Genomic DNA, 101,729 nt, shown 5'->3' on the forward strand with positions numbered 1-101,729 from the left:
GGTGGTGGGCAAGGCCGGAGCCAGAACCGCCGCCGAGGAGGTATGCCCACCCAGCCCTCCCCTGTTGTGTTTCAGGTTGAGGCGCGGTCGCAGTCCGCGCCTTTAGGGGGGGGTACTGTCACACCCTGGCTCGGGGACTCTATATGTTGAGCCAGGGTGTGTTCATTCTATGTGTTTATTTCTATGTTGGTAGTTCTGTTGTGTTTATTTCTAGGTTGGCCAGAGTGACTCCCAATCAGAGGCAACGAGTGTCAGCTGTCGTTGGTTGTCTCTGATTGGGAGCCATATTTATATATGTTGTCTCTGATTGGGAGCCATATGTCTGTTTTCCCTTTGTGTTTGTGGGTTCTTGTTCCAGTTGGTCATTGTTACCGTTGGACGTTACGAGTCGTTTATTGTTTTGTTGGTTGTGTATGTTATCACTGAAGATAATAAATACCATGTTCGTTAAACACGCTGCGCATTGGTCTCTCCCTGACGATCGTGACAATCATGCTGTGGGGATGTTTTTCCATTGGCAGGGACTGGGAAACTGGTCAGAATTGAAGGAATGATGGATGGCACTAAATACAGGGAAATTCTTGAGGGAAACCTGTTTCAGTCTTCCAGAGATTTGAGATTGGGACGGAGGTTCACCTTCCAGCAGGACAATGACCGTAAGCATACTGCTAAAGCAACACTTGAGTGGTTTAAGGAGATACATTTAAATGTCTTGGAATCACTTAGTCAAAGCCCAGCCCTCAATACAATTGAGAATCTGTGGTATGACTTAAAGATTGCTGTACACCAGCAGAACCCATCCAACTTGAAGGAGCTGGAGCAGTTTTGCCTTGAAGAATGGGCAAAAATCCCAGTGGCTAGATGTGCCAAGCTTATAGAGACATACCCCAAGAGACTTGCAGCTGTAATTGCTGCAAAAGGTGGCTCTACAAAGTATTGACTTTGGGGGTGAATAGTTATGCACGCTCAAGTTTTCTGTTTTTTTGGTCTTATTTCTTGTTTGTTTCACACCCAAAATGTTTTGGCATCTTCAAAGTGCTAGGCATGTTGTGTAAATCAAATGATACAACCCCCCAAAAATCAATTTTAGTTAAAGGTTGTAAGGCAACAAAATATCAAAAATGCCAAGGGGGTGAATACATTCGCAAGCCACTGTAGATGTTGTGTTTATTTATTTTTTATATTTAAAATGAGAGTTCAGTTCACGTAACAGGGTTGACCTTAAAATGAGGGACACTCATAAATGAATCACTAATCAACCACATTAAATACATTATAATCTTCAGAAATGACTTTGTCAAAGCAACAAAATAACTAAGGCGTTAGAATTATGGTGGCATTTTTGGATTAATTGGGTTGAAATCTTCATAGAAGTGACACAGGGTTGAAGGAGGCACATGTCAAAATGCTGAATTTTGGCACTTTAGCAAGCCTTTCTTTATTCATATTAAAATTCAGATTTATTGAATTCTTCATGTGATCTTAATTAAAGGCACTTTATTTAAAATTACATGCTTTTACAATTCAATAGTGTTGTACAATTTCTACTTAAAATATCAAAGGGACACAAAAGGCACTTTTCGTGGAACAACCCTGTTATGAACAACAACAAATATCAAGAAGGTATTTATGGATTAAAGGTCCAATGCAACTGTTTTTATCTCAATATCAAATAATTTCTGGGTAACAATTAAGTACCTTACTGTGATTGTTTTAAATTAAAATTGTAATTAAAAGAAACAAAATAGCTTCTTAGCAAAGGGCAATTTCTCAAGCAAGAATTTTGCTAGGACTGTCTGGGATTGGTCTGAGTGGGGAGGGGAAAACTGAAAATAAGCTGTTTGTCACGATTCAGACAGACGACCAGAGGACCACAATTGCGTCACACCAGAAAGTTTATTAAACTTAAGGGAAAAGGGAAGTAGGGGAGTGAATGAAGGCTCCAGGGGTAACAGGGATCCCGTCCAATGCGCTGGGTCTGTGCCCCCCAGTGGCAGCGATGCGTCCTATGAAGCCGGTGGTGGGTGGTCCAGAAGTCTGGGGGGGGAGACACAGCACAACAGGGCGGAATGAAACCAGGCAGCAGTACAGTTCAAGGGAATCCAAAATACGTAGTAGCAAGGCAGGAAGGCTGGTCAGAGTTACCGGGATTGAAGAGTAGTCAGGAGTCGTAATGGCAGAAGCAGGTCTGGATCTCCTAAGGCAGAAGAGTATCCAATAAACAGGCAGGTCCCGGGTCACAAAACCAGGGTGAGCCAGAAGCGCGAGCAAACAGGTTCGGGTGTGAGCTTTGCAGGCGATCTGACACCGGAGAGCTGAAAGACAGGGCCTTAAATACTGGGAGAGGTTAGTGGGTAATGCAGCGCAGCTGGCAGAGTAATTAGAGCCGAGCAGAGCAGGGACAGGTGGAGCTAGTTAGGCTGAGTAGAGAGAGGGAGGTGAGCAGAGTGGAAGATAGTGGAAACCAATTAAGGTGGTAACCCGGTGGAGTGAGAGGGCTCATGACAGAACCCAAGGGACGGCCCCAGAAGTCCCAAGAGCAACACCACGCCGGGCGGGAGAGGGGAGCCGGAGGAGGGCTAGAACTCCTCCCGAGCGGTCAGTGAACGTCCTCATCCTCGGAGGAAGCCGGAGGGCCGTGGTGGGAGATGGGACAGGTCCCGAGACAGGATCAGGCACAGGACAGGAAGCCGAGCGGGCCGGGACGGTTAGGGACCCCTCTGGGGCGGCCCCTACGGATTGCAGGTTGATCAGGATGCCGTTGGTGGAAAGCGGTGATGAGAGTCCTATCCACAATCCGACTAGCTGGCACCCAGGTCCTTTCCTCAGGTCCATAGCCCTCCCAGTCAATGAGGTACTGGAGACCCCTACCCCTCCGTCTGGACCGAAGCAGGCGGCGGACGGTGTAAACCAGACCACCATCGGCGAGCCGTGAGGAGGAGGACCAGGCGCAGCAGGGACCAGCGGACCTCATGGATGGGCTTAATCTTAGACACATGGAAAGTGGGGTGCACCCTCAGGGAATTAGGCAGTTGGAGCCGGACAGCAGTTGGGCTAATCACTCTTATGATAGGGAATGGGCCAATGAACCGAGGTGCCAGCTTCTGCGACTCCACCCTGAGTGGCAGGTTCTTCGATGACAACCACACCCTTTGACCAACATGGTAGGTGGGAGCAGGAATTCTCCGACGGTTGGCCCCGGTAGTGTAGCTGGCAACGGACCTGAGGAGTGTGGCTCGGGCTTGTGACCAGGTGCGGCGACATCGACGGGCAAAAGCAAGTGCAGATGGGCAAGTAACCTCCTCCTCCTGGCTGGCAAATAGAGGAGGCTGGTATCCATAAACACATTGGAAAGGGGACATACCGATGGCAGAGCAGGTCAGAGAATTGTGTGCGTACTCCACCCATGTCAATTGCTGCGACCAGGAGTGGGGGTTGCGTGAAGTCATGCATCGCAGTGCCTTCTCGAGCTCCTGATTAGCCCGCTCTGACTGCCCATTGGATTGGGGATGGAATCCGGAAGTCAGACTGACTGTGGCTCCCAGCAGGTGACAGAACTCCTTCCAAAAAGCGGAGGAGAATTGTGGACCACGGTCAGAAACAACATCCCTTGGCAGTCCGTGGATCCGGAAGACGTGTTCCAGGACCACCTGGGCGGTCTCCTTGGCGGTTGGGAGCTTGGGGAGGGGAATGAAGTGTGCCATCTTGCTGAAACGGTCAACGATGGTGAGAATGACGGTCATGCCACTTGAAGGGGGCAGCCCCGTGACAAAGTCAAGGGCGATGTGAGACCAGGGGCGTCTGGGCACAGGCAGGGGCTGCAGCAATCCGGCTGGGGGCTGCAGGACGACTTGTGTTGGTTGCAGATGGGGCAGGCTTGGACGATTCCCGTACATCCTTCCTCAGAGAGGGCCACCAGAACCTCTGGGCGAGCAGGTTGTAAGTGCGGGTGGAGCCAGGGTGACAAGCTAGGGCGGGAGTCATGTCCCCACTGAATGACCTGGGACCTCAGGTCTTCGGGGACAAAAAGGCGGTCAGCTGGGCAAGTGCTGGGACCTGGCTGGTTACGGAGAGCCTCCAGCACCTGTTCCTCAACAGCCCAGGTCAGAGCTGCAACGATGCAGGGACTTGGCAGAATCGACACAGGGTCCTTGGAGGGGGTGTCATCCTTCTGGAATTGACGGGAGAGGGCGTCTGGCTTGGTGTTGCGTGATCCAGGCCGGTATGACAGAGTGAAATTAAACCTGGTGAAGAACAGGGCCCAGCGGGACTGCCTGGAGTTCAACCGTTTGGCCGTGCGGATGTACTCCAAGTTCTTATGATCGGTCCAAACGGAAATGGAATGGTGGACCCCTCCAGCCAGTGGCGCCACTCCTCCAAGGCAAGCTTCACAGCCAGCAGCTCCCGGTTCCCTATGTCGTAATTGCACTCAGGGGGGACAACCGGCGTAGAAAAAAGGCACAGGGATGGAGCTTCCTATCCTCCGCAGCCCACTGAGAAATCACAGCACCAACTCCCACATCCGGCGTCCACCTCCACAATGAATTGCGGTCCACATCAGGCATCTGGAGGATGGGAGCGGAGGTGAACCTCACCTTGAGGGTACTGAAGGCTTTGTCGGCTGCTGGGGTCCAGGTGAAGGGTTGCTTGGTGCTGGTTAGAGCAGTGAGAGGGGCAGCAACGGTACTGTAGTTCGGATAAACTTCCTATAGAAGTTAGCAAACCCCAGAAACTGTTGCAGCTTCTTTCTGTTCTCCGGAACTGGCCACGAAGTGACTACTGATACTTTGGCAGGATCCATTTGGATACTTCCTTCTGCCACTATGTACCCCAGGAAGGCCACTGTCTTGGCGTGAAACTCACATTTCTCTGCCTTGGCGTAGGGGGAATTCTCCAGAAGACGATGAAGGACTTGCTGGACATGGCGGGTGTGTTCAGACAGGTTTCTGGAGTAAATTAAGATGTCATCCAGGTAAACGAAGACAAACTTGTTTAACATGTCCCGCAGTACATCATTCACTAGAGCCTGGAACACAGCAGGAGCATTGGTGAGGCCAAAAGGCATAACCAGATACTCGTAGTGACCTGTTGGTGTATTGAATGCGGTTTTCCATTCATCTCCCTCCCGGATCCGCACTAGGTGGTAAGCGTTTCTGAGATCCAACTTGGTAAAAACAGTGGCTCCCTGGAGCAACTCAAAAGCAGAGGTGAGCAGAGGCAGAGGGTAACGGTTTTTCACTGTGATGTCGTTGAGTCCCCTGTAGTCGATGCAGGGGGCGAAGAGATCCGTCCTTCTTCCCCACAAAGAAGAAGCCAGCACCAGCAGGAGATGAAGATGAACGGATTAATCCTGCGGACAGAGAGCCATTGATGTAGTCCTCCATGGACTTTCTTTCAGGAGCAGACAACGAATAAAGACGACCCCTTGGAGGAGCTGTTCCAGGGAGGAGGTCGATGGCACAGTCGTACGGTCGGTGAGGGGGCAGAGATGTGGCTCTTGCTTTGTTAAACACCTCTCTGAGACCATGGTAGCATTCTGGGACATTGGAGAGGTCCGGAGCGGAGTTAGTAGGTACTGGCCGAGGGGGTAGTGCGGCAGCAAGCAGGCAGGTTCGGTGGCAGTCCTCTCCCCACTCCCTGATCACCCCGGTCACCCAGTCGAGCTGAGGGTTGTGCCGGCGGAGCCATGGGTAACCCAGGATGAGGGGTTGGCCTGGAGAGGGGGAGCAGGTGAAACTGGATAGTTTCTTGATGGTTTTCCGGACAGACCCATCGAGACCGGGGCCGTGACATGAGTGACCGATCCGGTAAGTGTCCGTCCAGTGCCCGGGCAGGAATAGGAGGTGTCAAACGGAGGTTCTCCAGTCCCAGTTGGCGTGCCAGCTTGACGTCCATTATGTTGGCTTCGGCGCCAGAATCCACCAGAGCAGCCAGGGTGTGAGTTGAGTCAGAGAGGCGGAGGTGAACTTGCAGCAGGGGTTTGCGGTCGGAGGACTGGATGGTCATTGAACTCGACCGGACTCCCCCCTACGCCCGGTGAGCTTCGGCCCTTTAAAGGGCAGGTTACCACACAATGTCCATCACCTCCACAATAGAGGCAGAGGTTTGAGGTGAAGCGGCGCTGGCGCTCTGCAGGAGTGAGGGAGGCTCGCCCAACCTCCATAGGCTCAGACTGATCAAGCTGACCTGGGTGAGTGGCAGTAGATGACAGGAGCCCAGTCGGATCTCTCCGAATGCCGGTAGTAGGTGGACCTTGGCGCCCCCCTCTCACGACTGACGGGTCTGTATCCTTCTGTCGATCCTGACAGTCAGTGCGATGGCTTCATCAAGAGTGGAAGGCAGTTCATGGGAGACCAACTCGTCCTTGATATAGTCAGCCAAACTATGGAAGAACGCGTCCACCAACGGTGGTGTGTTCCAAGAACTTCGTCTAGCCAGGGTTCGGAAGTCGATGGAATGGTCTGCGACTGTACGTCTGCCTTGTCGAATACTGAACAGTTCACGAGACGCCTCTGCGGTGGGTGAATCCAGGTCAAACACCTTCAGCATCTCCTCAGCAAACAGGTCGAAGGTTGCACATGCGGGGGGTTTGACGTTCGAACTCTGCTGTTCCCCAGAGTCGAGCTCGGCCCGTCAGGTGAGTGATGGCATACCCAACTTTAGCCCCCCTCCGTGGCGAAGGTCCTTGGCTGCAAGGAGAACTGAAGTCGGCAGCTAGTCAGGAATGGCCGGACCTGGGTTGAATCGCCGTTGAACCGCTCGGGGTTTCCAATCTTGGGTTCGGAGCAGCGGCTGCAATGACCGGGGCAGGTAACTCGGGGGGCTGGGCTGGTGGGCAGACTGGCTGGGGTAAGGTTGGTGAGGAGTTGAATGAGCATGGCGAGTTGTTGTTGCTGCTGCTGGAACTGCTGCTCATGCTCATCGGTTTCCATGTCGGGGAAAGTGTGCGCTGAGTCCATAATGGTCAGATCGTACTGTCACGATTCAGACAGGCGACAGAGGACCACAATTGCGTCACACCAGAAAGTTTATTAAACTTAAGGGAAAAGGGAAGTAGGGAGTGAATGAAGGCTCCAGGGGTAACAGGGATCCCGTCCAATGCGCTGAGTCTGTGCCCCCCAGTGGCAGCGATCGTCCCTATGAAGCCGGTGGTGGGTGGTCCAGAAGTCCTGGGGGAGACACAGACACAACAGGCGGAATGAAACCAGGCAGCAGTACAGTTCAAGGGAATCCAAAATACGTAGTAGCAAGGCAGAAGGCTGGTCAGAGTTACCGGGATTGAAGAGTAGTCAGGAGTCGTAAATGGCAGAAGCAGGTCTGGATCTCCTAAGGCAGAAGAGTATCCAATAAACAGGCAGGTCCGGGGTCACAAAACCAGGGTGAGCCAGAAGCGCGAGCAAACAGGTTCGGGTGTGAGCTTTGCAGACGATCTGACACCGGAGAGCTGAAAGACAGGGCCTTAAATACTGGGAGAGGTTAGTGGGTAATGCAGCGCAGCTGGCAGAGTAATTAGAGCCGAGCAGAGCAGGGACAGGTGGAGCTAGTTAGGCTGAGTAGAGAGAGGGAGGTGAGCAGAGTGGAAGATAGTGGAAACCAATTAAGGTGGTAACCCGGTGGAGTGAGAGGGCTCATGACACTGTTATTGGCAGAGAGGTTTGGAACTCTCATTCTGATTGGTCTATTAACTAATTTACCACATGGTGATGTCACCATGGAAGGCCAAAACTCCATCCCACCAAAACAGGCAGAAATTTCAGGCGATCTTTTCAAACAGCTCTTACACTAAATGGGCATTATCAATAATCATTTTCAGAATTGCACAGTATTCCTCTAACCTCATAGTGTGGAAATATAGATATAAAACACAGCAAAATCAAGTTTTTGAATGCACTGGGCCTTTTCATTTATTTAATGTCAACATATTTATATTTACATGTTTTCAACATTTACTTACTTAATTACACTAGGTTTAATGTAACATAACTTAAGAACAAGATAATTGCTATTTCATATGCGTTCTGGCTCTGGCCTTTGCTAGCTGCCAGTATGACCTATCACCCACCACTGTAGAGAACATGAACGTATACAATGAACATAGACATAATGTGTACATAGTATACAAGTACACATTTTTACATAAATAGTTATTTGGACTAAGTTGGAGTTGACAAAATAGATCTCTGAGAGTATAATTTATTGGGGTACAGTAATGTGAACAAAAACAAAAGGATATAAATAATCAACCATATAATGTCAAAATATACACAGGAAAATTGTCTCGCAACTCACTGATGTCTCACGCTCTTGTGTCTGTTGCAACACCAATGATAGGTTACCACCTACCAAATTAAAAAGTAAAAGCAAAAAAATATGGAATTTGTCAACAGATGGTTCATATAAATTACCGATCCAGATCTTGATGTAACCGGTACATACAACTTGTAAGGATAAAAAATTACTTGACACAAGCACCTATACTTAGAAGGCATACAAGCAGGAGGTAGAGCGCCATATGTCAATGGTTGTGTCCGAAATAGAACCCTATTCCCTATATAGTGCACTGTTTGAGCTCTATGCGCCATAAGTTAAACCTATTGCACTACATAGAGAATAGGTTGCCATTTTGGACACACCCAAGGTGTAAACGTCCAGCCTTGTTGTACAACAGATTCAAACATTAATAAAAAACAAAATGGCTGCCCGAGCTGGTGGTTGACCTTCGATTGAAAATGCAATATGAAATCTCTCACGCTTAATCCACAAGCTATTGCACTCTTACAAAGTTTTGGTCGGACAGTGTTTCTGTCACAAAGGCCATGGAGCTTTCCTTCGGATAGCTAGGCCCCTTCTGAGTATGGATGGAAGGGTGTATATGGGAGAGTAGGAGGAAAAGGGTGGGAGGTACAGGATTTGAGTTTGGTTTTAGAGGGTGTTGTGTGGATGAGCCCTTTCCTAAATTCAGGGACCAACTTTCCAATGAACCCAAGCACCTTTTGAAAAACAAAACAAAAAACAGACACACTTTACACATTTATTTGATAAATATTTGTATATACTGCTCTCCTGCGGCCATCTTACTCTAAGTTGACCTAGTTTCCTATGGATTGAGTTCTTCCGCAGAAGACTGCCATCGATTGAACAGGGCGTTTGTCACCATGTGGGGGAGTAGACCTGACCAACTCCGCTTGGGCTTACATTCTCTTTGGTTTGGGGAGCAGACATTTTGGCTTGCTTATGGCATGCTTGATTTTTCATAGTTCATATTTTGGACAGGCAGGCTGGTGATAGATGACCTCACAGAAAGCAGACAGGTCCCACCTCGAGGTGGCGCAGGTGATTGGGCTGTGACGATGGTGGTTCCTGTATGTCTACGATAGGGAGCTCGTAGCTGTCCTGAGTATGGAAGAAGAAATGTGACTGGTGCCAGCTGCCATCCTGGATCTAGAAGGGAAAATATACAATATGAAGCAATTGACACACAATGGTTAATGCTGATCTAGGATCCGTTTTGCCTTTTAGATTATAATGAATAAGATTACATGGTCAGGGAGGACCTGATCCTAGATCAGCAATGCTACTTTGAGATGCTTTATGAATACACATCCAGTTCTGAAGCGAAATAAACGTATATCTCTTCCTCCCTCGGGCTCCTTACCTTGCACTCGTCTAGTAGAGGTGCAAGTAGTGTGTCTGCCTCAAACATCTGGCCGTTCCATCCCCTGAACCTCGGTGGTCTATCCTGGTACTCCTGTCCTGGGCCGTTAGCGCTGTAGGTGTCTGTGGGGCTGAAAGGCGGCTCACTCAGACAGTGGAAGGTGATATCCTGAGAGGCCTCTGTGCTCAGGAGATGGAGGAACTTCATTTGGACCTTATGTACACCGAACGACAGCTGTGGGGCAAGCAAAAGAAGGTTAGGGGGGAGAATGGACGGGAAGTATCTGTTAATGTATCTCTCTCTGTTCCTCGTTTACAATTCCATTTTACAAAAAGGAATATTCCAGTCAGTGTTATTAAGTGCAGGGTTCTTGCTGCAAGCACAATGAGTCAAACATTTGGCTGTAATAGAAGAACACTTAGTGATTAAACTGTTTCTTTCCATTCATCTAAGCCTCTGTAATGGGTTTCAAGAGAGAAAAGTTTTGATAACTACTGCTGTGTGGGGCTGACTTTTATTCACGGAAACAGCATTCTGATATGATGCAAGACATTGGTATGTATGACCTATGATGACCATTGGTGCACATCAAGCAGTGTGTCAGCTCAGCTTTCCAAAATTATTCAGAAAATCTACTGCGTCTGGGGAGCAATTATCATATCGAGTGTACAAAAAAAAGAATGTCCAACATTTCATTAACTCTCAATGATTCTTTCATCACACACAGACACACAGTAACGGAGGCTGCCCTAGCGGTGGAAGTTTCAGTGAGGAGGCAGACACTTCGATACAGCGCAAACTCAGAATGAGGGTGTTTATTTACAGTGGTGAGGTGATGCCGACGGAAACTGTACACATCCTGGCAACTTTGAGATAAAAAACACTTTATATTGGAGTTGTGCTTGTTGTTCACACGCGTATCTGCCCTCTCATTGGCTTGAATGGTCCCACCTGATCTTGCCTCCCCCGACTATCTTCCATTTTTGAAGACATTTATTTTCATTGTTAGAGCGGCCACTTGAGTATCTGGTCGATATAATGGATAATCTGTGGTTTGACCTACCTCCCGTCGCAGCAGGAGCATGACAGAGGAACAAACAATTCACCTCTTCCACTATGAGGATTACATGTAGGCTACGTTTGCAAACAGTTTTAAACTTTATGTAACCCTCCCACCAGGCTCGAATTTGACTCTCACGACATTACCTTACTTAGAATATCTGAACAGCATGGGATATTAGGTGAAAAGGACATCTCCAATAAGAATCCCTATAGTAAACTCACTAGGGTGAATGACAAATAGGGTATTAACTTCAGATAAAATGATTATAGACATGGTTATTATTATAAGGATATGCTTTCCCATGCATTAAATGAAACTGAAACAGTAAATGACTCCACCAATACAACAGACATAAGGTTCAAGATCTATATTATTACATTTTCAATGTACCACATCAAAAGAAATACAAATAATAAACTCCAATGATTTCTCCACAACCCATGTCCAAATTATTTGCAAGCTTGCTTAAACCATGGGCGCGTGTTGGACCTAAAAAAAAAATGACGACATGCATAAAGTCCCGAAGTCCACCCCACATTTGTAGTTACTCACTACTCGTAGATAATGCCTCAGCAAAGTAAATGTCTCAGGCCCGGAACCCAGCTGCCGGGTGTCAGGGGTTCCTCCTGCAGGTGGAGCTCTACCTGGCCACTGTACACCCGGTGCCCTCGGGACACGAGAGCGTTTCCGCCCTCATCTCCTGTCTCACGGGCAAGGCGTTGGAATGGGCCAACGCCGAGTGGAGGAGGATAGACGCCACCACCATCTCCTACGCGGAGTTCTCCCGTCGCTTCAAGGCCGTGTTCGACCATCCACCTGAGGGCAAAGCGGCGGGGGAGCGTCTATTCTACCTCCGACAGGGGAGGAGGAGCGCACAGGCGTTCGCACTGGAGTTCCGGACTCTAGTGGCAGATGCAGGGTGGAATGAACGGGCCCTCATCGACCATTTTCGATGTAGCCTACGGGAGGACATTCAACGTGAGTTGGCCTGCAGGGACACCAATTTCACCTTCGACCAGTTGGTCGACATGTCCATCCGTCTGGACACCCTGCTGGCCACCCGTGGACGTTCCGAGTGGGGTCCGTCCATTCCATCCTCCGGCACCTCCGAGCCGAGCCCCACGGAGCTCGGGGGTGCTGGCGCTAGAGAAAGGAGGAGAAGGAGCCCGAGGGAGGCTGTCCCCTGCACCAACTGCGGCCGTGGAGAGCACACTACGGCCAGGTGCTGGGGAGGGTCTCCAGGAGGAGGGGACAACAGGCCACGCACTGGGGAGCATTCCCAGGTGAGTAGACGCCCCACTCACCCAGAGCTCTCTGTTGTGCACTTTTGTATACCTGTTAGTTTTCCACAGGTTGCACCTCATTCCCAGCATAAGGCGCTAGTAGATTCAGGCGCAGCTGGGAATTTTGTTGACCGAAAGTTTTGTTTAGATTTAGGGATTCCCCTCCTGCCTGTCGACGATCCTTTTCCCGTTCATGCTTTAGATAGCCGCCCGTTGGGGTCGGGGTTGATTAGGGAAGTCTCAGCGTCACTTAGGATGTGTACGCAGGGGGGTCATGAGGAGACTATTCAGCTATATCTGATCGACTCTCCTGCGTACCCGGTGGTGCTGGGAATTCCCTGGTTAAGTACCCATAACCCTGCCATTTCGTGGCAACAGAGAGCTCTTAAGGAGTGGTCTGCTCAGTGTGAGGGGCGATGTCTGGGTGTTTCCGTGGGGGCGACCTCGGTGGAAAGTCCAAACCAAGTGCCCGCATTGCACATTCCACCTGAATATGGGGATTTGGCACTTGTGTTCAGTAAGGCGAGGGCGGCGCAGTTGCCTCCTCACAGACAGGGGGATTGTGCGATAGACCTCCAGGCAGGAGCAGTGCTCCCACGGAGGCACGTGTATCCTTTGTCTCAAGAGGAGAGAAAGGCTATGGAGACTTACATAGCCGAATCTTTGAGACAGGGATACATACGGCCCTCCACTTCCCCTGCGTCCTCAAGCTTCTTTTTTGTGAAGAAAAAGGATTGAGGGTTGCGCCCGTGCATTGATTACCGTGGTCTCAATCAGATTACTGTGAAATACAGTTATCCACTCCGTCTGATTGCGACTATGACGGAGTCATTGCACGGAGCGCGTTTCTTCACAAAACTGGATATCAGGAGCGCATATAACTTGGTGCGCATTAGGGAGGGCGATGAATGGAAAACAGCCTTTAGTACCACCTCGGGTCATTACGAGTATCTCGTCATGCCATACGGGTTGATGAACGCTCCTTCGGTCTTCCAATCATTCGTGGATGAGATCTTCCGGGACATGCAGGGGCAAGGTGTGGTCGTGTACATTGATGACATTTTGGTGTACTCTCCTACCCGAGCCGAGCATGTAGCCCTGGTGCGTCGAGTGTTGAGTATGTCAAGGCAGAGAAATGTCTGTTTTTCCAGGAGTCGTCTCCTTTTTGGATTATCGGTTGTCCGCGTCAGGGGTGAAGATGGAGGTGGACCGTGTGTCAGCCGTGCGTAATTGGCAAACCCCAACCACTGTTAAAGAGGTGCAGCAGTTTTTGGGCTTTGCGAATTACTACCGGAGGTTTATCCGGGGTTTTGGACAGGTGGCAGCTCCCATCACGTCTCTTCTGAAGGGGGGTCCGGTGCGCTTGCAGTGGTCAGCTGAGGCGGACAGGTCTTTTGGGAAACTGAAGGGCCTGTTTACTTCCGCTCCGGTGCTGGCGCATCCGGATCCCGCCTTACCATTTCAGGTAGAGGTGGACGCGTCGGAGGCCGGTATAGGGGCTGTTCTATCTCAACGGTCTGGCACGCCACCTAAACTCCGCCCCTGTGCTTTTTACTCTAAAAAGCTCAGCCCGTCGGAGCGAAATTATGACGTAGGGGACAGGGAGCTGTTAGCCGTGGTACAGGCCCTAAAGGTGTGGAGGCATTGGCTTGAGGAGGCTCAACACCCTTTCCTCATTTTGACTGACCATCGGAACCTGGAGTACATCAGGGCAGCTAGGAGACTGAACCCTCGCCAGGCTCGGTGGAACATGTTTCTAGCCAGGTTCGTATTTAAGATCACGTACATCCCTGGGTCCCAGAACGGTAAGGCAGACGCCCTGTCCCGGCGGTATGATACAGAGGAGAGGTCCGTTGAGCCCACTTCCATACTACCGGAGTCTTGTCTAGTGGCACCGGTTGTATGGGAGGTCGATGCTGAAATCGAGCGGGCGTTGCGTACCGACCCTAGCCCTCCACAGTGTCCTGTGGGTCGGACGTACGTTCCGCTCGAGGTTCGGGATCGACTCATTTATTGGGCTCACACGTCACCCTCCTCTGGACATCCTGGTATTGGCCGGACAGTGCACTGTCTTAGTGCTAAGTACAGGTGGCCCACGTTAGCCAGGGATGTGAGGGTTTATGTCTCCTCCTGCTCGGTGTGTGCCCAGTGTAAGGCGCCTAGACATCTGCCTAGGGGTAAGTTACAACCCCTGCCCGTTCCACAACGACCATGGTCTCACCTCTCGGTGGACTTCATCACTGACCTTCCCCCCTCGCAGGGGAATACCACTATACTGGTCGTTGTGGACCGGTTCTCTAAGGCCTGTCATTTGCTCCCTATGCCGGGCCTTCCTACTGCCCTACAGACCGCCGAAGCGCTATTCTCACACGTTTTCCGGCACTACGGGGTACCCGAGGATATTGTGTCTGATCGAGGTCCCCAGTTCACCTCCAGAGTCTGGAGAGCATTTATGGAGCGTTTGGGGGTCTCGGTGAGCCTTACCTCGGGTTACCATCCTGAGAGTAATGGGCAGGTGGAACGCGTGAACCAGGATGTGGGTAGGTTTCTTAGATCATACTGCCAGGGCCGGCCGGAGGAGTGGGCACGGTATGTTCCTTGGGCAGAAATGGCCCAGAATTCCCTACGCCACTCCTCAACTAACCTAACCCCTTTCCAATGTGTGTTAGGTTACCAGCCGGTTCTGGCACCATGGCAGCAGAGCCAGATCGAGGCTCCTGCGGTGGATGAGTGGGTGCGGCGCTCGGAGGAGACGTGGAACGCTGCACACGTCCATCTGCAGCGGGCCATCTGTCGTCAAAAGGCGAGCGCCGATCTCCACCGCAGTGAGGGGACGGTGTACGCACCTGGTGATCGAGTCTGGCGCTCTACCAGAAACCTGCCCTTCCGCCTGCCCTGCCGGAAGCTGGGTCGGCGGTTTGTGGGGCCGTTTAAAGTCCTGAGAAGATTGAACGAGGTGTGTTACAGATTATTATTGAGTATAAGAATATTAACCCCTCGTTCCATGTGTCTCTTCTCAGGCCGGTGGTAGCTGGTCCACTCCAGGAAGATGAGATCAGAGAGACTCCTCCACCCCCATTGGACATAGATGGGGCACCGGCGTACACTGTGCGGTCCATCTTGGATTCGAGACGTCGGATGGGGGGTCTCCAATATCTCGTGGAGTGGGAGGGGTACGGCCCGGAGGAGCGGTGCTGGGTGCCGAGGAGGGACATCCTAGACCCGTCTCTTCTGACTGAGTTCCATCGTGGTCATCCCACGCGCCCTGCTCCGCGTCCTCCTGGTCGTCCTCGAGGCCGGGGTCGGCGCACGGCTGGAGCCGCGCGTCAAGGGGGGGGTACTGTCACGGTTTCGGCCGAGGCTGCTCCTCCTCCTTGTTCGGGCAGGCTTCGGCGGTCGTCGTCTCCGGAGTACTAGCTGCCACCGTTCTTTGTTTTCTATGTTTGATTGGTTTGGTCTGTTTAGTACACCTGTTCATGTTTAGTGTTGATTATGTGTCCTATAAGTTCTCGTGGTTTCTGTCATATGTTGTGTGTAATTGTTTTCCTGTCGTTTTGATGCAGTGCTGTTTGCCAGTCGCTCTTTGTTTACCGACGCACTAGTGTTTTGTGCGCAGTTTCGGTTTTGGAGTGTTTCACGCACTGTGGCATATTTCGCCTCTGGGTTGTTTGACCCGTGTTGTTGTTTTGGTATTTCTAGTAAAGTCTGGATTGACTTAGCTCCTGTGTCCTGCAATTGATTCGCACCACATCCGCATCAGAGAACGTGACAGTAAAGCAGTTCCGTGCAGGTGTCCTCACAAGATCCACAGCTATCAATGCAGCCAGTACTCCGTAGCAGCAACAGACATCCCGTGGAAACCCGAACTCGTCGATCGTCACAAGCAATTCTCTCCAAGTCTTGTACGATGATAGGCTAACCTCGAGGATGTCGAATGTCACCACAATGCGAAGGCAGCTTCAGTCTCCACTAGGTTTTTCTTAACAACATAATAACACTCTCTTATAGAAAATTTCCCTTAAAAACTCTGTAGATATGTTTTTGTTCTCTCTTTATCATTCCCTTTAGTCATTTTTCTTCACCAACACAGATAACGTCTCTCCTCTCTTTTCTTTGAACCTTTCCCTCCTTTCTTCCCCCCAGCAAACAGTCAACTCTCCCATTGGCCACAACTTAACAAGCAACCTCATTGGTCAGAACTTTAACAAGATACGTGGGAAACTTAAACTTAAAAGTAAACCAACCTATTCACTTGTACATTAAATAAACATTGCTTCAAAAGAAATGCATTAACGACATTACAAATCAGGAGCAATTCGATCACCTTTTAAATCTAATACCAATTAATTACAACAAATAAACTCTATACTTGGTTTTAGCAAGGGTATTACATTTACATAGCGATTACCGAAACCTCACTTGAATAGTAACACTGACAAGAAAAGGCATAAGAAACAGTAAATTCAGTGCAACAAATGATTGCCGCCAAAACCAAATGAATTGCCGGCAAACTATCAACCTGCGTTTCTCTCTTTTCCAGGCTACATCAGCAGCACCGAAGGACAAGGCATCATACACATATTATGTTCAGTAAAGGAATGTGCATTTCATAAACCCATAAACCGTTTCCATGTGTGGTTTAATATATAAACACACATACAGTGAGGGAAAAAAGAATTTGATCCCATGCTGATTTTGTACGTTTGCCCACTGACAAAGACATGATCAATGTATAATTTTAATGGTAGGTTTATTTGAACAGTGAGAGACAAAATAGCAACAAAAAAATCCAGAAAGACGCATGTCAAAAATGTTATAAATTGATTTGCATTTTAATGAGGGAAATAAGTATTTGACCCCTCTGCAAAACATGACTTAGTACTTGGTGGCAAAACCCTTGTTGGCAATCACAGAGGTCAGACGTTTCTTGTAGTTGGCCACCAGGTTTGCACACATCTCAGGAGGGATTTTGTCCCACTACTCTTTGCAGATCTTCTCCAAGTCATTAAGGTTTCGTGCCTGACGTTTGGCAACTCGAACCTTCAGCTCCCTCCACAGATTTTCTATGGGATTAAGGTTTGGAGACTGGCTAGGCCACTCCAGGACCTTAATGTGCTTCTTCTTGAGCCACTCCTTTGTTGCCTTGGCCGTGTGTTTTGGGTCATTGTCATGCTGGAACACCCATCCACGACCCATTTTCAATGCCCTGGCTGAGGGAAGGAGGTTCTCACCCAAGATTTGACGGTACATGGCCCCGTCCATCGTCCCTTTGATGCGGTGAAGTTGTCCTGTCCCCTTAGCAGAAAAACACCCCAAAAGCATAATGTTTCCACCTCCATGTTTGACAGTGGGGATGGTGTTCTTGGGGCCATAGGCAGCATTCCTCCTCCTCCAAACATGGCGAGTTGAGTAGATGCCAAAGAGCTCGATTTTGGTCTCATCTGACCACAACACTTTCACCCAGTTCTCCTCTGAATCATTCAGATGTACATTGGCAAACTTCAGACGGGCCTGTATATGTGCTTTCTTGAGCAGGGGGACCTTGCGGGCGCTGCAGGATTTCAGTCCTTCACGGCGTAGTGTGTTACCAATTGTGTTCTTGGTGACTATGGTCCCAGCTGCCTTGAGATCATTTACAAGATCCTCCCGTGTAGTTCTGGGCTGATTCCTCACCGTTTTCATGATTATTGCAACTCCACGAGGTGAGATCTTGCATGGAGCCCCAGGCCGAGGAAGATTGACAGTTCTTTTGTGTTTCCCCCGTTTGCATAATCGCACCAACTATTGTCACCTTCTCACCAAGCTGCTTGGCGATGGTCTTGTAGTAATTCCAGCCTTGTGTAGGTCTACAATCTTGTCCCTCACATCCTTGGAGAGCTCTTTGGTCTTGGCCATGGTGGAGAGTTTGGAATCTGATTGATTGATTGCTTCTGTGGACGGGTGTCTTTTATACAGGTAACAAACTGAGATTAGGAGCACTCCCTTTAAGAGTGTGCTCCTAATCTCAGCTCGTTACCTGTATAAAAGACACCTGGGAGACAGAAATCTTTCTGATTGAGAGGGGGTCAAATACTTATTTCCCTCATTAAAATGCAAATCAATTTATAACATTTTTGACATGCGTTTTTCTGGATTTTTTTGTTGTTATTCTGTCTCTCACTGTTCAAATAAACCTACCATTAAAATTATAGACTGATAATTTCTTTGTCACTGGGCAAACGTACAAAATCAGCAGGGGATCAAATACTTTTTTCCCTCACTGTAAATACTCACACACACCACAGAGTGTCAACATCAATGTGTGTCTGTGCAGATGTGACAGGAATCAAGGAAACGGTGATGGTTCCAGCTGGAAATTCATGGCCATTTCGCATAAAAGTGGCAATAACCATTTACTAAAAACCTTTGTACAATACTTCTGAAGTTTGCAGAGGGAAGGAAGGACCGATGTGTTAGTGAAAATTCGACTTAAGTGGAAGTTACGAATTGCCACCATGCCTCTGTGGTTGTGCCATCGCAACCAGGCACATGTAAATGTTTTAAACTTTAAACCTAGATAAAATCTGTTTATTGAATTAATACTGCTATGGATCTGCTGGAGGACCTGTGATGATGGATTGCAGTTCTGGAGTGCAGTGCTAGGTTACCTTATTAGAGGCCACTGGGTGGAGACATGTCTGCCCGCCTGCAGTGAAATTACAAAAGACCTCAATGGCGTCTGACTGGCATCCCAGGTTAGGGTCGATCCAGAACAGTCCTAAAGGCACCGCAACATCCAACCCCAGAGAGAAAGAACACAGTCATATTTCACAATGATTCCTTGCTCATTTCCCCTACAAATAACATATACATACTATTCTACTAAGTAGAAGTAAGTCTGAAGATTATTAATAGAATATTGATTAATGTAGATTGGGACAAAATGTCCATTGCATCTGGATAAGTTCTGTGAAGCAGTTTTATGAAGTTGTCACCGTCAGAGAGCTTGTGTTGGCAGTCCAACAGGTCCTTACAGAACCGTGCTGGGTTCTCCCGGGTTCCCAATGGTTTCTTCATGCTCTCGATCACACTGCTCAGGTAGCGCAGGGTCTTAAAGATCTCTGCATTGTTGTCTGGGAAGGACATCTCTGTGTTCTGGTAGGTCTAGGTTAGCAGGGTTCGCATAGTCCACACAGTCCATGGTATTGCAGCAAAGGAAGAGGTTAGAGGACAAAGCCATAGAGACAGCCAAACAAATCATGGACGGAACATGCAGTGGATCAAACATGAATACATTCAGACACATGCATTCCAAGATGGCATAGCAGTGCGGTCATGTTTTCTGTAGTGTCCTCATGTAAATAGCCTGTTTGTTTTTTTGTTTCGTTTTCTTTAAATATATTTCTCAATCTCACTTTCGCTCCTTTAACTAGATATACTTTCCTGCAACCCGCCTCACCCAATGTGGAATGGATTCTATTATTTCTTCATACATTTTTATCCAGAACCTATGGCTGAAACTAGCCAGCTAGCCAGCTAACTAGCTACTTGCTATTAGCCACCGTTAGCGGTCTTCACCATTGTCCGTGGCCGTGGCCTGCACTACCTACCAGCCAGCTCTAGCCTGGACAATTATCGAGCCAGAGCATATCGGATTTTCTGCCGGAATCACTGAATCACTGGACCTTAACACCAGATCATCGCAACTAGCTAGCTGCAACTGAATGGCTGTTGTCGTTGTTGGCTAATCACCACTGTCCTGAAGCTAACCCCAGTTAGCCTTGAGCTAGCCTCGAGCCAGGCCCATCTCCCGGCTATCTACCTCTCTGTCAACCGGACGGGAACTCCTAGTGTTGACACGGAGCCCCGCCGATCCATCCCGACTGGTCTGCCGACGTAATCGTCTGATGTGGTTTCAACAGGCTTCCCGTTGTGACGACCACAAGATCCATCTGCTAGCCCCGGCCCGCTAGCACACGCAATCAACAGCCGTGCCTCCAGCTCGCCTGTAGTGTAGCAGCCACTGAACTGCTCCCGGACTTACTTGTTGCTGTTCACTGGACCTTATGATCACTCAGCTTCACAGCCGATGCCTGCTGGACTGTTCCTTTTTACGGTACCCTATCCTGTTTAGCCTCAGCTCAAACTTTCGTCGCCATTACCAGCTGTTGCCTTAGCTCTCTCGAATAACACCTGTGACTGCTTTATGCCTCTCTCCCATGTCAATATGCCTTGCCTATTGCTGTTTCGGTTAGTTCTAACTGTACTTTTTCAATGTAGAACCCCCAGTCCTGCTCAACCTATCTCAGATAGCTCCTTTGTCCCACCCCCCACACATGCGGAGACCGGCTCAATCGGTGCCTCCAGTGATGCTATCTCTTTCATCTTTACCCAACGCTTAGGTTTACCTCGACTGTACTCATATCCTTCCATATCCTTGTCTGTACATAATGCCCTGAATCTATTCTACAATGCCCGGAAATCTGCCCATTTTTTCTCTGTACCCACGCATTAGAAGACCAGTTCTTAAAGCCTTTAGCCGTATCCTTATTCTACTTCTCCTCTGTTCCTCTGGTGATGTAGAGGTTAACCCAGGCCCTGTAGCCCCCAGTATCACTCTTGCTCCCCAGGCGCTATCATTTGTTGACTTCTGTAACCGCAAAAGCCTTGGTTTCTTGCATGTTAACATCAGAAGCCTCCTCCCTAAGTTTGAGTTATTCACTGCTTTAGCACACTCCGCCAACCCTGATGTTCTAGCAGTGTCTGAATCCTGGCTAATGAAGGCCACTAAAGATTCTGAAATTTCCATTCCCAACTACAACATTTTCCGTCTAGATAGAACTGCCAAAGGGGGCGGAGTTGCAATCTACTGTAGAGATAGCCTGCAGAGCTCTATCATACTATCCAGGTCTGTGCCCAAAGAGTTTGAGCTTCTACTTCTAAAAATCCACCTTTCCAGAAATAAGTCTCTCACTGTTGCCGCTTGCTACAGACCCCCCTCAGCCCCTAGCTGTGCCCTGAACACCATATGTGAATTGATTGCCCCCCATCTATCATCAGAGTTCGAATTGCTTGGTGACCTAAACTGGGATATGCTTAACACCCCGGCCGTCCTACAATCTAAACTAGATATCCTCAATCTCACAAAAATTATCAAGGAACCTACCAGGTACAACCCTAAATCCGTTAACATGGGCACCCTCATAGATATCATCCTGACTAATTTACCCTCTAAATACACCTCCGCTGTCTTCAACCAGGATCTCAGCGATCACTGCCTCATTGCCTGCGTCTGTAATGGGTCTGCGGTCAAACAACCACCCCTCATCACTGTCAAACGCTCCCTAAACACTTCAGCGAGCAGGCCTTTCTAATTGACCTGGCCCGGGTATCCTGGATGGATATTGACCTCAGTATGAAAAAGTATGAAAATGTATGTACTCATTAACTGTAAGTCGCTCTGGATAAGAGCGTCTGCTAAATGACTAAAATGTCAATGTAATTCCGTCAGTAGAGGATGCCTGGTTGTTCTTTAAAAGTGCTTTCCTCTCCATCTTAAATAAGCATTCCCCATTCAAAAAGTTCAGAACTAAGAACAGATATACAGTGGGGAAGAAAAGTATTTAGTCAGCCACCAATTGTGCAATTTCTCTCACTTAAAAAGATGAGAAAGGCCTGTAATTTTCATCATAGGTACAAAAAAAATCAAGAAAATCACATTGTAGGATTTTTAATGAATTGATTTGCTAATTATGGTGGAAAATAAGTATTTGGTCACCTACAAACAAGCAAGATTTCTGGCTCTCACAGACCTGTAAATTCTTCTTTAAGAGGCTCCTCTGTCCTCCACACGTTACCTGTATTAATGGCACCTGTTTGAACTTGTTATCAGTATAAAAGACACCTGTCCACAACCTCAAACAGTCACACTCCAAACTCCACTATGGCCAAGACCAAAGAGCTGTCAAAGGACACCAGAAACAAAATTGTAGACCTGCACCAGGCTGGGAAGACTGAATCTGCAATAGGTAAGCAGCTTGGTTTGAAGAAATCAACTGTGGGAGCAATTATTAGGAAATGGAAGACATACAAGACCACTGATAATCTCCCTCGATCTGGGGCTCCACGCAAGATCTCACCCCGTGGGGTCAAAATGATCACAAGAACGGTGAGCAAAAATCCCAGAACCACACGGGGGGACCTAGTGAATGACCTGCAGAGAGCTGGGACCAAAGTAACAAAGCCTACCATCAGTAACACACTACGCCGCCAGGGACTCAAATCCTGCAGCACCAGACGTGTCCCCCTGCTTAAGCCAGTACATGTCCAGGCCCGTCTGAAGTTTGCTAGAGTGCATTTGGATGATCCAGAAGAGGATTGGGAGAATGTCATATGGTCAGATGAAACCAAAATATAACTTTTTGGTAAAAACTAAACTCATCGTGTTTGGAGGACAAAGAATGCTGAGTTGCATCCAAAGAACACCATACCTACTGTGAAGCATGGGTGTGGAAACTTCATGCTTTGGGGCTGTTTTTCTGCAAAGGGACCAGGACGACTGATCCGTGTAAAGGAAAGAATGAATGGGGCCATGTATCGTGAGATTTTGAGTGAAAACCTCCTTCCATCAGCAAGGGCATTGAAGATGAAACGTGGCTGGGTCTTTCAGCATGACAATGATCCCAAACACACCGCCCAGGCAACGAAGGAGTGGCTTCGTAAGAAGCATTTCAAGGTCCTGGAGTGGCCTAGCCAGTCTCCAGATCTCAACCCCATAGAAAATCTTTGGAGGGAGTTGAAAGTCCGTGTTGCCCAGCGACAGCCCCAAAACATCACTGTTCTAGAGGAGATATGCATGGAGGAATGGGCCAAAATACCAGCAACAGTGTGTGAAAACCTTGTGAAGACTTACAGAAAACGTTTGACCTGTGTCATTGCCAACAAAGGGTATATAACAAAGTATTGAGAAACTTTTGTTATTGACCAAATACTTATTTTCCACCATAATTTGCAAATAAATACATTAACAATCCTACAATGTGATTTTCTGGATTTTTTTTTCTCATTTTGTCTGTCATAGTTGACGTGTACCTATGATGAAAATTACAGGCCTCTCATCTTTTTAAGTGGGAGAACTTGCACAATTGGTGGCTGACTAAATACTTTTTTTCCCCACTGTAGCCCCTGGTTCACCCCAGACTTGACAGCCCTTGACCAGCAAAAAAACATCCTGTGGCGTACTGCATTAGCATTGAACAGCCCCCACGATATGCAACTTTTCAGGGAAGTCAGGAACCAATATACACAATCAGTTAGGAAAGCAAAGGCTAACCTTTTCAAACAGAAATGTACATCCTGTAGCACTAACTACACTGTAAAGTCCATGGAGAATAAGAGCACCTCATCCCAGCTGCCCACTGCACTGAGGCTAGGAAACACTGTCACTACCGATAAATCTACGATAATCAAACATTTCAACAAGCATTTTGCTACGGCTGGCCATGCTTTCCACCTGGCTACCCCTACCCCGGCCACCAGCGCTGCACCCTCCGCTGCAACTTGCCCATGCCCCCCGGGAAGACTCTATTCTATGTGTATATCAATGATGTCGCTCTTGCTGCTACTGACTCTCAGATCCACCTCTACGCAGACGACACCATTTTGTATACATCTGGCCCTTCATTGGACACTGTGTTAACAAACCTCCAAACGAGCTTCAATGCCATACAACACTCCTTCCGTGGCCTCCAACTGCTCTTAAATGCTAGTAAAACTAAAGGCATGCTCTTCAATCGAACGCTGCTTGCACCCGCCTGCCTGACTAGAATCACTACTCTCTGCGGGTCTGACTTAGAATATGTGGACAACTACAAATACCTAGGTATCTGGTTAGACCGTAAACTATCCTTCCAGACTCACATTAAGCATCTCCAATCCAAAGTCACAATGAGGGAAAAAAGTATTTGATCCCCTGCTGATTTTGTACGTTTGCCCACTAACAAAGAAATGATCAGTCTATAATTTTAATGGTAGGTTTATTTGAACAGTGAGAGACAGAATAACAACAACAAAATCCAGAAAAACGCATGTCAAAAATGTTATAAATTGATTTGCATTTTAATGAGGGAAATAAGTATTTGACCCCCTCTCAATCAGAAAGATTTCTGTCTCCCAGGTGTCTTTTATACAGGTAATGAGCTGAGATTAGGAGCACACTCTTAAAGGGAGTGCTCCTAATCTCAGCTTGTTACCTGTATAAAAGACACGCGTCCACAGAATCAATCAATCAATCAGATTCCAAACTCTCCACCATGGCCAAGACCAAAGAGCTCTCCAAGGATGTCAGGGACTAGATTGTAGACCTACACAAGGCTGGAATGGGCTACAAGACCATCGCCAAGCAGCTTGGTGAGAAGTTGACAATAGTTGGTGCGATTATTCACAAATGGAAGAAACACAAAATAACTGTCAATTTTCCTCGGCCTGGAAGTCCATGCAAGATCTCACCTCTGTAGCTGAATTGGTAGAGCATGGCGCTTGTAACGCCAGGGTAGTGGGTTCGATATGTAAAAATGGATGCACACATGACTGTAAGTCGCTTTGGATAAAAGCGTCTGCTAAATGGCATATTATTATTATTATTACTACCTCGTGGAGTTGCAATGATCATGAGAACGGTGAGGAATAAGCCCAGAACTACACGGGAGGATCTTGTCAATGATCTCAAGGCAGCTGGGACCATAGTCACCAAGAAAACAATTGGTAACACACTACGCCGTGAAGGACTGAAATCCTGCAGCGCCCGCAAGGTCCCCCTGCTCAAGAAAGCACATATACATGCCCGTCTGAAGTTTGCCAATGAACATCTGAATGATTCAGAGGAGAACTGGGTGAAAGTGTTGTGGTCAGATGAGAACAAAATCGAGCTCTTTGGCATCAACTCAACTCGCCGTGTTTGGAGGAGGAATGCTGCCTATGACCCCAAGAACACCATACCCACCGTCAAACATGGAGGTGGAAACATTATGCTTTGGTGTGTTTTTCTGCTAAGGGGACAGGACAACTTCACTGCATCAAAGGGACGATGGACGGGGCCATGTACCGTCAAATCTTGGGTGAGAACCTCCTTCCATCAGCCAGGGTATTGAAAATGGGTCGTGGATGGGCATTCCAGCATGACAATGACCCAAAACACACGGCCAAGGCAACAAAGGAGTGGCTCAAGAAGAAGCACATTAAGGTCCTGGAGTGGCCTAGCCAGTCTCCAGACCTTAATCCCATAGAAAATCTGTGGCGGAGCTGAAGGTTTGAGTTGCCAAACACCAAGTACTAAGTCATGTTTTGCAGAGGGGTCAAATACTTATTTCCCTCATAAAAAAATGCAAATCAATTTATAACATTTTTGACATGCGTTTTTCTGGATTTTTGTTGTTGTTATTCTGTCTCTCACTGTTCAAATAAACCTACCATTAAAATTATAGACAGGGCCTCCTGTAGCTCAGTTGGTAGAGTATGGCACTTGCAATGCCAGGGTTGTGGGTTCGATTCCCATGGGGGGCCAGTATGAAAAATTTATGCACTCACTAACTGTAAGTTGCTCTGGATAAGAACGTCTGCTAAATGACTAGAATGTAAAATCATTTCTTTGTCAGTGGGCAAACATACAAAATCAGCAGTGGATCAACTACTTTTTTTCCCTCACTGTACATCTAGAATCAGCTTCCTATTTCGCAACAAAGCCTCCTTCACTCATGCAGCTAAACATGCCCTCGTAAAACTGACTATCCTACCGATCCTTGACTTCGGCAATGTCATTTACAAAATGGCTTCCAACACTCTACTCAGCAAGTTGGATGTAGTCTATCACAGTGCCATCCGTTTTGTCACCAAAGCCCCATATATAACCACCACTGTGACCTGTACGCTCTCGTTGGCTGGCCCTCACTACATATTCGTCGCCAAACCCACTGGCTCCAGGTCATCTATAAATCACTTCTAGGCAAATCCCTGCCTTATCTTAGCTCATTGGTCACCATAGCAACACCCACCCGTAGTATGCGTTCCAGCAGGTATATCTCACTGGTCATCCCCAAAGCCAACACCTCCTTTGGTCGCCATTCCTTCCAGTTCTCTGCTGCAAATGACTGGAACGAACTGCAAAAATCTCTGAAGCTTTAGACACTTATCTCCCTCACTAGCTTTAAGCATCAGTTGTCAGAGCAGCTTACCGATCACTGCACCTGCACACAGCCCATCTTTAATTAGCCCACCCAACTACCTCATCCCCATATTGTTATTTACATTGTTATTTATTTTGCTCATTTGCACCCCAGTATCTCTATTTGCACATCATCTTCTGCACATCTATCACTCCAGTGTTAATACTAAATTATAATGGTAATTATTTTGCACTATGACCTATTTATTGCCTTACCTCCATAACTTACTACATTTGCACACACTGTATATATATTTTCTATTGTGTTATTGACTGTACATTTTGTTTATTCCATATGTAACTCTGTGTTGTTGTTGTTTTTACCGCACTGCTTTGCTTTATCTTGGCCAGGTCGCAGTTGTAACTGGCTTACCTGGTTAAATAAAGTTGAAATAAAAATGAGAAAGAAACACAACCCATAGTCATCCACAGAAACCCCATGACATAAGGTGGTTGGAAAAGTTGCATTGATGTTTTTATGATGTGTTCCAAGCAAAGTGTTTTACAATCAGTTAAATAAGGTTTATTTGGAGGCATGTTCCCACACAAGTGAAAAGGCAGAGTATAAAAGAGCAAAAAAAGAACAGGAAGATTTTTGTTAATATTCTTTTTTTTTTTTTTTTTATCAACACTTAACAGTGACTATATTTACAGTGGATGTTGACTACAGTTATCTCATTTTAAAATGTGCAATAGGTTGAGTGCTTTACCTCTGTCCTTAAGGCACTGTTGGACTCGAACGGAGAGTTAGACTCGATTAGTCTCTGAAGATACAACACCAACAAATGCAGTTTAGTCACATTGAAGAGCAGTAAACCAGGGCCTGTATCTACAAATTCTTCTAAGTAGTGGGGGGCATATTAATCAATGTCATTAAAAGCCCCTCCCTGATTATCACATAGTGTACATATTGCATAAACAGAAATGCAATGACATTTCAGCTTTGTTGTTTTAATTTTTTGGGTTATAGTTCTAAATGGTTGTTGAAAGCAGCTCACACAGGGAAGGGAATGCCACACAGATAATATACGGTATGCTCTGCTGCTATGCTACCACTGGCCCTGCAGCTATGAGACTGTTGCTTTTTCCCATTCCTCCGAAAGCCTTATCTAAGCTTAGCCTGGCACCAAGCCTCGGACAGAGAGAGAGAGAGAGAGCGAGAGAGAGAGAGAGGGGGGGGTCGAGAGAGAGAGAGACAGAGAGAGATGGTGCGGTCTGCCCAACGCATCACCGGGGGCAAACTACCAGCCCTCCAGACACCTACAGCACCGATGTCACAGGAAGGCCAAAAAGAACATCAAGGACAACAATCACCCGAGCCACTGCCTGTTCACCCCGCTATCATCTAGAAGGCGAGGTCAGTACAGGTGCATCTAAGCTGGGACCGAGAAACTGAAAAATAGCTTCTATCTCAAGGCCATCAGACTATTAAATAGCCACCACTAGCACATTAGAGGCTGCTGCCTATATACAGTGGGGAGAAGAAGTATTTGATACACTGCCGATTTTGCAGGTTTTCCTACTTACAAAGCATGTAGAGGTCTGTAATTTTTATCATAGGTACACTTCAACTGTGAGAGACGGAATCTAAAACCAAAATCCAGAAAATCACATTGTATGATTTTTACGTAATTAATTTGCATTTTATTGCATGACATAAGTATTTGATACATAAAAAGCAGAACTTAATATTTGGTACAGAAACCTTTGTTTGCAATTACAGAGATCATACGTTTCCTGTAGGTCTTGACCACGTTTGCACACACTGCAGCAGGGATTTTGGCCCACTCCTCCATACAGACCTCCTCCAGATCCTTCAGGTTTCGGGGCTGTCGCTGGGCAATATGGACTTTCAGCTCCCTCCAAAGATTTTCTATTGGGTTCAGGTCTGGAGACTGGCTAGGCCACTCCAGGACATTGAGATGCTTCTAACGGAGCCACTCCTTAGTTTCCCTGGCTGTGTGTTTCGGGTCGTTGTTATGCTGGAAGACCCAGCCACGACCCATCTTCAATGCTCTTACTGAGTGAAGGAGGTTGTTGGCCAAGATCTCGCGATACATGGCCCCATCCATCCTCCCCTCAATATGGTGCAGTCGTCCTGTCCCCTTTGCAGAAAAGCATCCCCAAAGAATGATGTTTCCACCTCCATGCTTCACGGTTGGGATGGTGTTCTTGGGGTTGTACTCATCCTTCTTCTTCCTCCAAACACGGCGAGTGGAGTTTAGACCAAAAAGCTATATATTTGTCTCATCAGACCACATGACCTTCTCCCATTCCTCCTCTGGATCATCTAGATGGTCATTGGCAAACTTCAGACGGGCCTGGACATGTGCTGGCTTGAGCAGGGGGACCTTGCGTGCGCTGCAGGATTTTAATCCATGACGGCGTAGTGTGTTACTAATGGTTTTCTTTGAGACTGTGGTCCCAGCTCTCTTCAGGTCATAGTCATAGGTCAAGTTAAATCTAGAATCGGCTTCCTATTTCGCAACAAAGCCTCCTTCACTCATGCTGCCAAACATGCCCTCGTAAAACTGACTATCCTACCGATCCTTGACTTCGGCGATGTCATTTACAAAATAGCCTCCAACACTCTACTCAGCAAATTGGATGTAGTCTATCACAGTGCCATCCGTTTTGTCTCCAAAGCCCCATACACTACCCACCACTGTGACCTGTACGCTCTTGTTGGCTGGTCCTCACTACATGTTCGTCAAGTCAAACCCACTGGCTCCAGGCCATCTATAAATCACTGCTAGGCAAATCCCCGCCTTATCTTAGCTCATTGGTCACCATAGCAGCACCCACCCGTAGTCTGCGCTCCAGCAGGTATATCTCACTGGTCATTCCCAAAGCCAACACCTCCTTTGGCCGCCATTCCTTCCAGTTCTCTGCTGCCAATGACTGGAACGAATTGCAAAAATCTCTGAAGCTGGAGACTCTTATCTCCCCTCAATAACTTTAAGCATCAGTTGTCAGAGCACCTTACCGATCACTGCACCTGTACACAGCCCATCTGAAATTAGCCCACCCAACTACCTCATCCCTATATTGTTATTTATTTTGCTCTTTTGCACCTCAGTAGCTCTATTTGCACATAATCTCTTGCACATCTAGCATTCCAGTGTTAATACTATTGTAATTATTCTGCACTATAGCCTATTTATTGCCTTACCTCCATAACTTGCTACATTTGCACACACTGTATATATATTTTCTGTTGTATTTCTGACTTTATGTTTTTTTACCCCATATGTAACTCTGTGTTGTTTTTATTGCACTACTTTGCTTTATCTTGGCCAGGTCGCAGTTGTAAATGAGAACCTGTTCTCAACTGGCTTACCTGGTTAAATAAAGGTGAAATAAAAAAAAATAAAATAAAATAGACCAGGTCCTGCCGTGTAGTTCTGGGCTGATCCCTCACCTTCCTCATGATCATTGATGCCCCACGAGGTGAGATCTTGCATGGAGCCCCAGACCGAGGATGATTGACCGTCATCTTGAACTTCTTCCATTTTCTAATAACTGCGCCAACAGCTGTTGCCTTCTCACCAAGCTGCTTGGCTATTGTCCTGTAGCCCATCCCAGCCTTGTGCAGGTCTACAATTTTATCCCTGATGTCCTTACACAGCTCTCTGGTCTTGGCCATTGTGGAGAGGTTGGAGTCTGTTTGATTGAGTGTGTTGACAGGTGCCGTTAATGCAGGTAATGAGTGGAGAACAGGAGGGCTTCTTAAAGAAAAACTAACAGGTCTGTGAGAGCCGGAATTCTTACTGGTTGGTAGGTGATCAAATACTTATGTCATGCAATAAAATGCAAATTAATTACTTAAAAATCATACAATGTGATTTTCAGTCTCTCACAGTTGAAGTGTACCTATGATAAAATTTACAGACCTCTACATGCTTTGTAAGTAGGAAAACCTACAAAATCGGCAGTGTATCAAATACTTGTTCTCCCAACTGTACATAGATCAGAAATCACTGGCCACTTTAATAAATGGAACACACGTCACTTTAATAATGTTTACATATCTTGCATTACTCATCTCATATGTATATACTCTATTCTATATTATTCTACTGTATCTTAGTCTATGCCGCTCTGACATTGCTCATCCATATATTTATTTATATATTCTTAATTCCATTGCTTTACTTAGATTTGTGTGTATTGGGTATATGTTGTGAAATTGTTAGATATTACTTGTTAGATATTACTGCACTGTCAGAGCTAGAAATACATGCATTTCGCTACACCCGCAATAACATCTGCTAAAATCGTGTATGTGACCAATAAAAATTTATTTTATTTTATTTTATTTTATTAGAGAGAGAGAGAGAGAGAGAGAGAGAGAGAGAGAGAGAGAGAGAGAGAGAGAGAGAGAGAGAGAGAGAGGAGAGAGAGAGAGAGAGAGAGAGAGAGAGAGAGAGAGAGAGAGAGAGAGAGAGAGAGAGAGAGAGAGAGAGAGAGAGAGAGAGAGAGAGAGAGAGAGAGAGAGAGAGAGAGAGAGAGAGAGAGAGAGAGAGAGAGAGAGAGAGAGAGAGAGAGAGAGAGAGAGAGAGAGAGAGAGAGAGAGAGAGAGAGAGAGAGAGAGAGAGAGAGAGAGAGAGAGAGAGATGCCTAGGGCGAGGATATTTGGCCCACTCCAGATTTCTGTTGGCCAGATTCTGTGTAAAACCCAGCGAGATAACCTTGCCCTTTCCCTATCCTGTCTTCCCGCTATTCTCTCTAAACCAGCTAAATCCCTCCTGCAGTCTTACTGGCAATGAGGTCTGGCAACTTCAGTGCAACTGCCCCCACACACCCACACCTGACCTCTCCTCTAATCTCTACATGACCACTTTTAATCAAACAAGAGCACTCATAACCAACTGGAACAGTGGTGTTTGGGTGATATAAAGTCAATCTAAAAACGTTGTCTTGAGTGTTTATAACTGACTATAAATAGCTTACATAACGGATGTCAGCTATACAATGGTTAAACAGTATGTTCCAAACAAAGACAAAGATAAATGATCTATTAAGATGATGTAATTGAATGACTATCTGTGAATCAAACAGGATACTTACGGCCTGGCCAGGAGCACCTGGGAGACCCTGGGAGAGAGAACACAGACAGTATTTTGTCATAAACACTAAATAAAGAGATATGTCTTTACAAGACAATAAACCATAGAACTGTCAAGTAACTGAAGGTAGTAGGGCAGTGCCTCTGGAGCACTTAGGGATAAAGTGCCTTGCTCAAGGACACAACTCCAATAGGTAGTATAAAGGGATATTGAAGCTGGTAACCCGCTGGCTGCTGGATCCCTCCCTGCAGATTTCCCCACAGGCAGCTTGGGGGTTCAATCCGTCAATCCTACAGCTACTGGCCCACCTCTCTAACCTCAAGGCTACCGCTGCCCCTCTCATGAAGAGAGGTTAGGACATAGTAATGGGAGGGGAAAACTTACTCTGGGCCCTGGTTGTCCCTGTGGTCCCTGGGGTCCCTGAGAAACAAACACAACATCATTGTGTTACAATGGCGTCCAAGCAATGACAACACAATGTTTAGCATATCTGATGCACCTGCAGTACTCTCTAAAATTCACACAAATATTAATAATAATAATAATAATAATAATAATATGCCATTTAGCAGACGCTTTTATCCAAAGCGACTTACAGTCATGCGTGCATACATTTTTGTGTATGGGTGGTCCCGGGGATCGAACCCACTACCTTGGCGTTACAAGCGCCGTGCTCTACCAGTTGAGCTACAGCGATTTTGAATATATGTTGATATAAACATTATACATTTTATATAATATACCTGTTTTAAACAAATCCTATCATAATCATACAGTACAGTCAGAAGAGCTGAAGAGCTGCAGTCAATAGTAGGGGTTTTGTCTGTTGAGGGCTCTGTTTGTGTTACTGTAACGGAGCTCTATAGCCCCCACTGGCTGATCAGGGAACTGACACCACATCACTACAACAGCAGCAGCAGCAGCAGCCTTCTGTAGGCAGCTGGTTCTTATTAGTGTGTGTGTATGTGTGTGTGTGTGTGTGTGTGTGTGTGTCTCTACTGTGTGTGTAACTGTCTATGAGTCTGAGAAGCTTAAAACAGTTTACACAGCAGAGTGGGAGCCGTGATAGAGAACAGTATATACAGTAACCCCCACAGAAGATCATTGCGCTAACATTATGACACAGCATTTCCTGCTCACTGTTTACATGAGACGCAGAAAGTACAGTAAGGCCCCACGCATGGCCCACTGTGTACTGGAAATCACTCTGCTTTCACCATGAGTCTACCCAGGCAAGGTCACGGAACTAATGGAGTCATTTGTCTACATTTACATTTTAGTAATTTAGCAGACGCTCTTATCCAGAGCGACTTACAGTTAGTGAGTGCATACATTTTCATACTGGCCCCCCGTGGGAAACGAACCCACAACCCTGGCGTTGCAAGCGCCATGCTCTACCAACTGAGCTACAGGGGTCTAGACACACATACTGTACAGGAGGTGTCATCTTTAGTTTATAGTTTAAACACCTACGCTGTACTTGACATTACCTTGTGGTTTTCCTAATGCCTACTGAGTGTAGCATAGACTGCTTTCTCTCCAATGGATTATATAACTACGCAGAAATGTAAAGTATTAAAATCAGATCTCACCATTTCCCCATGGCTTCCCTTTGGCCCCCTCGGCCCCTTTGAAAGAGAAAATACGACTTTTAAATACACTGGTTCCTTTTCAAAGCACAGGTACCCTATTCTCTCTGGGTAGCCCTCCATTCCATGCAGGTCTTCAACAGTATACTTGACCTGAGCAGCATACAGTAGGTCATCCATAAATGTTATCCACTCTGTCTTGGGACAATTTGTCCAGATCCTTCCATGAATGGATCAGTTCTTCTAACTATTTAATTCCTACAGTATAATGCCCTTCATATAAACACAAGTAACAGACTTGTAACACACCACCAGGTAAGTGTGACTAGATTGGACAGATCACATAAAAATAATGGAAATGAACGCTTGAGGTTTGAACTTGATTGATTTATAGTTTATGGCTGAGGAGTCATGAATACACACACTCTCTCTCTAGTCTAGAAAAATGTCTGACTTTGACAACAGCGTGGCTTATCAATTAATCTTGGTATATTTTGGCCTGACAGTTATGGACAGTTATAGCAACACACCAAGACAGAGAAGGGATAGTGCCCGATCTTAAACTGGACCATTCAACCTGAACACACACACACACACACGCTCTCTCTCACATGCAGTCACTGTGTATAGAGTAAAATTGGCAGATAGACATGCACAAGCACACACATGGACACCTGCTCACACACACACACTGGACCTACAGGTTTCCCCATTGGGCCAATCATCCCTTCTGGGCCAACAGGTCCACTGAAACCCTGAAACAGACACATAGAGGAGAGATCAGCACACACACCATTTTTATACATAATGTATTGCAACAGTAAGTAAGTGCCAATTCTGTACTTACCAGAATGCCAAGAGGACCTTTAGGACCAGGTATGCCTTTGAAACCCAAATCTCCATTTGGCCCCTATGAAAAACCCAGAACACAGTCATTTGATTTGATTGATCACTGCTAATTGATCATGATTATAACAACCCTTTTTAATTGTCCATGGAGGGCGTAGAATAGCTCATTGAGAGCAGGCAAGAGTGATCAATGTCTGTGGTGATCTCTCAGAGCCTCTGACTTACCTTAGGTCCTGGAAACCCAGTGAAGCCGACCATCCCCAGGTCTCCCGACTCCCCCTGCAGGCCAGAGAAACAAACACACACTCTGATATAACTGAACCACAATACCAACATAGAACCAAAAGACAAACACACTCTCACTGCAACACAAATCGCTCTGATAACTGTACAAACCTCTTGTCGCCTCAAAAATGTAGTGTGCACTGTAGAGTTTGTATGCCATGTTATGAAATCATTTAACCTAGTTTATGTTTCCCCTCATCATAACCCCCCTCCCTGCTATGTGTTCCAGACAGGGTCTGGTCTCTGTTTTGGTCTCTGGTTGCCCTCTCATCCATTACCCTGTCTAACTCCAAGGAACCCGCAGATCCTGCACACAAAAACTGGGGCTCAAAGACTCGGTCTTACTGTAGACAGTAGTACATTGGGGCCTAACTGTCTGAGCCACCCTTATGTCTGTCAGTCTGTCTGTCTGTCTATCTTTCCTCAGCAGTGGCAAAAGAAGCTCTGTGTTTGCACAGTTCAATCATCCACATCCTTCAGCCTGGTCCATTTTCTCTAACCCAGTGCTTTGGCCTTGAAACTCTCTTCCCTGAAATATGCAAGGTAAGGTGATCCAACCGTAGGGGCTTGAACCAGGTCTCTATTTCACCAGCAGCAATGGAGGTGGTGGCGCGAAAGAGAGATGTAGGGAGGGATGGAGGGAAGCGGGAGTGATGGAGGGTGTTTTTTGTGGCAAGAGATATAAGAAAAATGGAGCACCTTGTTTTCTGGTCCCTGGAGTGAGAGTCTGGTAAGTCTTACATAAGCCGGCCTTGCCAAGCGGAATGTTTCCATTCCTTGTCTCACCCCGATCATTTGTAACTCGACTCGGGTGGAAAACCTAAGCACCTACAGCTATATATAGAGCTTCCAGGTAATAAAGAATGTACGTGATAGTGTTATTAACCCATTTCTAGGGCAAAACTAAACGCCTTTTTATGAGTTTATCTTTAAATTAGTGACAAACAGGTACATAACAAACCAACCCTCTGTGATATAGTACCTCAACACATTGCTTAAACCTTTGGTGAGCTGTTGATGTGAAATATATGAATCTTTTAACAACCTGTGACCAGTTAGAGGACAGTTGGCGATATTCTAAAATGGCAGGTTGGACGGGGAGCACTCACTGGTTGTCCTTTGAGTCCTGGGTCCCCTATTCTGCCTTGGTCTCCGGACGACCCCTCCATGCCTTTGATTCCTGGGGTTCCCCTCTCTCCTGACAAGCCAAGCTCCCCCTGGAAACAGCACATAGGGGTCAGGGGTCAGAGGTTATAGGGTAGAAGGTAGGCCTGGTCTGATCTGGGGCTAGAGTAGAACTGTAAGGTTGATGGTGAGGGGTCATGGGGTGGGAGGTAACAGGGTGTGGGGTGATACGATGGTACTGGTACAATGGTACTTATACGATGGTACTGGTACCTTCTCTCCAACAGGCCCCCTCTCTCCGATCAACCCAGGCAGACCAAGTCCCCCCCTGGGACCAGATAGTCCTGCTGCCCCCTCTTGCCCCACGGTGCCCCGCTGACCCTGAAGAAAGAAGGCACAGAGAGACAGTCAACATGGGCACATCAAATTTAAACTCGTTGACATGCTGTAAGGAAAGCATGAAAAAGACTGCTAAACAAATGGTATGTGTAGCCAGTGACCAAGTAACAGTGACATTTAAATCAGCACTGATTCATGGGCCAGGTTCTGTATTTGAAAAGTCTAATAAATACTTCACGAATACAATATTGATCAGTCCTGAAATAAATTCAACTTGTCTGTCTGTGTCTGAAAAGAGACATTGACTTTGACAGTCAGACATTTATTTGACGGTCAGCCATTGGCTTTGACAGTGAGACATTGAATTTGACGGTCAGACATGAACTTTGACAGTCAGACATTGACTTCAACAGTCAGATCTCTAAACAGTAGCACTTAAGTAGGTCTTCACACTCATAATCTTTCCTGACAATTTGCTTCTAAAACATCCATAAAAATGACTGACTGTTGTTGAACTGTTATAACGCACTGAGCTGCCGGCAACCACAGTCGTTTCCCGTTCCTTCTGCAGGCCAGTGGTGGCCCAGCGCTGGCTGCATGTACAGCAGCTACTGTTCCTGGCTCGATCGCCAGCTGTGAGGCGCGAGGATAACTCATGACACTGCCAAACGCTGAGAGAAAAAAGTATCCCTCCAAAACGGCAGGAGGAAGTGGTTTGGAATTACAGAGGTCTAGATTTGTTGGTAGAACCTCAATCCCTGGTCTTGCATAAGGAGAGGTAATGTAATTGTCTCGTTTATCAGATCAGTGAGAGATTTAATCAACTCTGGCCTGGATACTCAGGACATGGCATGTCCACACACACTTATTCATACACTACCCACTCAAGTGAGACACATGGACAATAAGGTCCCATCCTGCTGCACAGTAAGGGCTTTGGTCTGAGAACCACATTGTTCTTTCTTAACCAGACATGTTAACCCACCTGCATTTGGTCAAATGTCAAATAAATGTAATATATAAACCTCACTGTTTTTAGTATTACTACTCTGGCTAAGAGGCTTGAGTGTTAACAGAGCAACTAATGTCCTACCTGCACCCAGTGGAATTAATGAGGGAAATACGAGGTGAGAGGTTTTTGAGCAAGGAGGTATGGGAGACTGAGTGAGAGAGACAGAGTGGCAGAGAGGAGAAAGAGACAGAAGGAGACAGAGAGAGACAGAGTGATAGATAGTTAGTGGTCAGACTGTTTAGTCAGTAAGAAGATACTAGGTCTGGGGGATGGTGGTCAGGTCAGGGGGACACAGAGGCTGGTCTATGCTATTGTCCTCATTCGTCTCCTGCTTACTTCTCACTAATGACAAGGGCTCCCCTGACTCTGTCTGACACAGGTTAGACCCACAGAGAGCAGGCTCCAACAAAAACACCTGCTGACCAGGAGGGTTACCTTTCACTGGTTACACATTTCAACCAATTCTAAACAGGGACATGGAGCGAGAGGAAGAGGTGGAGAAGGAAAGGAAGAAAGAAGTGGAGGAGGATGAAGAAGATGGTGATGATGGTGATGAAGAGTTGAACAAGTAGAGGAGGAGGAGGAGGAAGAAGAAGGGGACAGAGTGTACCGTAAAACACTCCGGCAGGTCTGTCCCTCCAGGGTAGCTAAAGCAGTCATGTACAGTATTGTAGCTATGTGTGTAAAATCACCCTGGCTGTTTCCTGCTGGGATCTCCCTCCCTGCGTGAGAGAGTCTGTGTGTTTTCACCGTAAATACCTCCCTCCCTAACTGCCTCTGTGCTACCAGACCTGCTTCTTATGTAACTGACAGACAGGGTGGCTAATACTGAAGGGCCTACACAGCCGGTCTGGCTGTCTGGGGAGCAGGGGAAAGGACATCATGCATAAAATCCTTGCATACACAGGGCTGCCGGGGCTGCAGACTTTAGTCTAAAGAATCCCATTGAGCTCTGACCACAGAAATCTAATCAAATCAAATAAGCCATTTAATGACAAGTCATTTTCTGCAGAATATCCTTCAGCACTTTAAACACAGCTGGTGGGAGCAGGGCCCGTATTCATAAAGCATCTCAGAGAGTAGGAGTGTTGAACTAGGATCAGTTTCGCCTTTTAGATTATAATTACTGGACAGGGTGGACCTGATCCTAGATCAGTGCTCCTACTCTGAGACACTAAAAGAATACGGGTCCAGAAGGAGGGGAAGATGGGAATGGGAGGGTCAGCCATATTGAAGCCATTAAAAGCTACATTTCTCCTGTGAAATTTGGATTTAATGGATTACAGGAGTCTTTCAATCCTGATCGCAGTCTAGCCACACTCACATTAATAATGTGTTGTCTTAATCTATTTAGTAACAGGATAATCTCATAACTTCATTCAGTACATTCTTTAGTTTGGCCTTTGTTGGAGATTTCCTGTGACATAGCTAGTGTTGTGATTACGTGTTACGTGGCAGGAAAAATAGACAAGTGAGGTTTTTGAGCAAGGAGGCATGGTTCTTAAAAGGTCAAAATAAATTTAAAAGGTGGATCATAAACATCACTCTGATTCAGACAGCGTGTCAGACTGTCAGCTACAGAGATTTAACCATGCTGAGAGAATGTCTCTCTTAAAGTTCAGTTACACAATGTAATAATCCCCTGATTTACTGTGACCTACTGTATAGCATAGAAAGGGCAAGTGTTTGTTTAGGGACAGATTGAACCAAAATCTGGGTTTACAGGAGACACTTTAAACTCAGGAAGTAGCCATTCAATTTGCCATTCACCAGCTTTTCAAGCTTAATAATGTCAAAATAAGTTCGGTAATAACCAAAGAGTGGAGTTTCGCTGAGCAACTATTGTCATTACTGCCGTTACGGCCAGTATGTACATCCAAAAAAGGTCTAAATAAAAAGTTATACCCAACTGAAAAAATGATTTGTCTGTAAATAATCAAAATAGTGTTTTTGACCAAGTGCACATGCGCACCTCTTCTGCACCTCCTGCAATATTAGTAATGGAAATAAAATACACTAAATAAAGCCAATCTAGAAATATACAATCGCTGTAAAAACATACCCTATATTGTCTACTTAATCTACTTACATTAAATATTATTGCATTCTGTGTAGCGCGGGTGAAACAACAGATTGATATGACGTGCATACACTGTTGTAAGTGACAAAATCTTTCCTGCTGCTGGGTCAGCCGACCTGTGAGTGGCAGTAATGAATTATTTTATTGGAGGTGCAGAAGAGTTGGTCAAAAACAACACATGGATTCTTTCCAGACAAGCCATTTTCTCAGATGCATGTAACTTTTTATTTATATATTTTTTGGAAGTACATACCGGCCCTAACGGCAGTAATGAAGATAGTTGCTCAGCGAAACTCCATTCTTTGCTAAATCCTGAACGTATTTTGACATTATTAAGCTTGAAAAGCTGGTGAATGGCAAGTTGAAGAGTCAAGATTCTGGTTCAGTGACAGATTATGGGGCCCCATTCTGTCTGTGTATGTGTGTGCGCGTGTGTGTGTATATATACAGTTGAAGTCGGAAGTTTACATACACCTTAGCCAAATACATTTAAACTCAGTTTTTCACAATTCCTGACATTTAATCCTAGTAAAAATTCCCTGTCTTAGGTCAGTTACGATCACCACTTTATTTTAAGAATGTGAGATGTCAGAATAATAGTAGAGAGAATGATTTATTTCTGCTTTTATTTCTTTCATCACATTCCCAGTGGGTCAGAAGTTTACAAACGCTCAATTAGTATTTGGTAGCATTGCCTTTAAATTGTTTAACTTGGGTCAAACGTTTCGGGTAGCCTTCCAAATGCTTCAAACAATAAATTGGGTGAATTTTGCCCCATTCCTCCTGACAGAGCTTGTGTAACTGAGTCAGATTTGTAGGCCTCCTTGCTCGCACACGCTTTTTCAGTTCTGCCCACACATTTTCTATAGGATTGAGGTAAATGTAAATGTCAGGGCTTTGTGATGGCCACTCCAATACCTTGACTTTGTTGTCCTTAAGCCATTTTGCCACAACTTTGTAAGTATGCTTGGGGTCATTGTCCATTTGGAAGACCCATTTGCGACCAAGCTTTAACTTCCTGACTGATGTCTTGAGATGTTGCTTCAATATATACACATAATTTTCCTTCCTCATGGCGCCATCTATTTTGTGAAGTGCACCAGTCCCACCTGCAGCAAAGCACCCCCACAGCATGATGCTGCCACCCCCGTGCTTCACGGTTGGGATGGTGTTCTTCGGCTTGCAAGCCACCCCCTTTTTCCTCCAAACATAACGATGGTCATTATGGCCAAACAGTTATATTTTTGTTTCATCAGACCAGAGGACATTTCTCCATAAAGTACGATCTTTGTCCCCATGTGCAGTTGCAAACCGAAGTCTGGCTTTTTTATGACGGTTTTGGAGCAGTGGCTTCTTCCTTGCTGAGCGGCCTTTCAGGTTATATTGATATAGGACTCGTTTTACTGTGGATATAGATACTTTTGTACCTGTTTCCTCCAGCATCTTCACAAGGTTATTTGCTGTTGTTCTGGGATTGATTTGCACTTTTCGCACCAAAGTACGTTAATCTCTAGGAGACAGAATGTGTCTCCTTCCTGAGCGGTATGACGGCTGCGTGGTCCCGTGGTGTTTATACTTGCGTACTATTGCTTGTACAGATGAACGTGGAACCTTCAGGCATTTGGAAATTGCTCCCAAGGATGAACCAGACTTGTGGAGGTCTACAATTTCTTTTCTGAGGTCTTGGCTGATTTATTTTGATTTTCCCATGATGTCAAGCAAAGAGGCACTGAGTTTGAAGGTAGGCCTTGACATACATCCACAGGTACACCTCCAATTGACTCAAATGATGTCAATTAGCCTATCAGAAGCTTCTAAAGCCATGACATCATTTTCAGGAATTTTCCAAGCTGTTTAAAGGCACAGTCAACTTAGTGTATGTAAACTTCTGACCCACTGGAATTGTGATACAGTGAATTATAAGTGAAATAATCTGTCTGTAAACAATTGTTGGAAAAATTACTTGTGTCATGCACAAAGTAGATGTCCTAACAGACTTGCCAAAACTATAGTTTGTTAAAAATAAATTTGTGGAGTGGTTGAAAAACGATGTTCTTACTGTGGAATGCAGTGTTTGGTTTTCGCCAGGCATAATGGGACCCATCTTGTCCAAAAAGTTGACTCAAGTTTGCTAAAAAGCACCTGGATGATCATCAAGACTCTTGGAAGAATGTTCTATGGACAGATGATTCAAAAGAATAACATTTTGGACGACATGGTTCCAGTAATGCCTGGCGAAAACCAAACTCTGCATTCCACAGTAAGAACATCATACCAAAGGTCAAGCATGGTGGTGGTGGTGTGATGGTTTGGGGATGCTTTGCTGCCTCAGGATCTGGACGACTTGCCTTCATAGAAGGAACCATGAATTCTGCTCTGTATCAGAGAATTCTACAGGAGAATGTCAGACCATCCGTCTGTGAGCTGAAGCTGAAGCGCAGCTGGGTCATCCAGCAAGACAATGATCCAAAACACACAATCAAGTCTACATGAAAATTGCTAAAAAGCAACAAATTGGAAGTTTTGGAATGGCCTAGTCAAAGTCCAGACCTAATCCCAATTGAGATGTTGTGGCAGGACTTGAAACGAGCAGTTCATGCTTGAAAACCCACACGTCACTGAGTTAAAGCAGTTCTGCATGGAAGAGTGGGCAAAAATTCCTCCACAGCGACATGAGAGACTGATCAACAACTACAGGAAGCATTTGGTTGGAGTCATTGCAGCTAAAGGTGGCACAACCAGTTATTGAGTGTAAGGGGGCAATTACTTTTTCACACAGGGGAATTGGGTGTTGCATAACTTTGTTTATGAAATAAATGAAATAAATATGTAATTGTTGTGTTATTTGTTCACTTACGTTCCCTTTATCTAATATTAGGTTTTGGTTGAAGATCTGATAACATTCAGTATCACAAATATGCAAAAGTAGAGAAAAATTGAAAGGGGAAAAATACTTTTTCATAGCACTGTATACAGTGGGGAAAAAAAGTATTTAGTCAGCCACCAATTGTGCAAGTTCTCCCACTTAAAAAGATGAGAGAGGCCTGTAATTTTCATCATAGGTACACGTCAACTATGACAGAAAAAATGACATTGTAGGATTTTTTATGAATTTATTTGCAAATTATGGTGGAAAGTAAGTATTTGGTCAATAACAAAAGTTTCTCAATCCTTTGTTATAAACACTTTGTTGGCAATGACACAGGTCAAACGTTTTCTGTAAGTCTTCACAAGGTTTTCACACACTGTTGCTGGTATTTTGGCCCATTCCTCCATGCAGATCTCCTCTAGAGCAGTGATGTTTTGGGGCTGTCGCTGGGCAACACAGACTTTCAACTCCCTCCAAAGATTTTCTATGGGGTTGAGATCTGGAGACTGGCTATGCCACTCCAGGACCTTGAAATGCTTCTTACGAAGCCACTCCTTCGTTGCCCGGGCAGTGTGTTTGGGATCATTGTCATGCTGAAAGACCCAGCCACATTTCATCTTCAATGCCCTTGCTGATGGAAGGAGGTTTTCACTCAAAATCTCACGATACATGGCCCCATTCATTCTTTCCTTTACACGGATCAGTCGTCCTGGTCCCTTTGCAGAAAAAACAGCCCCAAAGCATGATGTTTCCACCCCCATGCTTCACAGTAGGTATGGTGTTCTTTGGATGCAACTCAGCATTCTTTGTCCTCCAAACACGACGAGTTGAGTTTTTACCAAAAAGTTATATTTTGGTTTCATCTGACCATATGACATTCTCCCAATCCTCTTCTGGATCATCCAAATGCACTCTAGCAAACTTCAGACGGGCCTGGACATGTACTGGCTTAAGCAGGGGGACACGTCTGGCACTGCATGATTTGAGTCCCTGGCGGCGTAGTGTGTTACTGATGGTAGGCTTTGTTACTTTGGTCCCAGCTCTCTGCAGGTCATTCACTAGGTCCCCCCGTGTGGTTCTGGGATTTTTGCTCACCGTTCTTGTGATCATTTTGACCCCACGGGGGTGAGATCTTGCGTGGAGCCCCAGATCGAGGGAGATTATCAGTGGTCTTGTATGTGTTCCATTTCCTAATAATTGCTCCCACAGTTGATTTCTTCAAACCAAGCTGCTTACCTTTGCAGATTCAGTCTTCCCAGCCTGGTGCAGATCTACAATTTTGTTTCTGGTGTCCTTTGACAGCTCTTTGGTCTTGGCCATAGTGGAGTTTGGAGTGTGACTGTTTGAGGTTGTGGACAGGTGTCTTTTATACTGATAACAAGTTCAAACATGTGCCATTAATACAGGTAACGAGTGGAGGACAGAGGAGCCTCTTAAAGAAGAAGTTACAGGTCTGTGAGAGCCAGAAATCTTGCTTGTTTGTAGGTGACCAAATACTTATTTTCCACCATAATTTGCAAATAAATTCATTAAAAATCCTACAATGTGATTTTCTGGATTTTTCTTCTCAATTTGTCTGTCATAGTTGACGTGTACCTATGATGAAAATTACAGGCCTCTCTCATCTTTTTAAGTGGGAGAACTTGCACAATTGGTGGCTGACTAAATACTTTTTTTCCCCACTGTATATATATATATATATATATATATATATATATATATATGTGTGTGTGTGTGTGTCAGAGGAGGCTGGTGGGGGGAACTATAGGAGGACGGGCTCATTGTAATGGCTGGAATGGAATTAATGGAACGGTATCAAACATATGGAAACCATATGTTTGACCCCGTTCCATATATTCCATTCAAATCAAATCAAATCTTATTTGTCACATTCGCCGAATACAACAGGTGTAGAACTTACAGTGAAATGCTTACCAAAAAAACACACAAAATAGCATGGTTAGTTAAGAGTCCATAAAACGGCAGCCGTCCCCTCCGGCGCCATTGAATGAAGTTCCAGCCATTACAATGAGCCTGTTCTCCTATAGCTCCTCCCACCAGCCTCGACTGGTGTATGTGTTTGAGGGACAGGATATGTAGACTGATCACTAGAAATAGACTGCGACTTTGGACATTTGAAAAGGTCCCGAGAACTTCGATATATGCATTCCCCTGCGCTCACCTGAATTATTTTTCAATGTTTGCCCAGCACTGGTTGCTGTCACGGATTCTGCCGAGGCTGCTCCTCCTCCTTGCTCGGGCAGGCTTTGGCGTTCGTCGTCCCCGGAGTACTAGCTACCACCGTTGGATGTTTCGATGTTTGTTGGGTTTGGTCTGTCTGTTGCACCTGTGTCCGTTTGTGTCTAATTATGTGTCCTATAAGTTTTCTGCTTTGTGTATGTGAGTTTGTGTGTTGTTGTCACCTGTCCGTTGATGTCAGAGTTTTGTACTCATTTAGTTAGTGTTTTACGCACTGCTTGCGTAATCGCTCGCCTCCAGTGTTTGAGGCCCGTTTATTTTTGTATTGTATATTTGACTAGTAAAGTCTGTTTGACTGAGCTTCTGTGTCCTGCGCCTGACTCCGACACCGCATCCACATCAGCCCCATTGACAGTAGCGAATTCTTGATGCGCGGAGCCAGAGTATGCTGTTTAGACCACTGCGCTACGGCAGTTCACAATGTTCTAGCAAGCCGTAAGAATACTGAGAAATACCTGATGGTAATAGCGTGAAATGTTTTATTATTTTGTTTTAAACCTTCCCCAAACCATAGCCCTAACCGTAACCACTCGAAATTAAACTTAACCCTTTGAGTTGTTTCTGTTTTAACCCTGTAACCAAGCAGAATTAACCCTGTAAACATGTGGAACGAATGCGTCAAAAATAGACGTTCACCCATAATATGTTGAATTTCGAAGGGAAACTATGAGATCTTGTTGGGATATGATGCCTACCTGTCGCCCAGCCTTCCCTGGAAATCCTGGTAACCCAACAAGTCCTGAGGCGCCGTCACGCCCAGCGTATCCCTCCATGCCTCTGGGTCCAGGTAAACCAACGGCACCCTAGGAAATACAAAACAATATCAGACTCAATCTGTCAAGTCTCCATGGAAATACTTGTACAGTGGCTTGCGAAAGTATTCACCCCCCTTGGCATTTTTCCTGTTATGTTGCCTTACAACCTGGAATTAAAATTGTTTTTTTGGGGGGTTTGTATCATTTGATTTACACAACATGCCTACCACTTTGAAGATGCAAAATATTTTTTGTGTGTGAAACAAACAAGAAAAAAAACAGAAAACTTGAGCGTGCATAACTATTCACCCCCCCCAAAGTCAATACTTTGTAGAGCCACCTTTTGCAGCAATTACAGCTGCAAGTCTCTTGGGGTATGTCTCTATAAGCTTGGCACATCTAGCCACTGGGATTTTTGCCCATTCTTCAAGGCAAAACTGCTCCAGCTCCTTCATGTTGGATGGGTTCCGCTGGTGTACAGCAATCTTTAAGTCATACCACAGAGTCTCAATTGGATTGAGGGCTGGGCTGTGACTAGGCCATTCCAAGACATTTAAATGTTTCCATTTAAACCACTCAAGTGTTGCTTTAGCAGTATGCTTACGGTCATTGTCCTGCTGGAAGGTGAACCTCTGTCCCAGTCTCAAATCTCTGGAAGACTGAAACAGGTTTCCCTCAAGAATTTGCCTGTATTTCGTGCCATCCATCATTCCTTCAATTCTGACCAGTTTCCCAGTCCCTGCCGATGAAAAACATCCCCACAGCATGATGCTGCCACCACCATGCTTCACTGTGGGGATGGTGTTCTCGGGGTGATGAGAGGTGTTGGGTTTGCGCCAGACATAGCGTTTTCCTTGATGGCCAAAAAGCTCAATTTTAGTCTCATCTGACCAGAGTACCTTCTTCCATATGTTTGGGGAGTCTCCCACATGCCTTTTGGCGAACACCAAAACGTCTTTAAGCAATGGCTTTTTTCTGGCCACTCTTCCGTAAAGCCCAGCTCTGTGGAGTGTACGGCTTAAAGTGGTCCTATGGACAGATACTCCAATCTCTACTGTGGAGCTTTGCAGCTCCTTCAGGGTTATCTTTGGTCTCTTTGTTGCATCTCTGATTAATGCCCTCCTTGCCTGGTCCGTGAGTTTTGGTGGGCGGCCCTCTCTTGGCAGGTTTGTTGTGGTGCCATATTCTTTCAATTTTTAAATAATGGATTCAATGGTGCTCCGTGGGATGTTAAAAGTTGTGGATATTTTTTTATAACCCATTCCTGATCTGTACTTCTACACAACTTTGTCCCTGACCTGTTTGGAGAGCTCCTTAGTCTTCATGGTGCCGCTTGCTTGGTGGTGCCCCTTGCTTAGTGGTGTTGCAGACTCTGGGGCCTTTCAGAACAGGTTTATATATACTGAGATCATGTGACAGATCATGTGACACTTAGATTGCACACAGGTGGACTTTATTTAACTAATTATGTGACTTCTGAAGGTAATTGGTTGTACCAGATCTTATTTTGGGGCTTCATAGCAAAGGGGCTGAATACATATGCATGCCCTACCTTTCCGTTATTATTTTTTTAAATTTTTTTGAAACAAGTTTATTTTTCTCATTTCACTTCACAATTTTGACTATTTTGTGTATGTCCATTACATGAAATCCAAATAAAAATCAATTTAAATTACAGGTTGTAATGCAACAAAATAGGAAAAACGCCAAGGGGGATGAATACTTTTGCAAGACACTGTAAAGGCATTAGCTATGGGAGCTAACCTGAATATTCAGGTCTTAGCCAGACAAGGTCACTTTTCACTGTAGTGCAGTTGATCCAACCACCTACGCAACGCTACAATACACTACCCCTCTCATCTCCCAACCTTTCCCAGTCCCCCCACTGCCTCCTCCCCATTAATTGGCTGCATATACAGTGAGGGAAAAAAGTATTTGATCCCCTGCAGATTTTGTACGTTTGCCCACTGACAAAGAAATTACCAGTCTATCATTTTAATGGTAGGTTTATTTGAACAGTGAGAGACAGAATAACAACAAAAAAATCCAGAAAAACGCATGTCAAAACTGTTATAAATTGATTTGCATTTTAAAGAGGGAAATAAGTATTTGACCCCCTCTCAATCAGAAAGATTTCTGGCTCCCAGGTATCTTTTATACAAGTAACAAACTGAGATTAGGAGCACACTCTTAAAGGGAGTGCTCCTAATCTCAGTTTGTTACCTGTATAAAAGACACCTTTCCACAGAAGCAATCAATCAATCAGATTCCAAACTCTCCACCATGGCTAAGACCAAAGAGCTCTCCAAGGATGTCAGGGACAAGATTGTAGACCTACACAAGGCTGGAATGGGCTACAAGACCATCGCCAAGCAGCTTGGTGAGAAGGTGACAACAGTTGGTGCGATTATTCGCAAATGGAAGAAACACAAATGAACTGTCAATCTCCCTCGGCCTGGGGCTCCATGCAAGATCTCACCTTGTGGAGTTGCAATGATCATGAGAACGGTGAGGAATCAGCCCAGAACTACATGGGAGGATCTTGTCAATGATCTCAAGGCAGCTCGGACCACTACGCCGTGATGGACTGAAATCCTGCAGCGCCCGCAAGGTCCCCCTGCTCAAGAAAGCACATATACATGCCTGTCTGAAGTTTGCCAATGAACATCTGAATGATTCAGAGGAGAACTGGCTGAAAGTGTTGTGGTCAGATGAGACCAAAATGGAGCTCTTTGGCATCAACTCAACTCGCCGTGTTTGGAGGTGGAGGAATGCTGCATATGACCCCAAGAACACCATCCCCAACGTCAAACATGGAGGTGGAAACATTATGCTTTGGGGGTGTTTTTCTGCTAAGGGGACAGGACAACTTCACCGCATCAAAGGGACGATGGACGGGGCCATGTACCGTCAAATCTTGGGTGAGAACCTCCTTCTCTCAGCCAGGGCATTGAAAATGGGTCGTGGATGGGTATTCCAGCATGACAATGACCCAAAACACACGGCCAAGGCAACAAAGGAGTGGCTCAAGAAGAGGCACATTAAGGTCCTGGAGTGGCCTAGCCAGTCTCCAGACCTTAATCCCATAGAAAATCTGTGGAGGGAGCTGAAGGTTCGAGTTGCCAAACGTCAGCCTCGAAACCTTAATGACTTGGAGAAGATCTGCAAAGAGGAGTGGGACAAAATCCCTCCTGAGATGTGTGCAAACCTGGTGGCCAACTACAAGAAACGTCTGACCTCTGTGATTGCCAACAAGGGTTTTGCCACCAAGTACTAAGTCATGTTTTGCAGAGGGGTCAAATACTTATTTCCCTCTTTAAAATGCAAATCAATTTATAACACTTTTGACATGTGTTTTTCTGGATTTCTTTGTTGTTATTCTGTCTCTCACTGTTCAAATAAACCTACCATTAAAATGATAGACTGATCATTTCTTTGTCAGTGGGCAAACGTAAAAAATCAGCAGGGGATGAAATACTTTTTTCCCTCACTGTAAATCTACATTCAGGGACATCTTGAATAAAGAGATGCATTCCTGACTGGCAGTGATGGACTGGGATCTATAACAGTTTTATGGAAAATAAAGGGAAGTTCATTTTGACCTTAACCTATTGCCGTATTCTAATGTTGTACATATTGACTATATACTACACTGAATATTCTGTCCTGCCACTTCCACAAAACAAACCCAATGAAATGTCATTTCATGGAGAGTATATGTTCTGGACATTGTTATGGAGTGCTCTGTAAATACCATCACTCAGCATGTTCTCTGCAATAACTCTTTCTGTGTTGTTTCCATCACTCCACGACCTCCCCCCATATTCACTCCTTCCCTGTTTCTCTCTTGCTCTTTCACTCTCTCTCTCTCTCGCTCTCTCCGCTTCTCTCACCCTGTTTCTCCCACATACAAAGCAGTCCATAACGATGTAAATGTCCTCTCCACATAACATATTGTGTTGGGTTTGTTTGTTGTAGTACTGTAGTACAGAATGTACGGTTCAGTATATCTCTTTCCTCCCTCTGTACCTCTCTACATCTCTCTCATCTCCCTCTCTCTCCTTCAGTCTTCACTCTTTGTCCACTCTGCATTGTGGTGATGTGATACTTACTTCAACACCAGAGGTCCCAGTCAGCCCCCTCGCTCCTTTCTTTCCTTCTAAGCCCTGTAAAAACACACACAGACACACAATCTAATAATATACACATTCACATAGACAGATACACACAGACACACACACACACACACACACACACATTCACAAAGATATACGCACACATTCCAATGATTTAGTTACCAATAAAAACAAATCCTTAAAAAAAAACTATTGTTTCACCACACAATATTTTGTCTTTAATACTAGATGTCCTGGTTGAAGCACAGATGTGTATAGTGTGATTACTTTAGGCTTAGTTCTTTACTGCAGACTAAATGGACGTATACATATACAGTTCTGTGTAGTGCTCATGGACCTCTAGTCTTGTGTTACTCTAGTAAGGTATATATTTATAAGAAGGCCTAACTTGCCCTCAATATGTGAAGACAACATTCAGGCTCTGTTCAAAACTCCACGCCAAGGCGAATACATTCACAGAAATCCTCTCTATACAGTATCAACTCAATCTGATAAAACAGACAAATAGGCCAACTCACATGTCTTAACAAGACAAAGCTGTTTAGAACTGGGTACAGTATGTAGATAACTCAGCTTGTGTTAGAAAAAATGTAGATCAAAGAATCATATACTTGTACATTATATAACAAATAATCATATTCACAAATGCAAGAATTTCACAGCTGAAAATGTATATTCACATTATTAAGCTGCAGTTAAAATTATTCAGACTTCAAGTGAAATAATACAGACTTTAAATAAAATTATTCAGACTTGAAGTGAAGTAATTCAGGCTTGAAGTGAAGTAATTCAGACTTGAAGTGAAGTAATTCAGGCTTGAAGTGCATAATAGAAAGTTAATTTTTCCCCAAATTCTAACTGATGCCAACTTTCTGTGTGTATTCTCAAGCTTGCCATTCCTTTTCAGATAAGAAAATAAGAAAATGAAAAGTTGCCTTGTGGAAATCAGACGGAACACTTTGAAGCATGAAGCGCACAGTGGGTGGCCAAACAAACATAATTATCTCCTTCCATCTTTCCTTCCTCTTTCCCTTCTTTCCTCATCGCTCTTTCTCTGATATCAAAGACACCGATGCCCAAGCCTGTCTGCATTGTTTTGGCCCAGTCTGATTCCATGGTAATAAAATCGTTTTTTTTTCTCTCCCTTCATGTTTTCTGTTATGGGAAGGTAGCAGAACCAAGCAAAGGGGAGAGAATGCTTACGCGCTGGCACATCGGATTGTTGATCGAGAGCAAAAGGACTGATAGGTTCAAACCGGTTATCTCTACTGTTATCTAATGGCTATCATGTTAGGAACTGCAGTTTGGAAGTGAGTGTCTCCTCTTCTCCCATAGTACTGACAGGTGATTGCTTATTAACCTAACCCTCATGGTGTTCAGTGCCAAGGAAGCCTGTAGGAAGGCTTCTGCAGAAGCCTGGTGCTAACACTTTCTTGACCATCTACAGTACACTGTAACAGTTAATCTAGAGATCCCTGGAGCAGCATGACTCAGACACAGGGATTCACAAAGAATCCCACACACTCACCAGAGTTCCCATTTCTCCTTTTGGGCCCTGTTCTCCGGGTTCCCCTGGTGTTCCCTAGACAACAAAATCACACTCATTTGATTTATTCTTATGTCAATGTGCAAAATGTGACATAGAAATCAATGCTGATAAGGCCTACACAGAGTATTGTATTGGACTTACAGGAAGGCCTGGAGCTCCAACCGCCCCGCGATGTCCAGTGATACCAATGTGACCCTGAAAACAACAATAAGACACATTATATTCAGGTGAAACACTACAGCTACAAAGTCACTTCAACTGGGTATATAAACTTCAGGAGATGAAGTCAAGTCATTCAGTGACAGCCAGGGGTCAGGGGACAGTCAAATGTGTCTTGTTCCACTATGTGCTACACTATCAGCGGTAAGCCTGGTCCCTCAGGTTGAAATGTTGCCCAATAACACTGTGGGAGCATTAAACAGTGTGCAAGTATCTATATTTATTTCAACAGCAGTAAGCACCATATAGTCCTCTAAGGTGCATACCATAAGAATAACAAACCCACATAGTACTGTAGTTCCCAGGCCAAGCTTTGTGGGTACATATTTTATTACAGTGGGCTGCAGGTGGCTCAGACTAAATGGGCTCTATAAATTTACCACTCAGCGCGGGGGAAGCCCCACAGGTTGACCCGGCCGTGGGACACACACACACACACACACACACACACACACACACACACACACACACACACACACACACACACACACACACACACACATACACACAGTTAAGCGTTAAGGACCTTTAGTTTAATGGAATCCTGAAAGTCTCTCAAGCCTCTCAACAACTGCCAAATAAAGATTAGCCACTGTGACTTTGAACCCAGATTCAGTTCAGCAGAAAAATGCTTATAAATGCTTAAAGGCCCAGTGCACTCAAAAACTAGATTTTCCTGTGTTTTATATATTTTCCACACTATGAGGTTGGAATGATACTGTGAAATAGTGAAAATTATGACAATGCCCTTTTAGTGTAAGAGCTGTTTGAAAAGACCGCCTGAAATTTCAACCTGTTTTGGTTGGATGGAGTTTTGGCCTGCTTGGTGACATCACCAGGTGGTAAATTAGTTAATAGACCAATAAGAAAGAGAGTTCTCTGCCAATAACAGCTATGTGTCAGTCTTCCCCTCCCCAATTAGACCAATGCCAGACAGTCCTAGCAAAATTATTGCTTGAGAAATTGCTCTTGCTAAGAAGGATTTTTTTCTTCCTTTTGACAATTTTGATTGAAAATAATCGCAGTTAGGTACTTAATTGTTACTCAGAAATTATTTGATACTGAGAAAACAAACAAACAAAAAAACAGCTGCATTGGGCCTTTAAAGCCATCTCTCTCTCTCTCTCTCTCTCTCTCTCTCTCTCTCTCTCTCTCTCTCTCTCTCTCTCTCTCTCTCTCTCTCTCTCTCTCTCTCTCTCTCTCTGTCTGAGGAGGGCTGCGTTTTGGGAAAGTTTTTAAAGGACGGGAGAACTCTGGTAACCGTGCCGCAGGGGATTCTGGGATTCCACTCTCCACAACTTTCATCTCGTATTGCTAACTTCACACCTGACCTGAACTGTTTGTGTGTGTGTGTGTTTAATCAGTGTGAGTTTTCAGTGTCTACACCAATAGCACCAGATTTCCTCCTGGCTTATCCCTAGGAATTCAGTAATCCGGGATGCTCCGTGTCTCAGATATGCATGTGTGGTCTCAACAGGCCTACTTTTCAACCCAGCACCAAAAGAAAAGAAAGTAAACAGAACAGAAAAACTACCTGAAAAGTGATTTTGTGATGCATTTGATGTTGTGGTTTTTATGCTGGTTTTACCTGATATCCCTCATCTCCAGGCTCTCCACGATCTCCTCGCTCGCCCGGTGGACCCTTCCAAACCACACACAGCATCAGATGAGCAGGGTGACCACTTTGTAACAAAGTGTACATTAGGGCTCTGAATCTTTGAGGAACGGCTGTATTTCACCTTATACTCTCTGCCATGCATCATCTTAGTTCAGGCTGGAGTGAAACACTAAGGGCCATTGTATCTGTCATAGCATGGACTTTTGCCCTACGCCAACTTGTACCCACACAATACCCTCTTTCTCATAGGTTACACTGCTTACAATCTGTACTGAGGGCCATCTACTATACCACTTTGGACATCCACTCTCTTGGACCTCTGTCAAGCATGGTTGGACAGCTATACCTCAAGCAACACCACTATTAGAAAACTCTTATATAACACTTTAATAAGGTGGCATTTTGGATCCCCCCTCTGACTCAGCCCTAAGCCACTTACTGGTTCACCTAGTGGCCCGGCAGGTCCTGGGATCTTACTGTCTTCTCCGGGGTAACCCTGAAACACAACACGCCAAAATATCACACTCTGACACAACAAACTTAATCAACTCATAACTCAGGACATTTAGCCTAAAATATGCTGAACACGGCAATCTAAGATTTATAGGGCTCTATTTTAATAAACGTAATGCAATGGTCAATCTAAGCTCTGGTGGTAGCGCTATAGGTCCAGGGGTGTGTCCGAAATATTTTCACAGCTGTTATTATGAGCGCAATAGCTGGCGGTGGCACAAAAGGTCTGGGTTTTGATGAATAAACAAGTTGTAGGTGTAACAAGGGTTTGACCACTCACTGGCCAATCATGGCTCAATACTATATGTCTCAAGTTCTGTAGGTTATTGACGGTCTTTGCGCTGTCTTCAACTCCAATTCGGCTAGGGGCATGGAATATCCTAGTCCATTAAGGCTTGATACTACAGTTTATTAAATAGCATAGGCTATAGTAATGAGTGATAGCAACAGAAGAAAAAATTGAGTGTTTGCTCAATATGTTTGGAGTGTTGACAGTCAACATTGTTGTAATTGGCTTTAACGAGTATTTGACCTTTACGCATCGCACTTCTCCTCAAATAAAAAATACTGGCTCCCATAAATTGTATTGTATGTGTGAGGCATGTTCTCAATAAGCAAGATATAAATGTTTCTAAATACGAGTTTCACTAGATTATCTAATCTCTCGTTCCATGATGGGCATATAGCCAGTTTTTTTTTTATGCACATCCAAAATAATAACAAGCACTGGCTAAAATAATGTAATAGCCTACATAGATAAAAAGGGGATGTCCGCTCACCGTTCTGCTGCTGCCAAACTTGATCTTTTAATAAAGCTTTGGTGATTAAGATTTATTTCAAAGTGGTCTCACGAGCGTAACCCTTTATTGATAGTCTTGACTAGGGTTGCAAAGGGAGGTTATACTACTGGAAACTTTTGAAGTTTACCAGTAAACTACCTACATTTTGGTATTTTTAAAGGATTTCATGTAATCTATCACCAGACATCTAGTGGCCTTTTTGGGTACTTCAGATTATCAGAGGTGTCATATATGTCCTTCTGTGTGGCATATGTAAAATATATGAAATATTTCTTTCAATAAAAACTAGAATGAAAAAGCAGTAAAACATAATCCTAAATATTGGCGTTTAATAGGATGGTTTCAGCATAAAATCTCCTTTATATACAGTACCAGTCAAAAGTTTGGACACAGCTACTCATTCAAGGGTTTTTCTTTATTTTTACTTTTACTATTATCTACATTGTAATCAAGAATGGCATGTAGTAACCAAAAAACTGTTAAACAAATCAAAATATATTTTATATTTGAGATTAATCAAATAGCCACCCTTAGCCTTGATGACAGCTTTGCACACTCTTGGCATTCTCTCAACCAGCTTCATGAGGTAGTCACCTGGAATGCATTTCAATTAACAGGTGTGCCTTCTTAATTTGTGGAATTTCTTTCCTTCTTAATGCGTTTGTGCCAATCAGTTGTGTTGTGACAAGGTAAGGGTGGTATACAGAAGATAGCCCTATTTGGTAAATGACCAAGTACATATTATGGCAAGAACAGTTCAAATAAGCAAAGAGAAATGACAGTCCATCATTACTTTAAGACATGAAGGTCAGTTAATCAGGAAAATATTAAGAACTTTGAAAGTTTCTTCAAGTGCAGTCACAAAAACCATAAAGCGTTATGATAAAACTGGCTCTCATGAGGACCGCCACAGGAAAGGAAGACCCAGAGTTACCTCTGCTGCAGAGGATAAGTTCATTAGTTACCAGCCTCAGAAATTAAATCCCAAATAAATGCTTCACAGAGTTCAAGTAACAGACACATCTCAACAACAACTGTTCAGATGAGACTGAATAAGGCCTTCGGTTGAATTGCTGCAAAGGAAACACTACTAAATGACACCAATAAGAAGAAGAGACTTGCTTGGGCCAAGAAATACGAGCAATGGACATTAGACCGGTGGAAATCTGTCCTTTGGTCTGATGAGTCCAAATTAGAGATTTTGGTTCCAACCGCTGTGTCTTTGTGAGACGCAGAGTAGGTGAACGGATGATCTCCGCATTTGTGGTTCCGCTGTGAAGCATGGAGGAGGAGGTGTGATGGTGTGGGGGTGCTTTGCTGGTGACACTGTCAGTGATTTATTTAGAATTCAAGGCACACAACCAGCATGGATATCACAGCATTCAGCAGCGTTACACCATCCCATCTGCTTTGTGCTTAGTGGGACTATCATTTGTTTTTCAACAGGACAATGACCCAACACACCTCCAGGCTGTGTGAGGGCTAGTCGACCAAGAAGGAGAGTGATGGAGTGCTGCATCAGATGACCTGGCCTCCACAATCACCCGACCTCAACCCAATTGAGATGGTTTGGGATGAGTTGGACCGCAGAGTGAAGGAAAAGCAGCCAACAAGTGCTCAGCATATGTGGGAACTCCTTCAAGACTGTTGGAAAAGCATTCCAGGTGAAGCTGGTTGAGAGAATGCCAATAGTATGCAAAGTTGTCATCAAGGCAAAGGGTGGCTACTTGATATTTTGATTTGTTTAACACTTTTTTGGTTACTACATGATTCCATATGTGTTATTTCATAGTTTTGATGTCTTTACTATTATTTTACAATGTAGAAAATAGTAAAAATAAAGAAAAACCCTTGAATGAGTAGGTGTATCCAAACTTTTGACTGGTACTGTATATATACAGTGGGGGGAAAAAATATTTAGTCAGCCACCAATTGTGCAAGTTCTCCCACTTAAAAAGATGAGAGAGGCCTGTAATTTTCATCATACGTACACGTCAACTATGACAGACAAATTGAGGGGAAAAAATCCAGAAAATCACATTGTAGGACTTTTAATGAATTTATTTGCAAATTATGGTGGAAAATAAGTATTTGGTCACCTACAAACAAGCAAGATTTCTGGCTCTCACACACTTGTAACTTCTTCTTTAAGAGGCTCCTCTGTCCTCCACTCGTTACCTGTATTAATGGCACCTGTTTGAACTTGTAATCAGTATAAAAGACACCTGTCCACAACCTCAAACAGTCACACTCCAAACTCCACTATGGCCAAGACCAAAGAGCTGTCAAAGGACACCAGAAACAAAATTGTAGACCTGCACCAGGCTGGGAAGACTGAATCTGCAATAGGTAAGCAGCTTGGTTTGAATAAATCCACTGTGGGAGCAATTATTAGGAAATGGAAGACATACAAGACCACTGATAATCTCCCTCGATCTGGGGCTCAAGTCAAAATGATCACAAGAACGGTGAGCAAAAATCCCAGAACCACACGGGGGGACCTAGTGAATGACCTGCAGAGAGCTGGGACCAAAGTAACAAAGCCTACCATCAGTAACACACTACGCCGCCAGGGACTCAAATCCTGCAGTGCCAGACGTGTCCCCCTGCTTAAGCCAGTACATGTCCAGGCCCGTCTGAAGTTTGCTAGAGTGCATTTGGATGATCCAGAAGAGGATTGGGAGAATGTCATATGGTCAGATGAAACCAAAATATAACTTTTTGGTAAAAACTCAACTCGTCGTGTTTGGAGGACAAAGAATGCTGAGTTGCATCCAATGAACACCATACCTACTGTGAAGCATGGGGGTGGAAACATCATGCTTTGGGGCTGTTTTTCTGCAAAGGGACCAGGACGACTGATCCGTGTAAAGGAAAGAATGAATGGGGCCATGTATCGTGAGATTTTGAGTGAAAACCTCCTTCCATCAGCAAGGGCATTGAAGATGAAACGTGGCTGGGTCTTTCAGCATGACAATGATCCCAAACACACCGCCCGGGCAACAAAGGAGTGGCTTCGTAAGAAGCATTTCAAGGTCCTGGAGTGGCCTAGCCAGTCTCCAGATCTCAACCCCATAGAAAATCTTTGGAGGGAGTTGAAAGTCCGTGTTGCCCAGCGACAGCCCCAAAACATCACTGCTATAGAGGAGATCTGCATGGAGGAATGGGCCAAAATACCAGCAACAGTGTGTGAAAACCTTGTGAAGACTTACAGAAAACGTTTGACCTGTGTCATTGCCAACAAAGGGTATATAACAAAGTATTGAGAAACTTTTGTTATTGACCAAATACTTATTTTCCACCATAATTTGCAAATAAATTCATTAAAAATCCTACAATGTGATTTTCTGGAATTTTTTTTCTCATTTTGTCTGTCATAGTTGACGTGTACCTATGATGAAAATTACAGGCCTCTCTCGTCTTTTTAAGTGGGAGAACTTGCACAATTGGTGGCTGACTAAATACTTTTTTCCCCCACTGTATATATATAGTATGTGTATTTATTTGGTATTACTATTTTTCAGGGGGTACTGCAGCACCGTCAGCACTCTTACTTCCCATGACTATGGAGGTTGATTCACCTTTCAGCAGGACAATTATCTAAAACATAAGGCCAAATCTACCCTGGAGTTGCTAACCAAGAAGACAGTGAATGTTTCTGAATGGCTGAGTTACAGTTTTGACCAGTGGAGGCTCCTCAGAGGAGGAAGGGGAGGACCATCCTCCTCAGTGAATTTTATAAAAATGAAAATAGTAAAACATTAAAAAAATTATCCTTTTAAAATAAACTATCCTAAATATATTCACGTCCCCAACAAATTGATTAAAACACACTGTTTTGCAATGAAGGTCTACAGTATTCTCAGCAGCACTCTGTAGGTTAGCACCATGGTGTAGCCGGAGGACAGCTAGCTTCTGTCCTCCTTTGGGTACATTGACTTCAATACATAACCTAGGAGGCTCATGGTTCTCACCCCTTCCATAGACTTACACAGGAATTACGTCCTCCAACCTATCAGAGCTCTTGAAGCATGAGATGACATTTTGTCCACCCAATCAAAAGATCAGAGAATTAATCTAGTACTGAACGCATAAGCTACAGCTAGCTAGCACTGCAGTGCATAAAATGTGGTGAGTAGTTGACTCAAAGAGAGAGAAAGACAACAGTTGAACAGTTTTGAACAAATTAATTTCTTCCTAAATTAAGGAGAAGCGAGAGAGAGAGAGAGAGAGAGAGAGAGAGAGAGAGAGAGAGAGAGAGAGAGAGAGAGAGAGAGAGAAAGCTATATTTGGTTGTATTGTTTTTTTACTTTCACTTTCACATCGCTAGCGAATGCAGCTAGCTAGTTTAGCCTACTCAAACACCCGGCTCAGAGAGGGATGCTACGTTAGCTAGCTGGCTATGGCTATCCAACACTGGAGGTAAGCTTTTGGTTTTATTAATTTATTGCCACAGGAACCCACCGGAGTAACTGCTAAACTGCTTTCTGACTGTACACTGTACTGCTTGATTGTAGCTAGCAGGTTTACTAACGCGTTAGTTCTAATAGCTATGTTGACTATGACGTGACAACGATGTAGTCTGTGTATAGCGGTTATAGCGGCCTGTGTGTAGTTGTTATAGCAGTCATGATGTGAAGGTTTGGCTTGGAAAGGTTTTTTCGCCTGGTCACAGACAGCTTATGTGTTGTGCACTGTAGTCCACAAGCGACGGGAAAAGATGAGAGGAGGAGAGCGTGTAGATAGTTGCGAGAAGGAATTATATATACAACGATCAGGGGTGTATTCATTCCGCCGATTCTGTTGAAAAACTTTTCTTAAACAGAAGCAAACGGAATGAAACTGTGATAAAAATACCTGAATTTGTCCAATAGAAATTCACATTTGCAACTGTTGGACTAATGATTACTCCCTAGATCAGCTAGATGCAGGCAAGAGTGTGCAGCGGTATTGAATGTGTCACTGTCTGTCACCTTGATTACTCAAAATTCTCTATGTTGTAAACTTTCATTCATAGTAGTAACCTCATGATGGGTACAGAGACAATTTTAGTATAATGTAGTAGCCTAAACCTATTGATGTTACATTGAGCTGGGTGAATGGAATATGAATGACCGTCATCTAATATGCTGTAATAGAAATAAGGCCATGCTCATAAGACCCTCATCTTAAATTGGCACCGACCATCACTGGTTTTGACTTAAACCTATTTGAAAATCTATGGCAAGCCCTGAAAATGTTTTTTTTGCAATGATCAACAACCAATTTGACAGAGCTTGAAGAATTTTGAAAATAATAATAGGAAGATGTTGCACAATACAGGTGTGGAAAGCTCTTAGAGACTTACCCAGAAAGACTCACAGCTGTAATCACTGCCAAAGGTGCTTCTACTAAGTATTGAGTGTCAATACTAATCTAAATCAGATATTTCTGTATTTCATTTTCAATACATTTGTAAAATATAGGGTAAATGGGTGAGAAAAAAACGAAACATTTTAATCCATTTAAGATTCAGGCTGTAGCACAACAAAATGTGGAATAAGTCAAAGGGTATGAATACTTTCTGAAGCAACTGTACATGGCGTATATTTTCAAAAGGATAAAAACATAATACTGTGTGCCGAAGGAGGACAATAAGACATGCAAATGCTCAGGTTACCTTTTCACCTTTGGGCCCAGGAGGTCCGATGAATCCTGGCTTACCAGCGTGGCCCTAAGAATAACCAAACCCATGATTATTCACCTGACAAGTCATATGCTGCATACCATTCAAAGAACCCATAACTCACTGTAGACAGATAGTACAATAACACATAACTTGACACGGCGTAGGTTGTCAACAAGTGTTAACAGTGTTAATCATAATGCTTTATTTTAAACACACTAAGGTTAGCAAAGGAGAGAGATATTTCCCTGGTATAATGACTTATTTGGCAGGCCCTCAGAAATCACTCAAAAACTTGGGTGGGGTGTGTGAGTGAACTAAGAGTGAGTGTTCAATACAAACGTACTAAATAGGTACAACGTGAACTTGTGGTGCCTTACATCGTTATGTAACTAAAAACCAGATTTAGACTGGCAATGACCTGGCATCCCCTTGAGTTGCCAGAGGATTTGGTTATAAGGGTTTGAGGTTGACCATATCCAATTTACCTTTCTTCTTTGTTCCTGTTTGGCTAGGTGTGTGTTTGCTGTGGTATTATTGATACATTATGTTGGCTAGTTGTGTTTGACTAAAAACCAGAATGAAGACTGACAATGGCCTGGCTGTGGAGGTGCCAAAGAATTTGGTTTTAAGGGTTTGGTGATTAACTTTACCATATCCAGTCTGACTTTCTTCTCTGTTCTGGCTTGACATTCTGTTTGCTTTGGTATTGATACGACACATGTGCTCTGCTGTCTAGTTGTATTTGGCTGCAGAGCGCTGTTGGTGTATGGGTGTGTGTGTGTAAGCTTGGTATTGATTCGACACCAGGTGTTCTGTTGTCTTGTGTTGGACTAGAGAGAAGCCAGAAGGCAAGGCAGCGGCCACGGCCACACCTTGCTTGTCAGAGGAAAAGATGGTTCCAATCCACACATTATTTCACTTCAAGAATGAAGGTTCAAAGCCAATGCAGAAATACACAGAAAGAGACAGGCAGGGGAGTTGGCAATGAATGCCACCTCTTTAGGGAACTCTGGAATGGGCTTAAAGAGATTTAGAGATGACCTGAGGGCATGTTGTGTTCAGTGGGATGTGTAGGAACAGAGCAAAGTAGAGCAAGGGCCATGTCAGATCCTCTCAGATTCTTTGGGGTAATCTCTCTGAGGCAGTGTTTGACTTGGACTGAAATAAGTGCCGTTACTCATTTTGGGTACCGGTACTGTTTATATTTAGGTGCAGGAGCTCCACAATACTTATGATCTAATATTCTATAACAGGAACAGGAGCTCAAGCAGTAGAACATTTGAGATGCCGGTACTCAGCACTGGTGAGCTCCTGTCGAAGTCAAGCACTGCTCTGAGGTGAAAAGAGACAAATATGATAAGGACACTCTGGAGTCATGACTTGTTGTGAGTGACATGATGTCACCATAACAGAACAGGACTTAGATGTTGTTGTTAGTGATTGAAGAGACACACACCCTTAGGAATCACTTTAGAGTTTGTTGAACAAGTGTGTGTGTGTGTGTGTGTGTGTGTGTGTGTGTGTGTGTGTGTGTGTGTGTGTGTGTGTGTGTGTGTGTGTGTGTGTGTGTGTGTGTGTGTGTGTGTGTGTAAGAGGAGAGAGAGAATAAGTGAGTGAGTGAGACCGAGAGAGACATCAACTGAAGAGGAGAAAGAAAGATCGAGAGAGACAGAGGGAGTGATGGAGAGAAAGAGAAAGATTGAGAGAAAGAGAAGTGTGTGTATGTTGTTATTGTAGCCAGACAGCTGTAACTCACCGTGTATCCTGCCATTCCAGGCATCCCCTCAGGCCCCATAACTCCGGGACGACCCTGAAAATAATGCAGAAAACAGCCACACATTCGTTTTTACAGCCATTTGTTTTGATATTCTATCTTTAATATGTGGTAATGCTAAATATAACCTAGGAACTGAGGAGTTGTATGACACTAAGACATACATCTTTCCCTTCCCCGGTTATCACAACAGAGTTTTCACGGCCTAACACTAGAAAAGGAGTTCTGTTCTCTACTGAAAGGAGAATCCTGGCTTATTCTTCATTTTCCTGTGTGATCCCGTGCTGCAGGGGAAAAACGATTATTTGTGTCCTCTGCTCTGTTTCTGACATCAGGCTTTTACAACTCATAATAGAAAACCTAACAGGCCTATCGCTTGTCCTCAAATACTACCGGATTAGCAAGCTGCTAATTGCTATACAAAACGTACAGTTAGGACTACAACTACTGTTCCCTGAAGGAGGGAAACGGGGTATAACACAGCTATGGCGGGAGTTCGAGCGCTAGCGCCATCTACTGAAGAACATTAGAATCATGCCTGACAAGGCCAATGAACACCATGCCTCAACGGAAGCCCCGCCTTCCCCAGGTGATAAACTAGAGGCACAGATTCATTCCTTCAATTCAGTACCGCTCTTCACCAAGCTCAGAACTGGGCGGCACGGGGCCGAACAGGTGTTGTATCTCGTTTCCCTCCTTCAGGGAACAATAGTTATAGTCATAACTGTACATTCCCTTTCAGTCGGTCAACTTGGTACAACACAGCTATGGGGACATGAAATCCCGCTACAAGCCGACCCCAGCGGACACCAATTGAAATGGCCCACGGCAGACCACCCAGAGATCCAACCCAGGAAAACCTGCAGTACCCGGGTATTGTGCAATCTGTGTGCTGCCTAATGACCCTCTCCTGCCCCAGCCGTAAGCACACTGTGGACTACACTGGGGGCAGTGACATCAAAGACATAAAACCTCAGAAAACGGTGTGTGGTGAGGCCCAACTTGCCACACCACAAATATCTCCTACAGGAAACCCTTTAAACAACGCCCGAGATGCCACCAGACCCCAGTGTTAAGGCGCCCAGGGAGATGCGTCGCCTGAAGTGAGGGAAGTCCACACCGGACAAGAGGAACCAAGACCGAACCCCTCCCTGTCTGTTGATGTATGCCACCACTGTCCCGATGTCGGTCCTCATGTTGGTCTAGCACAGTCCTTCTCAAATAGTGGGGCGCGCCCCCCTGGGGGGGCTCGGAGCGATGCCAGGGGGGGCGCGTGTGACCCCGGGGAACATGCTTTTTTTTGCCGCAGGGAGTAGGTTTTTTTTGCACCGAACAAGAGCACACAGCACAGAGCAGGAGATATGAAGTGCAGATAACAAACCCTTAAGAGACACCATGGAAACATATCTAACAGGGATGAAAAGAAAGACGGAGATAATGAGACAAAGTCTCCCGAAAGCTAAGACGAGGAAATATGACGAAGCGTATGTAGCGCTTGGCTTCACTGTGACTACGGTGGGAGACGAGGAAAGACCGGTATGTTTACTGTGTCTAAAAATGTTGGCAGCTGACAGCATGAAGCCAAATAAATTAAGGCGTCACTTAAAGACATTACACCCCAATCACGCTGATAAGCCTCTTGAGTTTTTTTCAGCGAAAAACGTGCGAATATTGCCAACAATCGTCCCGCTTTGTGAATGCTACTTCAGTAAACCAGCGTCATATAAGGTGGCGTACCAAATTGCTCAGTGCAGAAAACCCCACTCCATAGCAGAGGAGCTGATACTGCCTGCAGCATTAGACATGGTCTCTGTCATGCTGGATGACGCAAGTGCTGCAAAAATAAAAACTATCCCTCTGTCCAATGACACTGTCGCCAATGACACTGTCGCCAGACGTATAGATGACATTGATAACGATCTTAAAGAACAGCTGGTAAACTCAAAGACAAACTTTTTGCCTTACAGTTCGATGAAGCAACTGACAGCAACAAAGACTGTTTATCGTTTATGTACATTTTGACATGACAAACTCCCTGTGTGAGGATCTACTTTTTTTGTAAATATGTCAGAGACAGAGCCACAGCTGAAGAGCTATTCAAAATGCTGGACTGCTTCCTGACTGAGAATGGGCTAAAGTGGGAGAACTGCATTGGTGTTTGCAGTGATGGTGCACAGACCATGGCAGGGATGAGAAAAGGACTTTGGGCACTCATCAAGAAGGCCTCACCTAATGCTGAGTGGACACACTGTGTTATACACAGAGAAGCACTGGCATCAAGGCACCTTTCCTCTGAATTAAGTGAGGTTATGACTGACATTGTAGGTGTAGTCAATTTCATAAAGACCAGACCACTAAAAACAAGAGTCTTCTCTGCTATCTGTGAGGAGATGGGAGCTGAACATCAAGCTGTGCTGTTTCACAGTGAAGCAAGGTGGCTGTCATGAGGAAAAGTCTTGTCCCGAGTTTTTGAGCTCAGAGAGCAGATAAGAATGTTTTCGGAGCAGGAGCACAAGTATGACCTCGCAGAAAAATGTAGTGATGAGAACTTCCTGGCAAAGCTGGCCTACCTGAGTGACATATTTGGAAAGCTAAATGAACTAAATCTACAGCTTCAAGGGAAAGATAAACACCTCAGGTCACAGACAAGATCAGCTCTTTCACTCGAAGGCTTGCAATGTGGGGCAGGCGACTTGATGAAGGAAATACTTATTCATTCGAGAACCTGCATGAATTTGTTGACACTACTGACTATGATGCCACCTCAGTGATTCCATATATTAAGGAGCATATTTCATCACTGATGGGATTCTTTAAAAAGTACTTCCCTGAAAACAGTTCCCAATATGACTGGGTGAGAGATCATTTCAATGCACCAGCTCCAACTGGTTTCAGCTCTGCAGAGGAGGACCAGTTAATTGATATCACGTCTGACTCCACATTGAGACTGAGGTTCACATCACAGACACTGAGTGAATTCTGGCTGAGTGTAGAGAGGCAGTATCCACTCTTAGGGCAGAGGGCTAAGAGTGGATACTGCCTCTCTTTGTGAGACTGGCTTATCTGCTGTTGCTGCACTGAAGACCAAGTACAGGTCCCAGCTAAACATTGAGCAGGAGCTGAGAGTTGCAGTATCATGCTTCAAACCCCGCTTCGAAAAGCTGTGCACTGCAAAACGTGCTCATTGTAGCCATTAATCCTGACTTCCTCATTTTGATAAAAAAATAATAAAAAATCAGCACAAATTGTTTTATTTATTTTTGTTTTATAGGTCAAAGTGTTTCATATATTGTGCTCCTGAGTTAATGTTGCTGATCAATTTGAATGTATTGTTATTTATTGATTATATTTTATTTTTCAGTATCAAATGGTCAAAAAAAATTTACAGTTTAAATAAGGGTTGCATTTTTTTTTTTTTCAGGCAAATTGATGCACTTTAAGTATTTTCTGTTACAATGTTAATAAAGTTATTCTTTGTTGTAAGTTGATCTATATTTCTTTCTTTTTTATTTTCTTTAATGTTAATAAGGATACAATGTTATGCAGAGGTGTGAAATGTTTACTTCTTCCTAGGGGGGGGCGTAACAGAAAATAATTGAGAAGCACTGGTCTAGCAAGAATGGGAAAAAGTGCCTGAGTACTATGTACACCGTCAAAAGCTCTAGGTACAGTGGGAAAAAAAAGTATTTAGTCAGCCACCAATTGTGCAAGTTCTCCCACTTAAAAAGATGAGAGAGGCCTGTAATTTTCATCATAGGTACACGTCAACTATGACAGACAAAATGAGGAAAAAAAATCACATTGTAGGATTTTTTATGAATTTATTTGCAAATTATGGTGGAAAATAAGTATTTGGTCAATAACAAAAGTGTCTCAGTACTTTGTTATATACCCTTTGTTGGCAATGACACAGGTCAAACGTTTTCTGTAAGTCTTCACAAGGTTTTCACACACTGTTGCTGGTATTTTGGCCCATTCCTCCATGCAGATCTCCTCTATAGCAGTGATGTTTTGGGGCTGTCGCTGGGCAACACGGACTTTCAACTCCCTCCAAAGATTTTCTATGGGGTTGAGATCTGGAGACTGGCTAGGCCACTCCAGGACCTTGAAATGCTTCTTACGAAGCCACTCCTTTGTTGCCCGGGCGGTGTGTTTGGGATCATTGTCATGCTGAAAGACCCAGCCACGTTTCATCTTCAATGCCCTTGCTGATGGAAGGAAGTTTTCACTCAAAATCTCACGATACATGGCCCCATTCATTCTTTCCTTTACATGGATCAGTCGTCCTGGTCCCTTTGCAGAAAAACAGCCCCAAAGCATGATGTTTCCACCCCCATGCTTCACAGTAGGTATGGTGTTCTTTGGATGCAACTCAGCATTCTTTGTCCTCCAAACATGACGAGTTGAGTTTTTACCAAAAAGTTCTATTTTGGTTTCATCTGACCATATGACATTCTCCCAATCCTCTTCTGGATCATCCAAATACACTCTAGCAAACTTCAGACGGGCCTGGACATGTACTGGCTTAAGCAGGGGACACGTCTGGCACTGCAGGATTTGAGTCCCTGGCGGCGTAGTGTGTTACTGATGGTAGGCTTTGTTACTTTGGTCCCAGCTCTCTGCAGGTCATTCACTAGGTCCCCCCGTGTGGTTCTGGGATTTTTGCTCACCGTTCTTGTGATCATTTTGACCCCACGGGGTGAGATCTTGCGTGGAGCCCCAGATCGAGGGAGATTATCAGTGGTCTTGTATGTCTTCCATTTCCTAATAATTGCTCCCACAGTTGATTTCTTCAAACCAAGCTGCTTACCTATTGCAGATTCAGTCTTCCCAGCCTGGTGCAGGTCTACAATTTTGTTTCTGGTGTCCTTTGACAGCTCTTTGGCCATAGTGGAGTTTGGAGTGTGACTGTTTGTCTTTTATACTGATAACAAGTTCAAACAGGTGCCATTAATACAGGTAACGAGTGGAGGACAGAGGAGCCTCTTAAATAAGAAGTTACAGGTCTGTGAGAGCCAGAAATCTTGCTTGTTTGTAGGTGACCAAATACTTATTTTCCACCATAATTTGCAAATAAATTCATAAAAAATCCTACAATGTGATTTTCTGGATTTTTTTCCCTCAATTTGTCTGTCATAGTTGACGTGTACCTATGATGAAAATTACAGGCCTCTCTCATCTTTTTAAGTGGGAGAACTTGCACAATTGGTGGCTGACAAAATACTTTTTTCCCCACTGTAATTGATGTGCAGCATGCTCTGCGACACTGTCCACAACTCCCGAATTGAGCTGCCCTCGCACAGCGCACTCCACCCTCGGGGGGATGCGTCTGTCGTGATCACCCTGCAGGATATAACTCGACACATGGAGGTCCCCAGCAATGACAGCCGCGGGTCCCTCCACCGAGCCAGAGCTGTAGGCATGATGGAGAAACCCGGAGTAACCGGTTGGGTGGCACGATGCGTCCAAGCGAGTGTCTATCAACTACCGCTGGAAAGGTTGCATCAGCAACAGCTTGGGGGCAACCACGGCTATTATAGAAACCATCATCCTTAATAGGCGCAGGCACTGGCAAAAACAACATAGACAAAATTGGGCCAAGCAAAGCCGAAAACTGGCCTCCCTTTGCGGGGACAAGAACCCACGATTCTCGACTGTGTATAACTCGAGACCTAGAGACGGAATGCACTGAGATGGAGTCAAACAGCTCTTCTCAATTCACTATAAAACCCATAGACTGAACATGGGAAACCTGCATGGATGCGTGTAACACCACTCGCTTCCTTGGCTACCACCAGCCAATTGTCCAGGTAGTCCAATATCCTGAGCCCCAGACACTGCATAGGTACAGTGGGGAAAAATAGTATTTAGTCAGCCACCAATTGTGCAAGTTCTCCCACTTAAAAAGATGAGAGAGGCCTGTAATTTTCATCATAGGTACACGTCAACTATGACAGACAAATTGAGAGAAAAAATCCAGAAAATCACATTGTAGGATTTTTAATGAATTTATTTGCAAATTATGGTGGAAAATAAGAATTTGGTCACCTACAAACAAGCAAGATTTCTGGCTCTCACAGACCTGTAACTTATTCTTTAAGAGGCTCCTCTGTCCTCCACCCATTACCTGTATTAATGGCACCTGTTTGAACTTGTTATCAGTATAAAAGACAAACAGTCACACTCCAAACTCCACTATGGCCAAAGAGCTGTCAAAGGACACCAGAAACAAAATTGTAGACCTGCACCAGGCTGGGAAGACTGAATCTGCAATAGGTAAGCAGCTTGGTTTGAAGAAATCAACTGTGGGAGCAATTATTAGGAAATGGAAGACATACAAGACCACTGATAATCTCCCTCGATCTGGGGCTCCACGCAAGATCTCACCCCGTGGGGTCAAAATGATCACAAGAATGGTGAGCAAAAATCCCAGAACCACACGGGGGACCTAGTGAATGACCTGCAGAGAGCTGGGACCAAAGTAACAAAGCCTACCATCAGTAACACACTACGCCGCCAGGGACTCAAATCCTGCAGTGCCAGACGTGTCCCCCTGCTTAAGCCAGTACATGTCCAGGCCCGTCTGAAGTTTGCTAGAGTGCATTTGGATGATCCAGAAGAGGATTGGGAGAATGTCATATGGTCAGATGAAACCAAAATATAACTTTTTGGTAAAAACTCAACTCGTCGTGTTTGGAGGACAAAGAATGCTGAGTTGCATCCAAAGAACACCATACCTACTGTGAAGCATGGGGGTGGAAACATCATGCTTTGGGCCTGTTTTTCTGCAAAGGGACCAGGACGACTGATCCGTGTAAAGGAAAGAATGAATGGGGCCATGTATCGTGAGATTTTGAGTGAAAACCTCCTTCCATCAGCAAGGGCATTGAAGATGAAACGTGGCTGGGTCTTTCAGCATGACAACGATCCCAAACACACCGTCCGGGCAACGAAGGAGTGGCTTCGTAAGAAGCATTTCAAGGTCCTGGAGTGGCCTAGCCAGTCTCCAGATCTCAACCCCATAGAAAATCTTTGGAGGGAGTTGAAAGTCCGTGTTGCCCAGCGACAGCCCCAAAACATCACTGCTCTAGAGGAGATCTGCATGGAGGAATGGGCCAAAATACCAGCAACAGTGTGTGAAAACCTTGTGAAGACTTACAGAAAACGTTTGACCTGTGTCATTGCCAACAAAGGGTATATAACAAAGTATTGAGAAACTTTTGTTATTGACCAAATACTTATTTTCCACCATAATTTGAAAATAAATTCATAAAAAATCCTACAATGTGATTTTCTGGATTTTTTTTTCTCATTTTGTCTGTCATAGTTGACGTGTACCTATGATGAAAATTACAGGCCTCTCTCATCTTTTTAAGTGGGAGAACTTGCACAATTGGTGGCTGACTAAATACTTTTTTTCCCCACTGTATGCACAACAAATTGTTGCCTGCTCGCATAATCCAGGGCAATTGGTCGACACAGACAGAGTCTCCTGAAATAGTGCCATCTGAAGGGGTGGAACATCACCTTGTGGACTCTGAGAATTTGGTTCTTTTTCATGCCTTTTTTTATTTCCAACATTTTCGACAACCAAGTGTCTGACTGTGGGGAAAGGACTCTTTTTATTCACCTCACATGTGGAGGACGCAACTCTTGAAACCCATGAAACACTGTGGAAATTGGGGTAGAAACAATATGTTTAAGTGCCGATGTTTGCCTGAAGCCCGGTCCACTCTGAGTTCGCCGGCTTCGGCTACCAGTGACGTACCCCGATTGACTGTGCAACTTGGGGGTACTGTTGTCACAGCGAACATCTGGGGAGGAAGGCAAGGGGAGACCCCAGCCCGTGCCATCTCCCCTCTCATCACGCTAGGTGCACGCATTAAAAATAGAGACGGGGAAAAAAACGTTATCATGGAGGTTATCATGCCCAGCAGTCATAGGTACCAGTGACACCACACCTTGTAACCCAGCTGGAAAAGGGACAGACTGCTCTGAAAAACTGACCCCATGTGATAACAGACAGGGTGATTCGTAATCCAATTCCCAGGAATGAAACATATTGAGCAGGAGACAGACATCTTATCTTGGAGTTCATACAGTATGAACAACATAGACTGTGTGTGGGATAGCAGCATGATTGCCAACTGCCTACTGAGTCCATAACCTGTATCACTAAGCACCTCATAAGGACCAGTGAGCTAAAGGGAGGAATCAGAAATGAATCCCAGTAATAAGCCACCCATGGGGAGGGGTGCCCCCTTGTGGACAGAGAGCGCCTGATACCAACCAGGTATTCCTTGGTTAGCACTCCACAACCCCACCTTTTCATGGCCGCAGAGGGTTCTCACAGGGTGGTTGCGAGAGTGTCAGGGTAGGTGTCTCTGTGTTTCCATTGGTGCAACCACGGTGGAAAGTCCAGACAGTACCTCCACCGTGCGCATTCCCCAGGAATACCTAAATTTGGCGCATGCGTTTTCCAAAACGCAGGCGACCAAGTTACCACCTCATCAGGCGGGGGATTGTGCGATAAACCTACGGGTAGACGCTGTGCCTCCCAGCAGTCATGTGTATCCCCTGTCACAGGCTGAAACGGAGGCTATGGAGACATACGTCACGAGTCCCTGCGCCAGGGGTTTACATGTCCACCCACTTTGCCCGTCTCCTCAAGTTAATTTTTTGTGAAGAAGAAAGAGGGCGGTCTGCGCCCTTGCATTGATTACCGATCACTGAACAAGGGGACGATATGATTCAGTTATCCTCTCCCCCTCATTCCTTTGGTGATCGAGTCAATGCATGGGGCGCACTTCTTCACCAAATTAGATCTCCGGAGTGCATACAACCTGGTGCGTGTCGTAGAGGGGGACGAGTGGAAGACAGCATTCAGCACAACCACGGGGCATTATGATTACCTGGTGATGCCGTACGGTTTAATGAATGCTCCATCCGTCTTCCAGTCCTTTGTGAACGAGGTGTTTCGGGACATGCTTGGTCGCAGTGTAGTGGTCTACATCGATGACATTCTGGTTTATTCCGCTACACGCGCCGAGCATGGGTCCCTGGTTCGCAAAGTGCTGGCCCGACTGTTGGAAAATGACCTTCATGCCAAGGCAGAAAAGTGTCTGTTTTTCCAACAGTCCGTCTCCTTCCTTGGATACCGCATTACCACCTCAGCTGTGGAGATGGAGGGATATCGCATTTCAGCTGTGCGTAATTGGCCAACTCCAACCATGGTAAATGAGGTGCAGCGCTTTATTGGCTTTGCCAACTACTATCAGAGGTTTATCTGGGGCTTTCGCAAGGTCCTCCCATCACATCTCTGTTGAACGGTGGGCTGTCCCGGCTCCGCTGGTCTGCTGAGGCTGACAGGGCCTTCAGTAACCTGAGGGGTCTGTTCACCTCAGCCCCGGGACTGGCCCACCCCGATCCATCACTACCGTTCGTAGTGGAGGTGGATGTGTCCGAGGTAGGGATAGGCGCGGCCCTATCTCAACGCTCGGGCACGCCACCCAAGCTCTGCCCCTGTTGCTTCAGCCCGGCGGAGCAGAACTACGACGTTGGTGATCGGGAGCTGTTGGCAGTTGTCCGAGCCCTGACCATATGGAGGCACTGGCTCGAAGGGGTGAAACACCCTTTCCTCATCTGGACGGACCACCGTAACCTGGAGTACATCCGGGCAGCAAGGAGGCTGAACCCTCGCAAGGCCAGTTGGGCCCTATTCTTAACCCGGTTTGATTTGACTGTATCATACATCCCGAGTACGAAGAACGTGAAGGCAGACACACTGTCACGGCTGTATGACAAAGAGGAGAGGCCCAGAGACAACACCCCCATACTCCCGGCCTCTTGCATTGTGGCGCCGGTAGTATGGGCGATGGACGCTGATTTAGAGCAGGCGTTATGCACAGAGCCATCTCCACCTCAGTGTCCAGCTGGGCTGAAGTACGTGCCTGCTCTTGTCCGTGACTGTCTGATCTACTGGGCACAAATGTCCCCCTCCTCTGGTCACCCAGGTATCAGTCGTACAGTGCGCTGCCTGACCGGAAATTACTGGTGGCCTACCTTGGCTAAGGACGTGAGGGTGTATGTCTCCTCCTGCTCGGTGTGCGCCCAGAGTAAGGCACCTAGGCACCTCCTAGCAGGTAAGTTACAGCCTTTACCAGTTCCACAACGGCCATGGTCTCACCTAAGTATTGATTTCCTTACTGATCTTCCCCTCTCTCAAGGTAACACCACCATCCTGGTCGTTGTGGACCGCTTTTCCAAAGCCTGCCACCTCCTTCCTCTGCCCGGTCTCCCCACGGCCCTGCAGACTGCGGAGGCACTGTTTACACACGTCTTCCGGCACTACGGGGTACCAGAGGACAAAGTGTCTGACCGGGGTCCCCAGTTCACATTCAAGGTCTGGAAGGCATTCATGGAACGTCTGGGGGTCTCGGTCAGCCTGACCTCTGGTTTCCACCCCAAGTCTAATGGGCAGGTGGAACGGGTAAATCAGGATGTGGGTAGGTTCCTGCGGTCCTACTGCCAGGAGCGGCCAGGGAGTGGTCGGTGTTCTTGCCATGGGCTGAATATGCCCAGAACTCTCTCTGTCACTCCTCCACTAACCTAACGCCATTCCAATGTGTTTTAGTTTACCAACTGGTTATGGCACTGTGGCACCAGAGCCAGACCGAGGCTCCTGCGGTGGATGACTGGTTTCAGCGTGCGGAGGAGACGTGGAACGCTGCTCATGTCCACCTCCAACGCGCCATGCGTCGTCAGAAGGCCAACGCTGACCGCCAGCGGGTCTGGCTCTCAACCCGGAATCTGCCCCTCCCCCTGCCCTGCCGGAAGCTGAACCCGCGGTTTGTTGGGCCGTTCAAAGTCCTGAGGAGGATAAACGAGGTTACCTATAGGTTATTACTCCCACATGATTATCGTATTAACCCCTCGTTCCATGTGTCTCTCCTCAGGCCGGTGGTGGCTGGTCCGCTCCAGTTTTTTTGGGGGGTGGGGTACTGTCACAACTTCCTCCGAAGCTGCCTCCTCTCCTGGTTCGGGCAGGCTTCAGCGTACGTCGTCACTGACCTTCTAGCCACTGCCGCTCCTCATCTCATCATTCCATTTGTTTTGTCTTGTCTGTTACACACACCTGGTTCATATCCCCTCATTAGTACGTGTATAAGTGTTCCCTCTGCCCCTTTGTCCTTGTCGGTGATTGTTTAGTGTGAGGATAGTGTAGCTCGGTTGAGCTCCGTGTATTTTGTATTGCCGGGGTATATTTTCCCTGTGTACCTGTTTTGTTCTGGTGCGCCTGTTTTGCGCACTGGACTGTTTGGCGCAATTCAGCGTAACTCTGTATCCCGGATTAAACTCTGTATTCTGTGATTTACCCTCCTGTGCCTGACTCCTTCAAATCACCCATCACAAGGATGCTGAGTGTGTTACCTCATCTCAATCAACGAGGACACTAAAACAGTCCCATTTCAAGTGTTTATTGTTGAGACTATAGCTTCATGGAAGCTGTCCTCTTGGCCAGACCATTTTTTATTACAAACAGCCTTAAACTATCAGTATGAGCTTACTTTTGGATTGCTCGCTCTTACTGTACATAAAACTGGAAGACCCCCAAAACTGACAGGTTTACACCCTTCAGTACTAATGAGGGACACTTTGTTACACAGGTTTAAAGAGAATTGGCAGGCTCCCACATAGGAAGTTAGGTCACAGACTATACTGGGATAAAAATAATGTGGGTACTGACTGCAGGGCCTCTGGTTCCTCTGGCGCCTTTCAGTCCTGTGCCCCCTTTCTGGCCGATGTCCCCGATGTGCCCTGTCTCACCGATAGGACCTGATTTGCCAGCCTCTCCCTGAACACAAAACAACAACAAAGGTGTGTGTGTGCAGCATGGACACTGATTTATCTCTGATGATGAGGATCCAAGTGCCTTCAGAAAGTATTCACACCCCTTGACTTTTTCCACATTTTGTTGTGTTACAGCCTGAATTTAAAATTGATTAAATTGAGATTTTTGTGTCACTGACCTACACACAATACCCCATAATGTCAAAGTGAAATTATGTTTTTCGAAATGTTTACAAATTAATTAAACATGAAAAGCTGAAAAGTATTCAACTTCTTTGTTATGGGAAGCCTAAATAAGTTCAGGAGTAAAAATGTGCTTAACAAGTCACATAATAAGTTGCATGATTTTTTAGTGACTACCTCATCTCTGTGCCCCACACATAGAATTATCTGTAAGGTCCCTCAGTCGAGCAGTGAATTTCAAACACAGATTTAATCCCAAAGACCATGGAGGTTTTCCAATGCCTCGCAAAGAAGGGCACCTATTGGTAGATGGGTAAAATATAGACATTAAATATCCCTTTGAGTATGGTGAAGTTATTAATTACACTTTGGATGGTATATCAATACATCCAGTAACTACAAAGATACAGGCGTCCTTCCTAACTCGGTTGCTGGAGAGGAAGGAAACCGCTCAGGGATTTCACCATGAGGTCAATGGTGACTTTAAAAAAGTTATAGAGTTTAATGGCTGTGATAGGAGAAAACTGAGGATGGATCAACAACATTGTATTTACTCCACAATACTAACCTAATTGACAGACTGAAAAGAAATACAAATATTCCAAAACATGCATCCTGTTTGCAACAAGGCACTAAAGTTATACTGCAAAAAATATGGCAAAGCAATTACCTTTTTGTCCTGAATACAAAGTGTTATGTTTGGGGTGAATACAATACAACACATCACTGAGTACCACTCTCCATATTTTCAAGCATAGTGGTGGCTGCATAATGTTATGGGTATGCTTGTAATTGTTAAGGACTGGGGAGTTTTTCAGGATAAAAAATACATGGAATTTCCACCAGACTCTGGGAGATGAATTCACCTTTCAGCAGGACAATAACCTAAAACACAAGGCCAAATCTACACTGGAGTTGCTTACCAAGAATGTTCCTGAGTGGCCTAGTTAAAGTTTTGACTTACATCTACTTGAAAATGTATGGCAAGACCTGAAAATGTTTATTTAGCAATGATCAACAACAACTTTGACAAAGCTTGAAGAATTTTGAAAGGAATAATGGGCAACTGTTGCATAGTCCAGGTGTGGAAAGCTCTTAGAGGCTTACCCAGAAAGACTGCTGTACCGAGAAAGACAGCTGTAATCGCTGACAAAGGTACTTCTACAAAGTATTGACTCAGGAGTGTGAATACTTATGTAAATCAGATATTTCTGTATTTCATTTCCAATAAATTTGCTAACATTTCTAAAAACCTGTTTTAACTTTGTCATTATGGGGTATTGTGTGTAGATGGGTGAGAAAAAATAATCAATTGAATCCATTTTGAATTCAGGCTGTAACACAACAAAATGTGGAATATGTCAAGGAGTATGAATACTTTCTGGAGGCACTGTATCAACACATGCGAATAAAACATCTGAGTGCTTACCTTCTTGCCATGCCGACCACGGTTCCCCGGGGGACCCTGTTTCCCCTCCGGTCCCTGGTAATGAGACAGACTCATTAGAGACAATCTATAGACTTGTCTAGACTACTGACCTTTGTCACACCTCCTTTGTCGCAGTGTGCCTACACCGCCTTGAATTCCCCAGGGACTACAAGGCTTTGTTAAAGTGAAGACTGCCCCCTACTGGGACCCATAGGAATCATCGCTTTTGGCACTATTGTTGTAATTTTTGTTTGTTTGTCAGAAACACTTACAGGGAAACCACGTTTTCCAGCCAGTCCGGTGGCCCCAGGAGGCCCAGGGTCTCCCTCTATCCCCCTGTCCCCTGCCTCGCCCATTGGCCCATGGTCACCTGGCTCTCCCTGAGACAAAGATAGGGACAAGGAGACATTAGGCATTCAGCTAAAGATTATGCAGTGGAGGTCAAATGTGCAATAGAGAACACAAACACCCTAATTTGGCTGAACATTCAGTATGTTTACCTTTGGTCCATCTTTTCCCTGGGGCCCGTCCTCACCAGCAGGACCTGGAAGACCCTATCAACAAAAAATCACACATGACCAAAACCATAGCCACACACGTTGTTACAATTAATAGCATGCTAATACGTTCCTATGGAATGGATATATTGTGCAGTATGTATAGATTACTCATATGGATGTACACTCAGACCCACAGGGCATGAAACATGTGTAACACGTGTGTTCTTATAGATTGGAAAGAGCCTGACTGTGACGACGATTATATTTTCCTTCCAGTATATGTAAGCCATTGGGGTTAATGGAAGAATGTTTGCTGTTTTCTCAATTGCGTACACCAATAATCCAAAATGTCAAAAAAATAAAAATAAAATGCCCAGCGGAATTTAGTTATTAGTGTCAATAAGAATGTACAATAAAAACAGTGTGATTGTTTGAATAATCATAAGCAGGATCTCTGAGCGTAAGCTTGGACACAAAGGACCCTCTCTTTCTCTACAGGGATTTTCTAAGTCTCCGTAGGGCTTTCCTCTTGCCCAAAGAGAGAGAGAGAAAGAGAGAGAGAGACAGGCTCCTCTGACATCCCTAAAGGTTATTGATACAGTCCAACAGACAAAAATAAATCAGTTGCAACGCTGCCCTGGCCTTCTCCAGCCAGGGATTACACGCCTCCATGAAATGAGGGCAGAGTAAATATACTGGCGTATCGGATTCTCCCAAACACAAGCAGAGCAGAATTAGAAGCATAGACTGTGATTAAAAGGTATTTTGAAGGACTCAGGACTCACTCTCATTCCTTGCTGTCCTTGTTCCCCCTCTCCTCCAACCGGCCCCACATCGCCCTGCAGGGACACAACAACAGAGGTGCTCAGGAGTTTATACAAAAATAAGACGATAAGACAAGCTCAACTCTAAATTATGTATTTTAGTCTTTAGGTGCTGTAGCCCAAGAGTAATCTGACTTGCAAATAAAGTATTACTAAGATTTATGTACTTTATTTGCGAGTGTTGACCGCCTTTTTTCATACAAGTGCTCAGGAGGTCACCTACCCCTCAGAGGGACACTAACAGCCACACAGGGGTGCACAGGAGTTCACAGAACAGAAGCCATAACCCTCCCTGAGGATTGTGGGTAGCCTACTAATAGGACCTGGGGCCGCTCACAGCTTAACGTTGACATATCACCCTCTTACCTAAGGCAACTATCCTCATGTTGAGGTACATCTACCATAAAAGTTCAATGGGGGAGTAGGCTAGACAGTAAACTAGACATTATGGCAAAATGTAGATTTCTGCCTAAATAGACATACCCAAAAGTAATAGTTTTTCATGAGATGGCCATAACCAATAACTAGTAATGCTGCATAGTTCGAGAAAGTTCTGGAACTCACCTTTCTGTTAAAAATAGTTATAAATTGCCGAGGTGTACTCACATTTGAGGACACAAGCTCAAGTACATATTACAAATATTATGAAAATTGAAAAATTGAAAAAATCATATCATTATTTTTTGCTTATTCAACGAAAGTGGGGGAATAGGGCTTGAAATGACTGAAATGCTTTCTAAATATAGTAACAATCAAATTGGTGGTCGGAGACGTGCTCCGACCACCAACTGTCTATCAAATACGCATAGAAAGACAGATCATGCTGCAAGCAGAATAGACAAGAAAAATACATGTTTAGAATGGATAATTGATCGCATGGTGCAAGAATTAATGCAATTAATTGATTATTGAATGTTATGGACACAGCTTTGTAGAACCAAAACATACACAGCCTTCCTCTGCTCAACACTCGACCTCGAGAATGAATCGTTTGAGGGGGCTGCTGCAGCTCGCGAACGCTATGGTGCTAAATAATCTCCCTGACCTGGCGGCAGTCAAGCAATTGCATTCCGCCAAGAGTCATTCACAATCTAGTCAGGTTGCGGCTGCAACTAGACCTCGTTTCAAAGGGATCAATAAATAATCGTATTTGTATGCCTAGCAATCACGAATGCACATTGTTTGAAGCAGACTTTTATGAATCTCAGTCACAAATGGTGAACAAAATGGTAGTATTATGATTGTTTCGAGATTTTAGTTCTGCGTGCTCTGGGCATCACTGACTCAAATGAACGAAATATTTGTTATTTTGACTGAACGAGTTGAAAAGATAATATTCAGTAAAAAGAGCCGAACTTCCCGTCACTACACGATTGCTGAAATCGCTACTGTCCCCTTTAATTTGCCGTCTCTTAGGCTGGGCTCCGTCACTCAGAGGGAGAGTAAATCTATTATTTGTCTGGATAGGCCAGAAAATGTGACACGTCACTCCTTATTCAAATATGGGATGTGAAACCTGACACTTCAAGTCAGCTCCGCTGACAGAGTGGTAGCGGAAAGCAGACAGATGGGGCTTTCTGGCACTATAAGGCACTTGACCCTGCGACGTTCACAGAATGCTTTGTACACCAAATTGTCCATCAGAAAAGGTCAAGATTCGCTCAAAGTCCCCTAAATAAGAGACTTAACATCTAAGAAGCTGTAGTCTCTGAACAGTAGTAAGACTGATGTGTCTTGGATGTGTCTGGTTATCATTTTGTTTTGTGGGGTTTAAAGCCACAATCAGTAATTCTGTAGAACACTGACCTTTATCCCAAGTTCTCCAACTGGACCCGGCTCCCCCTCTCCGCCAGGAGCGCCCTGTGTGGAAAAGAGAAGTGGATTAAGACAAAAGTGTGTGTGCGCAAGTGTGAAAATGAGTTAGAGAGTGTGTCCAGATGTATAGTGAAATTCACTGTGAAACTACAACATAATTACGAGATCCAGTCTTGAAATTAAATAACAGCTACCTCAGGTCCTTGCTCTCCGTCAGGTCCTGCATCCCCCGTGGGTCCTTTGGGCCCCTAGAGGAGAGAATCATCCAATCAGTGGTCTCAGGGGTTACTGTGGTATCATGTGATGTGGCGGATCATGGCTTGATTGTGTGTAATGCAAAAACTGAACAAAACATAAACCATGGCTATGGGGGTTATTGAAATAACTTAGTCAAATAAATTGTATTTGTTGTTTGACATTCTTGATGTTCTCGAGGGGTCCACTGTTTTCCATGAAATATAAGAATTTGGGGACTTATTCTTGAGAGGGCTAATATGGGGGTAAAGTGTGTGTTCTTGTGCGCGCACATATGCGTGTTTCCTTCCCTTTGTGTGTGTGTGTGTGTGTGTATGTGTGTCTGTGTGTGTGTGTGTGTGAGCACATGCATAGTCAGTATCAAAGGCTGGAACATTTTTATCACACACACATCCCATCAGCCACATAAAAATCACCCCGCTCCTCACTGATTGTGTTTTACAGAGCCCTGGAACAGCTGATTAAGGGGGGTTGAGTTATACCAGAGCTGATTAAATGTTTAGACTGGGTGAAATAAAACATTTAGAGTGATGACCTGACATTGTTTACCCTAACAGGATATGCCTCAGGAGGAAGATAGGCTTAATCGTTTTACTAATGAATGTCCACTTTACAATGATAGTCAGACATTATTTTCGCACAGAACAATCACAGTCACAGTGTGTCATAGGTAAGACAGAGTTTTCCCTTATCAAGTTGTAAAGGAGGTCAGGTTTATTCCTTCTAGTGTGCAAGCAGCCACTGTGTTTAGGGGTCTAGGCAGGGTTACTGTAAAGCGCTTTGTGACAACTGTTCAATTTATTGCTTGGTTGATTGATTGATTGACTGATTGATTGATACTCACTGGTTCACCATGAGCTCCCTTCTCTCCACTGCTGCCAGGGATCCCAGCTTTCCCCTGAGAGAGACAGAGGTCACCAACATACAGTACCATTACAGGCTGAACTTACAGGCTGAACCAGATATAGAGCCTACCAGAGAGACTATCGATGGATTTGATCAGACTAGAGAAACAAACATAAAACCAGTAAGTCATGCAGAAAAAACAGTATCCTTGGGGGAAAAAATCATATACTATTCCAGGAATGGAGAAGTCCCCTTTGAGAAGTTGGGAAGGGACAAGCCAATAAACTTGACTCTTGAACCTGATCCATAGCATCCTGAAAACAAACACTGGGGAAGCAGTTTCTGTTACAACTGGGGAATGAAGCTATTGATTGTGCCTTTCAGTGGTGTATCAATGGTATAAAGTGTATCAAAAGTGTATCAAAGGTATTAAATCTGATCTGAAATATTATGGTGCTTAATTCATCTATGATCAGTGTGATATTCTACACACATCCTCTGGGCATTGTGGTTACAAAGTTACACGATGTTAGAGACAATATATACAGAGTTTAGCCATCTCAGTGTCTGTGTCATACTCCTTTGTCCTGAAATAAATTCCACATAATTCAGAACAACAGAGTTACAAATTCCACTTACACTTAGTATACAAGTTCAAAGTCATGATGTCAAAGTTGGACATAACTATCTCTGTAGTACTGTAACTCTTTCACATGAGGTGCCCTCACAGTAAGGGACCTCTAAGTGTTCTCCTATTTACAACCCCTGTTGTAACGGTAAGTGTAAAGCATTGCTAAAAGTCACATAATAACATAATGACCAAATGAAATATGTCTGTACAACAGCACAAAACAAAGAGAGAAAAAAAAAACGGGAATGTTAATTTTCAGAACTCTTACAAAGGCCCGGAGAGAGAGAGAGTGCTGAAAACATAGTAAATCAATTTTTTTTTTTATTGAAACTGTAAATCAAAGCTTTGTGTGCACAAATGTTTCCAAAATGTGTCAGAGAGGACTGAAAAGAACATCCAAAAAGTTGATCTAAGCATGGTGGACGTTAAGAAAGCCATTCATCAATGTCACTATCATAAAGTGCATGCAATCATCCTCTAATTCATAAATATTTTATTCAACCGCAGCTTAGTTTTAATGAAGATTGATAGGGAGATATATGCTGTATGAGAGAGCAGATGACTTCAGTACCACACTTGCAGTCTCACTGTCCCTCAAATATGTATTTCGCAACACTGAACACAAGATGGCACTGTGGCTCTAGAGGTCACTTGGGAGAAGCTAGAGCTCCTCTCCAGTGCCTGTCAGATCTACGTTTACTTTAATAGTTTCCTGACGGCAGTAGACATTCTGTTAGATACTGGAGTAAACATACTGTTGGATGGAAAATCTTTCCTTGTAGTTTTAAAGACTAGAGGCTCTCTGTTGTAAGAGCATCAAACTCTGCTCAACGGAACCCACACCCCAATCTAAAACCCCACTCTTCTGTACATCAATGTACATTAAAGATGATTCATGGGGATAGGGACTTCTTGGGCTCACCATGTCATAAGAGTGGGGATTTCCAGTTGCATTATAGTGTGTTTTAACACTCATTCCCCCTGACACACACAAACTGATCTGTGCGCATAGACCTCGCTGTATACAAATCATGGCATTTAGACACTGAGCAGGACAGGTCGCTGCTAGTGTGTGTGTGTGTGTGTGTGTGTGTGTGTGTGTGTGTGTGTGTGTGTGTGTGTGTGTGTGTGTGTGTGTGTGTGTGTGTGTGTGTGTGTGTGTGTGTGTGTGTGTGTGTGTGTGTGTGTGTGTGTGTGTGTGTGTGTGTGTGTGTGTGTGTGTGTGTGTGTGTGTGTGTGTGTGTGTGTGTAGCCTATGCATGCCTGTGTGTGTGTGCAGCGGCACATCAGTTAAAAACAATTACAAACATCGCTTGTCAAGTCGTATACCAAGGCGTGACTTAAGAGAGCCTCAAACTAAATGAACAGGCCAAGCATCTTTAAATGGATCCAAGAGTCATTGAGCATTCAGCAGGCTCTATCCGGCATCCCTAATTAAGAATCATCATCTCTGGCCACACAGAGATAAAGAAAGATACAGAGAGAAATGTGTGTGTACTGGGCTGACAGCAGCCAACACTAAGATGTATGTGCAGCTCACTGTTAATAAGAAGTACACTTTGGTATGCGTGTTTCTTTAATTAATTTCCCTTCAGTAGGGAACCGCTTTATAGTTCAGTGGTTATATCACAGCTCTGTAATCCATCATTAACTAAGTACAAAAGCAGATCTTTCCCCTCGTAGCAATTAAAACCTCCCAGTCTCAGTTTAACGCCACCAGGGACACATGAGAGTAGAAGCACACACCAGCCAGACAGACCACAAGGTCAGGGCACTATGGAACAGTCTTTCACATGAGCCCACACGAACACACACACGCGCACTGAATTTATCCCTCTGACTCTTTGTTGTTTAAATGGATCAAATTCTTCTTTTATAGACACCTTGTTGTTTTAGTGCACCTTTTAATAGGAGCATATATTACAGGTAGAAAGCTGTAGTGGAAATTCTTTATAGGGCCAGGACTTTTATTGTGTCTCATGTAGCTGTGGTGTTGTTGTTCACAGTGGTAGGTATCTTAACCTTATAGCAAGCAAACCCTTCAATCAAACCTGTCAAAGGAAATGGAGATACTTTAGGTGAATGTAATGCAAGGTACTCACAGGTTTCCCTGGTAGGCCTTTCTCCCCTGGACCGCCAGCTTTACCCTGCAAGAGGAAAAGGTATGGAATAGATGGGTCAGGGACGATAATTGCATGATGAGTGTACGAGTACCATCCCTAGTGGACTAAATGCACCTGTTCGTATTATGTAAGTCTTATGTATATCTTCCTTTGTCCATGATATCCACAACTTAGTGGAGGTACTATAGTTCACCTATAAACATTACTGCTCCTAACTGAACGGTCCTCTGTTAAAGAAATGCCACTGAAGATATCAAAGCTAGATTAGAAGAGATACTTTATTGTCCAATTTTCAACAGAAATCTATCATTTTGTGGTCATAATACTAGGACATAGGACATCAAAGCCAGAGATTACACTGGTCTGTTTTGTTAGGAACCATTACGCTCATCTAGATTCATCCAAATACTGAATGATAAGCACCTACAGCAGTCCACTCACTGTAATGTTCCTCCCTTGACTCACCATCCAAACAATGGGTCTGCTGCTTTAACCAATGGCTCTACCCAATATACAGGTTGTGTTTTAATGAAATCCCCCAACCTAAATGGAGACAATGACACTAGCAAATATAAAGCAAGGGGCAGGTGTTTCATGTTTTTCATCCCCGAAAAAAGAGAACCAGATTGATTACAGTCAAAATGTAAGTCGCTCTGGATAAGAGCGTCTGGTAAATGACTTAAATGTAAATGTAAAATACAGAGCAGGGCTATATTTCCTCCTGCATGCTGCAGGTCTTTAGCTCAGGTTTTGTCATTGTTAGCTGGAAGAGATTGTTTATTTGACTATAACTTAATACAGCCTTCAGAAGAATGGCACACTCCGCAAATAAGTCTAACAATCGCCCATTCAGATCTTAACGGCACTTTAAACCTCAGCTTATAGTGTCCCAAGGGTAACATTTTCATTCAAATGGAGGAATAACATATGTTTAATATATTGGGGGAGTCCCCCCCCACCCCCCACCCCCCATAGCTCCTACACAAAGGCATTAAAGGAAAGGTTCACCCATTTTGAGTGTTATATTGTTTTTGTGCATCTGAGTGATGTTCTATCGATTCCCTGGGTCATTTAATGTTTTTACGTGTATCTGCGTTATTGGCGTTCAAGCAGGCAGAAATCCGGTGGGTATGATGTAGCACCGTGATAAAGTCGCTTTCACTACAAGTTAATAGAAAAACGACTTTTAGATCACGAAAAAGTATATTATACATGTCAGATTTCAATACTAGCCAATGTCATAACTCAGGAGGATGTCTTCTCTCGAATGAGCCATTGATCATATTTTTGCGATATTCCTAACTCGAGAAATGTGTAGTTTAACCGAGGGTCTAGCACATTTTTCCTATTGGTATGCCTCTTTACTCCAGTGTGCATTTCATGGTGACGTTGCCAGATATATTATAGAAAGGAGATAGGAATACATGAATGAAGGAATGTATAACGCCCCACCTAGCAGACTGTCAACCAATTGTGTTCACGTTGTCATGCTGTGTCACGTGGTTGCTAAAGTAAGCGTTACGCAATCCCTTCTCAAAGTCAGTGTATATTTCGAGAAATGTTATTTTTTTTCCCAAAGCTATACGTTACTACAGATAGCAAGTTAATTGTCTTGGAAAATATTTGTCATGTTTTACTTCTTGTTAACGCAATTCGCGTGCTAATGTTGGGTTTTTGAGCTAACGCCCAATAGACTCCCATTCACTCCTTGAAGGAGAGCGCTCATTGTCCCAGAATCGCCCATAATGCACCACGCAGATCATTGAGGTAGCATGGGCAATGTTACCCATCTCCTCAAAAGTATATCTGCTTTTGCGAATGTCAGACTCCAATCTGTGAGGCACATCGATCTGCAGGTTGAACATGGTGAGATTGTAGACTCCTAAATTGATAGTGTTTAAGTGATTTCACAGCTAACTAGCTACATTACATGCTGATATTGTCTTTGGGTATTATTGTGTGTAGCTATGTTTGCTAACTAGCTAGCTAGCCAGCCCATAGAGCTGTGGATTTTGTAGTGGACTTAAGCTGCAACAGATTTCCACGATTTTCCATGTTGCTACCAACCTTATTATAACGCCAAAATGAAACATTTGTTCACAAAAAATATAGTTGTTTAATGTTATTTAACTGTAATTTAAAGGAATGAGTGGTTTTGGGTGGATTTCTCCTTTAACAGTGGGATCTGTTCTGTAGAATGAATTCAGGAGTAGGGTTGACAGGACATAACCCTGCCTCATTCTGGCCTGTCATTGTTCAGGAAAACCAGAAATCACTTGCTGTTGAGATTCAATTATTTTTAGTGGTCTCCTGGAGCCTTTGTAGCCTGGCCGGTAGGAGTGTTGGGCCAGTAACCGAAAGGTTGCTGAATCGAATCCCTGAGCTGACAAGGTAAAAATCTGTTGTTCTGCCCCTGAGCAAGGCACTGTTCCCCTGCCACCGATGACGTGGATGTCGATTAAGGCAGTCCCCCGCACCTCTCTGATTCAGAGGGGTTGGGTTAAATGCGGAAGACACATTTCAGTTGAATGCATTCAGTTTTACAACTGACTAGGTATCCCCTTTCCCTTTCCCATGTGCACTCTAGTCAGTATAAGGACAGAGGCATGTGCAGAAACACGCTCAGTGATACACAGGAACACACACATACACAATTCTGATGTTAAATAAAAAGCAGACATGTTCTTGAGGCCTGTGCTAGTTGTGGGGACAGGAAAGTCTGTGGTAGAAAGTAAACACTTCACTCCTTCAAGTCAGACAGGTGATCCCAAAAAGAATGCAGAGTACTCACACTGAACCCAGGCTCCCCTTTCTTTCCACCTTCACCCTGCTCTCCCTGCAAAGGAGAGAAAGAGCGATAGAAAGAGACGTCTCAGTGAGGCAGCAATAAGATACTTTTAATCAGGTCAAAGTGCACAGAAAATGGGTTTTCAGCTAGATTAAATGAGGATATACATTATATTATTCTTCGGAGGGTGAGAAGATGTTTAAAAGAATGTTTACCTTGGTGCCCTCAGGCCCTGGTTCCCCAAGTGGACCCTCTGCACCCCTTGGCCCCTATGACACAGAAACACAGCTGCTTAGCCATCTGTGTGTGTGTGTGTGTGTGTGTGTGTGTGTGTGTGTGTCTGGGCCTCTATGACACAAACAGCTTGGGCCTCTCTGTAACCAACTCTGTTTAAAAACCACTCAGCCATCACATCACACAACGGCACTCGTAAATACAGGCAACGCACCTACACACACTCACAGCTACTTAGTAGTGTACAATATGGGATATGGCTTTAACCAAAACATCTAGAATGTCTCAATAAAATAATGGGATGGAGGCAAGAGCAAAGGGAGTATCAAACACATAGGGGCACTGGTGTTGAGAGCAGCATATGGGAGCACTGTAGTGTGCAGGCCTTTTTTTTGTCTTCAAACACAAGGATTTCCATAGAGACAGACAGACACAAACAAAAACAGATGGACCACTTAAAATCAACAACCTGGGAGTAATCAGCTTCTTCTCTGTCTGTCTACCTGCTTAACTGACCCCCCAGCACCAATCCCTCTCTGCAGACCCAGATAGAGGATGGAGATCTGTAAATAAGACCCCTCCTCACTGCTTTGATACTGTGCTCTTCCTGTCCTGTCTGATTGGCCTGTTGTGTCTACTCCTCTTTGTCACTCCCTGAGGTTTTCACATTCCTCTCCTGCCTCCCAGGTAGGGATTTCCAGCAACTCAATCTATCGCTCTCTCTCTGCCCCTTTCCCGTGCTCTCTGCCCCTTCATTTATCTCTTTCTCCTCCCAACTCCATCCCTCTCTCTGTCCTTAATACTTACACATAAAAAGCAAAGTCCTAGACCCTCACAGGCCACATTCAGTCTTAAGAAGTGCTTGTATTCCAAGATGGCGAAGTAGTGCAGTCTTGTTTCTGTCGTGTGTCTGTAAATAGCCTGTAAATACCCAGTTTTTTGTATTTTTCGTACATATTTCCCTATCAGACTTTTCATCCTTCTACAAAATATACTTTCCTGCAACCTGCCTCACTCAATGTGGAACGGATTCTATTATTGACTTACCTTTTATCCAGAATCTAGAATCTCCAGTTGAAACTAGCTAGCCAGCTAACTAGCTACTTGCTATTAGCCACGGCTAGCGGTGTTTCACCCAGAACATAGGATTTTTTTTTCCGCAGGATTAATTTTAATCACTGGACATTGATCACCGGATATTCGGCCAGTCTGCACAGCGCGTTATCGACCCAGAACATATCAGTTCTTCCGCCGGATTCACTGGACCTCTAACTCCGGATTCATCGCCACCAGCTGGCTACAACAAAACGGACGCTGTGGTCTGGCTAATCAACCTGAGCTAGGCCCATCTCCCGGCTATCTACCTCTCTATCAACTGGACGGGACCACCTAGGATTGACGCGGAGCCCCGCCGATCCTACACGACTGGTCTGCCGACGGAAATCGTCTGATGTGGTTACGACGTAACCACGAAGATTCCATCCATCTGCTAGCCCTGGCCCGTTAGCACACGCTTACTCACTAAACTGAACTAGCTACTGAACTAGCTACTTGCTATTGGCCACAGCTGGCGGTGTTTCACCCAGAACATTTGATTTTTTTTTCCGCGGGATTGGTTTTAATCACTGGACATTGATCGCGGATATTCGGACAGTCAGCACTGCGCGTTGTCGACCCAGAACATATCAGTTTTTCCGTCGCTACCAGCTGGCTACAACAAAACGGACGTAGCACACGCTAGCCGTGGCCTCTTGCTCACTGGCGCTTCACCACCGGACCTTGTGATAACTCAGCTATACAGCTGATATCTGCTGGACTGTTCCTTTTTACGGTACTACATCCTGTTTATGTTTAGCCTCAGCCCAAACATGGTTAGTTTATTGTTGTTTCGGTTATTTCTAATTGTACTATATCACTGTAGACCCCCAGCCTAGCTGAACCTGCCTTGGTTAGCCCCTTTGTCCCTCCACCCATACACTCACAGACCGACTCAATTTATGCCTCTAGAGATACTATCTCTTTCAGTGTTACCCAACGCTTAGGTTTGCCTCCACTTTACTCATGTCCTTCCATATCCTTGTCTGTTCATAATGCCCTGAATCTTTTCTATAACACCCGGAAATCTGCCCCCTTTATTCTATGTACCCAACGCACTAGAAGACCAGTTCTTAAAGCCTTTAGCCGTATCCTTATTCTAGTCCTCCTCTGTTCCTCTGGTGATGTAGAGGCTAACCCAGGCCCTGTAGCCCCCAGTATCACTCCTACTCCCCAGGAGCTATCATTTGTTGACTTCTGTAATCGCAAAAGTCTTGGTTTCTTGCACATAAATATCAGAAGTCTACTTCCTAAGTTTGAGTTATTCACTGCGTTAGCACACTCTGCCAACCCTGATGTTCTAGCAGTGTCTGAATCCTGGCTCAGGAAGGCCACCAAAAAATTCTGAAATTTCCATCCCCAACTATAACATTTTCCGTCTAGATAGAACTGCCAAAGGGGGGTGGAGTTGCAATCTACTGTAGAGATAGCCTGCAGAGCTCCATCATACTATCCAGGTCTGTGCCCAAACAGTTTGAGCTTCTACTTCTAAAAATCCACCTTTCCAGAAATAAGTCTCTCACTGTTGCCGCTTGCTACAGACCCCCTCAGCCCCCAGCTGTGCCCTGGACACCATATGTGAATTGATTGCCCCCCATTTATCCTCTGAGTTTGTACTGCTTGGTGACCTAAATTGGGATATGCTTAATACCCCAGCCATCCTACAATCCAAGCTAGATGCCCTCAACCTCACGCAAATTATCAACGAACCTACCAGGTACAACCCTAAATCCTTAAACATGGGTACCCTCATAGATATCATCCTGACTAATATACCCTCTAAATACACCTCAGCTGTCTTCAACCAGGATCTCAGCGATCACTGCCTTATTGCCTGCGTCCGTAACGGGTCCGCGGTCAAACGACCACCCCTCATCACTGTCAAACGCTCCCTAAAACACTTTAGCGAGGAGGCCTTCCTAATTGACCTGGCCCAGGTATCCTGGATGGATATAGATCTCATTCCGTCAGTAGAGGATGCCTGGTTGTTCCTTAAAAGTAATTTCCTCTCAATCTTAAATAAACATGCCCCATTCAAAAATACAGAACTAAGAACCGATATAGCCCCTGGTTCTCCTCAGACTTGACTGCCCTTGACCAGCACAAAAACATCCTGTGGCGTACAGCATTAGCATCAAATAGCCCCCGCGATATGCAACTTTTCAGGGAAGTTAGGAACCAATATACACAAGCAGTCAGGAAAGCAAAGGCTAACTTTTTCAAACAGAAATTTGCATCCTGTAGCACTAACTCCAAAAAGTTTTGGGACACTGTAAAGTCCATGGAGAATAAGAGCACTTCCTCCCAGCTGCCCACTGCACTGAGGCTAGGAAACACTATCACCACCGATAAATCTACAATAATCGAGAATTTCAACAAGCATTTTGCTACAGCTGGCCATGCTTTCCATCTGGCTACCACTAACCCGGCCACCAACTCTGCACCCTCTGCTGCAACTTGCCCATGCCCCCCGCTTCTCCTTCACACAAATTCAGACAGTTGATGTTTTGAAAGCGCTGCAAAATCTGGACCCCTACAAATCAGCTGGGCTAGACAATCTGGACCCTTTCTTCCTAAAACTAGCCGCCAAATTGTCGCAACCCCTATTACTAGTCTGTTCAACCTCTCTTTCATAACGTCTGAGATCCCCAGAGATTGGAAAGCTGCCGCGGTCATCCCCCTCTTCAAAGGGGGTGACACTCTAGATCCAAACTGCTACAGACCTATATCCATCCTGCCCTGCCTTTCGAAAGTATTCGAAAGCCAAGTTAACAAACAGATCATCGACCATTTCGAATACCACCGTACCTTCTCCGCTATGCAATCTGGTTTCCGAGCTGGTCACGGGTGCACTTCAGCCACGCTCAAGGTCCTAAACGATATTATAACCGCGATTGATAATAGACAGTACTGTGCAGCCGTCTTCATCGACCTGGCCAAGGCTTTCGACTCTGTCAACCACCGCATTCTTATTGGCAGACTAAATAGCCTTGGTTTCTCAAATGACTGCCTCGCCTGGTTCACCAACTACTTCTCAGATAGAGTTCAGTGTGTCAAATCGGAGGGCCTGTTGTCTGGACCTATGGCAGTCTCTATGGGGGTGCCACAGGGTTCAATTCTTGGGCCGACACTTTTCTCCGTGTATATCAATGATGTCGCTCTTGCTGCTGGTGACTCTCAGATCCACCTCTACGCAGACGACACCATTTTGTATACATCTGGCCCTTCATTGGACACTGTGTTAACAAACCTCCAAACGAGCTTCAATGCCATACAACAATCCTTCAGTAGCCTTCAACTGCTCTTAAACACTAGTAAAACTAAATGCATGCTTTTCAATCGAACGCTGCTAGCACCCGCCCACCCGACTAGAATCACCACTCTCGACGGGTCTGACCTAGAGTATGTGGACAACTACAAATATCTAGGTGTCTGGTTAGACTGTAAACTCAACTTCCAGACTCACATAAAGAATCTCCAATCCAAAGTTAAATCTAGAATCGGCTTCCTATTTCGCAACAAAGCCTCCTTCACTCATGCTGCCAAACATGCCCTCGTAAAACTGACTATCCTACCGATCCTTGACTTCGGCGATGTCATTTACAAAATAGCCTCCAACACTCTACTCAGCAAATTGGATGTAGTCTATCACAGTGCCATCCGTTTTGTCTCCAAAGCCCCATACACTACCCACCACTGTGACCTGTACGCTCTTGTTGGCTGGTCCTCACTACATGTTCGTGTCAAACCCACTGGCTCCAGGCCATCTATAAATCACTGCTAGGCAAATCCCCGCCCTATCTTAGCTCATTGGTCACCATAGCAGCACCCACCCGTAGTCTGCGCTCCAGCAGGTATATCTCACTGGTCATTCCCAAAGCCAACACCTCCTTTGGCCGCCATTCCTTCCAGTTCTCTGCTGCCAATGACTGGAACGAATTGCAAAAATCTCTGAAGCTGGAGACTCTTATCTCCCCCAATAACTTTAAGCATCAGTTGTCAGAGCACCTTACCGATCACTGCACCTGTACACAGCCCATCTGAAATTAGCCCACCCAACTACCTCATCCCTATATTGTTATTTAATTTGCTCTTTTGCACCCCAGTATCTCTATTTGCACATAATCTCTTGCACATCTAGCATTCCAGTGTTAATACTATTGTAATTATTCTGCACTATAGCCCATTTATTGCCTTACCTCCATAACTTGCTACATTTGCACACACTGTATATATATTTTCTGTTGTATTTTCTGACTTTATGTTTTTTTCTTTACCCCATATGTAACTCTGTGTTGTTTTTATTGCACTACTTTGCTTTATCTTGGCCAGGTCGCAGTTGTAAATGAGAACCTGTTCTCAACTGGCTTACCTGGTTAAATAAAGGTGAAATAAAATAAAAAAATAAAAAAGTATTTTGGAGGAGGAAACGTCTGCACTGCTAATTGACTGACCATCCGTCTGAATGTGTGCTTTACTGGGCTGTGCTGTTCTATCTGCTTGTAGTGGACTCTGCTAAGCTACATACTACATTTACCTTGGTTCAGGCCAAAGATACAGCGGGAAAATAAGTCAAACACAGTCAAAATAGTGTTTAATTCCTCATAAAACTATTCAACACAGCTACAATGCCTTGCAAAAGTATTCATACCCCATGACGTTTTCCCTATTTTGTTGCATTACAACCTGTAATTTAAATGGTTTTATTTGGATTTCATGTAATAGACATACACAAAATAGTCCAAATTGGTGAAGTGAAATTAAAAAAATAACTTGTTTCAAAAAATTCTACAAAATAAATAATGGAAAAGTGCTGCGTGCATATGTATTCACCCCCTTTGCTATGAAGCCCCTAAATAAGATCTGGTGCAAACAATTACCTTCAGAAGTCACATAATTAGTTAAATAAAGTGCACCTGTGTGCAATCTAAGTGTCACATGATCTGTCACATGATCTCAGTATATATACACCTGTTCTGAAAGGCCCCAGAGTCTGCAACACCACTAAGCAAGGGGCACCACCAAGCAAGCGGCACCATGAAGACCAAGGAGCTCTCCAAACAGGTCAGGGACAAAGTTGTGGAGAAGTACAGATCAGGGTTGGGTTATAAAAAAATATCAGAAACTTTGAACATCCCACGGAGCACCATTAAATCCATTATGAAAAAATTGAAAGAAATGGCACCACAACAAACCTGCCAAGAGAGGGCCGCCCACCAAAACTCATGGCCCAGACAAGGAGGACATTAATCAGAGAGGCAACAGAGAGACCAAAGATAACCCTGAAGGAGCTGCAAAGCTCTGCAGTGGAGATTGGAGTATCTGTCCATAGGACCACTTTAAGCCGTACACTCCACAGAGCTTGGCTTTAGGGATGAGTGGCCAGAAAAAAGCCATTGCTTAAAGAAAAAAATAAGCAAACACATTTGGTCTTCGCCAAAATCCATGTGGGAGACTCCCCAAACATATGGAAGAAGGTACTCTGGTCAGATGAGTTAAAATTGAGCTTTTTGGCCATCAAGGAAAACGCTATGTCTGGCGCAAACCCAACACCTCTCATCACACCGAGAACACCATCCCCACAGTGAAGCATGGTGGTGGCAGCATCATGCTGTGGGGATGTTTTTCATCAGCAGGGACTGGGAAACTGGTCAGAATTGAAGGAATGATGGATGGCGCTAAATACAGGGAAATTCTTGAGGGAAACCTGTTTCAGTCTTCCAGAGATTTCACCTTCCAGCAGGACAAAGACCCTAAGCATACTGCTAAAGTGACACTTGAGTGGTTTAAAGGGAAACATTTAAGTGTCTTGGAATGGCCTAGTCAAAGCCCAGACCTCAATCCAATTGAGAATATGTGGTATGACTTAAAGATTGCTGTACACCATCGGAACCCATCCAACTTGAAGGAGCTGGAGCAGTTTTGCCTTGAAGAATGGGCAAAACTCCCAGTGGCTAGATATGCCAAGCTTATAGAGACATACCCCAAGAGACCTGCAGCTGTAATTGCTGCAAAAGGTGGCTCTACAAAGTATTGACTTTGTGGGGGGTGAATAGTTATGGACGCTCAAGTTTACTGTTTTTTTGTCTCATTTCTTGTTTGTTTCACAAAAAAAAATATTTTGCATCTTCAAGGTGGTAGGCATGTTGTGTACAGTTGAAGTCGGAAGTTTACATACACCTTTACCAAATACATTTAAACTTAGTTTTTCACAATTCCTGACATTTAATCCTAGTAAAAATTCCCTGTCTTAGGTCAGTTAGGATCACCACTTCATTTTAAGAATGTGAAATGTCTGAATAATAGTAGAGAGTGATTTATTTCAGCTTTTATTTCTTTCATCACAGTGGGTCAGAAGTTTACATACACTCAATTAGTATTTGGTAGCATTGCCTTTAAATTGTTTAACTTGGGTCAAACATTTCAGGTAGCCTTCCACTAGTTTCCCACAATAAATTGGGTAAATTTTGGCCCATTCCTCCTGACAGAGCTGGTGTAACTGAGTCAGGTTTGTAGGCCTCCTTGCTCGCACAGGATTTTTCAGTTCTACCCACACATTTTCCATAGGATTGAATACTTATTTCCCTCATTAAAATACAAATCAATGTATAACATTTTTGACATGCGTTTTTCAGGATTTTTTTGTTGTTATTCTGTCTCTCACTGTTCAAATAAACCTACCATTAAAATTATAGGCTGATCATGTCTTTGTCAGTGGGCAAACACACATAATCAGCAGGGGATCAAATACTTTTTTCCCTCACTGTATACAGGTAACTGACAAAATAAAGGAAATGAGGGATACAGGGCATAAGCGACATAAGCGGTCGCTTAGGGCCCCCGGCCGCTAAAGGCCCCCGGAACAGTTTTTTAGAAACTCAGTCGGGGTCTCAACTTACTGTTGAGAGTCAGAATAGTAGAATACACAAGGTGCAGTTTCTAAATGTTTTATGACTACTGACAGTCAGTTATTTAGCCCCTGTCAGCTACAATTGTTTACATTGGTAAATTAATCTAGCCAGCTATCTAAACTTGTAGTAATCATGGGCAAATTACCGACCGGGCACGAAGGGCACGTGCCCAGGGGCCCTGATCTCCAGGGGGCTCCCATTGATTTTGTTAGTCACTCTCACTCGGATATCATATTAACATGGCATAAGTCATGGCAAAATGTGTAGAATTTCAGGAAATTAGCTTTAAAATGGCACATTTCTCTGAAATGATACAATTATACAATTTTAACATTTTCTCTACGCTCCATGGCAAAATGTGTAGAATTGCAGCAAGAGGGGCTGCACATAAAATGTTGGGTGGCCCCCCAACCAAATCTTGCTTATGGCCCTCAAAAGGCTTGGGCCGGCCCTGGACGGATACAGAATTTCAAAGCAGGTGCTTCCACACAAGTGTGGTTCCTGAGTTAATTAAGCAATTACCTGCCTAGTTGCCCATTATTGCGGCTACCATGGCTAGAAGAAGAGATCTCAGTGACTCTGAAAGAGAGGTCTCAGAGGAGCATAGGGGGGTTAAAGGGTTGTGTGTGTGTGTGCGTGTGTGTGTGTGAGATTGTCTCAGTCATCAGATCTCAATCCAATTTAACACTTATGGGAGATTCTGAAGCTGGGCCTGAGACAGCGCTTTCCACCACCATCAACAAAACACAAAATTATGGAATTTCTCGTGGAAGAATGGTGCCGTATCCCTCAAATAGCGTTGCAGACACTTGTAGAATCTATGCCAAGGCGCATTGAAGCCGTTCTGGCGGCTCGTGGTGGCCCAACGCCCTATTAAGATACAATGTTGGTGTTTCCTTTATTTTGGCAGTTACCTATAGTTACTACTGGGTCATATCAAATTTTTGACTGCAAGTAATATCTCGTATAGTTATGTAAGATCATCAAATGGAGAAATACAAATGTAATTCCTAGGCCAAGCGTGCCAGCTTCCCAGACTTAATTGCTCTTGGGGATAATAAATCAGAAAGAAAGAGATAAGAGGGGTGAAAGTAACATATTGCTGTTGGTGTTTCCTTTATTTTAGCAGTTACCTGTAGTCTAGGAACATACAGAGATCATCTGTATGTTCCTAGCTTGTACTTATACTACTGGGTCATATACTATTCCTAGAATGCACTTTCTCTTTCTCCGACTGTACACTGTGACATAATGCATTGTAAACGTAACAAAAGGAATACGATTCTTCCTGATCTAGGCCAAGTTCAAGTCTGCCACATTTTCTCACCCAGACTTAATTTCTTTATACAGTGGGGGAAAAAAGTATTTAGTCAGCCACCAATTGTGCAAGTTCTCCCACTTAAAAAGATGAGAGAGGCCTGTAATTTACATCATAGGTACACGTCAACTATGACAGACAAATTGAGAGAAGAAAAATCCAGGAAATCACATTGTAGGATTTTTTATGAATTTATTTGCAAATTATGGTGGAAAATAAGTATTTGGTCACCTACAAACAAGCAAGATTTCTGGCTCTCACAGACCTGTAACTTCTTCTTTAAGAGGCTCCTCTGTCCTCCACTCGTTACCTGTATTAATGGCACCTGTTTGAACTTGTTATCAGTATAAAAGACACCTGTCCACAACCTCAAACAGTCACACTCCAAACTCCACTATGGCCAAGACCAAAGAGCTGTCAAAGGACACCAGAAACAAAATTGTAGACCTACACCAGGCTTGGAAGACTGAATCTGCAATAGGTAAGCAGCTTGGTTTGAAGAAATTAACTGTGGGAGCAATTATTAGGAAATGAAAGACATACAAGACCACTGATAATCTCCCTCGATCTGGGGCTCCACGCAAGATCTCACCCGTGGGGTCAAAATGATCACAAGAACGGTGAGCAAAAATCCCAGAACCACACGGGGGGACCTAGTGAATGACCTGCAGAGAGCTGGGACCAAAGTAACAAAGCCTACCATCAGTAACACACTACGCCGCCAGGGACTCAAATCCTGCAGTGCCAGACGTGTCCCCCTGCTTAAGCCAGTACATGTCCAGGCCCGTCTGAAGTTTGCTAGAGTGCATTTGGATGATCCAGAAGAGGATTGGGAGAATGTCATATGGTCAGATGAAACCAAAATAGAACTTTTTGGTAAAAACTCAACTCGTCGTGTTTGGAGGACAAAGAATGCTGAGTTGCATCCAAAGAACACCATACCTACTGTGAAGCATGGGGGTCGAAACATCATGCTTTGGGGCTGTTTTTCTGCAAAGGGACCAGGACGACTGATCCGTGTAAAGGAAAGAATGAATGGGGCCATGTATTGTGAGATTTTGAGTGAAAACCTCCTTCCATCAGCAAGGGCATTGAAGATGAAACGTGGCTGGGTCTTTCAGCATGACAATGATCCCAAACACACCGCCCGGGCAACGAAGGAGTGGCTTCGTAAGAAGCATTTCAAGGTCCTGGAGTGGCCTAGCCAGTCTCCAGATCTCAACCCCATAGAAAATCTTTGGAGGGGAGTTGAAAGTCCGTGTTGCCCAGCGACAGCCCCAAAACATCACTGCTCTAGAGGAGATCTGCATGGAGGAATGGGCCAAAATACCAGCAACAGGTGTGAAAACCTTGTGAAGACTTACAGAAAACGTTTGACCTGTGTCATTGCCAACAAAGGGTATATAACAAAGTATTGAGAAACTTTTGTTATTGACCAAATACTTATTTTCCACCATAATTTGCAAATAAATTCATTAAAAATCCTACAACGTGATTTTCTGGATTTTTTTCTCATTTTGTCTGTCATAGTTGACTTGTACCTATGATGAAAAATTACAGGCCTCTCTCATCTTTTTAATTGGGGAGAACCTGCACAATTGGTGGCTGACAATGCTATTAATTGACTACAGCTCAGCATTCAACACCATAGTGCCCTCTAAGCTCATCACTAAGCTAAGGATCCTGGGACTAAACACCTCCCTATGCAACTGGATCCTGGACTTCCTGACGGGCCGCCCCAGGTGGTAAGGGTAGGTAACAACACATCTGCCACACTGATCCTCAACACGGGGCCCCTCAGGGGTGCGTAGCTCAGTCCCTCCTGTACTCTCTGTTCACCCATGACTGCATGGCCAGGCACGACTCCAACACCATCATTAAGTTTGCCGACGACACAACAGTGGTAGGCCTGATCACCGACAACGAGGAGACAGCCTATAGGGAGGAGGTCAGAGACCTGGCCGTGTGGTGCCAGGACAACAACCTCTCCCTCAACGTGACCAAGACAAAGGAGATGATTGTGGACTACAGGAAAAAAAAGAGGACTGAGCACGCCCCCATTCTCATCGACGGGGCTGTAGTGGAACAGGTTGATAGCTTCAAGTTCCTTGGTGTCCACATCACCAACGAACTATCATGGTCCAAACACACCAAGACAGTCGTGAAGAGGGCACGACAAAGCCTATTCCCCCTCAGGTGTCACGGTTTACTAAGCCAGAACCCAGAAGCAGACCAGGACAAGGTAAGTGGTGTCAAAGGTGAGTGTTTATTTAACTGATCCACGAGTGCTGCTGAATAATCCAGGGAACAGAGCGGGCGGCGTGGATGAGTTGTTGAGGGTGCAGTAGTTGGTCCAATGATGGCTCGGCAGCCGCCGACCATCAGGCAGAGGTTGGGTGAAGGTTCCGGACGAGTGATGTTCATGGCTAACCGATCCGGCAGGGAATGGATGTTAGGCCAGAGCCTAAGAAGGGTGATGATCAGGACCAGGTGTGCAGATTGCTGATGGGATGCAGGTGCGGAAATCAAGAGAGCTCCCGCCTAGCAAGCGTTGCCCGGCAACCAGGCCGGGAGCGTTCCAGAACCCTCGGGAAACTGGAGATCACGAGCAGAAAAACTAGTACACAGACCGGACCCGACTCAGACTGCCGGGATCGTTACAGTACCCCCTCCGACGAACGCCACCGGGCGGACTCCCCGGAGCGCCAGGATGGAGGCGGTAGAAGTCACGAATGAGGTCAGCATCTAGGATCTGTCGCCGCGGAATCCAACTCCTCTCTTCAGGACCATACCCCTCCCAGTCCACGAGATACTGGAAACCCCGGCCCCGCCGTCTGGAATCCATGATGCGCCGCACCGTGTAGGCAGGACCACCTCCGATCATCCGAGGAGGAGGAGGAGGAGGCGGAGGAGGCAACAGAGGACTGAGGAAAACAGGCTTGAGGCAGGAGACATGAAAGGTGGGATGGACTCTGAGCGTCCTCGGGAGTTTGAGTCGAACTGCCACCGGATTGATCACCTTCTCCACCACAAACGGACCAATGAACTCCGGTAACAACTTCCTAGACTCAGTCCGTAAAGGAAGATCCCGTGTAGCCAACCAGACCCTATCTCCGATGGTATAGGTGGGAGCGGGGATCCGGCGACGATTCGCCTGGAGCTGATACCGGTCCGAAACTCTAAGGAGTGCCTTTCTGGCCCGATGCCAGGTCCGGTGGCAACGAGAATATGGGCCTGAACAGAAGGCACTGAGAGCTCCTTCTCCTGAGAGGGGAACAAGGGAGGTTGGTAGCCATACAGGCACTGGAAGGGAGACATCCCAGTGGCAGATGTAGGGAGAGTATTGTGGGCATACTCAACCCAAGGCAACTGAGAGACCCAGGAGGTGGGGTTGGAAGAGACCAGGCAGCGTAGCGTGGATTCCATCTTCTGGTTGGCTCTCTCCGCCTGACCATTAGATTGGGGGTGAAAACCAGATGTGAGACTGACTGTAGCTCCAATGGCCAAACAGAAGGACTTCCAGACAGCAGAGGTAAACTGAGGGCCACGGTCGGAAACGATATCACTGGGCAAACCGTGGACCCTGAAAACCTCCCTAACCAGGATCTCGGACGTCTCCGAGGCAGAGGGAAGCTTGGCAATTGGCACAAAGTGGGCGAACTTGCTGAATCTGTCCACGATAGTCAGAACGACCGTGTTCCCTCAGAAGCGGGCAACCCAGTGACAAAGTCCAGGGCCAGATGCGACCATGGTCGCCGGGGAATAGGAAGGGGGTGAAGTAGTCCAGAGCTGGGCCGATTGGTACTCTTATTCTGCGCACACACTGGGCAGGCAGCAACATAACCCCGAGTATCCTCGGCCATGGCAGGCCACCAAAAACGTCTGCGAAGAAACGCCATCGTCCGAGCCACGCCAGGTGACAAGCCATCTTGCTGGCGTGGGACCATTTGAGACCGCGGGACGAACCGACTCAGGCACAAACAACCGACCGGGTGGACCGTTACGGGACCGGGCTGCGTCCGAAGGGCGCCATCACCTCCTCCTCAATCTTCCACCTAACAGCTCCCACGACGCAGTTCCGGGGAGAATTGTCTCGGTCTTGGACCCACTCTCCTCCGTCTTGGAGAACATCCGAGACAAGGCGTCCGCCTTGCCGTTCTTAGATCCAGGTCGGAACGTCAGGGGAAAAAATTGAATCGTCCGAAAAACAACGCCCACCTGGCCTGACGGGAGTTGAGACGTCTAGCCGATTGCACGTAAGCAAGATTCTTGTGGTCAGTCCAGACAATAAACGGTTGCTCCGCCCTCCAACCAGTGGCGCCACTCCTCCAAGGCAAGTTTCACCGCGAGAAGCTCCCGGTTACCCACATCGTAATTCCTCTCCGCAGGCGAAAGGCGACGAGAGTAGTAGGCGCAGGGATGGAGTTTACTGTCCGTGGAGCATCGCTGCGACAGGATGGCGCCAACTCCCCTACATCAGACGCGGCCCACTTCAACGACGAACTGACGGGCCGTGTCCGGTTGAGAGAGAATCGATGCGTTGGTGAATCGCCTCTTCAAATCCAGAAACGCTCGATCCGCCTCCGGATTCCACTTGAAGCTCCTGATACTGGAAGTCAAGGCAGTTAACGGAGCGGCCACACGGCTGTAATCCCGGATGAATCTGCGGTAGAAATTCGCAAACCCCAAAAATCTCTGGAGCTGCAATCTCGTACCGGGCTGGGCCCATTCCAGAACCGCTCTAACCTTCTCCTGGTCCATCCTAATCTCTCCCCTGGAGATGATGTACCCGAGAAAGGATGTCGTGTGGGCGTGAAACTCGCACTTCTCGGCCTTCACGAACAGGCGATTCTCCAACAATCGCTGCAGAACCTGCCGGACATGCTGGACGTGGTCGGAAGGTTCCTTCGAGAAGATCAGAATGTCATCCAGGTAAACAAACACAAAGAGACCGATCATATCTCTCAGGACGTCGTTCACCATACTCTGGAATACCGCTGGAGCATTGGTCAGTCCAAACGGCATCACCTGATACTCGAAGTGACCCATCGGTGTATTGAAACCCGTCAACCACTCGTCTCCCTCTCTGATCCGGACCATGTGATACGACATTGCGTAGGTCTAGCTTGGTGAACACCGTAGCACCCTGTAAGGAGTCGAAGGCAGAACTCATCAAGGGCAGGGGATACTTGTTCTTGACCGTGATGTCATTCAACCCCCGATAATCAATACACGGTCGAAGAGAGCCATCCTTCTTACCCACAAAGAAGAATCCTGCCCCCAGGGGGTGATGACGAGGGACCGAACGAGACCAGCAGCTAGGGACTCCTTGATGTAGGTCTCCAAAGCCTCACGTTCAGGGCGGGAGATACTGTATAACCTTCCCTTGGGGTAGACAGCTCCAGGGAACAGGTTGATGGCACAATCATATGGTCGGTGGGGAGGGGAGTGACAGAGCCTTCTGCTTACTGAACACTTCCCCAAATCGTGATATGTCTCGGGAACCAGGGACAAATCTGGGGGTTTAGCCTCAATCACCTGACTGGGAACCGAATGGGGACAGGCAGTCTTGAGACAGTTAGCATGACAATCAAGGCTCCAACTCGTTACCTTGCCCGGTACCCAATCGAACGTGGGATTGTGTTCCTTCAGCCAGGGGTATCCAAGGACCAGAGGAACATGGGAAGACGGCAGAATGAAGAATGAAATCATCTCCGAATGATTCCCCGACAACAGCATCTTAACCGGTTCAGTCCTCATCGTGATACGTGCCAGACTACTGCCGTTCAGAGTGGTCGCCTCAATGGCTTCCGGCAATTGCTCCTTGGAAAGCCCCAGCTGTTCCACCAACTCGGCATCAAGAAAGCTTCCATCGGCACCTGAATCGATAAAAGCGTTAATCGCTAAGCTCTGATTCCTGTTCACAAGGAGTAGCCGGGAAACGGGTCTGACAGAGGTATTGAGAGGTCGAAACTGGCTCGCTAAAAGTCCTCCCAACTTTAGCTGAGCCGCGCAGTTTTGGACGACCGCCGGAACAGGTGGCGAGGTAATGTCCCGAACCACCACAGTAGAGGCAACAGTTAGTCCTACGTCTGAGTTGGCGTTCCTCCTTGGTTAACCCGTGCCGCCCTACTTGCATTGGTTCAGAATCGGGAGACAGGACCTCTCCACTAATCCTGTGTGGTGGACGATGATCGACGTATTCTGGTCCAATCCCGACCCGACTGGAACCTGAGAAGCTGATCGATTGGACGGACCCCATTGCTTCTCCCTCCCTTCGCTCGGACTCGATTATCCACCCGAATAGACAAGGCTACCAAGCTGTCCAGGTCACTAGGCTCCGGATAGGAGATCAACTCATCCTTGAGCTGCTCCGACAGACCCTGGTAAAAGGCCGCTTGCAGAGACTCCTCATTCCACCCACTCTCCACAGCCAACGCCTTGAACTCGATCACGAAGTCGGCCACGCTCTGCGAGTTCCTTGGTGAAGCGAAAACAGGCGCCTAGCTGCGTCCCTCCTCGGACGGAATGGTCGAAGAGCTTCCTCTATCTCGGCCGTGAACCCTGGTATGAAGCCATGCAGGGGTCTTGTCGTTCCCAAACGGCTGAAGCCCACTCCAGCGCTCGACCACGCAGCAACTCAATCACAAAGGCTATCTCGCCTTGTCTGTGGCATAAGAGTAGGGCTGTAGATCGAACACTAACCCACACTGCATAAGGAAAGAACAGCATCTTCCCAGCTCCCCCTCATATTTATCCGGCGTCGGAACCTTGGGCTCACGGAAGGACACAGCTCCAGACGCGGCAGGCGAGATGGGTGAAACTGTAGTGGATCCTCCACCTGAAACTTGCGCTGATTCTGGGACTGGGCCAGACCGGGTAGAAAGCTTCCGAACTGCCAACGCGATCTCCTGTAGCTGGTGCTATGATGGCCCAATCCTCTTCTGGGATAATCCAAATGCACTCTAGCAAACTTCAGACGGGCCTGGACATGTACTGGCTAAGCAGGGGGACACGTTTGGCACTGCAGGATTTGAGTCCTGGCGGCGTAGTGTGTACTGATGGTAGGCTTTGTTACTTTGGTCCCAGCTCTCTGCAGGTCATTCACTAGGTCCCCCCGTGTGGTTCTGGGATTTTTGCTCACCGTTCTTGTGATCATTTTGACCCCACGGGGTGAGATCTTGCGGAGCCCCAGATCGAGGGAGATTATCAGTGGTCTTGTATGTCTTCCATCTCCTAATAATTGCTCCCACAGTTGATTTATTCAAACCAAGCTGCTTACCTATTGCAGATTCAGTCTTTCCAGCCTGGTGCAGGTCTACAATTTTGTTTCTGGTGTCCTTTGACAGCTCTTTGGTCTTGGCCATAGTGGAGTTTGGAGTGTGACTGTTTGAGGTTGTGGACAGGTGTCTTTTATACTGATAACAAGTTCAAACAGGTGCCATTAATACAGGTACGAGTGGAGGACAGAGGAGCCTCTTAAAGAAGAAGTTACAGGTCTGTGAGAGCCAGAAATCTTGCTTGTTGTAGGTGACCAAATACTTATTTTCCACCATAATTTGCAAATAAATAAAAATCCTACAATGTGATTTCCTGGAAAAAATTTTCTCAATTTGGCTGTCATAGTTGACGTGTACCTATGATGTAAATTACAGGCCTCTCTCATCTTTTTAAGTGGGAGAACTTGCACAATTGGTCGGAAATACTACAATACAAAAATCCAAATTTACGTGTGTGTGGACTGCATGTCTTATTATGTGTACATGTGTCTGTGCCTGTGTGTGTGTTCTTCACAGTCCCCTGTTCATAAGGTGTATTTTTATCTGTTTTTTAAAATCTGATTCAGTTAGAGTTGATAGTGTAGTTAAAAAGGCAGAGCTTATTATGGGACAAACTTCCTTCTTAGCTACTGTTCTGTCAACATGTTTTGACCATGACAGTTTGCAATCCAAGGTTACTCCACAGTTTAGGCACCTCAACTTGCTCAATTTCCACATTATTTATTACAAGATTTAGTTGAGGTTTAGGTTTGTGTGAATGATTTGTCCCAAATACAATGCTTTTTAGTTTTAGAAATATTTAGGACTAACTTATTCTTTGCTACCCCATTCTGAAACTAACTGCAGCTCTTTGTTAAGTGTTGCAGTATTATTGCTATAGTAGTGACGTGCAAAGGGGAGTATCGCATATATAGACATACCGGCTTTACTCAAAGCGCGCT

The 101,729-nt window shown here is 45.2% G+C and overlaps 1 protein-coding gene across 1 annotated transcript; it reads right to left on the reverse strand.

Annotated features, from left to right (window-relative positions):
• Positions 1-8,177: 8,177 nt before the first annotated feature.
• Positions 8,178-84,219, reverse strand: LOC121540458 (collagen alpha-1(XXIV) chain; the record flags this gene model as incomplete). Its single annotated transcript, XM_045213605.1, has 32 exons — positions 8,178-9,441; positions 9,656-9,889; positions 18,649-18,758; positions 18,976-19,144; positions 26,909-26,962; positions 31,269-31,295; positions 31,652-31,687; positions 32,860-32,895; positions 33,558-33,611; positions 33,704-33,766; positions 33,931-33,984; positions 35,100-35,207; positions 35,389-35,496; positions 44,370-44,477; positions 48,542-48,595; positions 50,094-50,147; positions 50,256-50,309; positions 51,922-51,975; positions 52,391-52,447; positions 58,924-58,977; positions 60,689-60,742; positions 72,453-72,560; positions 74,169-74,222; positions 74,441-74,548; positions 74,669-74,722; positions 75,454-75,507; positions 77,299-77,352; positions 77,502-77,555; positions 78,407-78,460; positions 81,142-81,186; positions 83,954-83,998; positions 84,166-84,219. Coding segments are annotated over 32 exons (2,373 nt in total), but the record flags the coding sequence as incomplete, so codon positions are not given.
• Positions 84,220-101,729: the final 17,510 nt, after the last annotated feature.

This window comes from Coregonus clupeaformis, unplaced genomic scaffold (genome assembly GCF_020615455.1).
Source record: "Coregonus clupeaformis isolate EN_2021a unplaced genomic scaffold, ASM2061545v1 scaf0127, whole genome shotgun sequence".
Lineage (NCBI taxonomy): Eukaryota > Metazoa > Chordata > Actinopteri > Salmoniformes > Salmonidae > Coregonus > Coregonus clupeaformis.